The 124,470-nt window shown below is 48.9% G+C and overlaps 1 protein-coding gene across 5 annotated transcripts; it reads right to left on the bottom strand.

Moving 5' to 3' along the window:
* Positions 1-3,620: 3,620 nt before the first annotated feature.
* Rasgef1a (RasGEF domain family member 1A) lies at positions 3,621-95,129 on the bottom strand. 5 transcript variants are annotated; one of them, XM_041643198.1, is made up of 13 exons: positions 95,108-95,129; positions 13,486-13,689; positions 11,027-11,149; positions 10,715-10,852; positions 9,744-9,965; positions 9,278-9,352; positions 8,829-8,921; positions 8,296-8,398; positions 8,138-8,217; positions 7,102-7,293; positions 6,125-6,248; positions 5,468-5,515; positions 3,621-5,301 (listed from the first exon to the last, which is right to left on the bottom strand). In XM_041643198.1, the coding sequence occupies exons 2-13, from the start codon at positions 13,681-13,683 to the stop codon at positions 5,237-5,239; spliced, it is 1,461 nt and encodes a 486-aa protein (XP_041499132.1). In that variant the 5' UTR covers positions 13,684-13,689; positions 95,108-95,129; the 3' UTR covers positions 3,621-5,236. The 5 variants fall into 5 exon arrangements, with proteins under 5 accessions (XP_041499132.1, XP_041499109.1, XP_041499140.1 ...); XM_041643175.1 differs by lacking the exon at positions 95,108-95,129 and adding an exon at positions 94,703-94,866; XM_041643206.1 differs by lacking the exon at positions 95,108-95,129 and adding an exon at positions 94,703-94,862 and having other exon boundaries at positions 5,468-5,540.
* Positions 95,130-124,470: the final 29,341 nt, after the last annotated feature.

Below are 124,470 nucleotides of genomic sequence, written 5' to 3'. Positions count from 1 at the left end.
TTTCCATTCAAGTTCTGGGAGGCAACCACAGGCAATGACAATAGCCTGTCTTGTTTCGGCAGTTTCTTGGGCTCATCAACAACTGGAAGGGGGGGGGGTCTCCTTTGCCTGGTAGTGGAGTTTCTATTAATCTATGACTTTAAATTTTTTACTTTATTATTTTACAAATGTGAGTGTTTTGACTGCATGTATGTCTGAGCACCTCATGCTTAGAATGCCTGCAGAGGCCAGAAGAGGCTGTAGGGTCCCCTGGAACAGAAGTCACAGATGGTTGGGAGCCACCATGTGGATGCTCGAAATCAAACCCTGATCCTCTGCAAGGACAGCGAGTGCTTTTAACTGCTGAGCCCTCTCTCCAGCCCGTCTGTCGCACTTACGGGAGCATTGTCACTTAGTATGGTGACACGCACACGTGCACATTAGATGTGTAAAGATTGTAAAATTATGCTTTCCTGTGGCTTTTTCAGACTTCCTTTGTGCCATTTGTCTCTTTTCTCTCTCTCCCTCCTTTTGTGTGGCTCTCCCTTCTCTCCAGTTAAGCTCCTCCCCCACTTCCCTCTTCATCCTTCACATCACCTAAGCCCGACTAGTCCCCTCTCTAGAGCTGCTGCCTCTCATCACTTCCGACTTTCCTAGCTTCCTTGTTTGCTTCCAGTCTGTATTTAAATCTAAAACTTCAGAGCTAGGGCCCACAAGCAAGAGACAAGTTTTACCATTGGGTTACTTTGCTGAGTATCATATCTTCCAGTGCCTTCCATCCATTCGCCTGCACATTTCATGATTTCCTTTACAAGTTCACAGAATTCCACTGCATATATGTGCCACTATTCACTTGTCAACTGGGGACTGTCAGGTTGTTTCTCTTCCTAGCTAATGTGAGCAGAGCAGCAGAGAGCCCTGCTGAACGAGTAGCTGCAGGATGCGTTGGTCCTTGGGACGTACGCCAAGAGGTGGTATACCTGGGTCATATGTCAAACTATGTTTATGCTCAGTGTTCGGATAATTCTCCACCCCGATTTCTGCAGTGCCCCTGCCAGTTTTCAGTCCCACCAGCAGTGATGAGGGCTCCCCTTTGCCTCCATCCTCACCAGCCTTTGTTCTCAGGTATTTTCTTCCTCTTAGCCATTCTAGCTTGGATAAAAGGAAGCTTCAAAGTAGCTCTAATTTGCACTTCCCTGATTGCTCAGGATGCTGAATGCTTTCTAAGGTATTTCTTGCCCATTTTTAATTTCCTTTTTAGAGTACTCTCTGTTCCTATCCATCGCCCATTCTTTGATTGGACCATTTGTTTACTTGGCTCCTCATTTTCGAGCCTTTGCATATTTCACTATATTGTACTCATTCAGTGTTTTGCATATACAGTTACTAATCTGAATGTCTAATTTAAGAAACGTTTTCCTACTCCAAAATAAAAAGGAATTTTTATGTTTTCTTTTATACTATTGCAATGCTTTCAAGCTTGCATCTATAGCCCACCTGGAAATTACTTTGACATGTATACTAAAGGTTAAGGGTCCTTTGGAGTTTCTTCTGATGAAGATCTGCTGATAGCAAACTCCATTTTAGTTTATATCTTAATTTCTCTGGTTTAAAAAATAGTTTTTAAAGGGTAGAAAATTCTAGGCTTGCACTTTTTCTTCATCCACATGAATGTTGTTCTCTGTGTGCTGGTTTCAGTTCCCTCTGCTGTGAACTGCCATTTAACAATGCCCCCTGCACCCCCCTACAACAGCCCCGACACTCACCCTCTTTCCCCATTGTCTCTGATCTGCTCTGCATTCTTTATCATGTATCTTTCTCGTCTTCTACACGTAGATGTGATTTTCCTAACCCTGCATGAGCTTCCTTGGGCTCCTTGGATTTTTTGACTTTTATCAGCTGTGAAAAATTCAAACACGATCTTTGTCCCATTCTCTCCTCTTAGAATTCTGCCAGCCTGTGCCAAAATAACCTCCACATCTCATGACCTTATTTCCCAACTTGGTCATGAGTTGGATTCTTCTAATTCCCTCAAAGTTGTGGCCAAACCAATTTGAGAAAGAACCAGAGCATCTAGACACGGGACTGTTGCTCACAGTGAAGCACTTGTGTGGCTGCCCACGGCCTTGGGCTCAGTCTCCAGTGCTGCAAGAGAAACGTGAACAAGGCATCCCGCAATGAAAGCTGCAATAATCAAATGTGCAAAATATCAACAATCGCATTTAGTAGAATCTTAAGTAGAGGTTAATTGGAGTTTATGTCAGTGGTTTGGTTCTTTGGGATAAAGCCACTGGAGGGCCATATTAAAGCTCATCCCCAGCTGAAAGTTTGCTGGCCTAGTGTGATTTGTACTGCAGAACCTGGGAACATTCACTGACATGCAGCTATAGATTATTAGCAGGAAGTTTCCCCGTCTCCATTCAGTGACAGCCTCAAAATAGTTTTCCTTGACTCCCTCGCTCAAGGCCAAACATTGTCGTTCAACGGCACTGTTACACGGCAGGGAATTTTGATTTGTTTGTTTTGGCATGCCTGTCATACGGGCTGAGGTCACATGTGCCTTGGGTCTTCTTCATCTTCCCACATGCCTGAGCATGTGGTATCTTACCATACCTTATCATACCTGAGCACGTGGTCCCTTATCTTCAAGGCAAAATCTGGCTTCAACATCGTCCTGTCTTCTCCCGAATCCACTTGGATTCATGACGTTTGTAGAACTTTATTAGTCCTTTTCAGCAGGCAAGAGTTTTATGAAATGGTGAAGAACATAATTTTCCTCCTTATCCCCTCTATATAACTGCTTACCCAACTTTGTTGAATATTCATACTAAGTGTTCTGGTTAAGGGTTGATACTTCTGGGTTTTTTTTCTCACTGACAGGGTGGGGTAGAAACTTCCTCCCCTTACTTATACTATCATGACTTCATTTTTGAGAACAATGACAGAGGTTATGCTAACATGATCTAAACCAACCTGTAGAAGAGTTAGAGAAATGTGTTTTAAATTCTCCCACATAGGATAAACATGGATAGGATTTAACAATGGAGTAGCCCCTTTGAGGCATGTTTCTGTTGGGCAGTGTTGGTCTTGTAAGAATGAGCAGGGCTGGTGCTGAAGGTGCAGGGTGAGGCTCTTTGAGAGCTGTAGAGAAACCCTCCTCCAGCATGGGTTGTGTTCTCAGGGGGAGCAGGCAGGCTGGAGAAATGGGGGCTCAGCTTCCCATTCGGGACCCGGGTTCTCTCTGTCAGCTGGCGGAGCTTTGTGTGCCCTACAGTGTAAATGCCACAACAAAAGGTCCCATCCGAACTGTGTCTGGAGGAGAGCTTTATAGGGAGATACAGCAGGTGCCTGCAGGACACAGCAGCCCCACGACAAAAGATTATGACTAATATTATGAATGAGACATCCCTAACTTAGATGATCACACACTCCATCCTTGGGCGTGTTCTTGGAAAAGGGCAGTTCTTCAACACTCACCCTGTGCAACCTTTTCTCAGCTCACACTAATCCCCTGAAAGTCATTTGTCAGAATGTGGCTCGGCTGCAAACAAAACTCCTTGCTGGGGTCCCCCGCTTGCATGCCTGTAGTGGATCCCCGCAGTGTTGCCCCCCAGGCTCCTTAGCACACACAGGCAAGGGAGAAGAGCAACATGTTCTTTTATTGATGCAAGTACATCCAGTCACACCACAACTGACATCCTGCATATGGTACAGCTTTATACTCAGAGATCAGCTCCAAATACCAAAACATCAAATGAAGGGCGTATCAAATTGGGGCAATGAAATAGCAATGTAGACACTTTCTCAAGAAGGGACTAGAACCGGTGACCCCTGAAGCACACATGGACTGAAGGCTCTTAACACATGTACAGAAAATGTTCTAACATTATATTCCAAATATATAATCTCAAGTGTCCAGCCTTTATCTCAAAGACATAAACAAATCAATATGTACTATCAATATACAATCTGTCTGTACTAGCTAGAAGGTCTGAAAAGTGCAAACACACTGTGACAGGACAGTGTAACTACTTGGCTCCCAAGGCTGGGGGTGGCCACCTAGCCCACCTCCCCATGGCCTAGCTGGCCATCCCCAGGCTGTTCACAGAAGCTCCGGCAATGGAACGAACCATTCCATACTGGGCTTCTTGACAGGCAACTCCCACCCAAGCGAAGCAAATTGGTGTAGATCTCTCCAGCTGCCTGAGGGACAGAGCCACCCCACCCATGGTCAGCAAGACCCAGGGCTCAGGCCAGGAAATCAGACATGAAAGATGAACCACGCTCCCCTGTCAGGATCAGAAATACACTACTCCATGTTGGACAGTTTGATCTGGAAGTGCTCCAGCGTGGGGGCTGCCTGGCTAGTTGTCTGAGCTTCAGATTACCCCTGGGGGGCTCCTACCAAAGGGAGGGGAAGCTGTCTGTCTGCCACACACCCATTTTTCTTTTGTGTGCACCAGCTTCAGAAGCCGCCTTCCTTCACTGCAGCGCCACGGCTCAGGTGCAGCGAGAAGACTGACGACGCCCCCGTGCCCTCCCTATATTGTCTTAGATTCTTCTCTCTTCTAAAACACAACTGAAGAACAATTTGCCAAACATATTCTCACAGAAAATATGCTGTCAGGCATCCCCTTGCCCCTCCCAATCCCGTAAATCCCTGATAAAGGAAACTGAAAATGTAAACTTTGGAAAGCCCGTATGTAAAGGTTCCCTTCCAGAAGTGTGCACACGAGACCTCTTGGCCACTCCAGCCCTTCCTGTGGGAACCTGGTGGCCCAGGCTGCTGAGGGTGGGCTCCTTGCGGCACAGGACAGAGCTGGCTGCAGCTCCAACAATGGAACAGGAAGACTGGACCCCCAGTACCCTCTAAGGCACTAACCCCAACATCAGAGACACTGGCTGGAGAGGCGTCCGAGCAGGCAGGGCTCACATTGGTTTTGGTTGGGTTATTTTAAATTTTTTTCATAGGATGTTAATCATCAAAAGTAGAAAATAAAAATCTACATTTCATTAGAATAAGATGTTACCATGGTTACCATCTCCCATGATACTCTTTCCCCCCCCTCCCCAAAACAGGGCCCTGCCCTGTTTAAAATAAATAACAACAACAACAAAAAAAAACTTCGTAAGTGCCAAAGGCTGATGCATGGAATAATTACCATTTTCTTTTTCATAAAAGTTATATACAAAATGGACCCCAACCAGTGAGGTCTCCTCCTCTCTCATCCCATATCTGTCACCATTTGAACTCGGTTCACTTGTTATGTTTCATCCAGCATCTGCAGGCTGCATCCTTAGGCTCTGTTAAGGAGGGTGGTCCTGCAGATGGACAGAAGGGGCTGCATCAGGCTCCCTGAGCAGACAGAGGGCAGGGCCACATCTCGTCTTCAGCATCCCACCAAACGGTCCCATGGGAAGACCAGCTTTGTTCTTGCCACACCTACCCTCTCCCTCCCTAGGCCCGGATGTACCTGGCAAGTCCTACCTGAGCGCCTTCCAGCTGTCCTTCTCCATGTGGTTCTCAGGACCTTCGCTTTCAAAGGAGGCGATGAAGAGAGCTGAGGGATGGAGAGCCCCTGAGAGCCAACATCCCCACAGGTAGGCTATAAAGAGGTGACCTTCTAGGGTCACGGTGAGGCCTGGGAACTCTACCTGGGCCCTGACTGTCTCCTAGGGCCACCATAGGAGATCAAGGGACCTGCTTGGGCATGAGAACAATTGCTGTGCACCTGGGGAGATGGGTGTGCTGTGCACCTGGGGAGATGGGTTTGCTGTGCACCTGGGGAGATGGGTGTGCTGTGCACCTGGGGAGATGGGTGTGCTGTGCACCTTGGGGAGATGGGTGTGCTGTGCACCTGGGGAGATGGGTGTGCTGTGCACCTGGGGAGATGGGTGTGCTGTGCACCTGGGGAGATGGGTTTGCTGTGCACCTGGGGAGATGGGTGTGCTGTGCACCTGGGGAGATGGGTGTGCTGTGCACCTGGGGAGATGGGTGTGCTGTGCACCTGGGGAGATGGGTGTGCTGTGCACCTGGGGAGATGGGTGTGCTGTGCACCTGGGGAGATGGGTGTGCTGTGCACCTGGGGAGATGGGTGTGCTGCACACCTGGGAGATGGGTTTGCTGTCAAAGAGATACCCTTACCTTCCTCGCTGTAGATGGGTGCCGTGAGCAGGTAACTCTGAATCTTCTTGTCCTTCTCAAAGGGACACTCTACCTGTGTCCATGTCATGAACTCATGGATCTGTCTGGAAATTTCCCAAAATTTCTGAAAAAAACAAAAACACCAACAGGATGTTCTATATGTCACCTGGATAAACGTAAAGTCAGCTCTCAGAGCCAGAGAAATGGCTCCCACGTCTGTCTACTGCTTATGCTATTAGTACCAGCAGGAGGAAGATGCCAGTGCCAGTGCCAGCCTGGCTGACACCAGGGCAGCTTGTACAGCATCAGAGGTGGCGAAAATCCCTGAGAACACTCTGCCTTGCCCCCTGCAGAAGCAATCAGGCTACAGCAGAGCCTATGCCTCTCCTGCATGGGGACCCAGAGGCTCCCTCTGTGACTGCAACCTGAGGCACTCCCCAGGAAGGGCCGGCACAGAGGCACCAACAGGACAAGAACCTTTCTCTTTACTGTGGCATCGGTAAATGCACGGGACCCAACAACCCCTTACTGAATGCACCTTACACTTCCCCAGGTTCTACTCCCCACCTTGGCCAGGCACCCTCAGCCCACCTGGCTGGTCTCTTATTTTCTCTGGAGTTTTGCTCAAGTCCCTTCTTACCTAAATCCCTCTTCACCCCCAAGTCCCTAGGGATGGCTCCTCCTCTACCTCCTTAGCAGAGACAGCACTGGTCCCAGGATCCTGGATAAATACAGGCCCTTGGCAACAAGCTCCATGATCTGCCGTTCCCCCCAGAAAGACAGGAGCTGCACCTCACACCTTAAGGCTGAAAAGCAGCCCTGACCCACCTGGCGCATCCAGCCCTGAAGGACCTTCTAGACCTCGGGCAAGGCCTGGACACCAGCCCCTGCTACAGAGCAACTGCCCGGTAGCTGTGGTAGCACAGGAAGGCTCTGCCTGCCCCACCCATGTTGGGACCTCAAGGGGCTGGGCTCACTTTGAAGTTAATATGCCCATTGGGCAGGTGATTGGTGTGGATTTTGTGCAGAAAGTAGATGTCCTTCACAAAGAGGTTGAACACAGGTATGACAATCTTCTCCCGACTGCTGTTGGCTGTCTGGGACCTCTGTGTTGCCCCCTGCAGGGCTGTACGGTAGTTGCAGAAGTTGCTGGAGGGGTCCATATGATGCTGCGGGCACAGGGAAGACAGAGTGAGTCCCCCACACAGGTGCAGGATGCCCCTCTGTGGAGTCTGAGATGACAAGTGGAGAAGGCATGGTCCCAGGGGCCCAGTAGTCAACATGAGAAGGAAAGGCAACGAGCAGCCCCTGAGCCTGCAGGCCTTGGACACAGGAGGGCCACAGCCCTGCCTGCCCAGCTCCTTCCATGTTCCTTCCATTAAAGCAGTGTTTCTCAACCTGTGGGTCATGATCCCTTTAGGGGGTCCAATGACCCTTTCATGGGGTTGCAGAAGGTTATCAGAAAAAAAATGTTTACAATATAATTCACAACAACAGCAAAACTACATTTATGAAATAGCAACGGAAATAACGTTATGGTTGGGGTCACCACAGCTTGAGGAACTGTATTAAAGGGTCGCGGCACTAGGAAGGCTGAGAACCACTGCTTTAAAGTCTCCCTTTGCTCCAGTACACAAAGGAACGCCCCTTAGACCTCACTGCTCCACAAGGCGCAAGGACTGGGCTTTCCAAACACAAAGTAGTCTGTGATCAAAGACATCTATGTGGAACTTCAGAAAACTTGTCTGCCAGCCTCTGGGGACCCAGATGGCCCAGGGTCAGGAGATGCTGACTACTCAGTGGCCAGTGTCACCTGGTTCAAGCTCTTATGATCACACCTCAAGGCTCACTTTAGGTGTTGATTCCACCAAAGCACCAAGGCCAAAGGGGAGCTCAAGCGCCCACCACCAACACGGATAGTCCCATGTGTGTGAGTGCCAGGAAAGATGCCACCCTCTGCTGCTGAGGACCCTCTGGACAACCCGAGATGAGAGAGGGGACAGACGCCAGTACCTCCAAGACGTCAAACTTGGCTGTCTTGACTTTGGACCATGTCTTCTTCAGCCGTGCCACTGGACTGAGGTTCATGCCAGCTGAAGGGACAGTGAGCAGAGGTCAGGGCATGGAGAGGCAGGTGGCACAAGCAAGCCCACCTACACCTGGATACTCACATATGATGGCCATCATGGAGTTGAAGTTCCCGATGTTGAAGCATTCTCGGGCTACATCAATGAAGAACTCCAGCATGCGGGTCCGGTGTTTCTTCTTTACCACCTGGAAACAGAGAGTCTGCCTTGGCATGGAGCCACCAAGGGACCACTAGGCAAAGGTGCAGGGAGGGCATCGGACTGTGCTGCCAGAGACCTGAGGTTGCATCTTCAGGGGACTAGATCTACGTCCTAACACAGCTTCATCCTTGTCCACAAAAGGAATGAAGGCATCTGCCTCAAAGGCCGAGGAGCACGGAACTCACTCTAATTGGCTCAGTAGTTCTGGGTACAGGAAGAGCACTCCAGGGATGGGGTCAGTAAAAACAAAGGTCATGCGAAAGAATCATTATTGTGTGTGATTCTGCTGGCAGGGGCAGGCTGTGTCCTGGTAGTGGCCACCATCTGCACTGAGGCTGTGAGGGTAGGAGCCAGTCAGCCTTGCCGAGATGGTGAGAGAGGCCATCTTACCCAGACCTGCTATGGTAGGAACTTACCCGGCACACCTCGGTAGCCACCAGCATGCTCAAGCAGTTGAACCAGTTGTCATAGGCCTCTAGACTGTAGGTCTTAGTCATGTCTCCTCGGCACTAGAGGGACAAAGCGTGTCACAGGGAGCCCTGGGGACCTTGCTTGGACAAGCCAGTCACTGTGGCTGGCCAGGTCCCAGGACCAACGTGTGATGTGGACCATGCCTGCCTGCTCCTTAGCTGTTGGACAGGCTAACCCATCAGTCCAAGGACACATCGCTCTGTAGAATCATCACTAACTCCCATGATAAATCGCGGGAAGACGGCACCTACTGGGGGGCATGGCCCGGTACACCAAAGTTCAAACCACACACTAAGTAGGACCTGCACCCAACCTGTGGGGTGAGGGAAGGGAGCAAGTGTCAGGCTCAGCTAGGCCAACTCTCAGCCGTGGCTGCCAGAGCGTGCCCACTCACCCTGTGGTTGTCCAAGGAGTCCATGTGGCTGATGATCTGCATGAGGTCCTCGGGGCGGATGCTATTGACCCTCTCCTGCAGCGGGAGACAGGAGGAGAGGCTCAGAGCTTCCAGGGAGCAGGACAAAGATTGCAGGAGCAGAAAGAGCCCATCCAGGGCAGAAACTAGCTCCTCCCAGGCCACTCCTGTATCCTGGGGCCACCAAGGGCCAGTGTTACCGTCCCCCCTTCCACTCATACAAAGAGGCCACACTCTTACAGACCCAACACCAGATACGGAAATACCCATTGCTCTAGTGGAGACACAACTAGCCTATGGCCGTAGTGGCGAGAGCTGGCATGCTCGCTTCCCTAGCGCAGCCCAGGCGGAGCAGCAGGGAGGTACCCTTGCAGCACCCAGTGTCCAAGCAATGCCAAGTGTGGCCCAGCCCCACCCTGTACCGTACAGAGCACACAGCGGCACTCACCAGTTCGATGTGAGTCAGCTGCTGGGCCAGCACCAGGGGGTCACTGCACACACCCAGGATGTCTTTCTGGGCGGCCGGTGGCTTGGCCTTAAGGATAGGCCCTTTGTCCACGACCGGTGACCGGAGCTTCTCTCGAAGCTCCTGGAGCTGGCTTCGAGCAGCCAGGGATAGCAGCAAACTTTGTATCATTTGGGCAATGGCTTTCTTCACTGTGCCATTCTCCTGTGGGGTGGGGGTGGGGTCAGGACTTCATCAAGGTGCTGGAGTGGATTGGCAACATGGCCACCACCACCACCACCACCACCACCACACCTCCCTTCTAGGGCTGTGTCTGGCCTTCAGTTCCCACCTCCTATTTAAGCCTGCAGATACCTTAGGACCCTGGATGGCAACGTGGGCCACAGAGCAGCTACCTGGACTCAGGGATTTAGTGGGCTGTCCTGTTAGGGGAGGGGCAGAAGGCAACTTTCCCAGAGGTTGTCAGCACAGCTGTTGCTCCCTGCTTCCCATAGCAGGAGGAACCCAGAAGGCAGCAGGAAGGGTTTTGTCCCTAGCTGTGGTATCCTAGACTCCCTAACCTCTCAGGAGTCTCTCCCCAGGCTCCCCTACCCAGCAAACAGGAGCTACCAAGCATGGGGTTCTCCATCTTAAGGAGAGGCCATACAGCTCCTCAGTTCTGTTTCTACCAATTTCAAGACACGTCTGGGAGCCGGAAAGAGCAGACAGGTTCCTAGAGCTACCCAGAGACCCCACCCAGGCACAAGGGCGCTGAGACCAGGACGGAGGCAGTAACTGCTGTGGTAATGCTGGTCCACCCAGCCCATGGCTGGCCTGCTAAGCTGTTGTCTGTGGGTTCCACCCTCTTACAGGTCGCAGGGAAAGGAACCACATATGCGGATATTCCTGCTGAAACTGCCCCCGCCACCAAAAATACCCAAGAAGCCTGGCAAAGGACCAAGGGGGGACCTCACCTCATCGCACTGAGTGACCCGGTGCGCAATGGCCTTCAGCTCAGCCATGGCCTTTTCATCCTGGAAGTCGTAAGGGAAGGCCTCTGTCCACTCCTTCAACAGCTGCACAATCTTGGTAGAGAAGGACTTCAGCTTGGCCTGGACAGTGGGGGAATGTGTAAGACTCCCAAGTCAGAGGGAACCATAAGGTGGCAATGGTACAAGCTACCCTCTGCCTTAGGGCCAAGTCCCTTCCCAGGCCCTGTGCTGGGCCTCCAGGCTGCCCCGTACCCTGACCAGAGATGAAGGGCCACCGTCCCCTCTGTGGCTTACCTTCTCAGGCCCAGCCTCCAGCTGCTGCCTCTGCTCCAGGCAGATCTGTCCTACGCGGGCCAGAAGATCATGAGGGGGCATGAAGACGCGAGAACTCAGGAGAAACGTGAAGATGTATGTCCTCTGAAGGAAGGAGGGGGTGAATGACAATCATGCTGCTGCCACAGGGGTGCCCAGTTGGACCTGGCCTGGCTTCTCCCAGGCGATCACCCTGGGCCTTTGCTTACATGGTTTCCTTTATCTTACACGACCCTATTTCTTCTACTGTTACGTCTGCACACCTAGGAGACACCGTTCTGCTGGAATTCTACCGCCATGATGGGGGTTCTCCGGGCCTGGTCCAAGCCAGACTGAAAGGCTTAGGTGACACAGCCCGGGACCAATGGTTCCCATGCCTTGTGTCTCCCGTGGGTCAGTTGCTACAGGATCTTCACAGGCTCCTTCACAGGGCAGGTGGGACTGCAGGCTGGGATCCTCTGTGGGACTCTACCCCCACTTGGACCTCAATCCACCCCCATTTGGCTGCTGTACACTGGACTGTCTATATCCCTAGGCCCCAACTCCACGCCGATAGGACAGGAATTTACCTGCTCTAGCCTAAGGCCAGCTGGGCTAAGTCAGTAGGAAGTGCACACAGACAGAAGCAGGGCATGTTCATGCCATAGGAGCAAGCAAGGCTCCTAGAGGGAGCTCCCGGGACACTGGGTATTCCTCTGACCCTGTAAACCTGCTGTGACCTGTCCCGGGCTGTACAGCATGAGTTCCCAGGACCCTAACCAACAGGTGAGACCCTCAGGGTCCACCTGACGAGTAGATGACTCAAACATGTAAGGAAAAGCTCCTGGCCATCTCCAAGGAGTGGAAATCTGGTGTGTGTTCATGGCATACATGTGCTTAGCATGTACCCGGGGAGGAAAGATCAGGAACTCTGGAGAAGAGCTAATGTACTGTGAGACTCCCCTCTCTACTTCCTGACCGGGTACCCACTTTCTGGGAACCTGGAAGGGGGTGGCGTCCCAGGGCACAATGTCCTGAGAACTGGCTGACAGCATGCTGAGGACCTCTGTGATGGCCCATATGGGAATCTGTCCTTGCTTTGGCACAAGACCATGGCTCCATATCATAGTCAGTGTTGAAGGACTGTGGCCCTGCCCTGGTTTCTCCAGGACCTAAGGTTGTTCCTCTCGGCTCTGTCCCAGTCTCTCGGCCGGCATTTCTGTGTCACCAACACCATCGTCAGCCCTAACTAGTCTCCGACAGGGCTTACAAGACGGATGGAGGACTGGGAAGGTTTGTCATCACAGAGCCCCGGGAGGGCAGGGATGGCCTTGCAGGTGGAGAAGCCAAGATGGCCCAAGCACTGCCCTTCAGAGGCAGCTAGAGGGACTGGAGCAGTGGCTTAGCAGTCAGGAGCACCGGCTACTCTTCCAGAGGGTTCAATTCCCAGCACCCACCTGGAAGTTTGTGACTATCTCTAACTCCAGTACCAGGAGTTACACATAAACACAGGTAAAATATCCATACACATAAAAATTAAAAAAAAAGATAGCTGAGCATGGAGGCACATGCCTTTAATCCCAGCACTTGAGAGGCAGAGGCAGTTGGATCTCTCTGAGTCTGAGGCCAGCCTGGTCTACAGGGCAAGTTTCAGGCCAGCCAGACCCACATAATGAGACCCCATCTCAAAAGACCAAAAACAGAAAAAGAAAAAAGAGGCAGCAAGAGAGTAGCTGTTCCTCCTACCCTGAATCTGACCACCAGGAGCCTGAGTGTCTGCCCTGGGACAGATGGACAGGGGCGGCTCGAACGGACAGGGGCGGCTCGAACGGACAGGGGCTGCAAGGAATGAACAGGGGCTGCCCGGATGAACAGGGCCTGCTCAGATGGGACAAGCCTGCAGAGCCACTCTTGCTAAGAGATGTCATCCATCAGAGGAGGACGGAAAGCCAAACATGGTGAGATAATGTCTCCTCGGTTCCCTTCCCAGAATGCCCGATGTCTCCTCAAAACGGTGAGGAAGACGGTTTTGAACTACTGATGAGCAGGGAAAGGGCTCTGGTGTTCACACGCCTCGGAGAAAGGTGGCTCTTCTCCCTGCAGCACTGGTGCTTCGGTTCAGGATGGGCTCCAGGAAGTAGCCTGGACCACCAGGTCACAGGACCCCCATGCTGGCCTTACCCTTCAAACTCTCTTCCTCCAGGGGCAGGCCCTTTGTATGTCTTTGTTTCCTACACGTCCTCCCTTATTTTCCCCTGCTGGGGGGCAGCAGGGAAGTCACTGCAGCCAACTAGACAACACTTTCACTGCATAGTAGAAGGTGGATGAAGGCCCAGGAGGCAGCACTGGCCCTGCAGCTCTGCCCAACTCTAAGCCCCACCTGGGCCTCCCTCTCCTCCCGGAAGCAGCCTTCCTTGAAGCCCAGGGCACCCTCCAGCTCCCCCGGGATCCGAGGCACTCACATCAGGGTAATAGTCCACCGTTGGGACCAGGTGCTCCATCAGGGCCTCCAAGGATCCAGAAGTGAGGCGTCCATCTTGGAAAATGAGGTCCCTGGAGCCGTTGCTGGCCCCACCTCCTCTTTCCCCCATGCCGGGCTGCACCTGTCTGTTACAGTTGGGCCCAAGGATGCTGGAGAAGACCACAGATGTCTGGGGCATAGCTTCCTGGAGAAGAAGAAGAAGAGTGTGAGCTCTGTCCTAGATGGCCGGCAGCCTACACACATCTGTCTAGTCTGGGTGCATGGAAGGATGACGAGAAGCCCAAAGGAGAGGCTGCTGGGCAGGCAGCTCGGTGGTCCCCCAGGCACTGCAGATCTGATGAGAATTTCTCTAACACCCACTTCGTGCACACCAGATCTTACTCCAGGGACCCTGACTCAGTGTAAGTTCTCTGTCTCCTAATCATGGATCTCTGAGGACCATATCCAGGAGGAGAATAAACTCTAGGGCAAGTCCAGGGAGTCTATGGTCAAGACAGCCCAAGTGAGGAAGTGTGAACGATGGATGTGGTTTGGATGGATGTGGCGATTAGCTATGCCGCTCCTGAGGATAACCAAGGAGCATCCTTCAGGGCAGCAGATGCCAACTTCCTGAGGCTGATGCATGTGGAGTTTACTGGATTAGTAGGGATAGTGGTCTGAGAACTGGGTTAATCAATGCATGCTGTAGGGCTGGTGTATTGTGCTGCTGCTGCTGGAGTTGAGAGTCTGCTCTGCGCAGAGGAGCTAAGGGATATGACAAGAGAGGCCTTTGGAAGTTGATAGTCTGATTTTGCTGGAACACGGGGAGGGCTTGTCTAGTCAAGTAGCAGCAGAGAGGAGGGGAGCGGAACTGACCTTGGGTACGGTGAAGAACCGCTAAGCCTGAGCCTCTTAGCAGCGTGACAGGGTCTGGGGAACATCTGTAACTTGCTTCTGGACATGTGAGATCGGATGCTGAGGCAGGCAGGGCAGCATCCTGGTAGGACTGTTTACTGTGGATGGCCTGCCTTACAAGATCCCTACCTCATAAGCAGCTGAGCCTCTGTTAAGGCAGCAGCAAATCAAAAGCCCCCTGGACTTCGGTCTCCCTGCTGCCCAGAGTAGCCAGCTGCGGTGGTTTGAATGAAGATGACCCCAAAGGCTCGTGAGTTTGAATACTTGAACCCCATTTGGGGGAACTGTTTGGGGAGGATTAGGAGGCACGACCTTGTTAGAGGCAATGCATTACTGGAAGGGGGCTTTGAGGTTTCAAAAGCCCACACCATTCCCCGTGAGCTTTCTCTGCCTTGTGGTTGAGTCTCAAGACGCGAACACTCAGCTACTGTCCCAGCACCATGTCTGCCTGCTGCCATGCTCCCCGCTATGATGGTATGGGCTCACCCTCTGAAACTGTAAGCCCCAAATAAACTTTCTTCTATAAGTTGCCTTGGTCATGGTGTCTTAACATAGCAATAGACAAGTATCAGACACACCAGCCAACTGGGGACCAGGAGGACAGTGCAGGATTTGCCTGGGAGGTGCTTCTGAAGCCTGATCCTGAGGGCATGTCCTCCTCATGTCCGCTAGAGGGCGCTATCCACAGTGCTAGTCTCTCATCCCTGGGTTGCAGGTGGACACAGGGCACTGGCAGCTCAGAGCAGATGGAGGCGGCAGACCATCCAGCCACAGTGAAAACCACAGGCAGCACCTGAAGGGTTTGGAGGCGTGGCTCCGCGCCAGCACCCACCTCACAGGCCCAAAGTCCTCCCTTGATCTGAGGTTCAGAAAGCGGTGAGAAAGACCCTGCACTTCCCCCGGCTCTGTGAGCCCAAATACAGGGCTTGGTGCCAGCAGTGTAAATGCATACACGGCAGAGTCACACTTCCTCAGTTTCTCCACTGTGCAAAACAGATAATAACCATGGCTACTTGACTTCCATTAAGTCATTGACTTTACAGAGGGCTACCACACACACACACACACACACACACACACACACACACTCACACACATACACTCAGACACAATCACATACACACACACCCCTCCACACCCACATAATCACACACAACTACACTCACACAATCACACACACCCCTACACACACACACACACCACTGTACAGCAATGACCTCTCCCAAGAGGCAATAAGAAGTAGGCAGTGAACCCAGCTTACCTGACAGGGAAACCTAAGGTTTCCTTGGAATTCTTGAAGAAAAAAAAAAAGCATTTTGCCACACACAAGTGCAGGAACTCAAGCAAAGTCCCAGCACAACGGGGGAGGATCCCATACCAGAATGCACCCCTTAAAGTTCAGGCAATCCGTAGCCCCACGGCTGGGGTACCTCACACCTGTTAGGTGTGCATCATTTTCAGGCCCAGCCTGGCTCTGCTGTATCAGACACACGGCGGCAAGTTTGACACTGTGTCCCAGTGAGTTTTACAGGGACCCCTGGGTCAGGTCTGTGGTCAAGTCACAAAACTGAGACCAACTGAGGTAGCGTGCAAATAAAGAAACCCCGAGAAATAAGGTGCAGGCTGACGCTGCATCTCCAGGAGGCCTGGCTGCCTTCTCCAGTCGACCCATGAGGCCAGGGGAGGCTGCACGTGGGCTTTTGTGTCCTTCTCCAGGCCCAGCACAGTCCTCAGTGGCCATCTGTACAACCTACACTGGTGGGCTCTCGTCACCTGCAGCATCCCTGCAGGCCTCAGGGTCTCACAGAGGTCTGGGTGAACCCCAAGTTCACACAGTTCTGCACGATCAGAAGGTGACTAGCAGGTGGTAGACGTGGCCAATAGCACCTCCATACCCCACACCACTGGAGCTTTCCTCTGTAGAGCAATGGGAACTTTGGACAAGAGGTGTTATTGAGGGCAGGGATGGGGGCATAAGCTCTACCTTCCCACTAACCACAAGGACCCTGGTGAACCCCCATGGCAAGGCTACTATATTCAGCCTGCTGGGAGAACCAGAGCCGGGCGGGGGCTGCCTGGGTCTCCATATGCTGTGATTCTGCAGTTACAGAGGGGACAGTGAGATTTGCTGCCTTTAAAGAGAGAAGTCTGAGAAACCGGTAGAATTCCCTGGAGGCAGCCATGGTTCCCAAAAGGCTGGGATACCCCACCCTGGGAATCTGAAGCCTGCAGGCACCGCCTGGAGGGAGCACAGGGCAGAAGCTAAGACAAGGCTTTGTAAATGACTGGAAGTGGTGGCACCAAGTCATCCCATTCATTCTGTACTGCCCTACCACTCTTCCCTGACAGCTCGCACAGAGGCCAAGTCACGGCCGCAGGTCCCACAGACAAGTGAAGGGAGCCAGAATGCAGGGACAGCTAGCGGTAAAGGCAGGAGGAGACAGGCCTGCGCTGGGATCCTCAGCCTCTGGGAGTCTCTGGGCAGAACAAGCAGACTTCTGAGGTCTGTTAGGAAGCCAAAGAGCCCCTTATAGGGTGTCTGCATGACAGGCCATTGGTTGATGCCACTTGCAGGCCACATGCGCACCCGTGACACAGTGAGCCCACCCTGCGTGGATTCTCCGGAACATCTAACGGGGCCCTCCACCGCAGCAAGAGCACCTGGTCATCTTGTTCCAGACCTGAATCTGTCTCTGATCAAGACACAGGGGTGACTCTTGCGTGGGTAAACAGAAGGCCAGGGAGTCTACCCCTTGCACACGGCAGCCTCCAGTGCCCCGGGTCAGCTAGACGAGGGTCCTGCCACCATGGTGTTCACTAGCACACAGGGACTTTTTAAAGCCACCTTGCTCAGTTCTCACACCATCTAGGGGCAAACTTGGCTCAGGCATTTCCTGAGGGTTTCTGGGTACAAAAGAGTATCAGTAAGTTCCCTGCAAGGCTCCTAGCTCACCCAGCCAGAGGGAGTCTAGGATAGACGTGTACTGGGCTGGCTTCTGAGACCCACCTCCGCCTCTGCCCCTAGCCCGGGTCACACTCCAGTCCCTATGTGCATGGGGAAAGGCTATGCCGAGGCTGACTTCACCATTCCTCAGCCCTTCTCCTCTGTTCAGCAAGAAAAGAAGCACCTCCTAATTACAGACCTAATCAGCTCAGCAGAGCGCCTCGCAGCCAGACAGAGCAAGTGACTCACTGTCTTGCGGCAGACAGCCCTTGAAAGCTTCTTGATTCCCACGTCAAGCCAGGTGGTGTGAGGGCAGGTCCTGGGATCCAGGCTGCTAATCTACTGGAAGGATCTCTCCTGCCCAGAGTGGGGGAGAAACTCTTTCCATGCCTGGGTTTATTGGGCTCTCTGGAGCCACCACGGAGGAGTTCTCCTAGCCTGAAAGGAACTGAGGTTGAGGGAACAGACTATATCCATGAGACCTTCAGGGTGGAGCGGGCATGGAGGGCTTCCTGGCAGAGGGGAGCCCGAGAAGCCCTTTGCTGCCACCAAAATGGATGAGTTTCCGGCTGGCCAGGTGGCCAGAGGTGAGACAGTCAAACAGACCATGCCTAGGCTCCCCTGCCACCGTACCTCACCACAGCCCTTCCCTTCCCTCTTCACCACAGCCCTCCCTTCCCTCGAGGCTCAGCCACGGTTTCCACTGAGCATTCCTTTTCTGATTATGAAGTGGTTCCTGGGTCCTGTTGCCAGACTCACTCTTGCTGTCCCTCCCAGGACCAGCACAGATGGCACACACTTCCTTGGGGTGCTCCCACCTAAGACCATCCATGGCTCGTTTCCTAAGTCCCCTCCTGTGACTGCAGGTCCAAGGCCAGCACATGGGAGACAGCTTGGGATGGCGAGTCAAGAATAGGACCTGATTCCACACCTGGGGTAAAGCATCCAGGCTTCTCTGAGCCTAACGGTGTAGTGGTGGTTCCCGAGTGAGGGCATGGCCTCTGACCTCGGGCTGCAGAGCCATCAACACACACCAAAGCACTTGCTGAGTCGTGACACAAGCAGACCCATTCTGGATGCACACAGCAGAGTCTGGGGCTGCAACAGATAACACCTTCTACACCTTGTGTGCACATTTCAAGGACACAGACCAGGAAGAAGATTCCGGCCCCTCACTCTAGCTAGTCAAACACTCACAGCTCTGCCGAAGACATCATGTGGTATGCAAACACACTCCCCTCTCTACACACTCTGTCTGCTGTTCCCCTGGGACCACACAACAAAGTGCTCACACGCAGACTTTCACTCCAGTTTAGATCCCTGGGGACCCGGGACCCAGAGGAGAGCAATCATTGTTTCGCTTCTGTGCCCCTCCAACATCCAGAACATGCTCGCGGTGACAGCTCCAAAGTGTCAGGAGGGAGGGGTGAGGAGCCCCACACTTAGCCAAGAGCCAGCTCCCCTCCAGCTGATAGGAGCAGTCATTCTGTCTTCGTAAGCCTCTGGACCACAACTGCAGACTGCACCATGGACCCCTGACTGTAGGAAACGTAGTAGGGGTGTGTGTGGAGGATGGCTTCACGCTCAGAGCAAACATATAGAGATGGGAGCCAGGCGGGCTGCAGAACAGAAAATGATAATGGCCCCGGATGCAGAGATGCCTCCAGCAGGCACGTGTTGGAGTTCGGCCCCAGCACAGCACAACAGTGACAGCAGATAGCATAGACAGCTGGCTCTGGCCGCTGCGATGTCCTGGCTGCATCAGGTAGCATAGACATCTGGCTCTGGTCGCCGCGATGTCCTGGCTGCATCAGGTAGCATAGACAGCTGGCTCTGGCCGCTGCGATGTCCTGGCTGCACCAGGTAGCATAGACAGCTTCCTCACTCCACCTGGGCACCCTCAGTTCAGGAAGCAGGAAAAGCACATAGAGAGGGAAAGGACAGAGCAATGGTCCGGGCCTGGGCAAGCCCAGGAGCGGACGTGAAGATGCCACCCGGCATGCAGAGTGCCATACGGCAGCATCGCTCATCTGGATGACCTCTCCACTGCAGCAGCTCTCTCAGTCCCAGGACGCCCGCAGGGGGCAGAGTCTTCTAGCCCACCTAGAGCTCCTAAGTGGAGGGCAGTATTCTCCAAGCAGGGCCTCGCTGCTGTGGATGTCACGTGACCTGTCGCTTCAGGCTCCTGCTGCCATGCCTTCTCTGCCGTGAGGGTCTGTGCGCGCCCTCTGTGAGTCAAACCCTTCTCACTTCAGTTGCATTCATCAGCCGTTTTATCAGAGCGACAGGAAAGGAGGCCAGAGCCAGCTGTCTATGCTACCTGATGCAGCCAGGACACCACAGCGGCCAGAGCCAGATGTCTATGCTACCTGGTGCAGCCAGGGGTCTCATTAAAGACTCAGCCCCTTGCTGCCAACAATCAGCCTAGTGGGACCCAGGTACGGGGCAGATGCTGACCGCAGAGCAGGGTCAAGTCGCTGCACTACCCATAAGTAAGCTGATTGCGTCTCCTGTCCTGGAGCCTGCACCCCACCCTGCGACTGGACCCATGTTTTGGGCATATTCTCAGGAAACACATCTTCATCCTGTCAACCTCTAACGTGATGCCGCAAGGAAGGGAGGAGAGAAGGGCAGAGCGGGGCTCCAGATGATTGGCTGGAGCAGGAGCCTAATCCCTCAGGAGCCCAAGGGCGACAGTGCAGGCAACTTCAATGGCCAGATCTGGATCCTCAGACATCTGCTCAGAGCACCAGTTCTCTCTGGCAGGCTCCTACCCAGAGAAGAGGCCGGGGTCACCAGCATTTGTCTCCCTAGTACACCTGACCCAAAGTGACTAGACAGCGGGACTCTCCATCCCAGAGACTCTAAGGGGAGAACTTTGGACGGTGGCCCCAGAGGGCCAGCTGGCTATCAGGCTGACCTCAGACACAGTCAGTGACCCTTCCCATCAGAGAACAAGACAACAGCCAAGGAGGGGACCGTCTCTTGCACAGCTGGAAAGCAAGAGTCAGACATTCCCTTTACAACCCTGAAGGAAAGAACTGTCTGGAGCAGGATTGCCAAGTACAGAAATTCCAGGACCCTTCCCAGATTCTAGAGTCCATGGTTCTAGAAAATTCTAAGAAATGTAAAAGTAGCTTTCAATTACCCTGTTTGAATGTCTGCTATTAGAAATTAGAGGAAGCCATGAGCTAGGCATCAAAGTAACTTGACTCAAGTAAGCGCGGCTCTCCTGTAATACAGAACGTTGCTTTCTTGGATGAGGACACCAGGTCCTGGTCCCCACTGCAGCCAATTGCTCAGGTTGGCAGTGAAGTGCAGGTGAGCCCAGGCCTGCCTCCCTCACAGTCCTCCAATATCCCCCCTAGGTGTCCTAGCAGGAACAAGCTCCCCTCAAGAGTGTGAAGGCCAGGACGAAGGCTGACCCTCTGCCCAGATGGACAAGTGGACAAAGGTACAATCCCACAGCACTCTGCACATGGTTTTAGGGGCTGGGGGGTTCCCAAAGGGTTGTCCGTGGGCCCTGAGCAAAGAGACCAGACTTCTAAGAAACCAGGACAAAAATGGCCCCGAGGGTACATTTTGCATAAGTACCTAGAGTTCTGTCAGAAGGTATAGGGGAGGCACCAGCCGGCTCCCTGTCTCTGCCAGTTTGGGGACGGGGGTCTGCTTTCTGAGCAGAACCAGGCTTCTATTTTTTAACCTACTCAACAAAAACGGAGACTATTTTTAGCTCAGCAAGCTGCAGGACATCACAATTAGCAACTGAAAATTACACATCCTGCCTGTCTCTCCTCTGCCGGCTGGGCAGGGGTGCTCCAGGATGGAGCAGGGCCCAGCCCTGTGCTCCTACCCTCAAGGGCACAAAGCCAAAAGGGCAGATTCAGAGACCACAGTCAGGGTTATGCTGACTGCATGGTCTAAGGTGGGGGGGGGGCACACATGAGCCCAGCTCTGGCCGCGACCCCACAAGATGGTTCCCAATTGCTCTTCCCAGAAATCATTTGCACTGAGCTGGGGCAGGGAGTGAGGTGCCAGAGCCTTTCCTCCTTGCTCACTAATGAGATGCTTGTTTGGGTGCTCACCGCATACAAAGCCAGCTTCCTGGTGCCAGCACAAACCTTTCTGTAAGCCTTCGGTGGGCCAGAGAATTTGCATCAGAGGCTTTGGGTGGCTGTCACATCTCCCAGAAGGTTACCGGCAGGTTGCTGGCAGGGCCACCACTCTCTAGAATACAGTGGCTCTAAATTATAACTAGGAAAGTGAGCTGGGTGCTGGGATTGCAGGAGTAGAAGGCTTGGTGTGTCGGGTGAGACAAGGGGCACATCTCACCTCCCCTGCAAACTCTGCCACTCTGCCTTGAAGGGAGGGGCTCAAGAGTCAGTCATCTCCTGGTTGGGAAACTACTGGGCACTCACTAAGGACAGCAAGCCCCCAAAATGTACACACTCTTCCCCACCTTCTACCTGTCTTTAGGGTCGGTTTCTTCCTGCCAACAGGAGGCATAAATTAGCCTCACACTGCGGGGCTCTGTCTCAAAAAAAAAAAAAAAAAAAAAAAAGCCAGAGCCTCACACCTCCTCTCCAGCCAGAGTTCCCTCAGGCCAGTGCAGAGGAGGGAGCTCCCCATCACCTCACCGGCCCCTCTTTGTCATCTGCCATTGCCTGACTGGGTTCACAGACCAGAAGATTTAGGAAAAGGAGGCACTGGCCACAGATAGGTTGCTCCATCACAGGTTGAGGTACCACTTGCACTGAGAGGCAGCGGGAATCTGACTGGCAATGGGAGTCCCATGTGTGCAAGGAAGGACTTGGGGAATCTGCTGAGGGAAAGCAAGGCATCCATGGAGGGCACAGGCTACCTCTGCTAGCCTGTGCTAACAACTTTCTCCTCAGTTCCCCTGCCCTCTGATATGCAGGTCCTCATTTCTCCCTGGCTGAAGTTCCCATCTCCACTTGGGGCAGCTGACACTTGGGAGCCTAGCCCAAGTCCTGAGAGAAGAACACAAGACTCCGTCTCCTGGGCTACACAAGCTACAGGTAAGACATGGCTGCCTGAGAGAGTCTTCACCTCAGGCTCTACCCAGCCCAACAGACTCCCTGCCTCAGTTTCTCCTGGAGATTGTCTTCCCTCTTCAAGCTCCCGTCCCAGGTCAGGGTCCATAACCTTGAGCCTGACTGTTTATGTGTGTGCGTGTTTTGCCTGCATGTATGCTTCTGCACCACCTGTGTGCTCCCGGAGGTCAGAAGAAGATACTGGAGCCCCTGGAACTGGAGCTACAGGCAGCTGCGAACCATCATGCGTGTACTGAGAACCGAGCCAGGATCCTCTGCGAGCGCCATTGGGAGTCCTTAACCGCTGAGTGGAACCCTCTTCCCAGCCCCTCCCTTGAGCTCATATTGATCCTATCTGCTGAAGTCGCACACACAGCAGACGGGCAAGGTCTAGCTACGAGTACAGTCTGGGCCTGAGCTGGTTAGGAGAGAGCAAACCCGGAGACAGCACGGCCCCCTGTGACATGTGACAGTGCAGTGACGCTGTGAGGCGAGGGTTGCACCTGGCTGCTTTGACCTGAGCAGGATACAGACATGGCCTCCGCACTACACAGACTGAGAGCTGGCACTCGCCTCCCCCTCCCAGCCACACCCCTGGGCCCCTCTTAAAACCCTGCGTGTAAGGCAGCCAGTTGGTCTATGGGGCAGAAGGAGAAAAGAGAGGATGCCTCCAATTCCTGACAGGTGGATCCCTTGATCTTTTACGTACTGTGTCCCTGGCATGGAGGCTCAGAGTGGCTGTGGCCTACAGTGAGCGCTTAGCTCCTGTCCGTATGAGGGACGGGAAATACATACTTCCTTCTCTGCTCATAGGCCCCTCAGGCTGTCACCACCTCCCTCTGACCCCTTACGAGGAAGTTTTGGGGAGAGCAAAGCTGGCCCTCAGTCCAGTGACTGGGTTGTGGGGTTCCCAAGTCCAGTGAACATGAGAGAAGGGGACAGCAATGGGCAGAGTTTCCACGTAAGCCAAGCTTCAAGAAGTCACATTCACAATGCCCTAAAGAAAAGTGGCATTGGGGCTGGCGAGAGGGCTCAGCAGGTAGAGGCACTGTGTCAAGCCCAAAGACCTGACTTTGATCCCTGGGACTCACACAGAGGTAACGGAGAACCGGCTCTTGCTGGTGTCTGACCTCTGAGTGTGTGCCATGACACGTGTGCCTCACGCATGAACACAGAAATAAAGAAGGGCCACATTGCGTTCATGCGCTCTTAGAACAGGCCAGGGCCTGGCATAGGGTAGCAGGCTTGGCTCCCACAAGGAGGTGGCTGCCATGGGAACCAGAGTGCCAGCCGCAGCACCTCCTCTGGTGCCTTCTCCACAAAGGCAGGGCCTGAGCACAACACTGATAATTAAAGCTTTGTTACGGGCACGCGGTCCGTTTTCCCTTCTGAAATCCTCTCTATTACCGTATTTACTATGAATTAACGAGAGGAATCTTGCCATCTCCACACTCCTAGCCACAGATTCTGCTACGTCGGAGACTTCGCCTCCCTTACCACTCCCCCGCTTGCTCTCTTTGTCCATCGGCTTCTGCTGGTGGCTGCTCCGGGGACAGAATGGCATTGTCGGCAAATAACTACCCTATTATTGAGGTTTGAGAGGCATGGGGTGGGAGCAGGTGGGATTTCTGAGAATCCCTGGCTTTTCCCAGCAGGCCGAGTGCAGCAAGCCTGCCTCCCACAGACCCAGGGCTTGAGTTGTCACAGCTCTCGGCCTGTGACCTCATCCCCTCTTCAGCTGAATCTGCAGGACTTGACTGCCTCCCTTGCATGCAGTTTGGCTAACAGGTCTTGGACTTCTAGAGCCAAACTGGCCACAGACCCAGACAGCAGGCAAACAGGGTATCTTAACTGGGTGTTCGCTCTCTAGGAGTTTTCCCAGGGGGCTATGGAAGAGGGGGGACAAAATGATGGGGAAAGCCATCCTTATGGGGTTCTCTTTTTTAAACATCCCCTGAAGAATGCCGGAATAGTGTGCCCTGCAGCTGGCCAGAGCCTAGTGTGGTGTCCAGGACTCTTGCCCAGATCCAACAAGAGAATGCCCGTGCACACTACAGACAGCTTAGCCCAGGCCACAGCCCTGCACAGGGATCATGGCATGGTGGGGTGGGGGGGAGGTATAAAAGAAGGATGGATGGTGGGATGGGTAGCGCAGGTGCTTCTGGGAGCTGTCAGTCACCCTCCATGGCGGCCGGTGAAGGCTGGATATAGAAAAGGAACAGGGGGTCCTTTAAACTCTAAACGACACATAATTAGACCGAGGAAAGATTTTTTTCTTTTGTGTTTAAAAACAAATCATTTCGCTCCCTTGCATTTTCATCTTGGCAGATGTCCAGAGACACGTCCCTGAGACCCATATGGCTTGGAAACAGGGAGCGTTCTGTGTGTCCGTGAGTGGGATGGTTGCTGGAAGGGCACCCACCTCTCTGCTGAGCCTTGTCCAGTGACTGCAGACTCTGGGAGACATGTCCAGAACGCAGTCCTTGTCGCCTCGTCCAGTCTGGCTCTAGAAGCCCAAGACCTGGAAGCCAAACTGCACACAAAGGAGGCAGCATTCCTGTGTGTCCAGGCCCTGAGGGCTCGTCTGGGGCCAAGGGCACAGCCACCTCTGTCCTTCCCTGGGGCAGCTTAGGACACTACATCCTGTTTTCCAGGAAAAAGCACAAAAGTCCAAAGGGATAAGCCATCAACCCAGAACTTACAGCTCATAGGGTGTCTAAGATCTGTGAGTGTGACCGCCATCATCAGACACCCCTCACCTGGCCAGCAGGAAGGAACTCATGGGATGTGGGGCAGCCTGAGGTGGAAGCCAAATGGGGTGGTCAGATCCTGGGAGGCCATAGCAGGTTGGGCAGCCCTCACAGAAAGTCTAAATAAAACATAGTTACGGCAAAGGAAACCGAGGGAAGGTGAAAAAATAGATTTAATTGAAGGGAGTAGAACTTCTTAAATCCAAGAGCTAACTCTTTGGAACACAACCAAAAAGGTAAATTTTGCAATGGGGCACGTTGGTCCACACCTATAATTCCAACACTTAAGGGTGAGCTGAAGCAGGAGGGTCATGAGTTCCAGGTCAGCCTGGGCTACCCAGAGAGACTCAAGTCACAAAATTAACAAACAAACTTTCCTGGGACAGGGGAGGAAATTCAGCTCAGTGGCCAGTACTTGCCTAACATGTCCAAGCCTCTGGACAGGGAAAGAGAGGCCATTTACACCCTGAAAATGCTAATCAACAAAAGGAAAGTGTTGCGGGAGGTCCTTCCGCTCCTCCAGCCAATAGCCGCTGAGAGACCACGCCCCAATGGGTTGGGAAAGGAATATGGAGGGAGCGAAAGAAGGGGGAAGGCACTTTCTACAAACTCCACCAGGCAACTGTACATGACCCAAAAGCCTTTGACCCTTTCTAGAAAATATTAATAACCAAAAGAGACTAACCTTGTTTAGAACTTGGACAAACCAATAGCCACAGTACACATTGTATGTTGACAGTCAGCTGAACCTCAGGAGGAAACAAAGCCGGGTCCTGGCTGGGAGTTCCTAAAATGAATTATTTCAGGCCTTTGAGGAGAAGATGCATGATAGTTAAATTACTCGGAGCCAGACATGGTGGTACACGCCTTTAAACCCAGCACTCTAGAGGCAGAGGCAGGAAGATCTCTGTGAGTTCAAGGCCAGCTTGGTCTACATTCTAAGTCTAGAACATCTAGAACTAAATAGATAGATCTTTTTGAGGAAGGAAGGAAGGAAGGAAGGGGGACAGAGGGAGGGAGGGAGGGAGGAAGAAGAAGAAGGAAGGAAGGAAAGGAGGCCAAATAAAGAGATTAATTACTTCAGCTACACAATCACACAAAAAGGTTTTCCTGTTCACCCTATGAAGCTACATAAGCCAAGTCCTCCAGATGTGACTAACATCGGTAGAATGGAAGTGTGGAGCACCTATAAACATGGTGGAAAATACACCAAGAAACAAGCAAATTGATAAAAATGAACTCAGTAACATCTTATAAGACAGTAGAGTCTGACCCGGCAGAATTTATTCCTGGAATGTAGGTCAACACCTTAATTCGCTCAGGAGGAAAGACAGTCGATGGCTCTGCTAGCTATAGGAAAGCCATGATGAAACTGAACATCTGTTCTCAGGGAGGCCACCGCCAATGAGTGCAGGACTGGGGGGTGACAACAGCTGTATATACTACAGGGCCAATGGCAGACTTAGGGAAATACCATAGTCCTCAGTACGGAGAAGGCAGATCAAGGGTAACCCACTGCCACAAGGAAATGTTGTTTTGTGGCTTTTGAGAAACACAGTAAAAAATTAGATGGTACACTAGAAATGGAGAAGTGGTTCTTTCTTATGAATACATAATATTCATTTCCTTGTTTTAGGAAGCCAAGTTAAGAATTTATTCAAAACAAAGTCCAGTGGTAGTGGTGCACACCTCTAATTCCAGCACTTGGGAGGCAGAGGCAGCTGGATCTGAGTTTGAGGCCAGCCTGGTCTACAGTATGAGTTCCAGGACAGCCAGGGCTACACATAGAAACCCTGTCTTAAAAAAACAAAAACAAAATAAAAATGTAACATGTTCGGTGATCAGCTATCTAGCATATTCATTAAAAATCAAGGGTGTGCCCACTTCCAGTTCCCCTGAGTGCAGGCTTCCCCCCACAGTAGGACAGGTTCTGGGTGCCCTTCTAGCAGAAGGGAGACGGTGGTATGTACGGCAGGACTCTGTGCTGCGGTTTGTCTTTGTGTAACTATGTTCGTATATGCATCTGTGTTTATCCCTGTGTGTACCTGTGTCTGTATATCTGTCTCTGTGGTTGTATGTCTCTCTGTATCTGTCTGCATACCACTAGTGTATCTCTCTGCATATCTGTGAATATGTATGTGTCCATGTGTCCTTGTCTGAGTCTGCATGTCTATCCCTGTGTCCCTGTCTGTATCTGTGTGCATCTCTTTTATATCTGTGGATGTGTGTATCTCACTGTGTCTGCATATCCTTATCCAGGAGTCTGTGTATCTTCACGTCTGTGTATCTCTGTGTGTTTGTTCATATATCTCCGTGTCTGTATGTTCCCGTTTGTATATTTCTGTGTCTTTGTGTGTATTTCTCTGTTTATCTATGTATTATATATGTATGTGTATCTTCCTCTTTGCCTGTGTATCCCTATGTATTATGTGTCTATAGATGTCTGTCTGTTATCTGTCTGCATACTTCTGTGTGTCTCTCCTTATGTATCTTTGCCTGTGTATTTGTGTCTCTCTCTGCATAACTGTGTGTGTATATCTGTGTGTCTCTGTGTCTGTGTATCTGTGCCTGTGTATCTCTATCTGTGTATATGTCTTTGTGTGTCTATATGTGTTTCTCCCTTTGTGTGTCAATGTATCTATGTATCTGTGTGTGTGCACATCACTATGTTTGTGTGTCTGTGTGTCTATGTATCTGTGTGTGTGCGCATCACTGTGTTTGTGTGTCTATGTGTCTATGTATCTGTGTGCGCATCACTGTGTTTGTGTCTGTGTGTCTATGTATCTGTGTGTGTGCACATCACTATGTTTGTGTGTCTGTGTGTCTATGTATCTGTGTGTGCACGCATCACTGTGTTTGTGTGTCTGTGTGTCTATGTATCTGTGTGTGCACGCATCACTGTGTTTGTGTGTCTGTGTGTCTATGTATCTGTGTGTGTGCACATCACTGTGTTTGTGTGTCTGTGTGTATTCTATATCTGTGTGTCTCTCTATGTGCACCCATGCATCTGTGTATCTCTGCTCATGTGTGTTTTGTGTATCTTGTGTGTCTGTGTGTAATCACTATATCTGTGTGTCTGTGTACACATGAGTGTGTGCGTCTCTTTAACTGTGTGCATCTTCCCCCAGACCTTCCAGTTTCTGTAGGCTCCACAGACATGGTTCAGAGACCCACTGTCTCCAGCAGGCCTGCGCTGTTAACCAATTCATCTACCCCTGGGCACAGGGACACACACACACACACAGAGAGAGAGAGAGAGAGAGAGAGAGAGAGAGAGAGAGAGGGACCTAGCCCACCTGGCTGGGTTTCGGTCTTCTCTGAGTGAGGATGTCTCATCCTCTGGCATATAGTGGGCAGCCAGGGAGGGCGCAGGGCTCCTTTGCTGCCAAGGCTGCCGGTGCAGTTTGCCTTGATTTCATTAGTCAGTGACTGTCCTTGCAGAGGGAAGCTCAGAGGGCTCCACGAGACCCCTGACAGGCAGCCCCACTCCCTGGAGCTTCACAACCGGAGAGCTTCTCTGACTCACTCTCAGGCTCCATGCAGGCAGGAACAGTATTCCAGGCAGTTACACTCACATTTGGGAAATGCCGGGATCCAGCCCAGCTAGAAGACATGCTGTATCGGGCGGGGGCAGGGCTCTTTTCGGAAGCCCATTAACCAAGAGCCAAGAGGCCACCGGGCCAAGAGCCTCTAGAAGCCCCAACTTCTGTCCTTCCCTGAGCCCTACATTCCCATGCTTTCCCCATCACTCCAGGGTCACTTGGAGTTTTCTAGGGTCCTTAAACATGTCTGGCTCTGGTTCCCCTTGACTGGGACCTCAGACAGGTCTCAGGGTGCAGACAGCCCTGATACAGCAGAAGAACCCTGGAATAGGAACCAGCTCTGACTCTTGATGCTCTGGATAACCTTGGGCAAGTGTGGGTCCTCTGGGCCTCAGTTTCTCTGAAGACAAAAGTGGGGTACAGGACTAGACCATTTCTAGTCCTTGTGTTGTTTCTTCCCCCACTCAGCCAACAAGTATCAGTTGCTTCTAAATCTATGCTTCCGGTGACCAAATGGGACAGACCTCAGCATCCCATTTCAGTAGCAGACTTTATACCCTAAGCCACAAAATCTCCTCAGAACAAGGGTCAGTGCTAGGTGACAGGGAGGCCCAGGGGTCAGGAGCAAACCACAGGGAGAGACCAGGGTTTCCTGAAGATGTGTTTTGAGATGAGTTTCCAGGGATGAGCAGGGGGTTTCTAGGAACTGAAGGAGAGGATAGATAGGGGAGGGGGAGAATTGACTCTGCAGTTCAGACAAACCCAGGCTGCCCTGATTACCCTCCAGAGCTCCTGGAAAGTGATGCCCAGAGACAGCTTCCACAGGCAGATCAGCTTCCTTGCCCTTGGGCACAACTCCCTCCTAAGCTGCTCCTTTACTGCCCCGCCCAAACCCACCTCTTGTCTTCACAGGCCTTGGACTTGTGACCCAGTGGAGATGCTGTACCCCTGCTCCTGGGCCTTCCAATCTTGGGCCCCAGCTCTCATAAGGGGCAGCTGACAGGAATGCTGTGCCCCCCCTTCTCCCAGTCCGGGGCACCCAGGGGCCACCACACGAGAGGCTGTAATCCTCACCTGCCTCCGGTGAGAAGCACACATCAATGCTCAAGGGGCTTGAACAGGGTCACAGTGACTTGGGTCAGCAGAATAGGGGCAGGAAGCACAGCTGGAGGGCACCAGGATGGAGCAAGGCCTTCAGGCTTCCTTAAACTCTAGACTGCACACCCTCCAGGACTGCAGAGTTTACGGTCTCCGCTGAGGCTAACAATCCCTATACCCCCCAGCCTGGCCCCTAATGCCATGGTCCTATCAGCTGCTAGTCCTCTTCATTGTAGCATCAAAACATTGAATCATCCCTCTGTTATCTTATGCTGTCTCTGTTACTGGAGTCTAAGCTCCCTGATTTATTTCCTGGGCGGTCCTGTCACAGCCAACTCCGACCTTGGACCCCATGAAGCGTCCAACGATGCCCTAATGGCCCCAGACATGGGTATCCCTCCACGACTATGGGGCCGTACCCTGGCGTCATACTGGTCTGTGGTGCTCCCAAAAGCCTAACCTCACACACAAGTGGCTTGCTCCCCCAGGCCTGCCCTGCCTTTCTTGGATGTCCCCTTTCCTTCCACTTAGCTCTTTCCTGCTCTTCTCCAGGGGGACCCTTACAGACGTAGAACATCTCCGTGGCCTCCCCTGGCCACCCTGCCAAAGGCAAAAACACCACCCCACACTGTTAGTCAGCTCTCTGGGCACAAGTATCCCTGGGTAAATAGGCTGTCATCACCTGGCGAGACTGGGTGGGGCTCTGTAACCCCCTAGTAGTTAGTAGAATTATGTGTGTCACTGAGCTAGAGCACTCAGATGCAAACGCAAGGCCCTGTCTGCTGGCTGTCATTGGACCTTATCAGCCTGTTTCCTTAGCAAGGAGTGCAGGGCAGAGCAGAAGCCACCCAGGGTGGATGCCAGCAGAGGAGCCAGCACCTGTGCTGTGAGCCACTGACGCTGGGCCTTGTCCTGCCCCTGCAAAATAACCGGAGCCTTCCCTCCTGGTGCTCTCGTGTTGGTTCTCCGTGTTCACCTTTGGTCCTTATCGTCATGTATCATGTCCTGCATTTTACTTACAGCGGTGGTTCTCAACCTCCCTGATGCTGCGACCCTTTAATACAGTTCCTCACAGTGTGCTGGCCCCAACCATACAGTTATTTCGTTGCTCCTTCATAACTGTGATGTTGGTACTGTTATGAATTGTAATGTAAATATCTGATATGCAGGATTTCTGATCTGCGACCCCTGTAAAAGGGTCATTCGCCCCTAAGCAACCTTGACCCACAGGTTGAGAACCACAGACTTACTGAACCCCAGAGGCGTCCCATGAGGATAAGGACCGTGACCTGCTTAGTTCCTTGAAAACTAAAGTGCCAGCACACAGCAGGTGCTTAATAAATGTGCGTTAGATGTCTGTCATAGTTCACCCGTTAGTGCTGGCTCCCGAGCTCCTCTCCCACTGATCTGCACCAGGCCAGGTCCGCTCCAGGTTAAGGAGCCCTGGGGCATACAACACACTGCCCCTGAATCCGACCGCCCATGGCTCCAAAGAGGCTTCTGCTAAACAGTCGTGAAGGTGTAACAGCGGCTCAGGCTCGGAGCTAATTTTAGGGTAATTATCTTGCCTTCCCGACTTTGGGCACCCTTCTCTTTAAACACATGGCATTTGAAAAGGCACAGGCACAGCCTTGCCCCCACACCTGCCTCTTAACGGCTCTCACTTAAACCTCTCATCTATAAACACGTCCTCTCTCCCGCCCACACATCGCACATACAAGCACACACCTCCTACACGACCAACCACTCCATCATCCACCGTCCCCTCTCCAAACGTTTACGGAGTAAACAATGGTTCTGAGCCCAAGGATGGGGAAAAGTCCAGGGTCGCCACTGCTCTTTACAAGTTTGTCCCGTCCCGGGCAGCCTTCGCTTTTTCCTGACCCTCATCGGCCCCAACTCCTCAGGTTTTCAGGTGGCGCTTTGCACCCGGAGTCTCTGGAGCCAGCAGAGGCTAGGGGGGCAGCAGCTGCACCCTGGGCGAGGCCCAAGTGGTGGGGGTTGGGGCAGGTGTCCTGGTAGGGACAGGAGAGTTGCCTGACTGTCCTGGGTCAGCCCCCTCCTGATCTGCTCCCGGTTTCCCAAGTTGGGGAGCGCAGAAACCTTAGCTTTGCGATCCTGCTGTGGTCAAGACACTGCCCTGGTGCACGCCTGGCCCGCTGTCCCACACTGCCACAGCCCTACCTGGGGCTCCAGAAACATCCTGGCTGCTGCTCCTGCTACCAACCCGCTTGCTTGCAGTCCCGGGCTGAGCCAGCGCCGCCCTTGCCCAGGGACTTCCCTCCCGTGGGTCCAGCCACCTCCCGGCCGGGGCGGGGCTGGCGAACCGCGCGGGGACACGACCGCGGGAGGGGCAGCCAGCAAGGGACAAGGGCAAGGCGCGGTGAGGTATGCCCACTGGCAGGAAGCACAGAGCTGGGTTTGGGAGTGGCGTTAGGGTCGTAAGGGTTGAGGCTCCTCTGTGTTGGGTAGGTACTGCTGGTGACGTCCAGGGAGGGCCCCAGTCTCCTCCCGTTGGCCTTTCCCACTTCTCCTCCCCGGAAACTGGACAATACTGAGCTACAGCAGGTGCCTTTCCTCACAGGCACTCATTCCACACAGCTCTGGTCTTGAATTCTCTGTCCTTCCATCTGCGCCAGCAAACACCAGGGATACAGCAGCTGCTGTTGTGGAGGGGCTAATCTGAGCCAGCACCGAGGGGCGCGAGGGCGCGCACGGCTTGCTGCGCAGTGATTTTCACTCTGGTTCCAACACTGAGAAGGAATCCTGTCGGGTGGTCTCGCTCTCCGATGGCCTCTTACTGCAGCCCCAGCTCTGAGGGTTTAGATGGCAGAGATAGACGGGAACCAAGAATGCCCTGTGGGGAGGGAGTACCGCTGAGCCTGAGGCTGGGAGGTCAGGGAGAACTGGACCAGGTTCTGGGAATCAAAGCTAGTCACTTATGCTACGCTGGGGAGACTCTGGGAAGGACGCTTGGAGCTGGAACCTTTAAGACAGAAGCAGAGGATCCCCAAGGGGCTCCCCCAGAAGAGCACACAGCATGCACTGTGCCTGATGGCTACTGATGATCCCAACCTTAACCAGCCCAGTCAAGATGCCTGTTGTCAATACGCCACCCTGCCTGCTCTCTGCCCAGCAGCCTGGAGAATCACCCTCCTCTCCTGCCATCTCCCTCCCCTGTCTTCATCAGTGCCCTCACCAGCACAAACATCCGTCAGCAGGCTCCCGGCTTGGGTAGTGAGTTCTGTTTGGGGAAGGTCTGAATGCTGGACCCATTCACCGGCCCCTCCGAAGAGAGCACAGCAGCCTGGAGACTCGTGTCCTTCTGGGTTCTGCCTCCCCTACTTCTCTACCAGCTTGCACCGGAGCTGGGCCTCACTTCCCTCCTCGGGGCCTCGGAGTCCATAGTGTTCATTTCCTCCTGGAACAGCGCCCCAGATGGGCAGTGGGGGGCGTACCAGCTGTCATACTGCCCCCTCTCTTCCATCTCTGCATCTCCTTCCAGAGGATGAAAAGCTCACAGTGGCCTCTGCTGGTGATTCCTGGTGTCAAGACCTACCTAGACCTGGTGCTGGGTCCTTAGAGACACTCCATCCCTTCAGATTGCTCTAATACCAACAGAGGCAAAACTGGAGTCCTGGCTCTTGGTAGGTACCTGTCCTTGCCTTCTTTAGCCTTTTCCCTTGACCCTACAGCACATCTGTCCTAAGAAGGGACGGCATTCCTCAAGAAGTTCACACGCACAGTTAACAATCTTGTTGCCACCCGCTTCAAAGCAAGCTTTCCCCTCTGCCCCTCTGAACATGACAGTCCTCCGGCTAGAGGAGGCAGCTGATGACGGTGGAGCCCCTTGGTGTCTCCCAGTACGGTCCCAGAGTCACTTCCTATAGTGCTCACTCGCTAACGTCATCAGCATTGTCAAGACGGTCAGTGAGTTAGTTCCTCCCCCACCCAGGAGGAGAGAGCCCATCCAGCCCCATCTCTGGCAGACACGCAAGTCTGACCTCAGCATTCACATACGCTCCCAGTGTCCAAGGAGCTTGGGAAGCTGGTGGACCAAGGACTGGCTCCGGTCAGATGTCCTGTTTTTAAAGCTATATGTGAAGCTATCCTGCAGCAAGGGTTTGTGGGGCCTGACCCAGGACACCATTGCTGTTGCTAAGTTTAGCTCTGGGAGGTGGAGGTGTAATGGGGTCCGTAGACATCTGCTGGGGGTGTTGGGAAGATGAGGCACAAAGGAGGCTTTCTCCTTTCTCCAGACAACGGAGGCTGCACGTGAGGCCCGGAGCAGTCCTTGTCTATCAGAGACTACCCTACGGGTGACGAAACAAAAGGCAAGGAAGCCTAGTTCTACAATGACAGTGACCTGGGCCATCCTTCTATGCACAGGACAAGCTGCTAGGCCATAGCATTTTGTCTGCCCTTGCAGGTGGAGGGACCCCTCCCACTGGAACCCAGGTCGTCTGGGTACTCCGGCCATAACTTGCAGTGTCTCAGTCATCATAACGAGAGCCTGAGTCTCGGCACCTGAGGGGTCCAATGATCTGTCTCCGCCTAGGACCTCAGCTCCTGTGACCAGGCGTGGCATGGATGCTTCCTCAGGTGTGGGGCCACTCCTCCAAGAGTCAATATGTCATCTTCTCAGTGACATATTTAAAAGGTCACCTTCCACCCCGGCACTTTTCCTTCACCATTGAATTTCCTCCTTGAGTTATTCAATCCAACATTATCTTTCCATTTACTTATAGGTCAGTTTTTAAAAAGAATATGAGTGCCACGAGAGTATGACCTTTATCTGCTCGCTGCTCAACCTGTAACTCGCATGTCTGCAGAGAGGCGAGCAGGGGAATCCATCTGTGGAACATGTATATATAGATCCTTGTATGCGTGTGGGTACAGATGTGGACTGGAGTTGGATATGGATAGTGATCCTGACATATGGATTTGAACATAGAGATGGATAGAGATATAGATAGTACTATGGATGTGGAATGTGGATAAAGATATAGATCAACATGTATATAGATAGAGGTACAAGTAAGAAATAGACATGGGTATATAAATATATTTCTATATATATAAATATAGGTACAGGATACAGAGGTGGATGCAGGTATAGATAGCCAACACAGGACTCGGATTCACACCATATAAGAACTTACATCAAAAGAGTGAGAAGACCCTGTTTGTGTAAATGAACGAAATCACGGGGAGGAACTTCATGAGGGGGCAGTAAGTGTAAGTTGTTGGGGTTTATTAGTCATCACCCAGAAAGAAACTAAAAGCATACTGTGAGAATCCTACACACCCACCAGACTGGTAAAAATGAAAAGGCAGAAAAATGCCAGATGCCGGTAAGGAGGTAGCGAAACCATGGCTCTCAGTGGGCACTGGCAATGGCTAGGGCAGCCACAAGAAGGCAAGTCTTCTGGGAGCTGAGTACATGTGGATCTGAAGCTCCACCCTAAGAATAGGGACTGGGTAGAAATGCTCACAGACCACACCGAGAGGCATGTGAGCGCCGTCTGCAGTAGCTTCCAACTAAACCCAAGCCAGGCCTTCTCCACAGAGGCCTGGATTTGCACCTGCCTTGACGTGGTGTGTCCACGCAACAGAACTCGGCATAACGTTGAGAACAGACAGCAACAACGACAGTTAGGTAGGTCTCAGCCCCGCGATTTGGAGCAAAAGAAACCAAGCACGTTCATTCTGAGTTAGGATCCCAGGCCAGCAGAGCACAAACCTGGCAAAGGTCCCTGGAGGGGCAGGAGCTGGGAAGGAAGGGGCTGCTGGAGCGAGGGCCCATCTCCAATGTGTTTACCTCACAGGAAGTCGACACGCCGCATTCCCTGACTCAGACATGACCTGCATGTTCCACTCTCTCTTGTAAGCTACAGTAAGTGGAACTGGGAAAGAATGAAACAGCAGGGCAGCTAGAACCACTGAGCCCCAAGGCCCTTCCAGGCTGCTCTGGACATCTCAGCCAAGAGGGTAACCAGAAGGCAGGATCAGGTCAGACACTGAAACCCTGGCTTTGGTCCCCAGCAGGCTAAGGAAGAAGACCTTTCTCTTCTCCATTTCTTCCCTTTTCTCACCCCCTTCTTTATCACTATTTGCACACTCGCCCTAGACATTCTCCAACTTCACAGAAGTAGCTTCGCCATTTTTAATTTTACACTCACTGGTGATGGATTAGGGGCAGCAGTAGGTTTTAAGTGGATTTCCATAGCCTGCACGGCTTGATGGTATCAGTGAGGTCGTTTGTTTGTGCTGCTCTGAATTATACTGGAGATTGAGCCTTCAAGAACAGTTTGTTCGATAAGAGGATCTTCAAATAAAACAGGAAGTCATACCCAAGTCAACACACAGGGGAACACAAGAAATATAAATACACAAGACAGCCTGACTCCTCCAAGAGATTGCAACTCACTGACAGAACTCAAGCATAGAAAATGCTAGGTGGGCGCTTCAAAGGCTCAGTGGTACCAATGACCTGAAGGATGCTGAGAACAAGAGATGAATTCAATCCTGGCCCTGGAGAAGAGAGCTGGCAGCACTGGGGAAACGTTGAGCAAAGTAGATGAGGAAATAAGCATTATCGGTGAAAAAGTCAGCAACTTAGGCAGAAAAAAAAATCAGCAAGAAAATTGAAGTAAGGTGGGGACATATAAGAGTTGAAGATTAAAAGCTCCATGAATCAAACAAACAAAGGCAGTAGAAAATATGCCCAATAGGCTCAAGGAAAGGAACTAATATCGGGGATGGCAGGAAAAGACGGGGAATTATTGATCCAAATATCAAGAGAGGCTGGGGGTGACCATAACTCCAATGTCAAAGAAATGGGAATGACAACCAAAAGACCAAAGCTAAGAATCTATGGGATTAAAGGAGAAGCTGAAACAGACATTAAAGAAAATTTATTCAATGACTATAGCAGAAAATTACCCCAAATCTAGAGGATGAATTTCACATCTAAACACATGACCAAAACCTTTTCACGACACATGATAGTCAAGATGTCCAAGACACAAAGCAAAAGGATCAGACTAAGTGCTGAAAAAAAGGCCTTAACCCCAGCAGAGGCAGGCAGAGCTCTGCGAGTTTTGAGGCCAGGCTGATCTACATACTGAGACCCTGCCTAAAACTACATTCATACATACATACATACATACATACATACATACATTAGAATGCTATAAGGTAGAAATGTCAACTTATTTACAAAGGAGAACATAGAAGAATACCATTAGGTTTTTCATCAGCAGCCCTAAAAACTAGAAATTATGCATTTCAAGCCCTAAAAATAAATACTTGTCAACCAGAGGAGTTATTACTTAAAGTTGGCAGAGAAATAAGGACATCTCAAGACAGGCACAAACCAAGGCAGTTCATTAACACCTAGTCAGCACCTTAGAAGATTCCTGAGGGAAAACCAGAGGCAAAGCAAGGAAGTCAGTCTCGATCACAAGGGCATAGGAAAGACAACACACACAAGAGGAACGAACGAAGGAAAGCTAGACAGGGATCTGTCGTGTCCAATATGGTAAACTAGCAAATACCTGGGGAGAAAGAAAATAATAAACAAGTCTCCAATCAAGGAAAATTACAGGGATTCTGTATGGGAAGTGGCTCAGTGAATAAAGCACTTTCTGTGAAAGCATGAGAACTTGAGTTCAAATCCTGAGCACCCACGTAAAAGGTGCGGTAGCAGTGCTAGTGGACAGATACACCCAAGACTGATATCCGACCTCTATCTGTGCGTACACAAATGAGCACATCCATGCACACACATATGCCCAGACCCCACGCACATATACCACACATACACACACACACAGACACACATACCACACCACAGACACACACACACTAATTACTGAACATATCTTAATAATACCCTTAGATATAAATGGTCCTAACTCACCAAAATTACAGAGATGTAATGCAAGTGACTGGATTCAAGAGTTGGGGTGGAAGCGATCCCATTATCTTTCCAAGAAACACACCTCACTGGCAAAGACACCACAGACAGTCACGGGATGTTAAATGATTTGTCAAGTAAATAGAAGCTGAAAACAAACCACTGTGAAGCTGTTGACAGCTGGTAAAGAAGACTTCAAATCAAGATTAGTCAGAGGAGATAAAGAAAGCTCCTACTGCCAATAAATGAAATAACTCATCAAGAAAGTGTAACAATTGTAAATCTACAGTCTTCAAACGAGGCTCCCGATTTCATAAGCCACTGGTGGACACAAAAATCAGACACGTTCTGATAGTGGGTGATTTCAATACCTCATCCTACTCATCCTCTAGAGAGGTGTTCCCACATGAACACATACATACACATCAATACAAAAAGAAAAAAAGGGAGACAAAATTAACAAAATTAGCAGAAAACAAGTGAAGACTCCAACGGATCCCAGTGATAATTAGAGAATACTTAGAAAATATTTTGTAACTGAAAATCTAGAAGAAAATGATATATTCTCACACACTATTTCCTAAATTAAGTGGGAAAATAATTTAAACACATCCATACTAAGCAACAACACTGAAGCAGTAATGAGTATTCCCAACAAAGCAATGCCCAAGGCTGGAAGAATTCACTGCTAAATTCCACCAGAGAGAGAGAGAGAGAGAGAGAGAGAGAGAGAGAGAGAGAATATCAGCACCAGTGTTTCTCAGGCTGCTCCATAAAGCAGAAAGTGAAGGAATGCTATCAAACTCAGGTTACAAAGCCAGCTTTACCCTAAGACCAAAACAAGCTAAGTACATAACAAAAAAGAAAACACAGTTACAAGCGTTCTTCACCAAATTCTTGCAGACTGAATCCAGGAACACATTAGTAAGACCACAACTAAATCAGCTTCATTCCAAAGATGCAACGCTAGCATTTAACATACATGAATCAGTGAAATGTCACACAAAAATACATGTGAGAACAGAAATACCATGATTGCCTCGAAGCAGAAAAGGTCTTCAATGAAGCTCAACATCCTTTTATGATAAAAATCCCCAAACAAATCTGAAATAAAAGGAACACACCTCAACATAATAAAGGCTATACATGACATAATAAATAGGAGGAAACTAAGAGCATTCCTCCTAAAATCTGGGATGAGTCAAGGGTGCCTGCTCTTTCCATACTTGTTAAATATAATACAATATCAAAGCCTTAGCTAAAACAATGAAACAAAAGGAAAATAAAAGGAGATAAGTAGGAAAGGAAGAATTCAAATGATCCTATCTGTAGACACCGTGATCCTGCGTTCAAAGGACTCTAAAGACTGCGGCAGAAAACTCCTGGATGAAAGGAGAGTGGCAAGGCACAAGAGCAACCCACAAAAGCCAGCAGCCTTTCCGCATGCCAAAAACTTGCCGAGAAAGAAATCAGGGGAAACCCCATTCACAATAATTCCAACGTGAAAACAAAAACAAACAGGCAAACCAACTGGGAATAAGTCTAACCCAGAAGGTGGAGGACATCTACAATGAAACCTGCGACAGTAGAGAAAGAAACTGGAGGACATTAACAGACGGAGAGAGCTCCCATACTCTCGGATTGGAAAATTTAATACTATGAAAACGGCCATGTTACCCAGAGAAATCTACACATCTAGCCTATCCCCATCAAAATCCCAATGATACTTTCACAGTGTTAAAAAAAAAATCCCAAAATTCTTTTTTCCACACAAAAGACCCCCACATAGCCAAATTAATCCTTAGCAGAAAGAGGGACACTGTAGGTATCACAATACCTGGTCTCATACTCTATTAGACAGGAACCGTAACAAAAACAATGCCGTGCTGGACCAAAACCAGACATGGATAAACCAATGGAATAGAACATAAGACCAGAAATAAAGACACAGCAACAGCCACCCTATTGTTGACAAAGGTATCACACACTGGAGGAAAGATCGCCTCCTTGGCAGATGCTGCTGGGAAAAGGGGCGTTCACAGGGAGAAGAGCGAAACTTGAGTCTATACCGCTTGGCCTGCACAAAAATCATAATGTAAGATCTGAAAGATTGGACCTGGGAAAGGAAAATACAGCTGCAATGTTTCGACATGCAGTCAAGTAGTTTTTGAAATAAAGACTCCAATAATCGAGGAGACAACCTCAGGAATCAACAATGAAATGACAAAGCTTTCGGAAGGGAGGGGAGCAAGTACCAGAGGAAAAGAGCTTACAGAAAGGGGGAAATATTTCTCAACTACACATCAGACAGCTGGCTAATACTGAGAATATACACAGATTTGTAAAAAATCAACTTGAGACAAAATCCCAAATCATCCAATCAATAAATGGGCTAGTGAACTGAACAGACACCTCTCAAAAACAGGACACAGGGACTCGGGAGATGGCACAGCTGGATAACCGCCTACCTGCCAGCGCGAGGCCCTGAGTTGGGGTCCCCAGGACCCACAGAAGAGCCAGGTTGCAGCAGCACTCACTCTAATACTGTGGAGGCCGAGATAAATGGGTCCCTGAAGTGCACTGACCAGCCAGTGTAGACAAGTCAACAAGCTTCAAAGTCAGTGAGAGACCCTACCTCAGAGAATAAGGTGGACAGCAATTGAGGAAGACACTTAATGCTGACCGCTGTCCAACCCACACTACAAGTACTTATAACACATGTACACCATATCATAACATACAACACACACACAAAAAATTAGAGTAGCATTAGAACAACAAACCATAAGGGAAATGCAGGCAGAATAGCAAGTACCAAGAAGTCACACAAGGGGTCGGACAAATGTCTCAGAGCTGTTCTTTCCAAAAGACCCAGGTTCAATTCCCAGCACCCACATGGCAGCTTACCACCACCTGTAACTCCAATCCCTCGGCATCTGACGCCCCCTTCTGGCCTCTGATGGTACTGCATGTGTGCGGAGCACAGACGTGCAATTAATATACCCATATGCACAAAATAATAAAATTTTTAAAAATTAAAGAAAGAAATCAAGTGAGAGGTTTGAAGAGATGGCTCAGTGGTTAAAAACACTTTCTGCTCTTGCAGAGAATCCAGGCTCAGTTCCTCTCTGGTGGCTCACAAACAGTTCCAGAGCATCGGATATCCTCTTCTGAACTATACTGCACCAGGCATTCACATGCAGGCAACAGTACTCATACACATGCATGCAATATTTTTTCAAAAAGAATCACAATAACAAATATACATGAGAAGCCGGGCGGTGGTGGCGCACACCTTTAATCCCAGCACTTGGGAGGCAGAGGCAGGTGGATCTCTGTGAGTTCGAGGCCAGCCTGGTCTATAAAGGGAGTTCCGGGACAGGCTCCAAAGCTACAGAGAAACCCTGTCTCGAAACTCGAAAAACCAAAAAAAAAAAAATGAGAATGTGGAGAAAGATATACCTTAATAAGTCTCTGGTGGGTTTGTAAGCTGGTTCAGCCATTGTGAAAATCATCATAGAAGTTTCTCAAAAAAAAAAAATACAGAACTACCATATGAACCAGCTATACCACTTTTGAGATAACTATTTGAATACTCTATATCAAAATACCACAGAGACATTTCCACATCCATATTTATTGCTGCTTTCCTCAAAGTAGCCAAGAAATGGGGCCAACTTAGATATCTGTCAATAGATAAATAGATAAAGAAAATGTGACACACATACATAATATAATTTTGATCAGCTGTAAAGAAAATCGTCTAAAGAAAGTGGATGGAAATGTGTATCATTACGTTAAATGAAATAAGCCAGACTCAGGAAGGCTTACTGCATGTTTTTCCTCATATGTGGATCCCCCCCCCCACACACACACAGAGAGAGAGAGAGAGAGAGAGAGAGAGAGAGAGAGAGAGAGAGAGAGGAGAGAGAGAGTGCGCTCATGTGAGAACGTACATGTTTGGAGAGCAAAGAAGTTCAATCTCCTTGAGTGCAGCCCACTTTACCTTTTAAGACAGTGTCTCCACTTGACCCTAGACTCACCAACTACACTTGACCGGTTGGCCAGGGAACGTCGTGGATCTGCTGTTTCCTCTTTCTCAACGCTGTGTTACGAGCATGTATCACCACACCCAGCTTTTCTGCATCGTTTTTAGAACCAAACGCATGCTTTCACACTTGCATGGCAAGCACTTTGAGCTATCACCCAAACCCCTTTCCGTTACTATTTTTAAGTTTTCATTTTTCTTAGCATTTCATATATTAATACTGTATTTATATCATTTACTTCCTTTCCTCTTCCCTTCCCCAGGTCCCCCAAATTTATGACTTCCTTATTATCCTCTCTCTCTCTCTCTCTCTCACACACACACACACACACACACACACACACACACACAAATCAACCTACTGAGTGCATCAGTGTTCTTCATATGTACTTATGTTTAGGACTGACTACTTGCGGTTGAATTGGGAGTGGAAAGCCCATCACTAGCCTTTTCTCTAGGGGAAACTGATTCTCTCTCAGCAGTTGCTAGTTGTTTGTAGTTCTTTCTCCAAGTGGGGGTGAAATTTTGTGAAACTTTCCCCAACTGTGTTGGCACACTGATTGGTATGGCCATTATGCAGGTCTTCTTTTGGCAATCAAATTGTTGGATTTCATGGATACAGCACCCTTGCCTCATCTAGAAGATGAAATATTGAGCTGGAGTCCTAGTCTTCTGGTATTTGGAATCTTTGCACCCCTCTTCTGTGATATTCCCTGAGCCTTAGGTGTAGGGTTGCGATGTAAAGGTACCAGTTGGGGCTGGAAACCCCATAGTTGCTCATCCTCTGCATTTTGAACAGCCAGGCATGTTGGTAACAGTCCCATCTGCTGCAGAAAAGGAAGCTTCTTGGATGAGGGGTGAGACTCACTTATCAGGCTGGGTGGCCGCACAAGCTCATGACTGCACAGACCTGGGTATGCAGGGAGGGACAGCACAATCAGTGACCTCCATTCCTTCTTTTTTGAGACAGGGACTCATTGTGCAGCCCAGGATGGCCTGCACTCTTGACCCCTACTTAAGCCTTCTGCGTGCAGGGATTAGTTATGTGCCACCAGTCCAGTTCTAATAATTTTTACACTAAAAATAACAAAACTAACTAAATAAAGGAGAAATCTAGCCATGGTGGCACATCCTGGCTGTAAATCTTTCTGACTTAGGTTAGGCAATGTTTTCCTAAACATGACACCCAGACCATAAGCAACAACAATGAACAGTTGGGTAAACTGGACCTTACACAAAGGACGCCATTTAGAAACTGACTGAGCATGGTCGCACATGTCTATAATCCCAGCACTCTGGTGACTGAGGCAAGAGAATCACGGGTTTGAGACCATCCTAGGATGCAGAGTGAAATCCTGTTGAGGGGAAGAGGGCAGGAGAGGGGGGCAGGAGATAGAGGGAACAGAAGAGAAAGGAAAAGAAGGGAAGAGAGGAGCAGGTTACAGCATGGGAGAAAAAGATGGGAGATGATAATTGCATACTATATATGCCATGAAGCTTAAAATCCAGAATATAAAAAGAACTCTTGGAATCCAATGACAAAACCTGGGTGCCCAGCAGCAGAGGAGCAGAGTTTTCTTTAAGCATGGTGTGTACACAACGGATTGCCTCCAGACACGAAGAAGAATGAAGACGCTTGGTTTGCAGGAGAATGGAAGCAACTGGAGAAATCATATTACACTAATTAAACCAATCGCAGAGAAACAAATACATATTCTGTTGTTTGCTGTTTCTAGATTTTATATAGCAACACAAAATCCTGTGTGTACATATGGCATGAAGGTAGAAGCAAAAACCACCTAGGGAACAGAGGGGGCTATGGGAGGGGCAGGGAGAATACGCTCAATGAACAATATACACAACAGACACCTATGTGGAAAGTCCTTGTGTGGTATGATGCCACGTACAGTAAAAATGCACAGTGGAAACTTTTAATTCCATTAAAAATAACTTAATGATAGATATCACAATTAAAAATGAGCAAACCGAGGTGAGATTCTATTTATCCAAAGAAGATACATACAGGCCTCATAAATGCATGAAAACTGCTCGGTAGCACTGAACGTCAGGAAAATGCAAACCCAAACCACAATGAGGCCGTAGCTTACAACCGCTGAGACAGGTATCGTCAGGAGACAGATAATAACAAGTTTACGGGCGATGCTGAAACACATATATTGCTGGCAAAGACGTGAGGTTGGGCAATCGCTTTGCAAAACAGGCTGCTGGTTCTTTACACCATTAAACAGTTATTACAGGACTTGGCAAGTCCACGACTATATATATCCAAGACATTTGAACATATGCCCACACAAAAACTTGTATACAGATGGTGGGGGCTGCTGGGGATGAGGAGGGGCGCTGGCTGCTAATGGATACACGGTTTCTTTTCTATAATAAAAGTATTCTGGAATGTGGTGATAGTTCCACAGCTTGTAGATACACTAAAAAAAAATCGCTGAATTAGTCACTTCAAAGATTTGTTATACCGTATCTGTACCGGTTGTTTAAAACAATTGAACAAGACAATGGCTAACAGGGCACTCCCAGGATAGAATCCAAGACCCCTCGCCTTCACAACGGAACAGTTGACAAGGGCCTTCCGTAGACTTAATTTGCACTTATTTAGGGATAAGTGAGAGCCAGCTAATACAGCATTCTTTTTCTTAAAGTGCTTCTCTGGAGGCTTCCCCCCTTGATTCAACTGGCTGGAGGAGGTGCTGCTGCTGCTGCTGTTGCTGTTTGTCCTTCTCTGGTTGGTGATTATCTACCTAATGGCAAGACATTGTAAATCTAAACACCCTGGTCACGAGACTTACATGGTGAAAGGAAGACACAAATACTAAGTCATTCGTACGGCAGTGGGCAGGGAGTGCTGTGGAGAAAACAAGAGTGGGCAGGGTGGGTCCGGAGCTCTGTTTATACAGATGGATTCAGAAGGCAGATTGGCATGGAGCATCCTTGTAGGTTCAAGGAAAGATCGATGCAAAGCCTTGGGCAGGAGTGCGTTGGTCTAGAGAGGAATGGTGAGGAGACTTTATTGCTGGAGCAGAGTGGGGGAGCTAAGAGGTGAAAACAACTCCTGATGAGATTAGAGGCCAAGATACAGGTTTGTATCCGTTTCCTGAATTACAGTGGTACCCTGAAACATCACTCCCAAACTCCCAGTGAACACATGAGCCCACGGCCAACGCCAAACCCCATGTGCATCACAGCTATCAGCCCCTCTGTGGCACATCTGGATTGGGGGCCGCTCCTGAGATCTGGGGCCATTAAATACAGTGGTGGTGATTTTAGCACAAACACTGGGATGCGGGACAGTTTAGCAACTGGGATGGCTACGACCAGGCAAGGAGTATGTGCAGAGCAGACCCTCGGGACAAGGGCAAACCCACCTCCAGGCAGAAGAGAGGGCCCATGCAGATGTCACTACCCTTCTTAGGGTGCCAGGCAGTGTAAAACAAGAATTGTGTGTTTGGGGGACACAGGTGACTAAGTGAAAAGCACGTATAAAACAACCATAGATGGAAGGAGGCTCCTTGGGCCACAATCTGTTCACTTGTGACCAGAACAGGTCCTTTCTCAGTCTTAGAAGCTGGAAGTCTGAAACCAAGTGTGGGTGAGGGCAGGCTCTTCTGAGGCCCTGGGAAGAGTGCTCTCACCCCGCCCATTTCTCTTCCTGGTCTCTCACATCAGGCAATCCTTGGCAATGCTCATCTTCCGCTGTCTCTTTGCTTATCTTTCTTCTGCCTTCACCTTATAGCAGGGCCTCGCTTTCTCCCCCTCTTCCTTTTAGAACATGAAATGGCTTTAGGGTCCACCTCCACCCTGGGTGACTTCACTGTGATAAAGATGCCATCCACAGGCTCCATACAGCACAGATTGAACAACGATACTTTTTGAAACCTGCCTAGTGGGATTTATTTTTCTATTGCTAGGGATGGGACTTGGGTCCTCACATACACAGGCAAGTTCTACCATGCCTCAGCTTCTCCAAATACTTGTTGGCTTCATAGTGTCCTGAAATGAGGACATAGCTGGTGACACAGAGGACAAGGCCAACACCTCCTGGGTTTCCTCCCCACTGCTGCTGGGTGACTCTGCTCCAAATGAACCTACACGTCAGAAGCCTTCCCTCCTAGGGACATCCCAGATGGAGCCTTGTTGTAGCCAGGATCATCCCGGGATGTTCTGCTTCTGCCAGGCAAGGTACACCTTACCCCTCCCGAAAACAGCTGGTCCGTCCTTGGCTATTTTTAATTATCTTGGATTTCTTCAATATGATGACCTATACGGCCAAATAAAGTTTGGAAATATCTGCCATGTGCCACACTGCCTCGATGGAAGGCACTGGAGTGAGAGGCCACAGCCACTGGCCTCCAAGTGCAACCCCCCATAGACTCTGACCCAAATCACTTGATAGTCGCATGTGAGGAGAAAACCAGGAGAACCTCTTCTTAAAAGGAAGAACACAGACCTGTGGCAGAGATTCCAGTGGGGGACAGGGTTCCCCATTGGACCCTACAGACATTTGCTAGTCCTTCATTCACATGGACACTCCAAATTTGTTCTCTATTGCCGTGATGAACACCATGACCAAAAGCAATTTTGGAAAGAGAAGGTCTAGTTGGCTTATGTGGCCCTAGCACAGCATATCCTCAAGGGAAACCAGGGCAGGAATGTGAAGCAGGGACCTGAGGCAGGAATTACAGCAGAGACCGTGGAGGGGTGCTGCTTACTAGCTTAGCTCCATGGCTTGCTCAGCCTGCTTTTTATCCCACCCGGGACTATCTGCCCAAGGATGGCACCACCCACAGTGAGCTGGACCCTCTCACACCAATCATTAGTTAAGAAAACACCCCACAGATATGCTCACAGGCCAAGCTGAAGGGGCATTTCTCAGTTGAGGTTCCCTCTTTCTGGATAATCTTCGTTTGGGTCAACTTAACAAAAGCTAGCCAGCTACCATCCCAAGAAAGGGCCAACTATCGGTGAGTCACCTGGGGGGGGGGGGGCTCTGATGAGGGGGCTTGGAGTCGGAAAGACCCTAGGTGTGGCCATGTCAGAGTCAGGCAATGGGTCTGAGTCTAACCTGTTGGAAAGGCCCCCTTGCTGTGCCCTCAGGGTGCTGCTAGTCATCTGTCCAGAGTAGCTGAGGGAATCCCTGGGACAAATGGCCCATCACCTCTCCCTAAGTTTCAGAACCTGTGACCTTGCATAGGCGACAGCTGGCAGGCCCAGGCTGTCTCATTAGAGCCAGAAATGCCCAAAATAGCAACTTTCTCTACACTAGGTTTCTGAGGCATGCAGCATTTGGTCCCAGGGATGCTGTGGTCCTCAGGTACACAACAAGCAGAGTCCTGTCCACACCCTCCAACTGTACAGCCAACATAGAACAGGAAAGTCAGTGCCTACACACAGCTCAGGCTGGCATAGATTGATGGGGATTGCCAGCTGGGCCAGCAAGTTCTACATCCATCAGAAAGAGCTTACTGAGAAGCGCTGGCTGGTGACATTAGGCTCCACCAGCCATTCATGGAGTCCAGTGATGTGGGAGGTCCTTCTGTCCATGTGCAGCTTTCATTGGTTAATGAATAAAGAAACTGCCCTGGTCTGTTGATAGGGAAAAACTTAGGTAGTCAGGGAAGACAGAACTGAATTCTGGGAGGAAGAAAGCAGAGTCAGAGAGATGCCATGGATCTGCCGGAGACAGATACTGGAAATTTTACACAATAAGCCACTGCCACGTGGCGATACACAGATTAATAGAAATGGGTTAAATTAAGATGTAAGAATTAGACAATAAGAAACTAGAACTAATGGGCTAAGCAGTGATTTAATTAATACAGTTTCTGTGTGGTTATTTTGGGGCCATGCTAGCTGGGCCAGGATGAACAAGCAGGCCTTCCTGTTACAATTGGTGCTCCAACGTGTGCTAGCTAAATCCACTTAAAACCTGAGAGATTGAAAAGGAATTCTAGACACAAAAATACAGAATTTAACACAGCTTCCTGCTGTTTGCTGGTGGCGTGCTGCAGCTCCTTGACAGAGATTTTCCTGATTCAGCCATAGCAGAAAAAAAGGTGTTTCATTTTAAAACACGGCTTCCTGGGCTGTGCAACCAGCACAAACTCTGGCTATAAAGCATTTCAACGGCATTGGTGGGCCCGGGTGTTTGTGTGACCACTCAGGGTCAGGAGGAAAGTTCCTGAGACCATGCCCACGGCTCAGCAGTCCCTGCCTGGGCAGGAGGCAGGATCAGATCTACTAGACTTGAACAGGCAGGAGACCATGGCTGATTCCCGCCGCCATACAGAGATGTTTCCAGGCTGTGCAGTGCTCTGCATGGCAGATTTAGCTGTTACTCGGATAAAAAGGGTTTCTGTGCTGCATGGTGTTACCCAGAGTTTAAGAGGTGAGGATGGCTCCTGCCCAACAGTCCTAGAGCTGAGGTAAACTATCTCCACCATATTTAAAGCCTGAGAAAGGCGGAGCCAGCACCCAGGGCCACTGAGACCAAGCTGCTTAGCAATTTAAGAAATGCTTCTGATCAAAAAATAATTACAGATACACAATAAAGACAAATTTAGATGGAAAAGAACTGTAAGTGGGTCACAGTATTGGATAAATGTACGTAGGCTTGGGAGAGAGAAGAAAAAGCACACAGAGTTGGAAAATATGTAAATCGTTTTTTAAAAGTCTTTAAAGAGACAGAGTACAGACAGTCATAGATTAAAAGGAGTAAAGAAAAAAGCCACATAAAGATGGAGAATATACAGAAAGTCTGAATTATGTATATTATTGTCTTTTCTTTGAATTTTTTGACTATGAAGGAGCTAAGTACAGGGAGACATTTCATTGTATGGGCTGCTAAGCTAAACCAACATGTATATTATAAAGGTATCTTGACCTCCGAATTTGGGTCTAAGGATAAGTTGCTTTGGAAAAGAGGTTTTTCTTTTGTTTCCACAGAAGATGAGAACCTGTGGAATACTTCCAGATAAATATGGTTTGATAGACCACGCCCCTCTAAAAGGTCGCCTCAAACACCCTCAAAAAATTACTTCACCCAACTGCTGACTGAGATGAACCTAGCACACAGGATACACCATGAAAGACCTGATTAACAGCACCCCCAAACAACAGGAAGCAGTATGGACAGAACTACACCCATATTCCCAAATATTATTTATAACTGTTTGTTTACATTTAAATGGGGATATGCTATAAAGATTTGCATTGGTATGAATCTTGGTTTATTGATACAAGTTTAAAGTCAATTTTGTTATATGTATATTTCTACTCTTGATTAAGGTATTGTGATTGTGTAGTTCATTTAAAAATGTAATGTATAATTACAAAATATAGGTTAATAGTCAATAGTCTATAATAGTCAAGATTGTAGTCATGTCAGTTAAGTTTTCTAAATATAAAGAGATACATTTCAGTTAGTTTGGTATTCTTCAAATCTTTCAGAGACCTTCAGAATATGGCATTTAAAATGTTCTAAGAACTTAGGACTTTTCATGACAGTGAAACACATCTGCTCCTGGCAGCACCAATCACTTTGAGAAGAAGATAGGCATCGAAGAGGCTCCTTAGCCATTTGGGCAAGAAACTGCTCTTGCCTGAACTGCTGAACTGAACATGCAGGACCCGGAGAAAAATGACTGCTGAACTTGCCTAAAGGTGAAACGATCCTTTGGGGTTCCTGCTTCATAGAAGACTCTGTGAGATATTCTGCAGGACACAGAAGAAAGTGACTGAAAACTGCCATTATAGGCAGAACTGTCTTTGAAATTTCTTGCTTCATGGAAAAGTCTGCTGGATACTATGGGCCTGTAGGCTGAAGATGGATGCCCCAATGGTACAGAAGAACTTTGGGTGACTGTACGGGCAACAAGATGCCTCTGTCAATTCTAGAGTTTTGGAAGTTGCTTCCAATGCACTTCCTGTTAATTTAGGTAATATTATATCCTCTGGAGTCTTTGATGAAATTGGAGAATTTATAATTATAGTTACAGTTTTCCTTAGTTATGATAAAAGATAAAATAGATATAAATATTGTAACTGTAATTCTAGCTTAATAACTCTTTTGTTATATGTAATTTTACTATGTTAAAGCCTTCCTTTTTGTTTAAACAGAAAAGGGGAAATGGTGTGGGAGGTCATTTTGTCCATGTTCAGCTTTCATTGGCTAATGAATAAAGAAGCTGCCCTGGCCTGTTGATAGAGCAAAACTTAGGTAGGCAGGGAAGATGGAACTGAATTCTGGAAGGAAGAAAGCAAGAGAGAGAGACACGGCATGGATCCGCCAGAGACAGATGCTGGGAATTTTACCCAGTAAGCCACTGCCATGTGGCAATACACAGATTAATAGAAATGGGTTAAATTAAGACATAAGAATTAGACAATAAGAAACTAGAGCTAGGGCTGGAGAGATGGCTCAGAGGTTAAGAGGACTGACTGTTCTTCCAGAGGTCCTGAGTTCAATTCCCAGCAACCACATGGTGGCTCACAGCCATCTGTAATGAGATCTGGTGCCCCCTTCTGGCCAGCAAGCATACAGACAGACAGAACACTGTATACATAATAAATAAATAAAATAAATCTAAAAAAAAAAAAAAGAAACTAGAGCTATGCCGGGAGGTGGTGGCGCACACCTTTAATCCCAGCACTCGGGAGGCAGAAGCAGACGGATCTCCATGAGTTCAAGGCCAGCTCTAGTTTACAAGAGTTAGTTCCAGGACAGGTTCCAAAGCTACAGAGAAACCTTGTCTCGAAAAAAAAAAAACAATAAAACAAAAAGAAAGAAAGAAAGAAAGAAAGAAGGAAGGAAGGAAAGAAAGAAAGAAAGAAAGAAAGAAAGAAAGAAAGAAAGAAAAGTAGAACTAATGGACCAAGCATTGATTTAATTAACACAGTTTCTGTGTGGTTATTTCGGGGCTAAGCTAGCCGGGCCGGGACGAACAAGCGGGCCTTCTTGTTACGGTCCAGGACAAAGCATACTGTTACAAGATATTTTATTATACTATATAAGGATGTGTCGCTGTGATTGGTTTAATAAAAAGCTAAATGGCCATATTTACGTGGGACTTCCAGACAGAGAGAGTTCTGGGAAGAAGAAAGTGGGGGGAGTCGCCAGCTGGATGCAGAGTAAACGATATGCAGGTGGAGAGGTGAAAGCCACGAGCCACGTGGCAACATGCAGGTTAATAGAAATGGGTTAATTTAAGTTATAAGAACTAGTTAGAAAGAAGCCTAAGGTAAGGCCGAGCTTACATACTTAATAAGAAGTCTCCATGACATTTGTGAGCTGGCGGGACAGAGAAAGACTTGCTACAGGTACTCCTGGAGCTTTACCAGCCTCCGCCCTAGGAACGCATAAAGACACCAGGTGATGATGCTCCCGGGAACAAGTGTGTGTGGGTTCCATGTACATCCATACAGCAAGTTGACTCGGTGCCCAGGGGCAGCCCCTGAGGGAGGCAGCACAAACACTGTAGCAAGGTCGGATAGGGTGAAGGAACTGGAAGATGTAGCTTGGAGCATGTCCCTAGGACACCCGGCACAGCTGCCAGGCAGGTCTCTCTTCCCGCTTACAAGGATGTGCCCTGGAGGGAGGAAGTCAGTCTCCAACCCAGTGGAACAGCTGAGAATTTCCTGGTTCCCAATTGGTAGGGGAGACACACTGAAGATCCCAGACCAGGAAGGAGTGACTAAGTAGGCACCGAACCCAGAAATGCCACAGGAGAAGCCAGACCTGCAGAATGGGGCCTGGATTTACTCTTCTGCACTCCAGTTTCTAAGAGTCAGTTTCCTTCCCCATTCTGGTCCTAGCACAAGGGTCAATCAGCCGATGACCCACTCAACAGTGTCCCTGTGCACCTGGCAACAGAGCCCCACTGTCCCTTGTCATCCTTCACGCAGCCCACCTGGACCTGTCAACACAACCCAACATCTTGAAGGGCCCCTCACCATTCTGCAAGCGGAAGTGCTACCAGGAGGGCTTCAGGAAGTACCACTTCTGTAGCAGCTGGAGAGCCTTCCAGAGCACACCCACACGCATGAACACAAAAGGCCACGCAGACTGACTCAGAGGTCTTTGTGTGAGCTGAGGGAGACATTGGTGTGGGTGGGAGATGCAGACAGTGTGGAAACAGATGTCTCCTGGAGCCCACAGCAAGCTTCCTCATGTCAACAGTAGTCAGGGGGCCACACCGTCCTTCAGTGGTGGGGCCCTGGACAGATGTGTGGTAGCTGGGACTCGGTGTGGTAGCTGGGAGTGTCATTCCCACCAAGATCAGCAGGAATCTAGGTCACCGACTCGGTGCTCTCTGGCCTAACAGGAGGCGAGAACCCAGGTTCCCTTCTTGCTGGCTGACATGGACAGGGTGGTGAAGAACAAGGACTCGAGCCTGTCCCGCCCAGAAGTAATCTCACTTTCCTCAATTTCCTCCTCACTCTTGTTGGATCCAGAGGTGGGAGCCCCCATAATACTGACAAGATGACTAGAACAGACAGATGGGGAGGTCCTTCTGGATGATGATCATACCAAGGACACAGAGGTAGAGCACTGAGCTCTGACCTGACCTAGGCCATGGGTATACACACTCAGAGCCCTGGGGGAAGGCACCGTGGCTAAGGCCACTAACTGGTCCAGATCAGATCAGAAGCAGGAGCTTGGAGTTCAGCAGCTACTCTAGGCAGCCTTCCTGTGTGTGAGCAGATACAGATGTAGAACTCTCAGCTACCTCTTCAGCGCCATGTCTACCTGCCTGCCACCATGCTTCCGGTCCCGACGACAGTGGACTAAACCTCTGAACTCTAATCCCTTTATAAGAGTTGCCTTGGCTATGGTGTCTCTTTACAGCAACGGAACATTGACTAAGACACAACCCATCTATGACTCCCCACAGGAAAGGCAGAAAACATGTCTGGGAGGCAGGCACACGGCAGACAGCCATAGCGTTCTTTCTGGAAAGTCATCCTCCACTCAGCTGGCCAGGATCAGTGGCTTTAGCAGCAAAAGAGGACAGGGACATTCAGAGTCATAAAGGTGGCTGAGTAAGTTTATGGGCCACTCACAGGCCTCCTCTGGCTACTCTACTATCAGAGCTTGGGAGGTTGGGGTACCCTCTAGCTGCCAGCAGTTGGGAGCAAGCCCACCCGGCCAGGCCAACTCTGACTAGCTACACACCCATGCCCGGAACTCAGCCAGAACTCAACTGGCAGGCCCTTTTCAACCCTCTTGCAGAGAACCTCTGCCCTCTGCCTCTAGGTTCATCTGAGTTCCTAAAGTATCAGCCCTGCTGCCAGCCTGCCAGGTTTCTCCTGTGTCCATGCCTAACCAAGGGGCAGTACACGCCCAGTTAGAGGCCCAGTTAGAGGGACTGCTCCTGTATTTGTCAAGGCTGGACTACAGAAGAGACCCAATCAGATCTGCCCTGGGTTCCAGCCACCCAAGACCCTGTACAAATGCCTCATTGACACACACCGAGACATTCCCACCATCTCCTTCCTTACTGCAGGAACTGTGGCTTGCCGATCACGCTTCATAAAGACTCGGGATCTGGCCAGTTCATACCCTCGGAAGCATGCCCTGAGAGTGGGTGTGACCCGCCAAAATATGCTTCCACTCTGACTTCTAAAACCTTGGGGTGCTTTGTGATATGGATAAGTTTTGCAAACTCTTGAGATCGGAGGGTAGGCTCTTGAGAGGGAGATGATCCTCAATGGACTGGGTGAGTCAACTTCAATCACCAGGTCTACCATGGAGGTGTCCTCCTAACCGCCCAGGTAGACCTGACGACAGGTGAGGATCAGGAAACCAGCAATGTGAGAAAGCCACCATTCTGCTGCCAGCTCTGAGGTGTGTGGAGTCACTGGGGATGTCACAGAGCTTTCTGGGCTGAGGGCCCCCAGGTGGCAGCCCACAAGGAATAGGAATAACCTAATGTTAAACGGTGACCACGATTCTCTCCTGGCTCTTCATTGCCTTTCCCACGACCTCAGCATTCAGCTGTGCTTGTGAGCACCATGAAAATGGCCATAGTTGCTGGAAGGGAAAATCTGGGATGCCCCCAGGCTCCATGCACAGCACACGCTCACCCTGGTGGCTACCATGCAGAATTTGGGAGCTGGGCCCAGGACAGGTCTCAGCATCTCCACCCCAGGAAGCCCCACAGAGGACCAAGCAGGACTCTGGAGAAAGAGTCAGGCTTTGCTAAAAGAAAGAAGTCTTTGTAGACAAATACCTCCAACATGCCTACCACAGGCCTAGGCTTTGCACGATCCCAACTGCCCAAGAAAGAAGCCACCTAGACAAAGCCATCTAAGGACAGGACTCAGGAGGGATGGCAGAGGACAGGGCACAGGGCTCTGTCAGGCACCAACATCATCACTGTGGCACCGAGACCACTGTGCAGCTATCCATGAGGGACCATGAGCATATCACGGAAGTACTACAGCTCCATCCCCCACTGGTGGCGTCTAGCTCCTGGCCCTTTGGATCTATGGGCTGCTGCGCTTGTCAGCCTTGCTTCCCTGGAGCTGGCTTTGACTCCAGTACGCTCCTGACGACAAAGCCTCTGTCCTAAAGATTGCTAGCCTGAGTTGGACTCTCTCATGTGGCTCTTCCCGCCTATCTCCACTGTTCTCAGAGCCTCGGGGCTCCCGGTCACACTGCTTCCCATCTGTCCTCACCTAAAGCTGCCGATGAGACCTGTACCTGACCCGCTACACCAGTGGTTCTCAACCTGTGGGCTGTGGCTCCTCTGGGCTCGAATACCCTTTCACGGGGGTCACCCAAAACCCTTGGAAAACACAGACATTTACATTGAAATTTATACCAGTAGCAAAATTACAACAGTTACGAAGTAGCAACAAAAATAACCTTATGGCTGGGGGGGTCACCATAACACAAGGAGCTGTATTAGAGGTTGAGTCGCAGTATTTGGAAGGTTGAGAAGCTTTGATGTACACCCAAATCTGTCCCTGTGATGCCTGAGCCTCTTGTGCCCCTACTGCAGGAGGTGCTGACCCAAATGAGCCGCTCTTGGCACACACCACTAGACAAAGCTGTTGCTAAGTGTCTATGGGACAAGCAAATCTGCAGGACATGTAGCTCAGAGACACAGAGCCACTGCTATGCCATGCTTTAAGGGGGGGGGGTCTCCTAAGGAGACCTCTGGAATCCTTGGCTAAACAGGGAGAGCAAAAGAGGCAGCCCCTTCATAGCACGGGAGCAATCATGGGAGTGTCATTTGGACATGTATCCATTGGGTCTGATCAACTGGGACCCTTGTGTAGCTGGCAACACTGCACCACAGAGAAGAGCCTGGGCCCAGCACCCCAGGGCTGGGTGCAGAGCCCTCTATCACAGCTCCTCACACAGTTGGAAAACCCAGAGACGTTCCGATTGGCCAAGAACTTCCAGGCATCTCAGAGGAAACAGGGCAGCATCAGTGTTCTTCAGGGCACTCTCGGGAAACCCCGAAGGCCACTGCCTGGCAGAAGGGAGCCCCACCCCAGCCGGCCGCTCCAGCCAGCTGGACTGAAGCTGAGTTGAAGTGGAAATGCCTGGAGGAAAGAACACCAGATCTGGGAAACTCTCCAAAGTCACTGCCCTCCGTGGCTGCCTTCCAGGAGCCAACACCCTCTAGTCCTCTCACCAGCCTGCCCAGCATAACTCCTTCCTGCCCAACCCACAGCCACTTCTTGTGTGTGACTTCCAACCTGGACCCCCTTGGGGGATATCAGTCAAACAGGCTGAGGTCAGAGAGCTGGTCCCGGCATGGCTGACTATCAGAGCTGCGCCTTTGCGGAAAGGCTGGGGACAGCCACAGCATCTCTTAGACGCATGGGCAGGAGAATGGCTGGTGTCCCTCTCACATCTGGCAGCTCTCACCTTGGCTTTAGGGGGCTCACTAATGATCAAAACCACACAACACAATCTGTTCCCCTCATAGTATGTTCTGTGGGTAGGGCCACCAGTCCACTTTACAGAAGCACAGACTGAGGTTGAAAATGTGGAAAGAATGTCCAAGGACACGGGCCCGGAATTAAAACCAACCCAGAGCCTGACGCAAGAGGTGGGGGAAGCTCAGCCTTCGGCGTGCCGTCGTCCCTGAGAACGCAGGCACATGGCTGTCCTGGGACGAGGTTCTGGAGGGAAAGCACAGCTCTGTCCACACCCAAACAAGTCCGAACCAGCATTTCACACCAGGCACCATTCTTTGGGGCCAGGACTGTTGGCACCTGCCTTTGACCTTGCGGGAGCCTTCTCCTTCAGTGTTTCCCGAGCAAGGAACAGCATCCCGTAGCCAATCTAACTGAGAGGGAAGGCAAGGGAAAGGAGGAAGGCCACCCTCACGCCACTGCCATTTTTCATGTTGCTTGGCAACAAGAGAAAGCAGGAGTGGGTCAGAGAAGAGCCCAGACCACCTGTGTCCCATCTCCTCTGGGGAGTGGGCTGTCTGTGTAGAGTATCTGGACCTAGAATCTGGGGGACAGAACTGAGAGAGCCTGCTGGCCAGGAAGCACTGGACCAGCAGTCACCCAGCAGACCACAAACTGACGCCCCAGCCATGGGCAGCCTGGCTTTGTCCTAGAGCATAGCTAATTTTACAGAAGCCATGCCTGAGACTCAGAGGGGCAGCCCATGCAGAGGGCAGGATGCAGCAGAGTTGGGTGTATGTACCCCGCCACCAGTGCGCCTCCTAAGAGCCCACTGGGAGTGGCCATCTGGGCAGGTGGTTCTCTGGCCTTAGATAAAAAGAGTTGGGGTCATCGTATTTTCCAAAAGAGTAGAAAGAAGGGTAGGTGCACCATGCTGGAAAGGCTCTGGGGGTACAGGCAGCTGGTGAGGGGCAGGCAAGGGCTGAAGATCCCTACTGGAAGCCCCTGGGCAGCCACTGGCAGCTCCCGAGCAGCCACTGGTGACTGACAGGGAGATCCTGGTCAGGCTTCACGCGGCCACTCCCTGCCTCCTAATCAGCAGTGTACAGAGCTTCCCGCACCCAAGGGAGAACCACGAGGGCATCCCTAATCTGACGACCCACTTTGCAGATGGGAAAGCTGAGGTGGGGAAAACTCCACCGCTTTTGCTAGGCCCAGTCAGTCTGTAAGCTTTAGCAAGGCAGCCTGGAAGCTTAACTCTGTAGGCAAACCCAGACACCAGCCTGCCAGTGTCTTGGAGCAGGAGAGGACGGAGACAGAGAAAAGGCCTCACCCCACGGCATCCTGGCAGAGCTACGGCACCACTCCTAAGCCAAGAAACAAGAAAAGACCCCCAAGGAACTGATGATCTTCCTGGGGAAGAAGGGTGGGAGAGGGTGGGTTCCCCACTTGATACACCTGGGAAAGGCCCATGGGAGGATCTCTCCACAGCCTCAAAACTTCCTCACCCCAAGCTGCACTCTTGGGCCCTTGAGCTATGAATAGCTAAGTGTAGGCACGAGTGTAGGCTGTCTGGGGGAAGGGAAGGCTTTCTCAAGTCTCTCTTGTCTCTTGAGCTGTTCTAGCACACAAGTCAAGCCTCAAGTAGTTCTGAAGTTTCCCAGTGCAGAGGAAAGAAAATGACACTCAGCTTGCATCGAATTCAAGGTGGGAATTTCCTGAAGTTCAGACGGAGGTGGCTAGGAGTGGGCTAAAGGGAAAGTTCTGCCTCTTTGTAGGAAAGTGTCCCTGGGAGCTGGTGACACAGAGAGGCTTCGGCCGCCTCTGTAGAACTCATCTGGCCACAGGAGGCTTGTCCTTATTTTCCTTGGAGCTCTCAAGAGAAGAAGTGCGGCTACCCATATATGAACTCTGAGGCAGGGTCTAGGGTGGCAGGGACAGGGTCTCCCTTAGCTGGATAACACCTCTGACCTTACAAAGGCCTGCGTCACACACATGCTCCTTCTACTGCGGGAGTGTCAGTTGTGGGGTAGGAAGTAGGGCTCCGTGGTCGTAGTTTGGCCTACACATGAGATCCTGGGTTCCATCCTCAGCCTTGCAACAACCAGACCATGGAGAAAACAGAGAGGATCCGCGCCTCAGCATCACAGTATTGGTGCTGGTACCTGCGAGCAGCAATGGAGGGTCAGTTTCCTGGGATGCAGGCCGGTGATGAGGGCTCCATGGGGGTCTCAATTCCTATTCTTTCACCGAATCTGTTTGTCTCTCTTCTTCCTCCCCACTTCCTGCTTTTGTTTCTGCCCCCATTGTGCCCTGGGCATCCTCAACTTTTGTTTTCACATTCTAGTTACTGAGACATAAACAGGCTGAGGAGAAAGAACACCCCATTGTCTCCAGATAGGAGAAGAGTATTTACTCTGAGTGTACATCATGCTTTTTACAGATTATAAATAAAGTGTCGGGGTCAAAGGACATGTTCACACCAGGGGATCTGTGAATGGTAAATCTTCCCCGGGCAAGACAGGATTAGGAATTCAGGTCACAGGGTGCCGAAGGGTGATACAGGGCAGGCATTCTGAAGAGGCCCCCCTTCTTTCCACAGTCACTAGTGAGGAAGGGGAAGATACAGGCATCCACGTCCACGTCACTAAAATCACTCAGATCCTCTATATTGTGCTCTTACCCATCAGAATCTCCTCCACGCGCAAGGATCACCTAATATTTATCTGCATGCTTGCTTCGCCTTAATACAGAGTGGAGGGTTTTTAAAGGATGGCCTTGGGTCGCTCTATGTGTGTGAAAACCAACAAAGCAGCAAGGTTCCACGACTATGAGCAGACCCTGGCTGGGCTGAAGGTTCGATGGAATAGTTTCTGGATGGGGAAGCTTGAGAGGCTGTACCAGGTCCCTGTTTTCCCTCATGTGTTTCACGATTTCTGCCCGGGTTGTCAATAAAGAAATCACCTCCAGGAGAGCCCCCAAACTCAACAGTGGGGCACAGAAGGCGCAGCAGAAACCATCTGCCTGCCGTAGGATCAGAGGAACAAGAGGTGGAACTGTGGCGCTCTCAAGTCACATGCTGCAGCCTCTGAGTTCTAAACCCCTGGGGCAATTCTCCTAGGTTCCCACTACCCATGGTGCAGGGAGGCAGGGAGGTACCTCCTTGGCCCGCGCCTGGCCTGGTTTCTATGGCCAGGGCATCTCCAGGGTGGCAGAAGATGTGGTATCCTCGTGGCCAAGAGTGTCCCTTGCAAATGGCCAATGGTTGTACCGTTCTATCCTGACAATCTTTGGGGCTACAACTGCTTTCCCTCCCAATTAGGGAACCTCTGTCCCATTGGAATGACTGTGCTTGATGATACTACTTTCCATGTTACAAGTCCTGCTTGTCGCAACCTTGAACCCTTGGCTTCACGGTTGTGTACTGAAGTGTAAGGGAAAGGGGTTGGGAACAGCCAGGTTCTGTTGAAAATAGGCAAGTAGTTGACAAGTAGCAGCAGCCTGAATGCAGGCCCAGCGAGTACTAGAAGCCTTGCTGGTAGAGGCTAAATGTACCCATGAGCTATGACCTGTTTCCGCTGGGTGACATCAGACTTGGGGCAAGATGCAGGTGTGGATCTTGAATAATCAGGAATTGCCTGCCCAAAGGCCACCAGTCTGGTCAGGGTACCAGATAGGAATGTGATAAACACCAAGAACAAACATTTGAAAGAAGCCCAAACTGCCTGTCAATCATGGCTACCAACAGGCTAGCAGGCTTGACTCTGGGATTTCTACAACTGACTAACATTTGAGAAATTCCTGAATTGGTAGGTAGATGGATCTCAGAATGGAGCAGATAATCCCTGCCTGTTGGATTCCACAGCGGACTAAGTGGGGGCTGGACCCTATCTGCCTCTTTTCTAACCTGGCTCTATCTCCAGGTCTGAGAACTTGGGGTGTTATTGATCACTGGGGAATATCTTAACCTTGGGTCACAGGGCAGGAGAGGGTGGAGCAAGTGCTCTGTGAACCTGGTAAGTGGGGCTTCTGGAGCTTTACATAGAAAGTGGCTCTTACAGCAAATCGAGTGTTTTGAGGACAGTGGCATTAAATAACTTGGAATACAAACAGGGCTATAGGAGATCTGGGCCTGAGTCCCTGTGGCCAGGGACAAGATGACAATATGGCCTTAAGGAAGTCTAAAGGAGGAAAATGGAGATGGAAGGGGACTGAGCCATAGATAGGTGTAGAAATCCCACCACCTGGTCCAGTCTCTCCTGACTAGACCACACTAGTGTTCCTGTTGACAGACTGGGCACACCCACCCAGGTGGATGAGGGAATGTGGGTAGGGAATGGGCAACCCTGACCCAAGACTTCCCCCTCTCTTTCCTCCATATTGTAGCAAATGATACAAATGGGCTCCAAGATTCCTCTAAAGTTGCTACTCAGCTACCAAGTGATAGAATTAATATAGTAAAGATGGCCATCCTACATAAAGCATCTACCGCTTCAATGCAATCACCACCAAAATTTCAACACAAGCCAGGCAGTAGTGGTGTATGGCTTTAATCCCAGGACTCAGGAGGCAGAGGCAGAAGCAGGTGAATCTCTGTGAGTTTGAGGACAGCCTGGTCTACAAGAGCTAGCTAGTTCCAGGACAGCTAGGGCTATTGTTCCACAGAGAAACCCTGTCTCAAAAAAACAAAAACAAAAATGTCAACACAATTCATCACAGATCTTGAAGGGAAACACACACACACAAAAAAAAAAACAGGATAATTAAAATAATCCTGAATAATAATAGAACTGTGAGAGGTGTCACCATCCCTGACCTCAAACTGTACAGAGCTATGGTAATAAAAGCAGCACACTATTAGCAGAAAAACAGACATGTTAATCAGTGGGATCAAACTGAAGACCCAGACAGAAACCCACACCTATGGACACCCAAAGTTTAATAAAGAAGACAAAGATACACATGGAAAACAGACAGCATCTTCAACAAACGGTGCTGTGAAAACTGGATGGCTGTGGGCAGGAGAATGCAAATAGACCCATCCTTACTACCCTGCACAAAACTCAACGCCAAGTAGATCAAAGATCTTAACAACGACAACAAAAAAGAAAACAAGACACACTGATTCCAATAGAATAGAAAGCGGAGAATAGCCTTGTAGTAAATAGGGGCGGCGGGGCTGCGTTCCCAGCACCCCGGCAGCCTGGCTAGCTTATGCTCCAAAATAACAACACACAAACTGTATTCATTTAATCACTGCTTGGCCCATTTCTATCTGGCCCTTACTGGTTGATTCTGATATCCCGATCAACCCATTTCTAATAAACTGTAGCACCGGTCTTACCGGGAAGATTCTAGCCTATGTCCATCCTGGGTTGGAGCTTTATAGCGTGCGTCTGCCCAGGAGCCAGGAGCATGGCGTTTCTCTGAGGCGTCTGCTCCCGAGAGGAGAGCTGTCGAGTCTGAGCTCACTTCCTCTTCCTCCCAGCCTTCTGCTCTGTTTACTCCACCTACCTATGTTCTAACCAATAAAATGGGCCAAGGCAGTTCCTTTATTAGCCAATGACCTTCCTCCATCATAGCCTTGAACTCACTGGCACAGACAAAGACTTCCTGAACAGAAAATCATTAACATAGGTACTAAGATCGACCATTAATAAACAGAACCTCATGAAACTAAAGTTTCTGCAGCCATATACAGAATGGGAAAATAATTTTTACCAATTACATATCCAATAGAAAACTAATAACCAACATAGGCAAAGAACTAAAAAAAAACTGGATATCAAGAAAAACAATGTAATTTTAAAATAGGATACAAATCTGAACAGAGAATTCTCAAAAGACAAAACTTAAATGGCTGAAAGACACTTAAAGAAACGCTCAACATCCTTAGTCAACAGGGAAAGGTAAATCAAAACTACTTTGAGATTTCCTCTTACATCCATCAGAATGACCAGGAGCAATAAAACAAATGACCGGTCATGCTGGTGAGGATGTGGAGTAAGGTGAACACTCACCCACTGCCAATGGACTGCAAGCTTATATGGTCACTAAGGATTCCAGTGTGACACTTTCTCAGGAAGCAGGGAACTGATCTACCTCAAGATCCAGCCATACACTCTTGGGCATTGTCTTTGTTAGGGTTTCTATTGCTGGGAAGAGACACCATGACCACAGCAACTTTTATAAAGGAAAACATTTAATTGGGGTGGCTGACTTACAGTTTCAGAGGTTCAGTCCATTATCATCATGGTGGGACATGACAGTGTGCAGGAAGACATGGTGCTGGAGAAGTAGCTGAGAGTCCTACATCTTACAGGCAATAGGAAATTCTCTAAGTGCTACACTAAGGGAAGCTTGAGCAAAAAAAGACCTCAAAGCCCACCAGTACAACGACAAATTTCTTCCAACAAGGCTACACCTACTTCAATAAGGCCACAATAGTGCCACTCCCTTTGGGGGCCATTTTCTTTCAAACCACCACAGGCATACATCCAAAGTATGCTCCATCCTATACCACAGAGCCACATGCTCAGCCACATTCACTGCAGCTCTATTCATAGAAGCCAGAAGAATGGGTAAAGAAAATGTGGTACATTTACACAGTGGAATATTACTTAGCCATTAAAAAAAGAAATCATATCTGGGCAGTGGTGGCGCACACCTTGAATCCCAGCACTCGGGAGGCAGAGACAGGAGGATCTCTGTGAGTTCGAGGCCAGCCTGGTCTACAAGAACTAGTTCCAGGACAGCTAGGGCTATTACACAGAGAAACACTGTCTCAAAAAAAACCAAAAAAGAAAGGAAGGAAGGAAGGAAGGAAGGAAGGAAGAGGGAGGGCTGGAGAGATGGCTCAGCTGTTAAGAGTATTGCCTGCTCTTCCAAAGGTCCTGAGTTCAATTCCCAGCAACCACATGGTGGCTCACAACCATCTGTAATAAGGTCTGGTGCCTTCTTCTGACCTGCAGCCATACACACAGATAGAATATTGTATACGTAACAAATAAATAAATAAATAAATATTTAAAAAGAAAGAAAGAAATCATGAATTTCATGGTAAATAAATGGAACTAGAAAAAAAAACATTCTGAGTGAGGTAACCCAGACCCAGAAAGAGAAATATGGTGTATATTCACTTAAATGCAGATGTCAGCTGTTAAGTCAATAATAACCAAGCTACGATTTGGAGAACCACAGAGGTTAGGTATAAAGTAAGGGACTATCTTATAAAGTAAGGGATAGATAAAGCTCCCTAGAAAAGGGAAATAGAATTGTTATGGATGGACAAGGGGAGGGGTCTGGAACGGGAGGATCAAATGGAGAGGAGGAGAAATGGCGAGGGAAACAGGGGAGGAAATACAGGTAGAGACAGTTAAAAATTAAGAACCATTAGAAGGGTAGTATAGAAACCTAAAAAATATACATATATGAAGGTGATAAAAATGAAATTGCCAAAGAACAGGGGAGACAGAACCCCATCTGGATCTCTCTCATCACCAATGAAGCTTCCAATACTGGCAATGAGTTCTATCTAATTGAGTTGTTGGTCAAAGGGCTCAGAAGGGAACCCCCGAACAACTCAGGCTGTTGCCAAGGCTATAGGTTGCTCTCCAGCAAGAGTCAGCAAGGCCCTATTGCTGAAGACACCTACACAACTCATCAAACACAGAGAAGCTGAGCTGAACCAACCAACATCTGATTTGACCTAAGGCCCACTCCATAAGATGAAACCCATACTCAACACTGCCTGGGTGACCAAGAACCTGAGACTAGATAGTCCAGGGACCTCGGGGAAAATCAAATACTACTATTCTGGTAAAGGAACGTAACAATAAAATAACTAATGACATTCTGCTATCCTCACAGACCAGTGCCTTGCTCGGCCAACATCAGAGATGGGAACAAATACAGTGTCACAGCCAGACAACACGCAGAGAGCGAGAGGCCTTGGAATACTCATCCCTAAAAGGATGTCCCCATCAGATTCCTCTCCTCGGGGCTCCGGGAACCCTTCAGAAGAGGAAGCAGAGAGTGGAAGAGCCAGAGAGGATAGAGAACACTAAAGCAAAGTCTTCTAAACACAGTAGTACTGGCCCCCATATGAACGCACAGAGACTGAGGCAGCGTTGCAGGGGGTCTGCACAGGTCTGCACCAGATGGAGGCCTAGGGCTGAAGGAGGAGTGGACACATGACCCCAGCCCTAACCCAGAAGTATCTCCAACTGATAACCACTTGCAAATAAAAGTTTAGGTTTCTCCAAGGCAGGGAGTCTCACCGGGGAAACAAACCACTCTTAAGGATAGGCTGCATGCCCAGCGCTAAATGGCCAACGGTAAATAAACTCAGTGGCATCTTTGAGGGCCCTCATCACATAAGGTCATATCAGGGCTTTTTCTTTTTCTTTATTTTTCTTTAAAAAAAATAGATTTTTCAGTATTTCTTTCTTTCTCTTTTTTATGCTTTATGTCTTTTGTGTGTGTGTGTGTGTATATATATATATATATATACACACACATATATTATGGCTTCTATTTTATGTTTTTATGATGCTCCTAGGTGTGCAAACAAAAGGATCTCTGTGTATGTATCTATTTTTGGGCCTTTTCTTGGGCTCTTTTCCTTCTGTTTGCTTGTTTTGTTATATTCTGGTATGTTTGTTTTTTTGTTTTATCTTACTGTATTTTATTTAATTATTATCCCTTAGAAGCCTGTTTGTTTTCTAATGAGAGACCAGAAGGGAATGGATCCAGATGGGAGGAAAGGGGGGCACTGGGAGGAAAACAGGGAGGGGAAACCATAATTGGGATATATTATATGGGGGAAACTGTTTTCAAAAAGAAAAATAAAAAAGACAACTGAATAAGAAGATCTGATGAGACTGCCCAGCCCACCAGAAACTGTGGATGGAAAAATTTGGAAACGATTCTCACAGTCCATATATTAAAATCTTCAAAGAACCAAGAGAAATGACTTGTTCCCAGGTCACTCTGCAGGGGATTAGGGTGTGAATGGGTTATAGTCTGATTATATGAGTCTTAAGCCATAGCTCTTTATGAGGGAAAAAAACAGAATAGAAATTGAATTTAAACATAAAAATTTAATAATTATAAAAAATAAAATTTATTTTAAAAAAAGAATTATATTCTTAGATATTTAAATGAAAATAACCTGATTTTCTTTCGTTGAGAGGCAGGGCCCCGATATCCCTTGGGATGCTTTCCTTGAGACATGTAGAATCTGGACCCGCCTATACTCATAGAAGCTCCCACACATTCTAAAGAGAACAGAAGATATTCCAAGCCTCCCAGCAGCTGGTCACCCAAGTCTCACCAGGTCTCAGATTAGATAATGGTAAATGCAGACACTTCAGCCAGCTTGATCCTTCTTGATCATGGGCACTCCCTGCCATTCACCTATAACCTTATAAAGCTTAAATACTCAACAAGAAATGCTTGTTAGTCCCTGTTCCCAGTGCATGTCCAAGAGACTATAAGACTCATCTGGGTAAACCGATACTGCTCAGACGACTGCTTCTCACTCATGATTTCTTCTTGATAAGAAAAATGAGTCAGGTAGTGGTGGCACACACGCCTTTAATCCCAGCACTTGGAAGACAGAGGCAAGCGGTTCTCTGTGAGTTTGAGGCCAGCGTGGTCTATAGCATGAGTTCCAGGACAGGTTCCAAAGCTACAGAGAAACCCTGCCTTGAACCCTCCCCAAAAAAAAGAAGGAAGGAAGGAAGGAAGGAAGGAAGGAAGGAAGGAAAGACAGACAGACTGCCCAGCTATAGGTTAGCATGACTTTCACTCACTGCAACACCACAGCACCTACCTGCAGTCAACAGAGGTGGGTCCACTATTATTTTAACCTAAAATGATAGTTGAATTCCCCATCCCCTGACTGGAGAAGGGGCAGAATGTTGGTGGGATTGCTACTCAAGGTGCATCGCTTGTTTCTTCTCTTTGCTTCCTCCTTTCCTGTCTTCCTTTCCTCTTTTTAAAAGAGGGACCTCAACTATCCAAGGGCTATCAAATGCCTGAAGCAGATCCTGGGTTCATCACCCTCAAAACCAGCCTTAGACTGATTGCTGCTATGTGGGTGTCTCTGAGAACGGTTGCCCTACTCTGGGCTACTGTGGAGCCTGTTGGCATCCTCCTCTCCACTTCTTCAGTCCCTCTGCTCCTACATACGGCCCTACATATGGAACACTAGACTGACTGCCTGCCAGAATTTTACTGAAATCCCCAGAGCTTGCTTAGGAGCTTGCCTTATAAAAACAATCTCTCTGCCTCTCTGTGTCTCTCTGTATCTCTGTCTGTCTCTCTCTGTGTCTCTGTATGCATGTCTCTGTCTCTCCCTCTCTGTATCTCTGTATGTCTCTCTCTATCTCTGTCTGTCTGTCTCTCTGTCTGTCTGTCTCTCTGTCTCTGTCTGTCCCTCTCTGTGTCTCTATGTTATCTGTCTCTATCTGTCTCTGTGTCTCTCTGTCTCTATTTGTCTCTCTCTGTGTGTCTCTCTATATCTCTGTCTCTATCTGTCTCTGTCTCTGTGTGTCTCTCTGTCTCTGTCTGTCCCTCTCTTTGTCTCTGTGTGTGTCTGTCTCTGTCTGCCCCCTCTCTTTGTCTGTGTGTGTGTCTCGGTGGCTCTCCGTGTCTCTTTCAGGCTGACATCCCCTAGACTCCACCCTCCTCTGAGTATGAAGTAGCTAGAACAGTCACTACCCCCTTCTCTGACAGCAGTTAGTGTCCATCTCTGGGAGGGGGATGATGAGAGAGACTTTGGGAGACAGGGCAGATAAGGAAAGCAAAGGGGTTTCCTGAGACGGTGGCTTCTTGTTACTGGGAGAAACTGTATGGAGAAACAGTGGGAAGGCACAGGATCAAGTCCTAAACAGGACCAGTAGAAGAAAGGGGAGGACCCAGGGGCCCTAAAATAGTTAAGCTAGAGAGTATGTAGTTGACTCCCAATCTTAGACCTCTCCCATCCCGAGGAATAAAGCTGTTGCTTTCCCTTTCTCCATGGCTTGGTCTTCTGTCTTTCCTGATCTTTTAACTCTTTGTCCATTCCCAGAAACAAACTCAACAATCCTCTTGTCAACCACCAGCACAACCATTACAGCAGGGAAGGGACTCAGAGTAACCCAGAGGAAAGGAGAATGGAACCTGATGGCCTGGGTAAAAAGCCCCACTAAACAAACACAGGCGTCAGCAAGAGGCCTAAGGAGCCTTGCTGTCCGGCCAGCTAGCCCCTCACCACCCCTCCCTGAGCCTCTTATCACATCACACCAGGTGGTCCCCTCTTGTCAAGTCCCAGGCCACTTCAGGTATCTGCTCTTGAAAGAAACTAGATCGGCCTTCTGCTGCCCTCAGCAGCCTCTCCACAGGCCCATAGGGTGGGATGCCAAGGGCTCCGAGACACCAGGAATTTCCCAGCTGAGACTCTTCTCTCCGCTGTCAAGACCACAGCATGGAACCAGAGAAGACTCCCTCAAAAACCCCTGGCCTGTTTCCTGTGCAAAATATACATGGAGCAGCCTTATAGCCCAGAGCTGGCATGGTTATATAAACATCCTCACCCACACCTAATCCATGCCTACTCCATTGGCCTGGAATCAGAGGATCCTCTGAGGAGATCCACCTTAAAACACCCCGGTGGGCAGACATGAGTGGCTCTCAATGGGCCGTGTGCACTCACAACTCATCTGCCACTCTAGGGCGAGCTGACAGCCTGACAGCTAAGGTCCCAGGGCCACAGAGAGGGCTGAAGTGCTGGGAGAAGAGAGGGGACTGCAAGGGAAGACTCCACCCTGTCATTTCCTCCTTTCTCTGGCTCCAGGAAAAGTCCCCAAAGGTCACTACCAGACTGAATTCAGCTTCCTTGGCTCTGCTGACTGGGTTTCCCACAGGAAGGGAGTGAGTTAGGGGCTCAGCTGCAAGGGAAGGGGTAACAGGAAGTGAGGTGGGAGAGAATGACAAGGGAAATAGGAGACTGTCGTTACAGAACCTGATTGATGTTCCTCGCTGGCTGAGAAGCAAGAATTTTAATACAATTAACATGTACTATGAATGCTGCTGACACCAACTTAATATTCCTTTCACATGTAGATTTTTATGTTAAAATATTGATGAGCAGGCTTAAGCCTGAATGCATATGACCTTGTACAGGATCTCGTTCCTTTCCCAAATAATGCCTAGGAGTCTCAAACAAAGCTGTAGAGAAGGTGTCCTGCTTTCCTGTACGCTGTGTGCCCACTGGGCTTTCCTGTGCCCTGTGTACCCAGCGTAAGCTTCTCCAGTGCCTCTTGGGAACCACCCAGTGATAAGACAGTGGCTTTTAGCTCCACCCGAATCCTGTATATGACTTGCAAAAACAATGGGTTGTGGCTGTCCCTCGAGGGCCCACACCCACCCTTGAGCATGACTTACTTTCTCTGTGCACCTCTTTTTCTTCCAATCCTCTTGCTTATGCCCTATATAAAAACTCTTTAGTGAACCGGGCAGTGTTGGCACACACCTTTAATCCCAACACTCGGGAAGCAGAGGTAGGCGGATCTCTCTGAGTTTCAGACCAGCCTGGTCTACAAAGAGCTAGTTCCAGGACAGCCAAGGCTACACAGAGACACCCTGTCTTGAAAAACAGAAAAAAAAACTTCAATAAAAGTTCCAATCTTTTGTAGTCCTCAAATTCTTTACAGTGATGAAGCCAAGAATCCTGATTCATCCTGAGTTGAGGTTCTTAAAATTTGAGGGGAACCCTTGAGGCTGGTGATGGCTGCAGTGGAGATTGTGTTTCCTTTACTTGTATCCCAAAATGCTGGCAGAAGGGGTGATGTTGAGGGCATCGTTGCCAGTCGGGTGGGTAGAACCCAGCACAGCTGCAGGGGCTGGGCAGATGAAACCATCAAACCAGCACAGGGGTCGCATGTGTGGCTCGGGCAGGCGCAGGCCATGACCCAGAGTCATGGGGACTCAGTAGGACTTCAGTTCAAGCCCTGGAACCCAAAGGTCTGGAGCATGGAAAAGCCCAGGCTCACAGTGCCAGATTCTCAAGAGTCAAGCTCGGGCTGGGCCAGGAGGCCATGCCAGATGGGCTTTGCGGCTGCTTAGACTGGAATTGGAAGGCAGAGCTGAGCATAGGACTCAGGCACAGGGCATCACCCTTTGGGGTGGGGAAGTAAAATGATTACCTGTTTCCTATGAGTAATAAAGCCCCAGGAGGCAGTGCTGAGTATAATGTGTGGAGCTGGGAGTGGAGAGGAGCCTACTAGACGGGGCTGTAGGGGACAGATCTCAGACACTACTCCACCTGGGACACCTTGACCCCAAGCTATGAAGAATCTCCACACCTACCCAGAACCCTGGAAGCTTGGAGGGCTCATCTAGTGAGGAAAAGATAACTGGTAAGGAACTCCTTCCAGGCTCTCGCAGGTGGCGGCCTCCGAGAGGACATCCCATGGCTTGCTTGATTATCACATATGGTGAGGTTTCCCAGGGCCATGGATCCTTAGTAGACAGGCTCACTCTTTAGGTAATGACCCTCTTAAGCCGCAGTAGGCACTGACCACCTTCGCAATGACCCACCCCCCAGATCTAATAGCCTCTGCCGGATGTCAGGAGGGTAGATAGGCCATGCCAGCCAGGTATACCCTGGAGCCTACCCGTCTCACTGAGGCACATCCCACCAAGTGTCTAGGCTCCCTGGTTGCAGTTAAACAGAAGGGAGCACAGGCTGTGACCCAGGAGTCTCTTGATGCCACCTCCTGAAACTGCTGGGTCCTCCACACAGGTTTGACCTCAGTCCCTAAGGGTTATGACCTCAAACCCAGGTTCCCGCTCCTGAATGCCATTCATAAGACGACTCACCTAATTCATAGACATGCTCAGAAACTTGGCTGTGACACCATGAGCCCAGAGTATTAGGGTGACACACAGGAATGGCCTCAGGAGTAGGCACAATGACCTCAAGAAGTCACTGGCCTCCCACAGAGGACTGAACACAGCTCAGAGAGCCACCCCAAGAATATGGTGATGGCATTTGCAGATTCTGCACCATTACTGTTGTCCCCATCACTGCAATCTGTGCATACTTTTTGCCTTGTTTGGTTTTTTTTGTTTTGCTTTGTTTTGAGACAAGGAAGGTCTCACCTTGTAGCTCTGGCAGTCCTGAAACTCACTATGTAAACCAAGCCGGCCTCAAGCTCAGAGATCTTCCTTCTTCTGCCTCCCAAGTGCTGGTCAGCAGAGACAGGCGAGGTGGGGTGATCCTAAGGAACAGGCGGGTCAGGTAGGGATAAGAGCCTGTGAGAAGCCAATGGGGTTGCCCAGCCTTGTGAGCACAGTGTCAGCGGGGACCAGTCTGTAAAGCCATCAAATTAAGACGGAAACAGTGGCTCTCATGTGTCTAGATTCTGCCCCTGGAAGGTCCTGCTGGTCAGCAATGCCAGATATGCCCACTCATCACCCATAGCCCACCCAAGCATCAACCCACCTCACCAGGGACACAGACGGCCACAGCAGGGTATAGCACAGCCAAGATCCCGAAGCCTACACAGATAATGCAATGCTGGAGTCTAGAGTCCCAGTGATCCCAGTTGATCCTCCATGCTCCCTGCGGGTCTCAGCCTGGGCCCTGGGAAAGTGTCCTGAGCAAGCTCCAGAGTAGAATCCATCTCCAGTCTGTACCTCAGTTCTGGCCCCAGCCCCACATAGGTCCTGCCTCTCTGTGCTCTGGATCGGGTATCTCCTGTGTATAGAACTTTGAGAGCAGCAGCCATGCGCAGACTAGGAAGTGTTCCTTGTACTCTCGGCAATACCACACGCCTCTGATGTCTATCGGGGGCCTCCATCAACCCTTGAGTAAGAGCCAGCAGTATCTGTCCTAGAGCACAGAGAGTTCATACCCACAGGGAGACCTGAAGCAAAGGATGGCTAGAACTTAGCCCATGTCCCCACTAGGCCTCCTACCCCACATCCTCTTCTTTGCCTTCCTGCACACGCAAGCATTTCTGCCACAGGGATCCTGTCTTTCTGGGGGAACCTTCCCCAGTGTCAGGTTACAATATACCAAGACTGATGGGCAAATATGTTAGGTACTCTAGTGGTTTGAATAAGAACGGCCCATATATGGTTACCATGGCCCCATATGCTCACATATTTGGACACCCTGTCTCTACTTGGTGGCATAGTTTTGGAAGGATTAGGAGGCACAGCCTTGTTGGAGGAGGTGTGTCCCTGGGGGCAAGCTCTGAAGTTTCAAAAATCCCACTCCATTCCCACGCAGCTCTAGCGCCATGCCTCCTGCCTGCTGCCTGCTGCCGTGCCCCCTGCTATGACGATCATGGACTCAAACCCTCTGCAACCATGAGCCCCAAATTAAGTTGGCTTGGTCATGGTGTTGTGTCACAGCAACAGAAACGAAGAAAGGTGACCACCCTGGTGCTTTCAAGTCCATGTGAGCGCCAGGAAATGGTCAGCCGTAGAGCCGCCCTCGGTGAGCACACAGCACAGCACAGCTACCAAGCGTACTGAGTCCCCCATACAAGACTAGCAGGACAGATGAGGTGTGCCTGGGAAGGACACAAGGGTGACTCAGCAGTGGAGAGACCGGGGGCTCAGGGGATAGTGCTTTCGAAGGCACTGGGTGCTTATCTTGGTTTTTCTGGTTAAATGTCCTCATAGTAACCAAATGGTCCCCGTGAAGAAACATCACTCATAGAGGAATTATTCAGATGCATTTGGAAGGAATGAGGAATGATAGAAGGGAACCACCTTGCTGAGGATATACGTCATTGGAAGGGTGCTCGCCTAGACTGCACAAAGCTCTGGGCTGCCTCCCTAACACTTGGGGGAGGGGTCTAGAAGAGAAAGGCATCTCTGGTAGTCCTTCGTGTGGCTCCTACCTAGACTGTGCTTGCCAATGGCTTAGACCATCAGAACAGGGAAACAGGAGTCCATACCCCTCACACGGTGCTCATGGGCACCACACCTTACACACTAGATCCTGCTGGAACACGGCGTGAAGGGCTGAGTAGCACCACAGAAGACCCTGGACTAAGCAATGTGAGTATCACAGAATGAAGACTGCAGTTGGTGACAGACACTTATAGTCATGGCACACAAGACCCTGAGACGGGAATCTCCCTGAGAACTTGAAGTCAACCTGGGCTATATGATGAGTGCCAGGCTAGCTGGAGCTTCAGTGTGAGGACATGCCATGAAAGAAGGGGAGAAAGAAACAATGGGGGGGCCAGGAAGAGGGATGGACACCCCCAGCATGACTGAAATGTGCACTATATATCACCATCTTGCTGAGGATATATATAATGGAGATTTATAGATATAGATATGTAGCTACCTGCAATATTGGCCTCCCAGTGTTGCCTAAGTGAACCAATGCAGCATTGTCTACAGACCTGACAACTACTCTTTCTCAACAAGATGCCAAGCAGGAAATACTGATGACCCCCATGACACAGCCCCACCACCGTCTCTGTCTATAGACCTATAGCCAGACTCACATCTCAGCAGGTCCCTCCAGGAGAGGAGCACAGGATGGCTCATGAGGAGATTGCTACTTTCCTAAAGAGCGTCTTGGGTTTTCTAACTCCAACACGCAGAGATCTGGCCACCATATACATGGGAGAGAGTTTTGAGGCTCTGCCATAATGGTGGAAGAAATTGAAAAACTAACCCGGACTGAATTTATAAATATAAATCTACTGATGAGGAGACTCCAAAATCAATGCTGCAGCACAGATTGTTTTAAAGTGGATTACCAAATCTTTATGTTTTGTTTTAAGACACTACCTTGAAAGTTACCATGTGGCCTCAGGGTGGCCTCGAACTCACCATGATCTTTCTGCCTCAGTTTCCCAAATGCTGGAATTACAGGCGTGAACCCAAACATCCAGCATTAGAAATGCATTTTATTGGTTGGCTAGAGACTGAGTCAAAAGGCAGCTACTATGAATATGCTGGAGGTGCCTGCGACCCCTCGCTAGAGGTCAGAGGGGTTAGAAATGAAACTGGAGTGCCGGGATGGCTGGTGCAAAATCTGCCCTTCCGGGAAGTGAGGATGTGCCCGTCACTAAATACAAACATCTGTGGCTCAGCCAGTAAATGCCTGCCCGCTATGCCAACACAAGAAGGTGATTTCAGATCCCCAGAACCAATGTAAAAGCTGGCAATGGTGGCATGCACCTGCAATCCCTCCGCTGGGAAAGCAGAGACAGGAGGATCCCTAGGGCTTGCTGGCCAGCCAATCAGTTAGTTCTGTATTCAGTAAGAAACACTGTTTCAGCTGGGCATGGTGGCGACACCTTTAGATCCAACACTTGGGAGGCAGAGGCAGGTGGATCTCTGAGTTCAAGGGCAGCCTGGTCTACAGAGTGAGCTCCAGGACAGACAGGACTGCACAGAAAAAAGAAAGAAAGGGAGGGAGGGTGGAGGAGAGGAAAAGAAAAAAAAAACATTGTGCCAAAACATAAGGTGGAAAAAGAAAGAGAAGATGCAAATTAATAAAATTAGAGATGAAAAGCAAGACCACAACATGTACCAGTAAAAATCAGAAAAGTATTAAGCTATTTCTTTAAAACTTACAGTCACTGAATTAGGAAAGCTGAGGAAACAGTGAACTTCTAGACGCCTATGACCCATCAAAGCTAAACTAAGACAAGAGAAATAATGTAAACAGACTTCTAACAAGCAACTAAACTGAAGCAGTAATAAAATAACCTCCCTGCTAAAAACAGTGCCATCCAGATGGCTCGCTGCAGAATCCTACGGACCCTTAAAGAACCAGCACAAGCTTCCGCAAGCTAGTCCATCACACAGAAATTGAAGGAATAAGTCACACCCTTGAAACAAAGCCAGTGTCACCTTACACCGAAACCAGATTAAGACACAACAAAAAATAAAGATAAAATTCTGGACCAACCTCTCTGAAAAACATAAATATAAAAATTCTCAATAAAATTCTTGCAAACTGAACTCAAGAATGTATGAAGGGCCCTGGAGATGGCTCAGTAGATGGCTTTACACACATACGCCTGATGACCAGGATTCAGACCCAAAGCCCACAGTGAAAGGAGAGAAAGAACTCCCAGATGATCCCCTCTGACAGTCATTCATGTGCTATGGCATGCATATGCCTGTACACACATATACACACATACACACACACAAATACACACACACACACACACACACACACATTCATAGAGAGGGAAAAGGAGAGACAGTAAAATTAAAATTTAAAAAATAGCAAATCAAAAAGATCATTCACCATGATCAAGACGGCTTTATTTCAGAGATGCAGGGATGGTTTACCATATGTAAACCAATAAACAAACTCCACCACACAAACAGACTCAAATACAGAAACCACACGATCATCTCAGAAGACGCAGAAAAGGTTTTTGACAAACCCAACATCTCCTCATGATTCCCACTAAGATAGGAGTGGGATCACTTTCTCCACTCCTATTCTTCACTTGAAGTCTTAGAGAAATAAGGCAAGGGGAAAAAAGATGCAGATAGAAAAGGAATGGGCTGGAGAGATGGCTCGGCAGTTAAGAGCACTGACTGCTCTTCCAGAAGACCCAGGTTCAATTCCAGCTCACAACCATCTGTAGCTACAGTCCCAGCAGATCTGACATCTTTTTCTGGCTTCCTTGGTACCAGGCATGCCCATGGTACACAGACATCTATGTAGGCAAGACATTCATACACATAAAACAAATAGTCATAATTTAACATTTTAATTAAAAAAGAAATAAATAGGAAAGAAAAAAGTCAAACTCTCCTTATTTGTGCCACCATCAAGGACTTAAAAGATGCAGAGTCAGTGGTTTCTCCCTCATCTCTGTCTCCTAGGTTGTCTGCACAGAGGATGAATGAAACTTGGTTATAGCAAGGTTGATCGAGTGGCAGCCCCAACTGCAGGAGCTGTATCAGATGTGACCTCATCACCTGGGCTGATTAACAGATTTCCTGGTACTGGGTATGTATCTTGCGAACGCTTTTTTCTCTACACCCACCCGGAGGGACCACAGGAAGCAATCCACTTCCAGCTAGCAATGCCAGCAGTGTATGTCCATTGTTTCGTCTCAAGGAGGTGGAAAATTTCCAGCTCTGGATCATAACTTAGTACACTGAGATCCTGACCACCTTTCTCTTCCTCAAGGTATCACACGAGGCCGGTAAACTGATGACATTTTGCTGACTGGACTAAGTCAGCAGAAGGCAGCAACCACTCTGGAGCTGCTAATAAGGCAGCTGCACATCAGAGGACAGGCAATAAATGCAACCAACATTCAGGAACCTGCACACAGTAAAACTTCTAAGAGTCCCATGGTGTGGGGTAGGCAGGATAAGTTGCTGGACATAGGACCTTCCATCATCAAGGAAGAAGCACAATGCTTACCAGGCACTGGACTGGGTAAGCAGCACATTTTTAGTTTGGATGTGCTACTCCAGCCCAAACATCAAGTGACTCCAAAAGCTGCTAGTTTCAAATGGTCCCTAGATCAGGCTCTTACCGGTACAGGCTGCTGCAGAAACAGTTCTGTCACTTTGGTCATCTGATCCAGCAAGCCCAACAAGTCTCACATTGTCAACAACCGCTGGGAATGCTATCTGGAGCATTTGACAGGCTGCCATAGGTGAATCATAGCGGAAAGCCTAGGGATTCTGCATCAAGGCCCAGCCATCATCTGAAAAAATCAGTTCTTGACTTGCCACTGGGCCTTACTAGAAACTGAACACTTGGTAATCGGCCACCAAATACCATAAGATTTGCAGTACCCTGCATGAGCTGGCTTTATCTGACCTACAGCCCATAAGACTGGGTGTACACAAGAGCAATCCATCAACAAATGGAAACGGTATACACATGGCCAGACTCTTAGCAGGTCCCAAAGGGACAAATACGTTATACAAAGAAGTGGCCCAAACGTGTAGGTTACTACTCCTGCTATAATGCCTCCTCTCCCAAGGCATGGACCTACAGCATCATAAGATGTGCTCTTTGACTGACTGGTTAAAGAACTGAATAAAGCTTTGTTTGCAGATGGTTCCCTACAGCAGGCAGGCACCACTGAGCAGTGAGCACTACGGTATTATACCACTGCTCTGCAACAATCCTGGATGACTGTGGTCAAGGAAACCCTTCACAGCAGAAAGAACTGCAGGCAGTGTACACCGTCAGACATTTTGCTTGGAAGGAAAAATATCTAGATGTGAAAACTATATATTGATGTATGGTTTGGTTGAATGGTTGAGAGCTTGGAATTTGCATGACTGAAAAAAGTGGTGAGAAAGATGTGTGGGAAGAGGCATGGGAGTAGATTTCTCCAAATAGCAAAGGGTATGAATATTTGTACCCCATGTAACTAGCTGCTTGCTACAGGGTGATCTCAAAAGAGGAGGACTTCAAACGTTAAGTAGGAAAGATGTCCCTTTCTGTGGACAATAGCCAACCTCCTTCCCCCAGCCACATCATCGCCCAACAGTGGCCAGGGTGGCGGGGATGGAGGTTGTGCATGATGTGAAGGTTGATCCAAATTGTCGACATCTCTGAGTGTGCCTACCAGAGTGTTTTACCCAGCAGTAGTGGGGCACGCCTTTGATCCTAGCACTCAGGAAGCAGAGGCAGGCGGATCTCTGTATTCCAGGCCAACCAGGGTCTACATACTGAGACCCTGTCTCAAAGAAAAATAAAAAAGTTCCCAGGAGAAAGGGGCCATTGAATGGGAACACATATGGCATACCAGGGGAAGAGGAACAGGCACGGGGGAAATAAGTGAGGAAGAGGATCAGAGGCTAGAGCAGAGGAGGAGAAGGGAGAGTAAATAAGGATGTTTGAAAAGTCCACATGAAAGCCTACTATAAGTTCCATGCGCATGTGTGATATGTGTGTATGTGTTTATGTATATATGTGTGTATGTGAATGTATATAGTATAGTTTGGGTAACTATAAAATAATACAATTCTTTGATGTTTCTTGGTGTCATTTGTCCTTTCTTCCATTCTTTCTATATTGACCTTTCTTCCCCTTCCCACCCTTTCCCATCCCCCTTTCATATTACCTGAACCGTAATATTACCCCCAGTTTGTACCCCACCTTTTTGTGACCTTGCAGTTACTCCATGCTATATACCCACACCCACAGCTAAGAACTGAAGATGAAAGGGAACGTGTGGCCTTTGTCTTTCCGGGTCTGGATTGCCTTACTCAGTATAATCTTTTCTAGCTCCATCCATTTAGCTGCAAATTTCACAATTTCATTTCTCTTTCTGCTGAATAATATTCCATTGTGTATATGAACCACATTTTCATTATCCACCCATCTACTAAAGGACAGGTTGTTTTTATTTCTTAGATACTGTAAATAGAGGAGAAACGAACATTGCTGGGTTCTGTGGAGTAGTAACCCTACCATGTAGTAAGATATCATGTCCTTTGGGAATATGCCCTGAGTGGTATAGCTGGGTCATATGATAGATTTAGTTTTAGCACACTAATAAGAACCCCAGTACCAGACATGAAAAACCTCCATTCAAGCTGTTGCTCGGTGAATTCTAAGAGACTCTCAAAGCAATATAAACTATTGCTGCTCCCCTCAGTTGCCTTCCAGAGGCTGAAGGTAAGTCCTCAATGCTGAAGACATGTTACCTTTCAGACACAGAACTTAGAAGATTATAGCTGGACCTAACCTAGAAGCCTCCCTCCCTCCTGTGGTCTAGCTTCCAAGTATCAGAAAGTACTATGTAAACCTCCAACAGACGGAAGCAATTAATAGTCCTATCCAGCTGTGATGCTAACAACTATAACAATGAACAGCACAGCAAAATATCCCTAAGGGGGTGATAGTGGCATTAACATCTTGGTGGTAACCAATGGCTGTGTAATTGGATTTAGGGCTCACTCAATATAAGGAAACCATGCCTGATATTAGAAACCTAGCCAAGTACTCTGGGCTACTATGATCATGGGTCTAAGAATCTACTACTAGTGCTTTACTAGCTGAATGTAATTCCTTACTGCATTCTATAACTCATCTTTAGACACGCAAATGGAGGGTGGCTTCCACCCCTCATCAAAGAAGCTTCTCTTCACAGCAAACAGAGACCATTTCTGAAACCCACAACAGGTCATAATGGACCGTGGGGAGGCCAGCCCCAACTGATACATCTACAACAGATGCCTGCATCTAAGACCCAGAGAACATCTCAGGAAAGGAGACAGAAAGATTACAAGAGCAAGAGAAGTCTACTGTGAGGTTGCATCTCCTAGATAAGACAGAGAAACTATATCCACAATAACACAACAGTACAGCTGCTTAAACAAGACCTAAACAATGACAACATCAACAGACATGCTAATGCAGAAGTGGGAAATATTGTGCGGTCGCACCCCTAGACAAAGAGCTCCAGGTAACTAATGACTGTTGAGAGATGGAGAATTAGCCTCTCCCAGGGATGAGCCCCTGTCTTAGTTAGAGTTTTTATTGTTTCAACAAAACACCATGACCAAAAAGCAAGTTGGGGAGGAAAGGATTTATTTAGCTCCATATTGCTGTTCATTATCAAAGGAAGTCAGGATAGGAACTCAAGTATGGCAGGATCCTGGAGACAGGAGCTGATGTGGAGGCCATGGAGGAGAGCTGTTTACTGACTTACTCATCATGTCTTGCTCAGCCTGTTCTCTTCTAGAACCCAGGACCACCAGCCCAGGGATGGCACCACCCACAATGGGCTGAACCCTCCCACACTGATCACTAATTGAGAAAATGCCTTACAGCTGAATCTCATGAAGGCTTTTCCCAACCGAGGCTCCTTCCTCTCTGATGAGTCTGGTTTGTGTCGAGTTGACAAAAAACCATCCAGCACAGCCTTGTCAACTCGACACACAAATATATCGCTATTAAGTCACAACCATCCCCAAGTTCTCACATTAAAAATATAAATAACTTTAAAAGTCCCAAAATTCAAATTCATTTACAAATTCAAACACATTAAAATTTCAGTCCCTTTAAAATAGCCAATTTCTTTTAAAATTCAAAGTCTCTCAGTTGTGGGCTCCAGTAAAATAAAAAATAAACCAAATACTTTCTTACTTCAAGAAGGAAAAATCAGGGCACAGTCAAAATCAAAGCAAAGCAAAACCAAATTCCAACCATTCAGGTCTGGGGATTCACTCACGATTTTCTGGACTCCTCGGAAGGGATTCACTCACGATTTTCTGGACTCCTCGGAAGGGCCTGGGTCGCGTCTCTGGCTCCGCCCTCTGCAGCACACACAGCTTTTCTTCTGGACTCCAGCTGCTCCATCCACTGTTGCTGCTGTTCTTGGTGGTCATCCACGGTACTGGCATCTTCAAAACTGCTAGGGTCTTCTGTTGCAACTGGGCTGCACTTTCACCCACAGCCTCTCATAGGTTTTCTTCATGGCGCCAAGCCTCAACTTCTTTGCATGGCACCTTCAGTCCTTGGGCTTCAGCTGCTACTGAAACTGAACCTTTACCGACGGCCTCCCCTAGCCTCCCACATTGCAAGCCTCAGATGCTTTCCATGACCCCCTCATGCCTTCAAAAAGAGCCCCGCTTGGATGACTCTCGCACACCACCGCACCCAGCTCCCAGCAGGTGGTACAACCTTGGCAACCGCTGGAACACAGCTTCTCTGTGCTTTCAGGAAACACTTCCCAGAAGATTTCGCCACAGTGATGCTGGTCTCTTCTTAATCACTGCTAATTTCTTCGCTCCAGCCGATCAACATCAATTTTCCCAGTAATGTAAAGGTTTCACTTCAATGGCGCTGGTCTCTTGCTAATCATGGCTGACACTTCAGCCCCAGCTGACCAGAATGTTAATTCAAAAGAGCAAATGGCCCTGATAGAGCCTTTAATATTGCCTCTGAGACGTCACAAGCCAGGCCTCCATCTTCTGCACTGCTCTTAACACTTACACCTTCCAAGCACGTAAGAACATCCCACTGGGATCTTAACACTCAATGACTTTTCTAACCAAAAGTTCCAAAGTCCTTCCACAGTCTGCTCAACAACATGGTCAGGTTTGTTACAGCAACACCTCACCTTTGGTACCAATTTGTCTTAGTTAGGGTTTCTATTACTGTGGCAAAACATCATGACTAAAAAAAAAAAAAAAAAAAAAAAAAAAAAAAAAAAAAAACAAGTGGAGAAGAAAAGTGTTTATTTGGCTTACACTTCCATATTAATATTCATTATCAAAGAATTCCAGACAGGAGCTCAAACTGTGTCTTCCAAGATGTCAGGGCCACTGCGGTCATGAGTTCACAGCAACTGTGGCTGCCTGCTTATATAACCTGCACAAGATCAATAGAACCGACATCCTAGCAAGGATGCAGGAAGGTCACAGGAGCTCCTACTCCTAGCTGAAGAGCTAAGGACAGCTAATGGCTGCTGGGATCCAGGGCATGGCCTCATACTCATGCGTATATGGGAAGCACTTGAGACTTGGTGGGTTATTCCATTATCAAAAGGAAGACAAAGTTGGGAGGGAGATTTGGAGCAGAATCTGGGTAGAGTTAGATGGAGGAATGTGGGTTGAATATGATCAAAATACATTGCATAAATGTATAGAATTCTCAAAGAATAAATTTAAAATATCACACTAAAATTGAGCCATTTTGTATTAACACACTACTGAGTAACTGAAATAATTGTTTTTAAGGCTTAGCTGAGAAAAGAAGGCAAACCTCGAGTGTGTGGATGCCTTCCAACAGGCTGGCGTCCTAGACGGAATGAAGAGAGAAGCTGAGCCGAGCCCCAGCGTACATGTCTCTGCCTCCTGACCACGCAGTGTGACCACTGACCTCACGCTGTGGCTGCCATGCCTTCCCTTTGACGGTGATGGTGGACGGCACCCCAAACCGTGAGCTAAAACAAGCCCTCTCTTCCTTAAGCAGACACCAGCACTGAGTTCCAGGTGTGGCGACATTTCCAGCGTGACCAGCCAGTCACGCTCTGTCTGGTGGCAGAGTGACCACAATGTGCCACTCCCATTGTGGGAAGTGGGTACTTGTCTTATTACTGGGACAGACACTTATTCCAGGTGTGAATTTTCCTATCCTGGCAGTAATTCTTTCACCAAAACTACCATCCATGCAGTTACAGAAGGCCTTTTTCCACATGGCTTCTGACAAGGAACTTATTGTAAAGGCAAGAGTGGGCCCATGCTTCTGGAATGCTCTGATCTTGTCATGGTCCCCCACCAACCTGAAGCAGCTGATGTGATCAGCGGGGTGGCCTTTTCAAGATGCAGTCACCGTGCCAACTGGGTGGCAACAGCTTGGAGAGCTGGAACAAGGTACTCCAGGAGGCCATACATGTTCTCAGCCAGCATCCACTGTATAGTGCTGCATCTCCAGCAACTAGGAGCGGAAATAGGACTGACGCTCTGCCCACCTTGGAAGTCACTAGCAAGGCTTTTGCTTCCTGTTTCTGCACCTTTCTCCTCTGCTTGTCTGGAGTCTGGGCTCCGGTTACGGAAGAGAGAACTGTAATTGTCATGAATATTTCTGTCCTATTTTATTTAAAATGTTTGTAGGAGCTGGAGAGATGGCTCAGTGGTTAGGAGCGCTCACTGCTCTTCCAGGGAACCAGGGGTTCAGTTCTCAGCATCCACCTGGTGGCTCACAACTGCCAACTCCAACTCCAGGGGATCTCACACCCTCTTCTGGCCTCCCAGGGTACCGAGAATGCACATGCTACCCAGACACACATGTAGGCAAAACATTCGTGCACGTAAAATGAATAAATAAATCAACTTTTAAAAAACTTTAAATGTAAAAAACTTCAGATGTAAAGGTCAGTGAGCTATCTCATTAGGAATTTAAAGACTAAAGGAGAGTATTGTGTGCACATATTCATATAGTACGGAGATAGATGTCTGTGTTTTCTTCCCCTCCTGTTCCATTGCCATGTATATCACATCAATTGAGTTGAGATCCATGCTTACGTGTTATCAAATCTATATAACCTGTAAGCTATGGAGTATTAAAAGAGAAATCATTCCTCAAGAGACTGTCACCTATTCTGGAAGGATAATTAATACATTTTCTACTGTACATGGGATAGTTATATTAAATGGAATTATAATGCTGTCTTCATTTGGACCTTAAATATAACATAAGGCAATGTGACTGGGAGTCAAGCTGACAAGGGCAGACCCATGATGATTGGTCTGTCATCTTGATGGGATTTGTATCAACCTGAGAGACACACCTCTGGGCATGTCTATGAGGGCACTTCCAGAAAGAATTAGCTGAGGGAGGAAGACTCACTCTCAAAGAGGGAGTCACTTTCCAACAGGTGACTCCAGTCACCTGCCTGCCTCCACTTCCTCTCCCTCAGGAAGTGCCTCTGCCATGGTCTTGGAATCTTCAGACTTCTAAGATAACTAAATGCCAGCAACTCTGCAGGGGGCTTCCAGGTCTTTGGCTCCATAATAAGACTGATGAGACTTCTAGCTTTATGACCGAGCAACTGCCAGGTTTTCTGCCTCTCCAGAGTGAAGATTGGACTATCCAACTCCTACTATGCTAGTTAAACCAACAAATCGTGTGTGTGTGTGTGTGTGTGTGTGTACATATATATGTATGTGTGGGTCTGTATTTGTGTACCCTATAGCCCTGTATTACCTATATATCCTATATATTGCCCTATATTATTTATTACCCATATAAATACTATATATTACCTATGTTGGCTGGGCATAGTGACTCCAATAATTCAGGAGGCTGAGCCAGGAGTTGAATATTCAAGACAATAATGAGTTATACAATAAGACCCCTATCTCAGAATAAGTTTGAATCTAAAACATGGCATCAGTACATTAATACACAGCCAAAGCAAGAAGGCAAACAAGAAAGTCTAGAAGTACCCCCAAACACGCAGCTGAGTATGGGGTGAAGGTGATACCCCAGGTCAGCACAAAGAAGGCAGTTAGCAAGGGGCGCTGGTCACATGGTAGCCATCTGGAAATACAAGTTGGAGCCCTACCAATGGATCCAACAGTCAATTTGAGAAAGAAAACCATCAGCCTATGAAGAAGCACAGGCGATTTCTTCATAGCTGCAAATAAGACCTTCTTATTGGTTTGAGAGCTCTGGAATTAGAGGCAGGCATCTGTCTATGACCTACAGAAACTTATTTCACCCAGCTCATACCCAAGATGAATGTTTTTAAAACTCCAAGTCAATTTGAAATCATTGGTTTTGCTACCTGTATTTTAAAATGTCTTCAAGGGGGCTGGAGATATGGCTCAGTGGTTAAGAGCACTGACTGCTCTTCCAGAGGACCCAGGTTCAATTCCCAGCACCCACATGGCAGCTCACAACTGTCTGAAGATCCAGTTGCAAGGGATCTGACACATTCACACCAATGCACATAAAATAAAAGTTAAATAAAGCATAAAAATATTTTTAAAAAATAAAATAAAATAAAACAAAATGTCTTCAAAAGTCCAGACACACAAAATGAAAACGATACATTGAGGGAAGCATTTATAACTCAACCTCAAAGGTACCTGTTTTCTAATATTAAAAGATCTTGCATCTGTGTGTGGCGGTGCACACATTTAATCCCAGCACTTGGGAGGCAGAGGCAGGCAAGTCTCTGAGTTTGGGACAGCCTGGTCTACAGAGCGAGTTCCAGGACAGCTGGGGCTACACAGAGAAACCCTGTCTTAAAAGAGAGAAGAAAGGACCATCCAGCCATGGTGGAACACACTTGTCATCTCAGTCAGCCCTCAGGAGGCTGGGCAGGAGATTCCGTATTCCTGACCAACCCACATTACAGAGTAAGATGGACGCTGTGTCCGGCTGAAATCTTTACATAATAAGAACACCAGATTAATAATAAGAACACAGGTAGGTTTTTCTTTCAATGCTGGTGAGTGAACCCAAGACTTCCCATGTGCTAAGAAAGTATTTTATCACTTAGCTCTATCCTCAGTCCCAGAAGGATCATTACGTAGGAAAAGATGCCTAGTCCGATCCCATTCATTACACGAGAAATGGTAACTAACCTGGGTTAAGGTGTAGCTCATCCATCAGAGCAGCAAGGAGAAGGAGTAGAACAGGCCCTGTGCACACTGGAAACGAAGTCTAACAACGTAATACTGGTATGGTGGACGGTTTGCCAAACTTCCGCAACATGACAACTGCACCTTCATGTCCCTCTGTCACAACAGAAGGGCCACTCCAAGATGTGCCAATGTGAACTCAAGGTACATGACCCCTAACAAAGCCTCTGCCACATAAAATGAAGCGACACATTGCTGTATGTACAGACCAGGAATGTCCAGAGGGGATTTCAAAAACACAGCAAGGGTGTCTACGGCCAGCCTGGAGACAGAGAAGCTACTTCCACGGGGACCCGTGTTACTCTCTCTGAATGCTATTAACATAAACGCAGCGCTAGGATCTGAGGAGGAACGGGGGCTGCGCATTCGTGCTGGCTTCACACCATTCTGTACTCAAACCCTGGGAAAGTTGTTCTCCTCCTGCCCTCCTGCCTTCCCACCCTCCGCCCTCCTGCCCTCCCATCTGAAGATCAAGGATCAGCTGGTCCGGGGCTTCTCTTCCTCTGCTCCCCTATGCCTTCCAGACTGCCTCTCCCATGAGCTTCGAAGGGTGAGGCATAGGGAAGGAAGCTTCACTGGTCTGTTTCCATGGCAACAGAAGGAACAAGAGGCAAGAAACTCAGGCCAAGCCAGCTCTGCTACATCCTCCCTGAATGCTGAGCTATTTCCCCTTTGGATTCCGAGTGCAGGAGGACCCAAAGCTTCACCAGTCCTTTGGCTCCCCACCCCATGGATGGACTGCAAGGACTCCCACTGTAGATTAACAGAGGTCCTGAGGCTTCGGAGGAGTCAACCTAAACCCGGAGCCCTGAACCGAAAGCCAGCCTGGTATCCTGGGCCCAGCCCACGCAAGTCCATGTCAACTGTCAGATCCTCTCCCAGCACTCAGCTCTTTGGAGACTACACTGGTAGGCAGTCTTGGCTTCAGCATCACTAACTCATTGGACAGTCAGATACACCAGGACATTCATCTCCAGATGTTATCTCATTCCCCTCCCCCATCCCCCAAATAATCCCAAGAAGGCTGGGCTCTGTTCACAGAGAAACTCACCCAAATGCCTTACGCATTTTTGGCGGCAGAGTTGGGGCCGGGAATAAGTGGTTCACTCTCCAATCATGGCTAAGCTTCCCTTTCCTGCTCTCTCCTGCTCTTCCATTCTAACTTGGCTTCTAGGAGACGCAGAGGTGCCAGCCTGTTCCTCACTGTGTTTTCCAGGGTTGCAGCTTTGTACCTGCTCTGTTCCCCAGACCCCCACAGGTATGCGGGGGCAGCTGTCCAGGGCAGAAGGGGGTAAGAACAAGGGAACAGAGCCAGCCAAATGTGCAGCCACCCACAGACACACCCACATACCACAAGTGCAGGCTGACGGCTGCTTAGCGAGGCCCTCCTCGAACCAGGAAGGTATTAGAAAGCTTTTACGGCTGTTGCCAGAATCTAAATAACAGTTTCCCTCCCACACTTCCTACTCACCCACATCACTGTCTCCTCCACACCATTACCTCCACCCTCACCAACACGTCCACCACCACCACCATCACTACCACCCCCACTACCATCACCACCACCACCATCACCAATAAGTCCACTACCACCACTACATCTGCACTTATTGACACCACCACCCTCACCAACATGTCCACCATCACCACCACCACCATCACCAACACGTCCACCACCACCACCTTCATTACCACAACCATCATCACCACAATCACCAACACGTCCACCATCATCCCTGCCATCGCCACCAGCAGCACCATTCTCAACAACTTCATCACAACCCTCACTGTCTCCTCCACCACCATTTCTATCACCAACACCATCACCACCACAGGTCTCTCCTACCCCACCCCTGCTGCTCACCATCACCAATGTGCCTGACATAGCCATCACTGTCTCTTATCACTGCCTCCACTTATCAGTACCACCATCACCAACATTTCCATCACCCCTTCTGCGGCTGCCATCACAACTTCAAACGCACCATGCCTGCCACATTCTAGAAACATGCCAGGGGCTCTAGGTAGAGTGCTGCTGTTAGCACTCAACCCAGGGGACATAGACTCTCACCACTCCTTCTCAGGGGCTCGGGGTCATCAAAGGACTTCCCCGAGGCCACCTGGGTGGCTCAGCAGCCCCGCAGCCCCTGTGCAGCTCTGCCCACTCTTGGCGTTTGCACTGCTAACCCTGTCAGAAGACTGCTAACCTCCAAACTTAATACCCTCTGCTACCACCAGGCTACACTACCACCACGACACAGGAGAGGACAGATCACGAGGGCTGCCAGGGACCCACTACAAGAAAGTTTCTAGGGCAGGGCGGTGGTGGCGCACGCCTTTAATCCTAGCACTCAGGAGGCAGAGGCACAAGGATCTCTGTGAGTTCAAGGCCAGCCTGGTCTATAAGAGCTAGTTCCAGGACAGGCTCCAAAGCTACAGAGAAACCCTGTCTCGAAAAACCAAAATAATAATAATAAATAATAATAATGTTTCTGTTCCTGCCCCCACATACAGTGGTAAAGTGGTAAAGACAGCTGGTATGTGGCAACAAAATGTCACCAGTAAGCCGAGGTTGGGAGGACAGAGGCCAAAAGACATAAAAAAAGAAGCAAGACCAGACACCTGGAGCGTGGGGAGAAGTGATGGCAACCACCAGCACTCCAGAGTCCTGGAGGAGCAGCAAAGCTCTCAGCCCTGCCCCAACCCCAGCCAGAACCACTAGCCTTGAAGTCCTGGGACAGGGACAGTGAGGACGGCTGAGCAGAGCCAGTGACAGGTGAGGTAGGGAGTGGTGGTGTGCATAAGGAAAGGTGGTGTGGTCCTCCCCCAAGGAGAAACCAAAACATTCACTGAGGACATCAGCAGAAAGGACAAGGGAGTCCAGCAAGCAGGGTTCTCATAGAGGATGGCCAGGCCGCCCTGGGCTCAGTGTGGAGAAAACTCTGAGGCGGGGAGGGGCAGCGCAGGGGTGGAGGGAAGCAGGATGAGGAAGGACACAGCTCCCTGGAAGTTGATCGCAGTCTCTTTGAGAGCCACGGGACAGGATGGCCGGGGAAGGTGACAGTGGCGTGGAACATAGAGAGCAAGGCAACAGAGCTGATTGGAGGTTGCCATCCCCCAAGAATGTGTAACAACCTGGCTGCAGGCCATACACAGGGAACGTGGCTCTTGGTCTGGACCTGGCTCCTGAAACCACAAGGCCAACTGTGAGTAGAGAAAATGCCAGGAGCTGAGGTGGGAATGGGGCAGGTAGAAAGAACAGGAGGACAGAGCCTCCAAGATGGCTAAGTTGGAAAAGGAAAGAAAGAAGGAAGGGGGAGGGAGGGAGAGAGGAGGAATGGATAAATAAACAAATAGAGTAAGCAGGGTAGGAGGAGTCCAGAGGTCAACAGATGGATGAAGAAGGGTGCCCACCAGCACCGCTCAATACCCTCTGACAGGAGGGCAGCCATTCTGGACAGCTGCTCCCAGCACAGCTCCACGCTGAGATAAGGCAGGACAGCCTGGGGTACCGTCTGTTCAGGGGCAGGCCTAGGACACACATTCTCCTATCGCTGTGCCTGCCTTCATGCCACGTCAGACTGTTCATCATTTCTACAGAACAACGTCTGGGTGTGGCCGGGGGTTGTTCTGCCTAGGTTTCCCCAGGGATCAGTGGGCCTCATTACAATTTCCCCTGCTGGCCTGGGAAGAGTGTGGCCACTGGAACAGACAGACTCAAGGACCTTAGCTCAACCCTCTACCCGCTGTCCACTGCCTGGTAGGTTGGTCGACACCTGCGGACAAGCACAAGGCTGAAGCCTACCTAGTGAAGCCACCAGACAGGCTGGAGAGATTTCATGGGCACGCATGAAGCACTCTGTCCTTGGGCCCCATACAGTCCCATATCTGTCCTAGGTGATCCTCAGAGTTATGGAAATGGGACTGTGCCTCATGGAACCTGGTACTCAGAGAACCTTTGCACTTAACCTGGCCTAATAGATGGGGAAACTGAGGCATGACTTGGTTGAATTCAACCTAACAGCTCACATCATCTGAGTAGGCAGGTATAAGGGTGTCTAATCCTGAGGTGAAACACCCACTTCTAGCCGGACCAAGAAGATCCCATCCTGAACAGGGGCCTGAAATAAAGAGCAGGCCAATGGAAGACACCTCCTGAACTCCCTCATCTTTCATGACCAACCTGGCACGCCATTTCCCTCAGGGACACCAGTTATGCTGTAACAGACCCTGGAGAAGCTGTAATGCATCCTGCAGAGACAGAGCTTGACCAGTCAGTCAGTATCTTGGTCATATTGGTTTGGGGGAAGGGGTGCATGGCACATGTGGCAGGGAGGTTTGCAGGGAAGTGGTGGGTGTGAGGTGGGCTGCTAAGCACACACGACAACAGGACCGGACACTCTCCTGGGCTGTATATCCGCACACCGTCCCTTGCCCTGGCCCTTCCACCAAAGCCTCAGCAGGAACAGGGTCGGCCCACTCTGGCCAGCCACACCACCTGCAGCTCCTTCCTGTCTCCGCTCTCCAGCCTGACACGGGCCTCATTGCAGGAACCTCCTCATGGCTCTTCTGCCATAACGGTCCTTACAGCTTCCTATCCCAGCTTCCTCTGGGACACATCTGGGACCTAGGGCTGCAATGGCTGCTGCAGACCACAAAGCAGCTTTCGGGTCTCAAGTGTCCTAACGTCATGATGCAGGAGGCCCTCCAGACACAGCGCTAGCCTGGTGCCAGGGAGAGGCCAGGGCATACCATACTCTCTCAAGCACACCTGTCCAGACCTCATGTCAACTCTTGGCCTCTCCACCACAGGGGCTGGGAGGAGGCCCCTGAATGTAGATTTCTCCTCAAAGAACAGGGGTCAGGGGTGGCCTATCTGCTGTCATGACGGCCACATTCCCAAGACACCCTTCACTGTATTTTTTTTATTATCTGTAAGGTCCTCAGTTTTCATTATTCTTCCTAGACCCATTGCCTATATGACCTCAAATCTTAACCAATACTCAACTGTTGTAGAATTATCTATTCTGGTTCTCTGGCTCTCATGGCTTCCCTGGTGGTAATGGCATGATCTGAAGAAGCATCTTCGTCTGTTATCCACTGGGATGTCTTCACATCCAGTCTGCGGCGGCCTTCATTAGCGCATTTACTGCTTGTTCATCAGACGCTTCTACTCCTGCAAGTGCTCCATCACTCAGGGTGTGGCCCAGGTGATGACTCGGGCTTGCTAGCATCTTCCCTTTAGACCACATCTATGCAGAAGCTCTCCCCCACCCCACGTTGCCCTGTTCACTCTCAGCCCTGGCCCTGCCAGGTGGACCACTGTCGACACCTCCTTGGAAGGCTTTGAGGGTCTGTATCCCTCCCCTCCTTGCATGTGGCAGGATGAATGACTTGGCTTGGGAGCCTTCAGGGCAGAGGTTTCACAGCAGATCATAAGGTTCCACCCTTTAGTTGGTTAGCAGGCTCCCAGGGACAGCAGGGCCAGAGAAAGAATAGGCTAAGAGCATAAGATGCCCTTCCCCAAAGTGCAGCTATCTGGAGGGTGTAGGGAAGTGTAGGGAAGACCTTGGCTCTCCTAAAAAGCTAACTGCTCACTTGCCCTTGGGCTGCTCTCCCAGGGACTCTACTCTTCATTCAGCCTGCCAGGGTGGGAGGAAACCCACTACTATAAGCAATAATAAAATAAATACCTGACATATTCCCCTTGCCTGCTCTGTATCTCAGTACCCTAGGACCTGCCCAAGTTCCTTTGTAAGCCTCCAACCTGGCTTCCCTGATGTAGTAGCTGATATACCCAGCCAACCTTGGGCAACTCTCTTGTAGCTCTCAGGACAGGGAATTGGATTTTCCCATCGAGGCTCCCTTACAAGCTCAGGGATCACACCCTGTGACCTGCTGGGGGGTGGAAGCATCGTTTAATCCAAACCATGATCAGAGAGGGGGAACAGAGCCAGTAAACGTTCAGAGCCCAGAGGAGCTGGACCACAGACTCTCTTCAGGGGAAGCATGGCCTATGAGTCTGGGCTTCTACAACCGCAGTGCCTCGTCTTAGAAAGTGTCTGGAGTGAGGACTGGACGTATTCCACACCCCAGGGAGGAGGGCTTCCTGAGCCTGGCCCTGTGCCCCAGCTATGGCTGGAATCACTTCACACTCACACGGGCTGGGGCTGGGTACCAGAGGCCTGTAAAGCAGAAGCGGTCAGGAGGGTCCTCAAGATCTGGGTGACCTCGGTGGGGGAGGGGAACTACGGCTCTGCAGATATACTCATCAGAATGCACACCCTTTCCCAACACCCTCGGCTTCTGGGTGAGCCAGACTCCTCCACAGAAGCTAGTCTTTGTTAACAGTGTTGTCATGGCAACTGCATCCAGGGAGAACTCTCTCTTTAAGGTAGAGTAGGAGGGTGATACTTGGAGAAACTGAAGTGTTGGTGACAAGCAGGGCACTGGCCCCCTGGCTCTGTCCACACTCATCCCTCCTGGGCAGGCCTTCTCCCCACACCCTCTACCTGTCCCAGAGTTTTAAGTCCATTACTCTCTCCTCTCCTTGGAGGTAGAGAGCAACATGCCTCAGATCTATGTACACAATGTTCTGAGACTCGGATCTTCACCCCTTTCTCACTATGCCCAGCGGCTCCGAGAATTCAATCCACATCTCATCAGAATGCCCAGTGTCCTGGAGATGGGAGTCCAAAAGGACTGAGGGAGACTGAACTCTAGGGGATCACTGACAAGACACTTGGGGACAGTCACTGTAGACGCTTAGGCACCAGTACACCATGCCTGTATAGGAAGACTCACGCCCCAAATAATGCTAAGGGCCAAAAGAAGACCTAGCAGAGGCCATGTCTGTAAGGAAAAGGTATCACAGTAAGGAAGCCATTGAAATGTTCAGAATGCTGGAGAATAGAGGATTCAGTAAGTGGAAGGGGGTTCAGGAGAGGCCTGGGGTGCGCTAGACTGGATGTTATCTCAATGCAAGAGGGGGCAGCAGCTGGCTGCTGGTGACATTGAGGCAAGCGAGGCTTGGGGATAGGATGGCAGTGGATAGGACACCCGTGGTCAGCCAGAAGAAACCAGCAAGCACAGCGCATGTGCTAAAAGACCCCCGGTTCTGGGACTGACAGGAGCTGGGGTCAGCTCAGCATGAAGAACGGAAGTTGTAGTGGCAGGGAGGACCCGGATCCTGAGAGATAGAAACACTGAGTGTCCTGAGACAGGCGGCAAAGCTCTCTGGAGAGGCTTACAGAGAGGTCAGAGGAAAAGGAGGACCAAGAGCCAGGCAGCCAGACCTGGATGCCAGAACGAGCCTCTGGGAGCTGGGACAGTGGAGCCCATAGCCTCTGCAGTGGGGCTCCCTGTAAGGAGGGGCACATGCCAGATGGGAGTGGGCTGGGAGTGAGTGGGAAGTGAGAATGCATTGTAAGCAAGCAGAGAACACATCTCCAGTCAGCCTGCCTGGGATGAGGGTGGGCAGAAGCTGGAGAACAGAAGAGGAGGGAAGCCCTGCAAAGCCCTTCACCTCCGAGGAATGCCACTCGTCAACCAGGGACCTGGAAAAGGCTCATGTTTCCAATGCTGTGCCCTAGTGTTGGGCAGAGCTCCCGCCACTGTGTGTGCACGCGCGTGCGTGCGTGTGTGTGTGTGTGTGTGTGTGTGTGTGTGTAGCACTGGCCCCAGGCTATTCTACCTAGAGTCAATGGACATCCCAGAGGCCCAATTTCAGGCCTCCCTTCCAGGAGTTAGCTAGTGCTCTGCTCCCTGAATTCACAGGGAATCCATGGCCCACTCAGGAGGGCTGGAGAGGCTTTCAAGGCTGTCGGCTGCCCTGGACAACACTGGCCAAAACCTGGCCTCAAGCCAGAGCGGTCCTTGAGTGGGGAGGGTGACTATGCAGTAAGTAATTTATTTCACATCCCAGCACCAAGCAAGGATTCCCTACGGAAGTTCTGTGTCAATTAAATGAGGAGAGAGAGGCTTCTCAGGACAGGGTCACAGCAAGGATAATCCAATGTCATGTTCCACAGCATCCCTGTGATCCAAGGTGTTTTTACAGGAACATTCGTGGTCATCTGTGTCATCCTTAGCCAGGGACAGTCATGGATAACACTTACACCCCAGCTCCCTCACGTGACAGCTATCACTGGCCAGCTCTCCCAGAACAAAAGTCCCTGAGGCCCAAGCCCCTTCCCAGCTCTGAGCTGACTCCGCCTCCCAGGTTCTAGTTACATCAAAAGCTGCTGATGCCAGCTGACTTTTCCAAATTATACCCCAGGATTACAGTATGGAAACCTCCTGGTGACCCCCAACCCAACAACACTCTACTGATGGGCTCATAACAGCCTACCCACTCTGAACTGGGCCAGGACATCCCTTGTGTCTAACTTTTACACATATCAATAGCCCCAGTCTCCAGGACCAGAAATACATGAGAAAGGCATAAGGCCAAAAAGAGAGCTACATGTCTACCCCAGACCTCCAAGGGGTCAGGGACCCTGCAAGTGACCAGAGGTCATCAGGGCCCTTCCCCTCACAGTCATCACCTCTGAGACGCCACACGGTACCCCTGTCCCCTCTCTCTCTCCCTCAGCACATCACTTTCTTGCTAAGTGTCCGCTCACAGGCAGGAGGGAGGTGGGCAACCACAGCAAAGAAACCTGGGAGGCAGCGCGGAGTGGGTGGAAATCACACAAGGCAGATTCTGGGAGCTCTGAGAGAAAAGCAGCCCGAGCAGAGCATGGCCGGAGCAGATGGCCTCAGGAGGGAAAGCGGGAAGGAGGGAGGGGGAGTCCCATCAGAGAGCAGAAGGTAGGGACCTGGCAGAGCCCACGGAGGCCCTGGCCAGGTCTTCTCCAACAGGGCCTCTCCTATGGCAAAGGGCCACGCAGACATGGGCATCACAGTGCACTGAGGCCCTCCCCACCACAGTCAGGAGCTCAGTGCCCCCTGCCTTGGCAGGGCATCTTCTCTCGACCTATTTTGCCATGTGGCTTCTACAAGACAACAGTTTTGAGGTCATAAATTCCACCAGCCTAAGACACTCATTGCAGGCCCCTCTTCCGCCAGTGAAGAGACAGACCATTCCAGCATATTCCAACTTCCATTTAATTGCCTCTCCAGGACCCAGTCACCACCTGGAGCTGCTCCTCACCCGTGTCCTGGGAGGAGGGACTTACACAGGTGCAGCTTACCCCCTCAGCAAGGCCCATGTGCTGCCTGCCCAGCATTTCCCCTTCTCTTTTCCTTTCTCTTCCTCCCTCTCCTTCACCCCTCCCTCCTCTGACTGCAGTTGCTAAGTTACACCAAACCCGCTCTGTTCTCTGTGAACGCTTCCATTGCCACAATTTGCCAGGTAAAAGGCAGCCATCCACCAGCAGCAGGAAGATGTATCTCAGAAAACAAACAAACACCTGCCTGGTTTTTTGGGGGGAGGGGCTAGGTCACTGGCACCCCTGCCTGGGAACATCCGCTTGAGCTCCCAAACCCCAGGGGACATGTTCAAGAGAACACGGCTTCCATACTTTATCATGGAGTCTGACCATACTCTTCTCAGAAGCAGAGCCTGTGGGCCCAGGAACACACACACACACACACACACACACACACACTTCAAGCTGAAAACCACCCAAAGGGTTGCTGGGCCACTACAATCCACAGCCCTAGAGACAAAAAAAAAATGGAAACGAGGTTGGACAGGCAGAGAAGCCACTCACTGTCCCCAGACTACACAGCTAAGAGTCCCTGTTGTCCTCCCACTATGGATGTCTTTCCTGGGCTGGGTACCGTGGTCCTAAAGTGGTGTCACTGAAGACAAACATGGAAGTGCCCCCAGGAGTCATCAGAACCATGGTGTCATTCTGTTGAAACCATGTCTCAGAGGGGCCTGCCCATGGCTCACAAGTCAAAATCCGTGGCCTCCCAATGCCCTACTAGGATAGGAGGTACTGTTTTGCTTTGGAGAACCCAAGGCCCAGCAGAGCAGGTTCTGTGCCCACAAGGGCTGGAGTGAACAAGAAGAAATCAGGGGGAAGAGGGGGAGCCCTGAGGAGATGAAGGTTCCTGTAGGCCAACCTGACCCTAGGGCAGGAGACCATCGAGTCTTCCCCCCTTGTCCCACAGTAGGATAAGGCTAATAAAAGCAGGGAAAGTGAACAGAAAAGGGCTTCACTGTACTGAATAGGAAAAGAGGAAGCCTGGCCACCTCCAAGTCTCAGGCCCCATGCAGCTCCCAAAGGCAACCTCTTGTCAGTATGAACTACCTGCATCTCTCAGAGGTAGCCTGAGACGCAGAGAGCAGGGACCCATCAACACAGTGCCTCCTCAATCATTAGGCCGAAGGATGGACAGACACGGACACACGGACGGACACACACACACACACCCCACACACACACTTATTCCGACTAGAACCAACCAGCTGTACCTGTCGAAGTCTGCGCTCCCAAACGGTCCTTCAAATGACCCCCGCTCACGGGACAGAGGGATGCGCCTCACCATGCCCCTCAAATGCAGAGCTTACGCCCCAATTCCTTGCCAAACAGCAAGTGCGTGAGATGCCACCCCGGACCCAGAATGCACAAGAGCAAATGGAAACTTCCAACTGCGCAGCCCCGAGCTCCTAGGATCCCCGACCCCCTCCCCCACGCCAGGCCCTGGGCAGCGGACTTGCCAGTGGTGCCCACGCCTGCCACCCGGTGCGCTCCCTCCATGCTCATCGTGGCTGCCCCGTGCGCGGCAGGTGCAGGAGGCACAGGGGTCCCGCCGTCCAGCCCAGGGCGGAGTTCCAGGAACTCCACGCGGGGTTCCACGTCGCCCTACCCGGTGCCGGTCCCCTGACCCACGCCCGTGCCCGCGCCAACGACCCGAGGGGACGGCCCGCCGGAGGACCCGAGGGGCGCGGGGCTGCCGCTGCCTACCTCGGTCCGTGCCAGCGTCGCTCCCGCGTCGCCCTCGTGCCGCAGCCCGGCCCCGAGCAGCGCGCGGCCGGCGCCGGCGGCTCATGCTCGGCGCCCCGGCCCGCGGCTCCCGCCCACCCGCGGCCGCCCCCGCGCTGCGCCAGCTGCGGGCAGAGCGGCTCCCTCCGCAGCCGGCGCCCAGGAGCACGAGCGCGGGGAGCGGGCGGCGCGAGAGCGCGGGGAGCGAGCGGGAGGGCGCGGGGCGAGCAGCAGAGGGGTGCGGGGCGAAGGTGCCGCGGGAGAGGGCGGGCCAGGCTTTCTCAGAAAATGGATATGGCAGCCAACAGCCCCAAAGATGATGTGGCTGCCTCATTAAAACCCATTTGGCCACTCCAGGAGAGCTGCGAAAATGTTTATCAGTGGTACCTGGCGGTGAACATGCTCCCTTCACCCAGGCACCCTGCAGGGTTGGTAGGCTTTGGCTTCCCTATGGGCACATGAGTAAACTGGGGAAGACTGGGGAAGTGAAGTGAACCTGCGTGATCTCATTGTTGGCGAGTACAGGTCAAGGCTCCAAAGTCACCTTGAGAGATTCTATGGCTCCCATTTTTCCCAGAACCACGAGGAGTCTTCTGGCCTCCAGTGGGACCTTCTGTCTCTGAGAAGATAGCCCCAGGATCCAGAATGACCAGGGCAGGCAGCCAAGCTCAAACAAGTACAGCATAGCCAGGCCACAGGTGGCAGGTTTGGGCGGAAGATCTCGGGGGTCCCCACGACACCTCTAGAAGAGAACGGAGACCTTTATTCCTCATTCAGCGAGTTTCTGGTACACCCACTATATGCTAGATGTCAACACTGATCTGGGCCTGGTTGGAGCGGGTACTGTCATAGCAAGTGAACAGGAAAAAAAGAAAAAAAAGAAAAAAAAAAGATGTCAGAGAACAGTTCAAGCGTTCATCGGCTCCAGATCCCCGGAGAAAAGGACAGTAGGCAAAGGAGCCATGAAATGCGGATGCCGATGTTTGCAGTGGGCCAGCAGGTCTTTGAGGAGAGGGCATTTGAACAAAACTGTCCGAGTCAAGCCATGCTGGCTTAGAAGAGTGAGCATCTCAGGCCTGTGCAAGGCCAAGGGCAAAGGCCCTGACGTCCAGGGTCCCTTGGAAGGAGGCCAGAGTGAGTGGAGTGGAGAAGAGACCCCAGGACGTGCCGAGTGACAGAGCAGTTGACCTGGTCACCACGGACCTGTTATGTTCTAAACACAAAGAGAGCTGAGGAGCTGCTGAGGGGGTTTACACGGTGACTGTCATGACCTCAGTTTTTCAAAATTACTTTATGGAAAATGTCAGACATTTACCATAATGGAAGTCAAGGCTGGAGGTACAGTTCAGGGGTAGACAGTTTGCCTCCTATGCATAAGGCCCTGGGTTCGATCTCTGATGATGATGATGGTGGTGGTGGTGGCGATAATGGTGATGATGATGAAGATGAAGAGAGGTCAAAAAGTAAGCACAGCATGCCAAACGGCCCAACTTCAATATGGCTCATTTAATTTGTCTGCATCTCCTCCCACCATTCCCTTTATTTACTATTTGTTCATTTGGCGTGAGCTTTAAAAATGTTCTGTCAGTATAACACGCAGACAAAAGCAAATGCGTGTTCAATAGGCTTTTTAAACATGCAGCAGTGGTTCCGTGACTGCGCTGAAAGGCGTTTGCACCCGGGCTTGTACTGTGAAGAGATTTTCTTTCTTTCGGTTCTTTCCTCCCCCCGCCCCATCTTTAATGAATGTTAAGCTTGCTTTTGCTATTTTATGTAAATTTTTATACAATATATTTTAGCATGTTTTCTCCTCCCCCAACCCTTCCAGATCCTCCCCACCTCCCTACAAAGCAAAAAAAAAAAAAAAACAACTCAAAAAGCAAATAAAATAACAATAAGACCAAAAGATGCCAAAATGAAACAAAAGTCCCACAGAAAAATAAAAAGCAAAAACCCTGGAGTGCATTTTGTGTTGGCCACCCTGGGCATGGGGTGTGGGTGAAATGACACTCCATTGGAGAAAACAGATTTTCCTGTTCCTAGCAGGTATCAGCTGAAGATGGAGTCTCGTCAGGGAAGGAACCTTGCATCCACGCCCCCTTCCCAGTGGTGGGCTTGAACTGCTGCAGGTCTTGCAGGTGCTCCTACGGATTTCCAGTTCACGCCTGCCTCCATCTTGCTGTGTCTGCAAGACTGTTTCCTTGGAACCACATCCGCTTCCTGCTTCCCTGGCAGCTCCCCACTTCCTGCTCGCATGGTCTTTTTGTCCCCTCTTCCACATAGAGCCCTGATCCTTGGCCAATGGGGCATGATTAAGGCATCCCATTTAAGACTGAGCCTTCCGGAATCTCTCGCACGTGCACACATGTACACACAAGTATGTGTGCCATAAACCCGGAGCCTCACACGTGGCAAACAAGCATTGCCTTGCTGAGCTATGTTACCAGTCTGCCAAACTCTTTTCTGAGGTGGGGGATCTTGCTATGCTGCCCTGGCTGGCCTAGAACTCCCAAACTCAAGCGAACCTCCACCTGGTCCTCAGAGTAGCTGGCACTATAAGCACAGGCTCTGCGCAGCCCAGGATGATGGGGAACTTTCATCATCCCAAAAGCTGAGTTTAACAGACATGCTCCGCTGTGCCTGGCTTGGTTTTAACATAATTTACAGCTAAGGATGTAGTCTATTTTAGGCGATGCCCTGTATACCCTTGCAAAGCATGACTAATCCATACACATCGGTTGGGTGGGGCTGGCGAAAGAAGTCCAGGCCTTCTAAATTGTTACTGGATTGGATCTCATCATCTGTCCGCTCCTGCAAAAGAGGTTTTTAAAAATCTCTACTCTGATAAAGAACTGGAGTAAAAACAAAAAAAATAAAAAATAAAAATCTCTAATCTGGCCACAGACCAGAAACAACCCCAAAATTCTACAGATGACAGGTGGGTGTAGCACCCCAACAACGGCATACTTCTCCACAGTAAAGAGAAGAGCTAGTGTTGAACGTAACTTGACTGTTTCTTGGCTGAATTACACAAAAGACGCCAAACTAAGAAAAGTTGATCTGTGCTATCTTCTTACGTGATGTCCTACTAACAAGAAAACTGCAGGGACGGAAAAAGATCCATGATTTCCTGGATTGTTGGTAGCGACAAGCTTAACTAGCGTGGCAGACTGTACTGCTTCCTCATTGATAGGGCTGATCACACGATCCCTAACACCAAAAAGAGGGCATTTTGCTGTGTGTAAAATAATTTAAAATTATTTTTAATTATCATAAAATAATTGAAATTATTAAACTTTATTAAATTGTGTGAACATCTTGCCATCTCTCTCTCTTCAGATACTGTCTTTAGATTTTACATACATTTTGAAGCTTATTTTTTTATTTTTTTCTTCTCTCATATATTACATCCTGAACTGTTTCCCTTCCTTGTTCTCCTCCCAGTCTCTCTCCTACCTCCCCTCTCCCCCAGATCCACTCTTCCTCTGTTTCCCTTCAGAAAAGGGCAGGCCTCCCAGATGTAGCAACCAAACATGATATAATAGGTTCCAATAAGACTAGGCACCTCCCCTCATATTAAGGCTGGGTGAGGCAACCCAGTAGGAGGAAAAGGGTCTCATGAGCGGGTAAAAGATTCAGAGACAGCCCCAGTCCCACAGTATGGAGTCGCACAAGCACACCAAGCCACACTACCGTCACACATGTGCAAAAGGCCTAAGTTAATCCCTTGCAGGTTCCCTGGTTGCTGGCTCAGTCTCTATGAGCCCATATGAACCCTGGTTGTTGATTTTATAGGTTTTCTTGTGGTGTCCTTGATCCTTCTGGCTCCGACAATTCTTCCTTCCCCTCTTCCACAGGACTCTGAGAGCTCTGCCTAATGTTCTGCTGCCTCTGCATCTGTTCCCATCAGTTGCTGGGTGAAACCTCTCTGCTGACAATCATGCTAGGCTCTGGTCTATGAATATAGCAGAGTATCCTTGACTCTTTTGTTCTGGTCCTGTTTCGTTCTGTCCTAGATCACTGACCTATCCAGCCTCAGATCCCTGGCCCTCCAGGTAGTGTCAGGCATGGACTCCCTCTTGTGGCATGGGTCTCAGTTTGTACCAGTCATTGGCTGGTCTCCTCCACAAGTTCTGCACCACCATCTTGCAGGCAGATACTTAAAAAATACATTTTTTAAGATGCACTTATTTTTATTCCATGTGTATGAGTGTCTGTCTGCATGTGTGTTTGTGCACCAGGTGCATGCAATGCCCAGGGAGGCGGGAAGAGTACATCACATCCCCTGGAACAGGAGTTACAGAACACAGTAGGCGTGATTGGATTATTCAGGCAGCCGCTATCAGAAGGGACTGTTATATGCTCACGGGACTCTGTTTAGTTCTCAGGAGAGGGTTGTTATTAAACTGCTGGACCTCCCCCAGTCTCTGACATCACGTCTCGCTATGTGATCTCTCTTGTTCACTGACGCCCTCTCCAGGGTGAATGGTTTGCAGAGCCAAAAAGTAGCTCACACTAGACCAGGCCAGGAAGTCCAGTCTCCCAGTGAGAGCTAAATAATCCTCTGTCCTGTACACACCTCACAGTTCGGGTATTTTGTTATAGCAATGGTAAAAACAAAAACAAAAGCAAACAAAACCTGTTACAATAGTCAGACTAAGCCGGGCGGTGGTGGCGCATGCCTTTAATCCCAGCACTTGGGAGGCAGAGGCAGGCGGATCTCTGTGAGTTCGAGACCAGCCTGGTCTACAAGAGCTACTTCCAGGACAGGCTCCAAAACCACAGAGAAACCCTGTCTCGAAAAAGCAAAAAAAAAAAAAAAAATAGACTAAGGACGAAGTCTGCTGAGCCTAGGATAGCTGTAAGTGTAGAAACAGAGAGAGCTTACAGCTGAGTTGTGCTGTGAAGAGTCCCAACTATCTGAGTCACAGAAAACGAGGACCCAAGGATGCGTGTGTAGAGTGTCTCTGTCATCTCTAGCAAATTTAAATTGCATATTAATCCTTTTTCTCAGGCAGAGCATACAAGCCCAGATCCATAGTAAGATTCTGGCACTGAAGACTCTAGGCAGGGTTTTGGGGTGGTCAGATGCCTTCCTCAGCATCCTCCCCTGGTGGAGATGTGCGATGATGCTTTTCTGAAGGTGTGCCTCTTGTCCGTGGCTGAGATCCAGGGCCAGGGACTGGGGTGTAGTTCTGAGCTCCACCCACGTGAGCTAGTTCAAGTGGGATACTTTTGAAGTAGCTGGACAGTGTAGGCTGTGGGAATGAGAACTCGTGCCTAGAGAGCCTCCTTGGCATAACTAGAGCCATCTTGGTCATATCTGTCACTGTGCCAGGCGACATGGCATAAATCACAAACACTAGAAGACAAGCTCCGCAGAGTGGTGGAGCTCAACAGTCAGCTGACAATGGCAGCTGGCTTTTGAGTGGGCCCAGACACAGCTCACCTTTGTCCGTATTAACGCTCTTTCTTCTGCCCTCCCCATTTCGTGTGATGTGCGGTCCCCACTAAACCGCACTGAGGACTCCTGGGTCCACCTGCCTCCTCCTCTCTCTACCCACATGCAGATGGTTACAGCCACACACAGGTGCTGTCGTGTCTCAGCTGTCGTGTCTCCCCTGAAGATCTCTAAGGTAGAGCTGCCACCATGACTATCACTGTGGTCCCACAGGAACCAGTGGTCCATGCCCAGTGAGTCTCCCTACTCCCATTTCGGCTCTCTCTCCTGACTTCTCCTGCCTCCTGTTCCGCTGTGTATTTTTCTGTCCTGCCTGGACCCTTACCCTGAATTTCTTTCTTCCCTCTACCTTCGGAGCTGTCCCCTGGCCGTCCCCAGTGACAGATGAACCCACTCCACCTTCTCCACATGCCCCCTCAGCCATTTGAGGATTGTTGAGGGAATCGCACAGTACTGTGTGCACACTAAACCCACAGGAAATTCACCAGCACCCCTCAGCCATCCTCCTGCATCCCCTTCTCTCCTGTTTTTACATTGTGAACTATGTCCTACATTCAGAAGAATGTGTGAAATGTCTGTTTATAGGCTGGAGAATAATCAACACGAGAACGCCCACAAAAACTACCACTCGGGGGAAGAAGTAGGACAGTGCTGCCTCAGTGACACCTCTTGGGTCTTTCGGCAGTGCCATCCCCCTCCCCAAATCTCCTCCCTCCAGTGACCCTCATCTTGGTAACCACTCTCCTGTCGCTGTATGAGCCTTCCATTCCAGCAGCTATGATGACGGCTTTTTAACTTTGTAAATAGGGTCATACTTTGGATCACATTTCTGGACAGGTTGAATAACCCTAACACTCAAAATGCATCAAAATAGGATATTTTTTTAATATCACAAATGGAAAATTCCACACCTACCTTCCTGGGATGGGTTGCAGTCAGTCACAGAGCAGGCATTCTAAAATATGGTAGATATGTCAGGTTACATGTTTGAGACACAGATGGACCTAAATATGATAGATATGTCAGGTTACATGTGGCAAGCACAAGTGAGTTTTGCGTCTGGATTTGGGTCTCTCCCCTGGGATATTTCATGGTGTATATACAAATATTGCAGTATCTGAAAATGCCGGAAATTCAAAACACATCTTGCTCTCAAGCATTTTGGATAAGGTATACTCAATCTGTATCATCAAGATCAAATTTAAGAATAGTCATAGTTTATTCATGCTGACTATTGCTTGGTGCCCTGATGTGTAAGTGTACCCTAATATGTCATCACCAAACAATGACAAGTGACAAATACCTCAGTTAGCAGAGTGCTTGCCTAGGATTCATGAAGCCTTTGGCATGATCCCTAGAACCACGTGAACTGGGAATGGTGACACACACCTGTAATCCTAGCACTCAGGAACTGAAATCAAGAAACATGAGAAGTTCAAGGTCATCTTCAGCTAAGTTGGAGGTCAACTTGACTACATGAAACTCCGTCTCAAAAGGACCAAAACAACAATAAGAAATTATAAGTATGTGAGGTTAAAAGAAAGTGTTAATTAGCCCAATTTGGCCATTCCACAATATATATTTCAAAGTCACAATATATCATGAATATGTATAATTTTATCAATTTTAAAATAGATGCCTACGCCGGTTGGTTTTTGTCAACTTGAGACAAACCTGCACATATCTGGGAAGAAGAAGCCTCCTTTGAGAAAACACCTCCATCGGATCGGCCTGTGGGCAAGTCAGTAGGGTGTTTTCCTGATTAATGATTGATGCAGGAGGGCCCCACTCACTGTGGGTGGTGACACCCTTGAGCAGGTGATCCCACGTTGTCGCTGGGCAAGCCATGAGGAGCAAGCCAGTAAGCAGTGCTCCTGCATAGCATCTGCTTCCGTTCCTACCTCCCGGGTCCTGCTCTGAGTCCCTGCCCTGATTTACTGTGACCTGAGAGCTGTGAGGTGAAATAACCCTTTCCTCCCCAAGCTGCTTTCGGTCATGGTCCCTCGGCTCAGTAATAGAAACCGTACTTAACACATTACTGGGATATACTTATTCAGTTTACCAGTAGTAGGTACTCAAGAGCTGTCATGGTTTTGTGGTTTTGAACAACACTTTGTGGACATCCATACACTGGACTAACATTCCTTGAACACAGGCTCTGTGCCAAGTATTGGGACAGAGCAGTGGTCAGAACAGTAAAAAGTCCTTTCCTGCACACTGCAGAGGTGGGTGGCTACAATAAGCCAGAGAAATCCACCATTTACATTATATATTAGAGGGCGACAGGTGCTCCCTGGGAATCCAGCTCAGGGGAGAGAGGGAACACGACAGGGCGAGAATGCTGTAGGAATTCCTACCGCCAGTAGCCTTTAAGTTACCTACCCACTTGGGCGTGGCCTCTTATACTATTTATGCCGATATAAAATGTGCACATCCGGCCTCTTTTCCAGCTGCAGGATTCGGTTGCTGTTCCCTGTTCCAGCAGAGGATTGTGATCTGTGTGTGAGTCTACCCCTAAATAAATAAACCTCTATTATACTCAATTCTGAGCTAGTGCAGGATTTCTCTTAAGCATCCTTCTTCATGAGAAGGTATACAGCTGGGCTGACAGCCACACAGGGACTTGGGGCAAGAAGGATGTCAGCACTATGGCATTCCAACAGAGGGAGAACTGTGTGGAGAGCCCAAGGTAGAGAAGGGAGGTGGCCTAGACTAAGGTGTGGTAGTTTAAATGCAATGGGTCCCCATAAGCCCATGGGGAGTGAGTGACACTATTAGAAGGTGTGACCTTGTTGGAGTAGGTGTGGCCATGTTGGAGGAAGTGTGTCACTGTGGGGGCAGGCTTTGAGGTTTCTTATGCTTAAGCTATGCCCAGTATGGACTCAGCCTCCATCTGTTGCCTGTAGATCAAGATGTAGAACTCTCAGCCCCCTCCTCCAGCACCATGTCTGCCTGCACGCCACCCGCCATGATGATAATGGACTGAACCTCGGAAACTGTAAGCCAGCCCCAGTTAAATGTTTTCCTTTATAAAAGCTACAGTGGCCATGGTGATAGAACCCCTAACTAAGACATAAAGTAGGCGGAGACGGGTCTGTGCGACACAAGGGTGGCAGCAACCCCAGATGTCCCAGGACAATTGGCACAGGCCTGACGACACTGTCCTTACCTCCAACACCAGCTGTAAACTCAGGGGTCCCGGAGCCAACTGACAGCAAATTTGGAACTCTCACTACCCCAGGTGAGCACTATTCTCCAGAATATAGACTTAAAAAGGACGAGAGTCGGGACCAGCAGAAGAGGACTCCGTGTGCAAAGCTTCCATGCTGCTATGCCCAGACTTATGCTGTGCATCTGGGGTGTCGTTTCATGTGACATGTAGAACTCCTTCCATGCAGAACTCAGGCAGAGGCTCCTTTCTGATCCATTTGGGTATGACACTGCACCCAGGGGACAATGGCACTGCAACTTCAGTTGACAGTTCTTGACAGCTTTTATTTATGACACTCATTCCATAAACCTGAACCAGTGTTCCGGCAGGCTGTGCAGAACTACGCCTTACCTGCAGAAAGGTGCAGAAAGGGAATGGCCACTTCTAAGTTATTTTTCTTGTGAGTCAAGGAAACAGAATAATAGACAATAATGTTAACCTCTCGAACCACGAGCCAAAATAGAAATAGGCATTTCCTCTTTTCAAGTCATCAGCAGGGGGTGGAGAGGGCAGATTCAGAGCCATGGCTGAGGGCACAAATAACTTGGTGGGAATACACCACTTACCACAGAGCAGCACAAAGGGACCTCCACAAACACACAGCCCACAGGAATGGACATTGGACATTTCTCCAAGGGAGTAGAACACGTACATTTCTTTTGACCTAGGATCTATATTTCTGGGCCACACCTGGTAGGACTCCTGTACATGAATACCAGAAGACATAGCCTTTCTGTGTCTGCTAGTTCTCAAAACAGTCCTCTGGCCAAAGGGACGTGTTTCGAGTGCCTTATTGTGCCTCTTCCAGGTGCATTCTGAGGGATCATAGTCTGGTCTCATGCGGACATGTTTTGAGAGGCATATTCTGCCATAAACACCTTCTCTTGTGTCTCTCTTTGATTTCCCCCATTTGAACATCTATTATTTCTTTTCAAAAGATACACGGGACTTTTCTGGGTACGCCTCCCAGCTTCCATACAGGTCTATCTCTTCCCACTCAGAGTTAGGGTCCTCTGCAGAATGAATTGTCTCCTTCTCTGAGTTGAAGGTGTACATTAAGGCTAAGGTGTTTGATCTGCATGTGCAAAGCCCTGGGTTTAATCTCCAGAACACATGACACATGCATACACACCTACATAAAACAATCTTCTAATTTGCCTGCTCCCAGGCATTGGAGCAAAACCATTCTTTTAAAGGGAGAGAAGTTTGCTCTGGCTCAAAATTCGGGGGGATACATCCATCATGGCAGAAACCCAGCTCCATGACAGTGGGGACACATATCAGTGACCCAGAAAGCACAAATGAATCAGAAGTGGGGGCAGGCTGTGAACCTCAAGGCCCCCTAGCCACCCTTCCAGAGATTCACTTCCTCTAGCTAGGCCCTGCCTCCCAAAGGGTCCACAAGCTCCCAGAACAGCTGGTAACCAAGTGTTCAAACACATGGGCAAGCTTATAGAGGACATGCTCCATCTAAACCATAATATTCTGGTTCCAGTCCCACAGACTAGGGACTATCTCATAATACACATTCAGTTCAAGTTTTAAAATCCCAATAGTCTTAAAAGCCTCAACACTAAACTTTTTTTTCCCAGTACTGGGGATGGGAGAATTCAAACCATCCTCAGTGATCTGCCAACGGCTCAACAGGGATTTCAGACACTTAAATTTGATGGTATCTCTCCCTTCTTTGAAAAGTGACATTTTCCACCACATCTAGGAAGGGGGGGGGGAAGTTCCATTAATGTCAGCAATTGGGAACACTTGTCCTTGGTCAAAGAAAAGGGGTTAGCATCATGAATTTCAATAACTCCTTGGAAGGATTTGCTGTGTGGTGCCAGCAAGCTTCCCCCTGGTGGAGAGGACTCTCAGGGTCGTTCTCCAGCTTGTCTCCAAGGACGCTGGGTTTCCAGTCCAGCACGAAAGCAGCTGGGGAGTGATTCTGCCCCAACAAGAAGTGAAAAGCTGGACAAGCCAAAGAATGACTTGGATGGGATCGTTTGCAGACTGATGAGGAAAGCTTCTCCAAACTTAAGACTATAAGTAGAGAAACCTTCCAAAACTGAGAAGGGAAAGGGGGTGAAAAGCTACAATATCTAAGAACTGTGGAACAGCTCTGTGTAAGTACTTATGGCAGGAACACCAGGCTGAGAGGACAGGAACAGACACAATATTTAAAACAAAAAATGACATCTTAAACTCCCCTAAATTAATGTCGGACAGCAAGCTAAATGTCCAAGGAGTTTAATAAACAGGAAAGGGGAGACACGCAGAGCGTGAAAGCTGCATCTAGGCATAGCACGGCCAAACTTGAGAGCGACTTTTCCAACCTCGTAAGGGCACAAAGGAAGAAAATCATTTTTAGGGGCTCGACGTTAAGAATTCCCTCTGACTTCTCTCCACAGACCAGGCAAGAAGAGAGTGGCGGGGAAGGTGTACTGAGAACCGGGCAGGTAGAAACCAAACAAAGCTTCTGGAGTTCTTGTTCTTAGTTGCTCAGATGGGTAAGCTGATTGAACAACAACATGTTTGATTATGTGTGTTCGTGTGCACAAGCACTCCTTTGTGCATAGGTGAAGACAATGAGAGCGGTCCTACAAGAAACAAAAGAGGGGGCATGGTGGGGTAGCCCTGCTACCCTAGCACCCAGCAGGCAAAGACAAGCGAATCATGTCTGAAGCCAGCCTGGGCTATACAATAAAATAATGTCAGGGAGGGGGATCAACACATAGGAGACAGCTGTTTTGTGTCTATGGAGGAGGCTTCTGGTCTGTCCATTAGGATGCCTTTTATAGATACAGCCAAAATCCACCTGACATTTGACGGAGGCGGATGCCAGAGTCATTTTGTATGTTGGCTACTGGCAAAGCTGGATTACTCCATTTTAATCAAGAAGATGTGAGCAAGCTATCCCGCTCACCCTGCTTTGGGAGCTTGCACACCCCGGAGAACCAATACTTACCTACAGACTACTTATCCACTGCCAAGTCTGCGGCATGAATTACTAAATGAAAACTCAGACATTTCTGACTAGATCAGACCTGAAGCTTTGACTCCTGCCTGGGGGGTGGGGGAGGGGCAACCACAGCCAGGTTCTAGCTCCATCCTTCATGATCACTCGTCAGGAATCACAGATCAAGTCCGTGCTTACACCGCGCCTTGGCAGTGACCCAGGGCTCCAGGCCTTCTCGGGGGTTTGTCATCTGGTCTCATCTCAAGTTCCTGGAACTTCCTTAATAAAGGGTAGTCGTGTGGTTCTGATGTCTGGAACTCCTGGGACCAGGTGGCCTTCCTGCCACAGCCTCCCAGTATGAGACTGCAGACCCCGCGACCAGATTGGAAGACTCCCTTGAGTAACCTATATTTCTGATGTGTCAATGTTACGCTTTAACTTCTATCATCGACTCCTGCTTTTCCTATTTCCTCACTATGGCCCTGGCCGTTTCCACGGGAATGTGGAAGCACAAACCCTCTCCGAGCCTCTACAGCATGGTTAAAGAGTCAGTTATTTGGAAATGAGGTATGTTTTCTCTCATCTAGACCAAGACCTTGAGCCTGAAGCTAGTGTGCAGTGGGTGCCTTTGATGAACTGACAGGACCAGAAACTTCTGGAAAGAAGAGGTTTTGTATGTCCTGGGCTGAATTTTGGTTGCCCCTCCTGGACCCATTTGGAAAGGCTGTTTTTCACAAGGCTTTTCCTGGTGCTGTGCACTTGGGTGTGCCCTATCCAGATAACTAAGGAGAGCATCTGGACACACAGCTCCAGGTCTCCGCTCCTCACTGCTCCGGGAGAGGAGCTACACTAGGAACTGTCCAGATTCTGATCAAATGTTTGCAAACACTAGAGGCAGCATGTGGGAAGGGCAAATGTGCCTGTGAGGTTCAGTCATCATCCTGAGCCAGAACATGAAGCACAGCCAGACGGTGCTGGCCACTGACTTGGGGTTTAGTTATTGCTTTGTGCTGCTGCCTGCTTGTTTTTGGAGGACTAGGGACAAATTCAGGGCTTTGCACGTGCTAGGTACACGCTCTATCCCTGATCCTCAGTCTCTCTGACTTTTTCATTTTGAAGCAGAGTCTTTTATACCAGGCTTTCTTTTGGTCCCAAAACAAGCTTCCAAATCATGACGCAGAGACTTATTCTTAGTTGTAAGTGGGGATGGCACTTTAGTTTCCTGGCTGCCCAAACCCAAATAATCACACAGAAACTGTATTAATTAAAACACTTATTTGATGTAGGAGGGTCTTCTATCTATCTGTTGTTTAATTGGTTAATTAATAAAGAAAACTGCTTGGCCTGATATGTCAGAACATAGGTAGGCAGGGAAGACAGAACAGAATGCTGGGAGAAAGAAAGCAGAGTCAGGCAGATGCCATGAAGCTCCGGGCCAAGATGGATGTGGGTTAGAATCTTCCCAGTAAGCGATACACAGATTTTTCGATATGGGTTAAAGCAAGATGTGAGAGTTAGCCAAGAAGAGGCTAGATATAATGGGCCAGGCAGTGTTTAAACAAAGACAATTTGTGTGTTGTTATTTTGGGGCATTAGCTAGCCAGGCAGCCAGGATCTGGGCAGGAACACAGCCCACTGCTCTCATTACAACACCTATTAACTAACTCTTATATCTTAAATTAACCCATTTATATTATTTTATATTTTACCACGAGGCTCGTGGTTTGTTACCTCTTGCTTCTTGGGCAGCTACATGGCATCTCCCTGACTCTGCCTTCTTTCCTCCTCTATCTCTGCTTGGATTTCCCGCCTTGCTATAGTTTGCCCTGTCATAGGTTAAAGCAGCTTCTTTATTAACCAATGGTTATAAAAACATATTCATCGCATACAGAGGGAAATTCCACATCTGTTAGCTATGAATGCTTAGTCCAGCTTAAGCTCATTTCTGGCTAGCTCTTTTAACTTAAATTAACCTGTTTCTCTTTATCTACCTTTTCCCCAGGGCTTTTTACCTTCTTTCTTTCTATATTTCTTACTTTCCTGATGTCTCTATGTCTGACTGGTTGGCAGCTGCCTGGCTTCTGGTCCCAGGCATGTCCTTCTCTTTCTCCTTCCCTTCTTCTCTCATTCTTTTCTTTTCTTTTTTTCCTTATTCTTTTCTAGAGCCCAGAGTTCTCCTCCCATGTATTCTCTCTGCCTGTCGTCCCCACCTATCTCTCTTCTGCCTAGCTATTAGCCATTCAGATCTTTATTAGAGAAATCGGGTGCCTTAGGCAGGCAAGGTGAAACATGTGCAACACATCTTTACATAATTAAACATGTATCCTTACATCACTAAGCAAATGTAACACACCCTTACACGGTTAAAGTAATATTACACAACAGTCTTTCTAAGTCCCCCAGACTTGTCTTAACTCTGTAATTCAGGTGGGTTTTAAACCTATGATCCTCCTGCCTTGGCCTCCTGAGTATGTGAGAAGGGAAATGGACTATCAGAGAAACACTTATTCAGGCTAACAGTTCTTGCTTTTGTCCTTTCACCCCAGGGAGTTTCTATCTCCACTGGGCACTCTTACAGACTACCCTCCAGGAAGTGGGTCCACACAAGGGCTCAGCGCCCGCTTCAGAAGATAAGGAAAGGCTAAAATGGTGCCAGGCATCTGCTGTCATTAAGGCCCACAATTCCACAACTGCTTCCCTTCCTTCGTCTTCTTTAGACAGGGTCTCACTACGTAACCGTGACTGATCTTGAATTCTCTATTCTCCTTGCTCAGCTTCACAAGGGCAAGAATTACAGGCATGTAATCCAGCTTGATGAGGAGACTGCATACCCTTTCTCTGCCTTGGGGAGCTGGGTTGGGGGCTGAGGTCCTCGGAAGATGGTCACGAGGAGGCAGTCTGTTGATCAGCACCAAGGACAGCAATCGGCGCGGCCCTTCCAGAGTCCTGAAAGTCAGATGTTTAGCATGGACCAACTCCATGGATAATCCAGCTGAAGGAAGATCTTCACAAGCAGGTGTCTGTGAGACAAAGTCCCTTTCTCCTCTGCATAGCTAGACTCCCACTGTCACTCCTTAAGAACTAGGAAGCCAAACATTGGTGTGAATGAATGTATACAAAGGGGAGAGGATGGACAACCTCCCTGGGAAGAAATATACCATGTGCACCCCCAAAATGGTGAGCCATCTCCAGCCTGGCTCTGTGAAGGTCGATCTCGAGGACCTCCATGGTCACATGGTTCTCTTATTTGGAAGTTCAAAGTGCCCCTTGATGAAGGGACTGCTTGGAGACCATGGGCACAGTTCTCAGGAAGTAGCTGGTGGGTTGTCACTAGCAGCTCCGACCACAGCCAGTCTTAGTCTGGACTATGCCACTCAGTGGCTGTGCAAATGTAGGCAAATCCCTCAGGCTCTCCAAAAACTTGTCTCGATGTCATTAAAATGGTATAAACCGAGACTACCTTTAGATGAGTGAGGTGGAGACAAGGGTAAGGTACCAGGAGAGTGCCCACCAGCAATAAACACACACAGTCCCCAAACATCCTTACCCAGTCCAACGGGGCAGGCACTCAGAAACGGGGATTTGAATAAAACATTTGTTAAAGGGTAATAAACTCCCGAGGCTGACAGGGGTTTGTGGCAGTCCTTGAATGCCTTGCCTGGGAGAGGGGTGCTGTAGTTTGGATATGATTTGGTTGTTCCCCTCCAAAGATCTGTGAATGGGACCTTAAAGAGGTGGGACCTGGTGGGAGTTCCCTGGGTCACAGGAACCCTATCATCAGAAGAGATAAGGCAGCTCTCAGGAGAGGGTTGAGGCCCCACCCCTGAGCTCTTCTCTTTTGCCTTCCACAGAGTGACTGACTACTTGCCCTACCCATCCATCCTCCCACCATTGCAAGCTGCCATGACGTGACATGGTGAAGACCCTCACCAGAACAGAACCATGCCCTTCGCTGCCAACACTGAAAGCTAAAGAAACTTTTCTTAGGAAGTCGGCCTATCTCAGGTACCCCTAAATCACTGAGAAGCTCACTGCCACTGTCAGGGTGGTTGGTGAGCCCAGGAAAGGGTAGAGATGTCCTGCGTGTCTTCCCCTCTTTGCTCCTCTTTTCTCCACTGGGAAGTAGAGAGCCACACACAGAGGCTCTCTGTTAGCCCAGTTCTTTCTGCTGAAGCAGTTGAGCACTCCTGGTTTACTGGAGGTTGAGACACTTATCCGAACCCACTGTCTGAGCCTCCTTATTCATTTATAATTGGGGTAAAAAGTTTTCATGTAGATAAAAGGATTCCATCACAAATCAGGTGACTAAGGGCTCCATTGAGCTAGTATCTGGTGCTTCTGTTTTCTTCAGCGTTTGACAGCAGTGACGGTGACAGAATGCGGGCAGTGGTGGCAAGTGGTGCCCTTTGATTTAGTCTCCGTGCAGGAGACTAAACCCTGGGACAGGGACCGTTGGCTTTGCATGGGCTATACAGTCGCAGGCTGGCAGTTCTCAGGCCATGGTCTGAGGTTCTGGAGACATTAAATTCTTTGCACTCTTCTGGTGGCCAGGGCCAGCAGGCTCCTCTCTGACCCTTCCAGCCTTTATCAGCCCCATACTCTTTGCCTCTTCTACCTCCCTTCCTCCTGCTCTGGCCACTTTGATGCTGTTCAGCAGTTACTCAGCTGTCAGGGGCCACAGCTAGATTCTGAAATGTCTTCCCCTGTCACACAGCTCAGGGGCTGGGGTGCAGCTGGCACATCTGCCGCAGCTTGGGAGACCCTCAAGTACTGGGTACACAACCTAGGTCACTCAGGAGCGGGCATTTGTGACCACCGGAGACTGATCCTTATGGGGGGATGGGGCCACCAGGAGGAATCACCAGGTCTGTTCTCACCACGGAGCTGATTCCTGCCTGCACACTTTGCTGGTGGGTGGGTCCAAGGCGGGAGCTTTTCAGCAACTAAGTGGAAACCAGCAATAGCTGTTTAAGAGCCCAAGACATTGGAAACCAGGCTGCAGGGACTCTTAGACCTGGAAAGGAGCAGCTGCAGATGGATTGCGCTAAGAGGTTGGGGTGGGGTTTGGAATGCACGCTGGGCTGTTTGGGAGCCCAACCTCAGGGATCCTGAGTCAAGCACTGTCGGGGGTCAGCCATGGAGAGTGTTGGGCCCTAGGGTTGTGCCAGGCCAGGCCACATCGCAGGGCAACCCTGAGATACTCAGGTGTGAAGTCGCTGCTGGAAGCTGATGCTTTTCCCGTGGTCCTCAATGATGCAGCAATCCTTGGCCCTCTGCTTCTCAATTCCTGTTGCTACCTCAGCCTGAACTAGTGAAAGTGACCAAGAAACACCTTGGAGACAAATCTTTACACCGACGTGGCCTTGCAACGCCAGGGAGCCTTCTCACTGTCTTGGGCCTTAGTACTACCAGTCACAGCAGGCGCTCCACCCAGGAAGCGCCCCCCTGTGGCTGAAGTAGAAATGATTCTATAGGTCTGCGATTCTGAAAGTCTGGAGAGGCTCCAAATAGCCCTGGAGGAGGACATCTGTGGGATTCGCAAGTCCTCTGATGACTGCTAGGGTACTGTGGGGTAATGCCATGATTGTTAGTTGAAGGAGGAGGCCCCAGCCCACTGTGGTGCAGCTCTTGGCAGGCAGTTCTGGGCTATATACGAAAGTTAGCTGACGATTAGCAAATAAGTAGGCTTCCTCCACAGCCTCTGCTTTCAGTTGTGGTTTGATGGACCAAGACTCCCCCTGAAGGTCGCCATGAACACCCCCAAAAATACTTCACTCAACCAAAAGCAGGAAACAGTTTGGAGAGAACTGTGCCCAAATTCCCTAAATGATTGTTTATAAATGTTTGTTTACATTTAAAAGGGGATACGCTATAGAGATTTGCATTGGTATGGATCTTGGTTTATTGGTACAAATTTAAGATCAATTTTGTTATATGTATATTTCTGCTCTTGATTAAGGTATTGTGTTTGTACAGCTCATTTAAAAGTGTAATATATAACTAAGAAATATAGGTTAATAGAGAGTCATCTATAATAATCAAGCTTGTAGTCGTTTTAGTTAGGTTTTCTATATAAAGATACATTTCAATTAGATAGATATTCATCAAATCTTTCAGAGACCTTCAAAGTATGGCATTTAAAATGTTTCAAAAAACTTAGGACTTTTCATGACAGTAAGACTCATTTGCTCCTGGCAGCACCAATTACTTCAAGAGAATGATGGGCAATGAAGAGACTCATTATGGAGTTTGCTAGCCATTTGGGCAAGAAACTGCTCTTGCCTGGACTGCTTGATGTTATGCTATATGAACTGGACATGCAGGACCCACAGAGAAATGACTGCTGAACTTGCCTAAAGGTGAGACCATCCTTCAGGGTTCCTGCTTCATGAAAGAGTCTGCCAAACATTCTGCAGGACACAGAAGAAAGTGACGGACAAACTGCTGATATAGGCACAACTGTCTTTGAAATTCCCTGCTTCATAGAAAAGTCTGCTAGATACTATGGGCTGGTAGGCTGAAGATGGAACGGATGCTCCAACAGTACAGAAGAACTTTGGGTGGCTGTCCAGGCAGCGAGCTGTCTCTGTCAATTCTAGAGTTTTGGAAGTTGCCTACAATGTATTTCCTATTTACTTAGGTAATATTATAGGATACTTCTGGAGTCTTTGATGGAGTTGAAAAATATATAGTTATAATTATAGTTTTCCTTAGGTATGACAAAAGATAAAGTATATATAAATTGTAACTATAATTCTTGTTTTATAGCTGTTCTGTTATATGTAAATTTATTATGTTAAAGTTAAAACCATCCTTTTTATTTAAACAGAAAAGGGGAGATGACATGGGATTTCCTTCTGTGTATGTGTAGCTTTTATCAGTTAATGAATAAAGGAACTGTCTTGGGCCTGTGCAGAGCAGAATAGAGGTAGGCAGAGAAAACTAAATTGAGTGCTGGGGGAAAAGAAGGTGGAGTGGAGAGAAGCCATGTAGCTTCACCAGAGACAGATGCTGGAACTTTACCTGGTAAGCCACAGTCACATGGTGATACACAGACTAATAGAAATGAGTTAGACTGATATGTAAGAGCTAACAGATAAGAAGTTAGAGCTAATAGGCCAAGCAGTGGTTTAATTACTACAGTTTCTGTGTGGTTATTTCGGGGCTTAGCAGCCAAGAATAAATAAGCAGCCCTCCTACAACAGGATACAGACCTAAACAGAGAACTTTCAACAGAGGAATCAAAAATGTCTAGAAGACACTTAAGGAAATGCTCAACATCCTTAGTTATCAGAGAAATGCAAATCAAAACAACTCTGAAATTCCATCTTACACTTGTAAGCATGGTCAAGATTAAAAACACTGATGACAACTTATGCTGGAGAGGTTGTGGAGAAAACAAAACACTTCTACATTGCTGGTGGAAATGCAAGCTGGTACAACCCCTTTGGATGTCAGTGTGGCGATATCTCAGAAAATTAGGAAACAACCTACCTAAAGACCCAGCAATACTACTTTTGGGTACATACCCAAAGGATGCTCAATCATACCACAAGGGCATGTGCTCATCTATGTTCATAGCAGCATTATTTGTCATAGCCAGAACCTGGAAACAACCTAAATGCCCCTCGACCAAAGAATGGATAAGGAAAATGTGGTACATTTACACAATGAAGTACTACACAGCAGAAAAAAATGACATCTTGAAATTTACAGACAAATGGATGGATCTAGAGAACATCATATTGAGTGAGGTAACTCAGACCCAGAAAGACAAATAGCATATGTACTCACTCATAAGTGGCTTTTAGACATAACCCCCCCCAAAAAAAAACCCTACAATTCACAATCCCAGAGAACTTAGACAACAATGAGGACCCTAAGAGAGGCATACATGGATCTAATCTACATGGGAAGTAGAAAAAGACAAGATCTCCTGAGTAAATTGGGAGCATGGGGACCATGAAAGAGGGTAGTAGGAGATTAGGGGGAGGAAGAGAGGGGAGCGGAGAAAAATATATAGCTCAATAAAAGCAATTAACAAAAGAAAGACTGTATGAAAAGTGCAAAGATTTCTGAAGCGACTGGAACAGACATAAATTGTTGACAGCTCTGCTCTCCCTGATTGGTTCCATTTCTCACCTTATTTGCATCCCCACAGGACCCACGAGATGGAAAGAAAGAGAAAGAAGACTTCCTTCAAGACTCACTGGAGATGGACTCAGCAGCGGCTTGGCACATGAGGCTTTGGCACAACCTCCCTTCCTCTCTGCCTAGGGAGCTCACTCTAGCCAGCCTCCAGGGCAGAGTTGCAAGCAGGGGTACTCATTTCTGCCTCAGCCCTAAAGCTGGGGCTGCGGATGGGAATTCCTTTCTGTAGTTGCTTCCAGCCTTGCAGACTCCCCCTGTTCCCATTGATGCTTTCTACACACTTGCCCTGCCAGGAACTGCTCTCTGTTAATACTTGAAGTACCACCACTGTCCCCAGCTTCCCAGAGCGGCAACACTTCTCAGAGAACTAAGGGCTCTTGGCTATCATACCACTGAGGGTGAAACCTGTTCTGTTTGAATGGTAGTCCTATGTGGCAACCTTGTAGTTTTCTAACACATTTAAGGTTGTTATCTCAAGCTAGTTTGAATATCCACCAATGTTTGCCTACTCCATCCTGGGAGGAAGGGTGGGACAAGAACGCACTTAGAGACAAAAGATGGTCTCCACCCACCACTTCACTTTGGTGTCCCCAGGAGTGGAATCTTAACTGGTCCTAGAGAGGGCAGAATGAGACGTGGCAGGGTGAGCCTCATGTTTCACCCCAGATAGAGAGTGTGTATCAGATGAGCCCCTCTGCAATGAGCCCCTGTTGCCATTTCTTTTTTGTCATGGATCAACCCCAACAGAAATACCACTTGCCAGGGTAGGGGCATTGGGATTTAGAAATATTAGTAAAGAATATGAAGACCTAAAAATATAAGACAGAAAAACATAAAAGAGTGCCGGGAGGGAGTTCCAGTGAATACTGAAATCACCTGCATTTAATTTCCAGCTGCTTAAAATACCCCTGTAAGTAAGACAAAAAAAAACTGTAGGGGCTGGAGAGATGGCTCAGGGGTTAAGAGCTGCTCTTCCAGAGGCCCTGAGTTCAATTCCCAGCAACCACATGGTGGCTCACAGCCATCTGTAATGAGATCTGGCGCCCTCTTCTGGCATGCAGGCATACATGGAGGCAGAATGTTGTATACATAATAAATAAATGAAATCTTTAAAAAAAAAAACTGCATTAACATGATACAAGGAAATGAACAGACCAGCTGAAGGTCACAGGCTACATCCATATTTAAGCATTCTGTTGCTAGAACAAAGCAATCACACTTACACCCTATACCAAAACATTCTGTAGGCAAACCATTCCCTGAGTGGAATCCAATGCTATATCCTTAAAGGAACTGGACCCTTAGTTGGATCCTTAGACTTTTGTTTGAGGTAGAAACATATCTACTTCTCTATTCCTGGAGCCCAAGGCCTATTAGCCACACCTGTTGACAATAACCTTGAGAGAGCAGAACTCTGATCGAATCTAGGTGGGACCTTTGTTTGAGGTAGAAGCACAAGAACCTAGAAGTAGGTTCCGATTCTCTGACCTTTGGTCAATGTGGAAATAGGCTCACGTTTTTGGGCCTTCACACTTTCTCCATTGTGTACTCACACCTCCTCAGCCTAGTAGGAAAAATGAATCTCACCTCCCAGGTCCGAGCCAGAGAAAGGGTCTCACTTGAACCAGACTCCCTGGCCTTCCCACAGCACAGCCGGTTACACCATAGGAAGCACAAAAAACTCAACAAAAACAAGGAGTGGCAACAAATTCCTTGAGAGAGGATGGGAAAGGGTAGAGATGAAGAAATCACAGAGACAGCAGTGGAAAGGAAAGAATAGCCCACTCCAGGGTACTGCAGGCTTCCAAGCTCTCATGCATGCAAGTTCATGCTGCAGGGGAATGGATGCATGCAAGCCCATGCTGCAGGGGAGTGAGTGAGGTATGGATATATCTTCTGTCTGTACAAGTGCCCACACCAGCATCAGCATAGTACTACAGCAGCCAGCAAGTACAGGTACAGGGGCTAAGTGAGCACTCCCAGTGAAGCACCTGGGGTTGGCTAGAATCTCTGGAAACTTCTCAGGGTTGGCACTCAGTGTGGGAAGGCCCTTGGCATTTTGATTCCATGAGTTCCCACAGACACCCTCTAACCTGCTTGTTAATAGGTAATGTGACTATTCTCAGACACATGAGGGGATCTCAGTGCAGAAGGAACTTTCTCATCATGATCCGTGTCTATCCCCGTGGCAATATTTGGGAGGAGATATGACATGCCCATTTTTTTAACAGGAAAACAGGATGAAGCCAATGAGGTTGGCATTCTAGTTTCTTGCTACCACAATTGGTGAAATAATAGATTCTAAAACTCCTATGGAAGGCATATTGTGCTCAAGTCTGTAAGGAAAGATGCTCAGGGTGCCAGGGCGCTGCGAGCTGGCAATCCAGCCTGTGCCTTCCTCAACTTGCAGAATCACAAGACACCTGTTAGTCCAACTTTGGGAAGTGCATCACTGGGGCTCGCAGATGAGCTAGCTGCCCCTCCCTGTTGCCTGGGAGGGAGTGGCAGGAAGATGTGCAGCATCCTCACCTGGTAAACAGGAAAGGAAAACTGTGCATGAGCTCACAGCCCTGAGCCACTGATTGAGCACACCCAAGAGAACAAGCGCCACAAAGAATGGAGCCAGTGCTTCACTGGGAATGTTCAAGGTAACTGAACAAACAGAATAAGCATAGAAATGTGTGTGCATAGAAGACAGAAAAGCATTCAGTTACAAATAATAAACTACATCCAGATAGGAAAGGAAGGAAGTGAAAACGTGTACAGCTCCTGTACACAGAAAATCCTAAGGAATGACACATGTATACAATTGCTAGAGCTAATGGGGACGTTCAGCAAAGTAAAAGGGTACAATACCAAATAAAAAATCAGGTTTCTTTTTAGACAAAGTCTTGTTATGTTATCACAAAAAAAAAAGGAAATAAAAGTAACAAAGGAGAAAAACGGAATTCAGCCTCCTATCGTGTATAAAAAATTAACTGGAAATTATCCAAAAGTTAAGCATAAGAACTCAGACTGTGTAACTCCAGAAGAAAGCAGGAGAGACATTCAGTACTGAATCTCACAGAGATTTTTTGTGTTAGAAACTCAAATGTGTTAGCACTTTTTGACAGTGCTGGTGGGAATGTGTAACACGAATTCTAATTGGTCTTAATAATAAAAACCCAGAGTCAGATACAGGGGTTAATGCTGAAAGATCAGAGAAGTAAAGGAGCCAGCCACTAGTTCTTACCTCTACTAGATCCTCAGACCAAAAGGGCCACCCTGTCCCTATGAATCATCAGACTGAATGCTCTGAGCTCCTGTCTCCTCCCGCCTTATATTCCTCTCTCTGCCAGGCCATACCACTCCTGTCTCTAGCTCTCCAGTTCTGGGATTAAAGACTTGTGATCCCAAATGCTGGAGTCAAAGGTGTTTCTCCATTAGACTGATTGGATGGCCTTGAACTCACAGAGATCCACCTCCTGTTGTCTCTAGAGTGCTGGGATTAAAAGCATGTGCCACCACTGCCTGGCCTCTACAGCTAACTAGTGGCTAGCGCTGTACTCTGATCTTCAGGCAAGCTTTATTTGTTACAGCACAAACAAAATATCACCACAGGAATGTTAAAGTAAGACAGCTAGGATAAAATATAGGTCACCACCCCAAGAATGACTAAACATAGAGATTGACTAAACTTAAAGATTGTTGATCACCTAGCACTTCTAATCCTTAGTAGATACCGACACTTGGTCACCTGCATCATTTGCAGATGCCAAACAATGGAAACCACACGTGTGATGATTAACTGACATGTGTAAAAAGCATGTGCTGGCTTTTATAATTAAAAAAAAATGCTGCAAGATCCCCGGGGGCAGTAGGCAGCAGAAATGCTGTAGGTCCCAAGTGGTGGTAGTAGGCCATGTGGCGACAGACAGCGGGCCCTGGGAGCAGCCAGTCCCAGACAGAGACGGCTGCCGGTCCCAGAGCAGTGGCTGGTCCCAGGCAGGGAGACACATGGTGGACAGGCAGGAGACAGAGACATGGATAGACACGACATGCAGAGTGAGGTTGAATATTTATTCAGGGGGTTATGGAGGGGGGAAGGGTGATGAAGGGGGGCAGAGAGAGAGAGAAGAGGAGAAAGAGACAGAGAAGGGGGAAGTGGAGAAGTGGGGAGAGAGGCAGAAGCAAAGCTGCATCTCCAAGAGGAAGATGGAAAAGAGAGCGAGCTCAGGCCAGAAGCTGAAGATCAGCCTGCCTCAGTGGATGGGGGAGGGAGTGGCTTGTCTCTTAAAGAGCCAGAAAATCATTACACTGGCTACAGTGGACTATCAGTCTGCAAAGGAGTGATGAGCTAATACATGCAACAACATAGGTGATCCATAAAGATACCTCACAAAGTGAGACAATACACGAAGAAGATCGTGAGAGATTCCTTCCATGACATGCTCAGGGTAGCATGCTCACTGACACTTCCAGGAGCTGGAGAAGGGGACGACAGGAAGTTGTTTGGTCTTCTTTTATAAGGAAGCTAGTGATCAAACCAAGAGTCTTTCAGCAAGCATCCACCTCTGAGCTCTACTCCCAGGCCTGGATACAGGGAGTTGCTAAATATTATGTTAGCATATATTAATGATACATAAAGATGGATTTTATTATTTTCATAATGTATATAATGCACTTTGATCACACTCACTCCCTTCACCCTCTCTCTTATCCCCTCCCACTCCTACTTCTTTCTTTCTTCCTTCAAACTTTTCCCCTTCTACTTTCATGAGTATGTGTGTGTGTGCACGTGTGTGTGCGTGTGTGCGTGTGTGCGTGTGTGCGTGTGTGTGTGTGTGTGTGTGTGTGTACACGAGTCTGTTAGTATTGTGTTCTGGAGCATCAGCATAACCACTGAACAAAATATCTCTCCTGCTTCCCCTTCCCCTTCCATGATAGGATGTTGATGGGACCCATCTTGTACAAGTCTTTCATAGGTCACCATAGCTGCCTGAGCTCTAGAGTGCAATGACCATGGCATGCCTAGGAGACAGTGTTCCACAGCACTCCACCCCTCTCTGCATTTATATTCTTCCTGTCCTCTTTTACAATATTCTGTAAACCTTGGAGGGGTGATAGAAGTGTCCCACTTAGGACTGGGCACCAAGCAGTTGCTTATTCTCACCACCTAGACCAGCTATGAGACCGAGTATGCTGTCCACAGTGAGAAAAAAAAGATTCCAGATGAAAGCTTTGTTCAGTGGACACAGCATTTATGTTGAGCATAACAAAAACAATGGGCTTGGGAATATACAGAGTAGAAGTTGCGCAACAATATAGAAAACTAATGTCACTGAATTTACATTCAAAATGGAAAATTTGGAGGCCAGAAAGGTGACTCCGCAGGTAAAGGTGCTGGCCACCCAGGCTGAGGACCCAAGTTGGATCTCTAGAACCTAAATAATGGAAGAAGATAACTGATTTCTCCCAGTTGTCCTCTCCCATATGTATGCAAGGACACACCACACACACACACACACACACACACACACACACACACACGCATGCACATAAATAAACTGAAATGTTATTTCTGAGAATGGAGAGATGGCTCAGAGGTTAAGAGTATAAGCTGTTCTTGCAGAGAACCCAAGTTCAGTTCCCAGCACCCACACTGAGGCTCACATCAATCTGTAACTCCAACCCCAAGGAGAATCTGGTGCCCTTTTCTGGACTCCAAGAGTGACACACCGTAAAAACAAAAGAATTCCCACTGTGAAGGAGGTTGCATTTCTCTTGATGTTTGTTTGTTTTTGAAGACTGGGTCTCATGTAGCCCCACATGGTCGCAAACTCACTCTGTAGCTGAGGTTGTCCTTGAACTACTTATCCTCCTGTCTCTGACTCTCAAATGCTGGGATTACAGCAGAACACTACCACACATACCTAAAAATAACTTATTCCCATATAATACACACAACACAGAGGCCACACATTTATAGAGATGTCCTTGCCTCTGCCTCCCTGGTGCTCGGATTAAAGGTGTGTGCCACTACGCCTGGCTCATTTTTTAAAACTGGGTCTATAGCCCAGATTGGCCTAGAATTCACAAAATCCTCCTGAGTCAGCTGTCCAAGGAGAGTGGTTACAGGTCTGGGCCACCATAACCAGCTCTGAAACAAGGTGAAAACCATCAGCCTCTTAGAGATGGATGACATAGCACCCTACTTTTTAAACTTGCAAACTTTTCTTGAAGCAGTATCCAGAGCCTAGGATATATTTTTAGAGAAAATGGAGATTAGAAATGAACAAACTACTTTTATAGCTCAAAACCCAGACTGTCACATTTAAAATAAGCTCAAGAAAGTTGAGTAAAGTAATTAATAAGGAAGAAAAATAAAACAGAAATCAAATAGGCAAGTTCAAGGCAGACCCTCCAAACACAGCTGAGTTCTCAAGTTGGACAGACATGTGGGGGCTGAGCAAGCCTGATTCTTCCTTGTTTGGTTCAATCCAGTCCATGAGAAAACAGCAATGGAGAAAGTCAGAAAAGATGAAAGACAATGAAGGAAATTAAGTAAGACTCAGTAGGCCACCATGTATGAATGATGAAAAGGTTTGAAACCCAGAAATTGGAGAGGAAATTATGGGAAAGCATGAGGAACCACATACAGGAACCTTGGGCTCCTGGCCTGGTTCCACAAGCGGGTCTACATTGGTAAAGGAACAACCAAGAGCTCAGCCTCCCCCACCTTTGATTCAGTCACTGCTGCCACCTCCCCCTGACTCTAGCAGCCTCTCACTGCACTGGAATAAGATTAGAAAGTCAGAGTGGACTCAGGAGAGTGTTCACCTCATGTGCGCAAAGGCCTGGATTCAATCCCTACATAAGACCAGGCATGGTGCGTATGGAGGTTTAAATAGGAATGGTCCCCATAGATTCCCGTGTTTGAACTGTTTGCTTGGCACCATTAGGAGATATGACCTTGCTGGAGTAGGTGTGACCTTGTTGGAGAAAGTACGTCACTATGGGGGCAGGTTATGAGGTCTCGGATGCTCAAGATAGGCCTAGTGTGGCATTCACTTCTGATACCCATGGATTAAGATATAGAACTCTTTAGCTCCCTCTCCAGCACCACAGCTGTCTGCATGCTGCCGTTTCCTGCCATGACAGTAACGGACTAAACCTCTGAAACTGGAAGCCAGCCCCAGTTAGATGTTGTCCTTTATAAGAGTTGCCTTGGCCATGGTGTCTCTTCACGGCGATAGAAACCCTAAGACGATGGGATGGGGCGTACCTGTAATCTCAGCACTGGGAGAGGCATCAAAACTCAAGATCATCCTTAGTCACACAGAGTCCAAGGCTAGCCTGGGCTACTGAGAAGCATTTCTATCAGAGGGAAAAAGTTCCAGTATCTGTAAAACCTGGATGAGAACTGGTCTGGAGACTTGTGGGTGGGACTTTTACAAACAGTTCTAAAGGTGGTTCCTGAAGCACTCCTCTGCAGTGGAGGTGCAAGTGCCCCTGGGAAGACACCAAGTGTTCCACTGGCAAAGGAACACTTCAGGGGCACAGCCTGAAACCTGTTCAAACCTGTTTGTGAAAACTGAGATGGCCCCTTCCCTCTCCTCATTTGTCAGCTGTCAGAATGAAAACGACGTAATATCCTTATACAGTCTGAAGAGAAGTCACAGAGAAAATGGGAAAGGAGAAAATGTCATTAAAAAAAGAAGTTGAAGAAGGAAAACTGAATGTCAACACAAAAGACTAAAAAAGGTTTTCACTGGCCCTACCTCGAAGTGACAGGGCACATGAGATCAGTGACAAAGACTCTGGGTCCCAGGAGGAAAAGTCATGGGACAAGCCCGAACTGAAGTGACAGATGGATCCATAAAAGAAACTCCAAACTAGTACTACAGCTAAGGAAAGTGGCAAGTTGTAGAAGTAAGCACAGGAAGGAGGTCTCCAACGAGAGTCGTGGGCCCAACGTACTGTGGAGGAGGTCTCCAACGAGAGTCGTGGGCCCAATGTACTGTGGAGGCCCAAAAATGTGAGCCAGTTTCCACATTAACCAAAGGTCAGAGAGTTGGAACTTACCTCTACTCCTTCAAGGTTATTGTGTTTCTACCTCAGGCAAAGGTCCCACCTAACTCTCTTAGTGGAGAGTTCTGCTCTCTCAAGGTTATTGTCAACAGGTGTGGCTAATAGGCCTTGGGCTCCAGGAATAGAGAAGTAGATATGTTCCTACCTCAAACAAAAGTCTAAGGATTCAACTAAGGCTTCAGATCCCTTATGGAGATAACTTTGGATTCCACCCAGGGAGTGGTTTGCCTACAGAATGTTTTGGTCAAGAGTGTGAGATTTATTTGTTTTGTTCTAGCAACAGAATGTTTTAACTATGGCTGTAGTCTGTGACCTTCAACTGGTGTGTTCATTTCCTTGTGTCACGTTAATGTAGTTTTTTTTTTTTTGTCTTACTCATACCTTTTGGGGTCAGGAGTATTTTAAGCAGTTGGAAATTAAACATGGGCAAATTTTAGTATTCACTAAAATTCCCTCCCGATACTATTCTATGTTTCTCCATTTTATTATTTTCATTCATGTCTTCATATTCTTTGCTATATTTCTAAATCCCCATGCCTCTACCCTGGCAAGAGATATTTTTGTTGAAGCTGATCCCTGACAGCATACCTTGTGGCAAAAGGACCCTGACAAGTGCAGAGACCCCAGAAACATCAGACCCTGGATTACAGGTGAAGGCCGAGACAGCAAGTCAGAAATGGAACTAAAGGAGAAAGGAAACTTCAGTGGAGGAAAAAAAAAAAAGACCTAATGTATACACCATGAATGCCTGAAGTCAGGAAATCTGCAAGAGAAGTTCCCAGCATTTCCAAAGAAGTGGAAGGAAACAAAACTACAACCGGACAGTACCTGTCAACCACAAGTCAGGACCTCAACTGAAAGACCCATCAAAGTTACCTGGAAAGCCCAAAAGCTGATGCCTGTAATCCTAGTGCCCAGGAGGCTGAGCAGGACTGTGGCTAGGGAGAGAGAGCCTTGAACCACTGCTGACTTCCAGTCCAGCCAGGCTACAGACACACTGAGTGTCAACAGCAAAGCTGCCTGAAGAACTCTCAAAGATTGTCTGGCTTTTCAGTGGACTGCTAAACTGAGCTTAATTCTAACACTGAAAACAACAACAAAACCACCTTGGAGGTGCACACGGGTAATCTCAGCTCTCAGGAGACTGATGGAGACTGTGAGTTGGGGACAGCCTGGGTCACATAGCAAGATCCCATTTCAAAACCAAAATAAAAGCTTGAACTAAAGGCTGGGTTGTAGCTCAGTAGAGTGCTTGCCTAGTCTACTCAAAACTCTTTATTTGGTCCCCAGGATCACACCACACACACACACACACAAAACCAAAAAAAAAAAAAAAAGTACTAACTCTGAGAGTGGGGTTTAAAACCTCTGCAGGTAATTTCCTGTTCATAAAAAAAAATCGTGATTTAAAGTAAAATCTATTTTTAATTACACAAAATAATCCAAACAAATGAGAAAGTCACAGCAGACAGAAATGACAGGTTAGGAAATGAAGGGAAGTCGGGATTTACCCTGAAACGCTGTCAAACAATGAAACTCTCTGTCCAGAAAATTGAACTAACAACCTAAAGAAAAACTAGGTCACAAAACAAAACAAATCAAATCCATTAAGGGGCTGCCTGCCTGCAGCACACCTCACAGCTATCAGCTATGGTGAGTCCTAATATACAAAGACAGGTGTCAATCATGGCAGGAACTCAACACCACGACTGGGCTAAATCCAACAAAATGGGGCAGGATCTACACAGATAACAGTACAAATCATTCATACGCATTTTACTGGAAACTATATGAGTAGATAAAACAAACAGGTTCTGTTCCTTGATTGGAGAATTAAATATGATACAAATGTCAACCTTTCCAGTTTCGTCAAATTCAGCATCAATACCATCAAATAGAAATTTCCC

Source organism: Microtus oregoni, unplaced genomic scaffold, assembly GCF_018167655.1.
Source record: "Microtus oregoni isolate MIOR12 unplaced genomic scaffold, Mior012 000002F_ref0000024, whole genome shotgun sequence".
Classification (NCBI taxonomy): Eukaryota; Metazoa; Chordata; class Mammalia; order Rodentia; family Cricetidae; genus Microtus; species Microtus oregoni.
Note: the sequence above shows the minus strand (reverse complement) of the source record. Positions and strands in the feature narration are given on the sequence as shown.

Excerpts from the sequence above, each read along its gene's own strand:
- Rasgef1a (XM_041643198.1), bottom strand. The coding sequence starts at position 13,683 with ATGCCCCAGACATCTGTGGTCTTCTCCAGCATCCTTGGGCCCAACTGT. Across the intron at positions 10,853-11,026 it reads TGGAGGCTGGGCCTGAGAAG|GCCAAGCTGAAGTCCTTCTC; the intron begins GTAAGCCACAGA and ends CCCACTGTCCAG. Across the intron at positions 8,922-9,277 it reads ACTCCTTGGACAACCACAGG|TGCCGAGGAGACATGACTAA; the intron begins GTGAGTGGGCAC and ends TTGTCCCTCTAG.